The 142,639-nt window shown below is 53.3% G+C and overlaps 1 protein-coding gene across 1 annotated transcript; it reads right to left on the bottom strand.

The window, feature by feature from the left end:
- Positions 1-23,602: 23,602 nt before the first annotated feature.
- RUNX3 (RUNX family transcription factor 3) lies at positions 23,603-84,096 on the bottom strand (the record flags this gene model as incomplete). The annotated part of the gene is made up of 7 exons (XM_082668787.1): positions 23,603-24,147; positions 28,888-29,046; positions 40,162-40,266; positions 47,856-48,012; positions 49,895-50,163; positions 83,705-83,793; positions 84,020-84,096. 7 exons carry the CDS (start codon positions 84,094-84,096, stop codon positions 23,603-23,605), a joined length of 1,401 nt encoding a protein of 466 aa, XP_082524913.1.
- Between the last annotated feature and the right edge of the window lie 58,543 nt (positions 84,097-142,639).

The following is a 142,639-nucleotide window of genomic DNA, read 5'->3' as shown; positions in this document are numbered from 1 at the left end:
ACAGGGATTTGAACCCTCTTCCCTGGCTGTGAAGACCTGGGGCCAGTCCACATGGTCTTGGCACAGCATAGCTGGGCAGTGGGGCGGAAATGCATGGGATGCCTCCCTGGGAACGTTTTCAGTTCATCTCTGGTGCCTCATTCCCCGCCCTCTGTCCAAGCCCCTACGTCAGTCCCTTACAGACGAGGAGGCCGTTCCCATGGCCACTTCTCCATTCTGAAATGACCAAGAGACCAGGCTGGGACGGGAGGTCTAACCACAGATTGACAGATGTTTCCACATGTGGAAGTGAGTTTGAGCCTTGACGTGTGTTTTCACGGTTCCCTTTTCACTCTCTCCCTTGGGTGATGTGTTCCAGTCGTGGTCTTGATGCTCTGATGTGTTTCATGTCTATTGCACACACTCCTTAGACTGTTCTTAACAATCTTTCTCGTTAGCAGAACACTTTCTAGTTTGCATAGCACTTACATATGCAACAGCTCAGGGGATCTTCCCAGCAAACCTGGGACTTGGGCCCATTTGATAGATGGAGGCTCAGAGAAGCTAAGAAATGACAATGACATCAATTTGCTGCCCTTTGTTGAGCTCTTTTATGCCTCACTAAAAGCATGAGGCTCAATCATGCTGCACACAGCATCTCCTTTAATCTTCCCAGCAGCTGGAAGAGGTAGACAATATTATCATCCCTATTTTAGATGTATGGAAACTGAAGCTTGGAGAGGATAACTGACTTGCCCAAGGTCACAGAGCAGCAAATCCAGACTTAGACCTCATCTCTTGATTCCTGGCCCTGTGCTCTAAACAGTTCTTGAGAACAGCTATAAAACTGAAAAAAATACATTACTATATTTCAGTAAATCCACAACATCATTGAACATAGATACACCAGTATTTTATATACCCTAGGATATAAAAATGCTGTCAGTTAAACCAAGACACAATACATTATCACTTAGGATTTTTTTGTTTCCTACTTAGTAAAAGAGCTCTTTTAGACTTAGATGCATATCATATATATGTATATATATACATATCACTCTTGTGCATAATAAAAGGAAATTTATATGAAACTAAATTTATGTGAAAATAAACTTCTTCACATTCAAAATCTGACTCTGACTCAGAGTGGCCAAGGCTGGTGCTTTTTCACACGACATCATCCTCTGTGTCGGCCAGCGCTGGTGACGCAGACCTCACTCTCTCTTTCTATTTTTAAAAACATTTTACTGCACTAAAGCTTCCATATAATAACATGCACAAATCAGAAGTATATCTGATGAGTTTTTTTTTTTTTTACATCTTTATTGGAGTATAATTGCTTTACAAGGGTGTGTTAGTTTCTACTTTATAACAAAGCGAATCAGCTATACATATACATATGTTCCCATATCTCTTCCCTCTTGCGTCTCCCTCCCTCCCTCCCACCCTCTCTATCCCACCCCTCTAGGTGGTCACAAAGCACAGAGCTGATCTCCCTGTGCTATGCGGCTCCTTCCCACTAGCTATCTATTTTACGTTTGGTAGTGTATATATGTCCATGCCTCTCTCTCGCTTTGGTCACAGCTCACCCTCCCCCCTCCCTATATCCTCAAGTCCGTTCTCTAGTAGGTCTGTGTCTTTATTCCTGTCTTACCCCTAGGTTCTTCATGACTTTTTTTTTTCTTAAATTGCATATATATGTGTTAGCATATGGTATTTGTCTTTCTCTTTCTGACTTACTTCACTCTGTATGACAGACTCTAGGTCCATCCACCTCATTACAAATAGCTCAATTTCATTTCTTTTTATGGCTGAGTAATATTCCATTGTATATATGTGCCACATCTTCTTTATCCATTCATCTGATGATGGACACTTAGGTTGTTTCCATCTCCGAGCTATTGTAAATAGAGCTGCAATGAACATTGTGGGACATGACTCTTTTTGAATTATGGTTTTCTCAGGGTAAATGCCCAGTAGTGGGATTGCTGGGTCGTATGGTAGTTCTATTTGTAGTTTTTTAAGGAACCTCCATACTGTTCTCCATAGTGGCTGTACCAATTCACATTCCCACCAGCAGTGCAAGAGTGTTCCCTTTTCTCCACACCCTCTCCAGCATTTATTGTTTCTAGATTTTTTGATGATGGCCATTCTGACTGGTGTGAGATGATATCTCATTGTAGTTTTGATTTGCATTTCTTTAATGATTAATGATGTTGAGCATTCTTTCATGTGTTTGTTGGCAGTCTGTATATCTTCTTTGGAGAAACGTCTATTTAGGTCTTCTGCCCATTTTTGGATTGGGTTGTTTGTTGTTTTGTTATTGAGCTGCATGAGCTGCTTATAAATTTTGGAGATTAATCCTTTGTCAGTTGCTTCATTTGCAAATATTTTCTCCCATTCTGAGGGTTGTCTTCTCGTTTTGTTTATGGTATCCTTTGCTGTGCAAAAGCTTTTAAGTTTCATTAGGTCCCATTTGTTTATTTTTGTTTTAATTTCCATTTCTCTAGGAGGTGGGTCAAAAAGGATCTTGCTGTGATTTATGTCATAGAGTGTTCTGCCTATGTTTTCCTCTAAGAGTTTGATAGTTTCTGGCCTTACATTTAGGTCTTTAATCCATTTTGAGCTTATTTTTGTGTATGGCGTTAGGGAGTGATCTAATCTCATACTTTTACATGTACCTGTACAGTTTTCCCAGCACCATTTATTGAAGAGGCTGTCCTTTCTCCACTGTACATTCCTGCCTCCTTTATCAAAGATAAGGTGACCATATGTGTGTGAGTTTATGTCTGGGCTTTCTATCCTGTTCCTTTGATCTATCTTTCTGTTTTTGTGCCAGTACCATACTGTCTTGATTACTGTAGCTTTGTAGTATAGTCTGAAGTCAGGGAACCTGATTCCTCCAGCCCCGTTTTTCGTTCTCAAGATTGCTTTGGCTGTTTGGGGTCTTTTGTGTTTCCATACAAATTGTGAAATTTTTTGTTCTAGTTCTGTGAAAAATGCCAGTGGTAGTTTGATAGGGATTGCACTGAATCTGTAGATTGCTTTCGGGAGTAGAGTCATTTTCACAATGTTGATTCTTCCAATCCAAGAACATGGTATATCTCTCCATCTATTTGTATCATCTTTAATTTCTTTCATCAGTGTCTTATAATTTTCTGCATACAGGTCTTTTGTCTCCTTAGGTAGGTTTATTCCTAGATATTTTATTCTTTTTGTTGCAGTGGTAAATGGGAGTGTTTTCTTGATTTCAATTTCAGATTTTTCATCATTAGTATATAGGAATGCCAGAGATTTCTGTGCATTAATTTTGTATCCTGCTACTTTACCAAATTCATTGATTAGCTCTAGTAGTTTTCTGGTAGCATTTTTAGGATTCTCTATTTATAGTATCATGTCATCTGCAAACAGTGACAGCTTTACTTCTTCTTTTCCAATTTGGATTCCTTTTATTTCCTTTTCTTCTCTGATTGCTGTGGCTAAAACTTCCAAAGCTATGTTGAATAAGAGTGGTGAGAGTGGGCAACCTTGTCTTGTTCCTGATCTTAGTGGGAATGCTTTCAGTTTTTCACCATTGAGGATGATGTTGGCTGTGGGTTTGTCATATATGGCCTTTATTATGTTGAGGAAAGTTCCCTCTATGCCTACCTTCTGCAGAGTTTTTATCATAAATGGGTGTTGAATTTTGTCGAAAGCTTTCTCTGCATCTATTGAGATGATCATGAGAGATTAATACAGTCAACTCTATGCCAATAAAATGGACAACCTGGAAGAAATGGACAAATTCTTAGAAATGCACAAGCTGCCAAGACTGAATCAGGAAGAAATAGAAAATATGAACAGACCAATCACAAGCACTGAAATTGAAACTGTGATTAAAAATCTTCCAACAAACAAAAACCCAGGACCAGATGGCTTCACAGGCGAATTCTATCAAACATTTAGATAAGAGCTAACACCTATCCTTCTCAAACTCTTCCAAAATATAGCAGAGGGAACACTCCCAAACTCATTCTACGAGGCCACCATCACCTTGAAACCAAAACCAGACAAGGATGTCACAAAGAAAGAAAACTACAGGCCAATATCACTGATGAACATAGATGCAAAAATCCTCAACAAAATACTAGCAAAAGAATCCAACAGCACATTAAAAGGATCATACACCATGATCAAGTGGGGTTTATTCCAGGAATGCAAGGATTCTTCAATATACGCAAATCAATCAACGTGATACACCATATTAACAAATTGAAAAAGAAAAACCATATGATTATCTGATGAGTTTTTGTCCACGTATGTATACATCAGTGGTGGGCTCATGGTTAAATATCTAGGAATTTTGCCACTGGTTTTTAAACTCTTGGTCACTTAAAATGAGCCATGGTGAAAATATTTACACCATGGAAATTGGCAAGCGCTATAATTCAGGGTCTCCCTCCCCCCCTCAGAGATTGGTTTACGAGCACCTCATGGAGTGTGACCACTGTAGGGGTCAGGAGAGAGCTTTCCAGCAGCCTAGAAGGCCCCTTTGTGCTTTCCCTAGCCCACTTCCGCCAAGGAGTCTCTCTGAAGCAGCATTTCTTACAAGAATTCACAGATAAATTGAAAGCCAAGGGTCCTTACACTGGCCTTGCCTTTTGTGGCTCTTCCCACATTTGATCCCCGCGTGAGGAATGCGGCTGAACACGTCTGCTTTACTGACTCCTCCACCCTCTACCCACAACCGGTTGGTTCCTAGAGGTTAAAAGAATACTCTTTTATTGTCTCTAGGGTTTTCTTCCAAGCCGCAGAAACCCATACCAGAGTGCTGGGCAGGCAATAATGACTCCATCCAGAGGGCCCCCGGCCAGCAGATACTGGGAGACGCACCCTCATTTCAGAGCTATTAAAATGTGAAAAACCATGCCTCTTAGAATGGCTGAGTTACAGTGTATTGTTACACTTTTGAACATCTTGCCTTGCTGAAGCAGTTTCCTTTGAGAAGCAGCTCGTCTTGATGATTAAGCTCCGTAAAGCAGATGTGCCTCCGTTTCCTCACGGCCAGCAGTCTCACTGGTCATCCCATCCCTAAACAGGTGGCATCTGCCCATATCTTCAGGGTGTTACTACCTCTGGCCCTGACCTGGAAAGAGAGAGAAACCGTGGCTCTGACACCAGGCTGCTTCTGGACCATCTTTTCTGGGTGCAGACGAAGGTGGGGCTTGTGCTCTCTGGGGATGGTTCAAGGTGTTCTTTATGGGGTCTCACCTCAGACAGACCCCTCTAATGACTGTTTCGGGGTCAGTGTCGTCTTCCCAACCTGGCTGTGACCTTCTGCAACTTTGTGTTCCCTCAAAACCTAGCACCGGGCTTCCCTGGTGGCGCAGTGGTTGAGAGCCCGCCTGCCGATGCAGGGGACACGGGTTCGTGCCCTGGTCCAGGAGGATCCCACATGCTGCGGAGTGGCTGGGCCCGAGAGCCATGGTCACTGAGCCTGCGCATCCGGAGCCTGTGCTCCGCAACGGGAGAGGCCACAACAGTGAGAAGCCCGTGTACCGCAAAAAAACAAAAACAAAAACAAACAAACAAACAAAAAAACCCAGCACACCCCTGACACGGAGCAGGTGCCCCGGAAATATTTAAATGAATGAGCCAATGACAGACCCTGGTGGAGGGACGTCATCCTGCATCCTGTAGCCTGCCTGACTCCCTGCCCTTGAGAAAGTCCCTTTTTGTGAAATTGACAGGAGCGACTAGGATGGCATGCAACATGGCTTTGCAGGAACTCTGAGGGGTTCACTGAGAGCATCGTTATGTGACCCCTTTGGAGACCTCAGGACCACCCCTTCCTTCTGTGACTTGGTTCAGGCTGCCCTACCCCAACCCTGCCTGTTGGGACCGAGGACTGGGTCTCTGGTGGGTGGGGCAGGGAGGATAAGGCTGAGACCGGGTCTGGAGCTGGCGGAGGCGGTGGCCGGAAGCAGCATCCAGATTGAAGGGGATTGAGAGCAGAGGGTTTAGATAAAACCCCAGAATAGCAGGGAGATTGCAGTGAATTTGCTGAAGATGGAGCGAGTGGATTGGATCACTGGGAGTCTGGAACGGACCTAGCATGTGCTTCAGGAACTGTGGGGAATTCAGAGGGAAGTACACGGACCAGAATATCTGGGCTCGAGTCCCAGTCCTGCCACCTCCAGTCCTCATGACTCCAGGTGGTTACTGCTTTCTCTAAGCCTCAATTTCACCACCACGATAATAGCCCTGGTCCTGCAAACCTCCCAGTTATGGTTATGGGAATAATTAAAACGTGCTTACGTGATAGTGAGTCCTTGCTCAGAGGCCAGACCCGGAGCGCTTTACAGGAATTAATTCAGTGTTTCTCCAAGTGTGGTCCAGGGACAGCAGCAGCATCAGCATCACTTAAGAACTTGTTAGAAATCAAATCCTGGGGCTCCTTCGGAATCTGAAACCCTGGGAATGTGGCCAGCAGTTGGTATTTTAACAACCTCCCCAGGAGATTCTGCTAAAATGTAAAATTTGAGAATCACGGCATTAGCTTATCAGCCTGCCCATCCCTCCTGTGAGGTAGGTGCTGTTATCATGAAGAGTAGAAGCCTCAGTCATGTCAGATTGTCCCCAGTTTTTCCAGACTCAAAAGCATTTTTCTGAAAAAAGCTATGATTCATATATCATACAATTAACCCTTTTACAAAGTGTACAATTCAGTGGTTTTTAGTATAGTCATACAGTCATGCAGCCATTACCACTAATTCCAGAATATTTTCATTGCCCCCCATAGAAATGATGTACCTTCTAGCAGTCACTCCCCATCCCCCTTTCTTCTTAGCCCTTAGCAACCACTCATCTATTCTGTTTCTATGGATAGACATTTCTAAACATTGTGAACAATAGACAACGTTAATGTCAATGTCTCTTCTGGACATTTCAGATAAATAGAATCATATAGTATGTGCTGGTTTGTTTTACTTAGCGCATAATGTTTTCAAGCTTCTTCCATGTTGTACTTGATTCATTTTCATGGCCAAATAATACTCCATTGTATGGATACAGCACATTTTGTTTATCTTTTCAACCACTGATAGACAGTTGGATTGTTTCCATTTCTTGTTAATTTCATTGTATACTGAATGTACAATTCAGTGACATTTAGTTCATTTAAAAGGTTGTGCCACCGTCACCTCTATCTAGTTCCAAACATTTAATCACTCCCAAAGGAGACCCTGTACCCACTAAGCAGTCACTCCTCAGTCCTTCCCCCCCAAGCCCTGGCAACCACTCATGTGCTTTCTGTCTCTATGGATTTAATTATTCTGGATATTTCATATAAAAGGAATCATATAATATGCGATCTTCTTTGTCGGACTTATTTGAATTAACATAACGTTTTCAAGTTCATCCATGTTGTAGCATGTGCCAGTCCTTCACTCTTTTTTATGGCTGAATAATAGTTTATTGTATGGATAGACCACATTCTGTTTACCCATTCACCCACTGATGGACATTAGGGTTGTTTCTACCTTTTAGCTAATGTGAATAGTGCTACTATGAACATTCATGTACTTGTTTGAATACCTATTTTCAATTCTTTGAGGTATACATCTAGGAGCAGAAATGCTGGGGCATGTGGTAACTCTGTGTACAACTTTTAGAGGAAATGCCAGTCTGTTTTTTCAAAGTGGCTGCACCATTCTACATTCTCACCAGTAATGTATGAGGGTTCCAATTTCTTCACATCTTTGTCAACACTTGCCATTTTCTTTCTTTTTTAAACATTTTGGCCATTCTGGTGGATGTAAAGTAGTATCTCATTGTGGGTTGGATTTGCATTTCCCTAATGATTTTTTTTTTTTTTTGCGGTACGCGGGCCTCTCACTGTTGCGGCCTCTCCCATTGCGGAGCACAGGCTCCGGACGCGCAGGCTCAGCGGCCATGACTCACGGGCCCAGCCGCTCCGCGGCATGTGGGATCTTCCCGGACCGGGGCACGAACCCGTGTCCCCTGCATCGGCAGGAGGACTCTCAACCACTGCGCCACCAGGGAAGCCCTCCCTAATGATTTTTGATGTTGGGCATCTTTTCATGTGCTGGTTGGCCATCTGTATATCTTCTTTGAAGAATGTCTTTTAAGTCCTTTGCCCATTTTTGATTTGGTTTGTTTGTCTTTTTGTTGTTGAGTTTTAGGAGTTCTCTATATATTCTGGATATTAATCCCTTATGAGATATGTGATTTGCAAATATTTTCTCTCATTCTGTGGGTTGCTTTTTTATTCTCCTAGTAGTGTCTTTTGATGCACAACATTTTTTATTTTGAAGAAGTCCAGTTTATCTACTTTTTTCTTTTGTTGCTTGTGCTTTGGTGTCATATGTCTAAGAAGTCATTGCTAAATTCAAGGTCATGAAGATTTAACCTCTATAAGCTTTAGTGCTTACATGTAGGTCTTTGATCCATTTTGAGTTGGTTTTTGTATATGATGTGAGGTAGGGGTCCAACTTCATTCTTTTGCATACGGATATCCAGTTGTCCCAGCACCATGTGTTGAAGAGACTAGAAAGAGGCAATATTTTATTTTATTTTTTTGTGGTACACGGGCTCCTCACTGTTGTGGCCTCTCCCATTGCGGAGCACAGGCTCTGGACGTGCAGGCTCAGCGGCCATGGCTCACGGGCCCAGCCGATCCGTGGCATGTGGGATCTTCCCGAACTGGGGCACGAACCCGTGTCCCCTGCATCGGCAGGCGGACTCTCAACCACTGCGCCACCAGGGAAGCCCCAGGGCAATATTTTAAAGAAAAATGTTAAGTAAAACACCTGTGTAGCTGATATGGGCCAGATATGGGAAAAAGTGGAGAGACAATACTTGAGTGAGTGAAGTTTGGGAGATGCTGTTTCTAGTGGATTTTTGTTCCTTGAAGATTTCCTCTGGCCTGGGAAGATGCTCTGTTTAGTGAAAGATGCCAGGTCTGAGGTGATAGGGCTGTTGGTCTCCCACCCAGAGGGACAACTTGGCAAGGTCCCAGCCAGGTTTCACCTCCCCTGCTCTTCCTAGACCTGCATTCATGGACAAGGGGTCTCCAGGAGCAACGAAGAGCCATCCCTCTTGCTTGCTCACCAGGTGCCCGTCTGCTCCCTCCTCTTCCCCCAACTGGGCCTTGGTCCAGCTGCCAGGCCCAGCACCTCTCCCATCTGGCCAATGTAGTTCCAAAAACAACCTCAGGAGCATTTGGATGTGTTTCCAGCCCAGACTAATGGTGCTCCTGTCCACAGCTCAGACCCAGGTTCCTGTCGGGTGGGGTGGCAGTTCCTCACCTCCTGGAAGGTGATGGAAGCGTGTGGTTTTTCCTTTGCTCGTTTTGCTTTTGGAACGTAAGTCTCTTTCCAAGTCTCTCTGGCCAGATGATGACAGTGCAGGCCTGCTGGCCTCCTCATCAAAGCCCCGGGCTTCCATGTGCTGCTTCTGCTGCCCGTCACCCAGGCGCTTCCAGGTGCATTCATTTCCTAGGGCCGCCGTAACAAAGGACCACAAACTGGGTAGCTTAAAACGGCCGAACTGTGTTCTCTCACAGTTTCGAAGACTAAAAATTCGAAATCAGGTTGTTGGCAGAGTTCGTTCCTTCTGGAGGCTCTGAGGGAAAATCTGTTCCGTGCTTCTCTTCTAGCTGCTGGTGGCTGCTGGCGAGCCTTGGTGTCCTTTGACTTGCAGATGCATCATTCCAATTTCCACCTTCATCTTCACCTGCTCTTCTCCCTGTGTCCCTGTCTCTGTGTCTTTTCTCCTCTTATAAGGGCACCGGTCATAGTAGATGAAATGCTCACCCTACTCATCTGATGATGATCTTACCATCTCGTCTTAACTAATTACATCTGCAGTGATCCTGTTTCCAAATAAGGTCTGAGGTTCCAGGAAGGACATGAATTTTGGAAGGGACACCGTGAAACCCAATGCTTGAGGTGTCACTCTTGGGAAGCTGGCTAGAGCTGACACAGGGAAGGAGGCTGGAGCTGACATTCTGTTTCTGTGACCCTCCCGGGTGCCTTTGCTTCTAACAGCCTGCACCTGTGGCTCTCTTCAGGGGCCTCCCCTTGAGCTACTAGAGCTGTTTTGCTGACACACACGTACACACACACACACACACACACACATACACACACACACCCAGAAGTGCCTGGGCATTTTTGTCCCCAGGGCAGCCTTAGCATGATAATGACTGGCTGGTCCTCATGCAGGAGTATGAAAGCCCAGTTCACTGGCCTCCAGTTGGGAACAAACTCTGAGGTGCAGCTGATACTTCAGAGGCCTCCATAGGTCAGGATTGAGCTGACTAGTTCACTTTCCAGGTCCAGAGACCCCCACTCTGTTCATGGCTTGTCCTGGGAGCACTTCTTTAAGAAATTCACTTGCACATAGAACCTCTTCTAAAAGTCTACTCTGGGCAGCCCTACCTGAGACAAGTACCCATACCTTGAGCCTGCTGTGGCCAGGACTGATGCAGGAACCCAGCCCAGGGGAGCCACGAAGGGACCCACCTCACAGGGTCCCAAGATCCAGTGATTTGTGGCTGGTGACGCTTTGTAAATGGACTCACCCACTGGGGCCCCTGAGGAGTCTTCCACACATCCTGCTCAGGCCAGTCTTCCCAGCCGTGCCATCTGAGATCTTCTAATTTTGCAGTTTCAGGCTGCTGACCACCCAGCTTGGGAGTTAGTGCCAACGGGTAGTCCTTCTTCCTCCACATGAAGGGGACAACCACATGCATCGCTCATTGCTGTGTGCCAGCCCATGACCCAGACTTGAGTCCTTGACTCCTCTGACAGTTGACCATAGGGAACTATGACCATGAAGTCACAGGAGTGTGTGGAGGGACAGGTATAGATGCAACACAAGTGGGCAGCATGGGCCTGGCACACCTCTTCATGGAACCTGCTTGGATCTTCGGGACCTGATCAGTCCCAATTCCAGATATACCATTTCCATTCTATAATGGATTGATGTTGGGCCCTCCTAATATTATGACTTGGTGGATTTGATAATACCCAGTTCACAAGGGGAGCTCAGATGGCATAGTTGCTGGATGTCTCATGGTCAGGCATGCAGTCTCTATTAGGATCCAGGAGAATGCCAGAAATTATCACAAAAAAAGAGTAGTTCTCTGCTGCAGAAAACCCAAGGAGTGTGCACCAGCACTCTTCTACTGGGGATTGCCAAAGACTCTGCCCAATATCCTTATCTAGCACCGTGGAATCTTCTTAGTTACGTGACTTAAATAACAGGGCAGCTTGCATTGCAGACTGAACCTCCGCAGAGTTATCTCTCTTTTTGTCTCAAAAGTGATAGTTTTATTTTTTTTAATAACAAATGTTGGTGAGGATGTGAAGAAATTGGAACCTTTGTTCACTGTTGGTGAGAATGCAAAATGGTACAGCCACTGTGAAAAACAGTATGGCAGGCCAAAACAATCTTGAGAAAGGAGAACAGAGCTAGAGGTATCACATTCCCTGATTTCAGACTATACTACAAAGCTACAGTAATCAAAATAAATGGTACTGTCACAAAAATTGACATATAGATCAATGGAATAGACTAGACAGTCCAGAAATAAACCCACACAGTTATGGTCAACTAATCTACAACAAAGGAGGCAAGAATATACAATGGAGAAAGATAGTCTCTTCTGTAAGTGGTGCTGGGAAAACTGGACAGCTACATGTAAAAGAATGAAATTAGAACATTTTCTCACACCATATACAAAAATAAACTAAAAATGGATTAAAGGCCTAAATGTAAGACATAAAACTCCTGGAAGAAAACATAGGGATAACACTCTTTGACATAAATTGTAGCAATATTTTTTTTGATCTGTCTCCTAAGACAAAGAAAACAAAAGCAAAAGTAAACAAATGGGACCTAATTAAACTTAAAAGCTTTTGAACAGCAAAGGAAACCGTTGACAAAATGAAAAGACATCCTATTGAATGGAGGAACATATTTTCAAATGATATGACTGCTAAGGGGTTAATACCTAAAATATATAAACAACCCACACAATTCAATTAAAAAAAAAAACAAAAACACCCGATTGAAAAATGGGCAGAAGACCTGACTAGACATTTTCCCAAAGAAAACATACAGATGGCCAACAGGAATATGAAAAAATGCTCAACATGGTAACCATCAGGGAAATGCAAATCAAAACCACAATGAGATATCACCTGACAGATGTCAGAATGGCTATAATCAAAAAGACCACAGATAACAAATATTGACAAGGATGTGAAGAAAAGGGAACCCTTGGACACTGTTGGTGGGAATGTATATTGGTGCAGCCACTGTGTAAAACAGTATGGAGGCTCCTCAAAAAACTAACAATAGAGCTACCATATGATGCAGCAATTCTGCTCCTGGACATACATCTGAAGAAAATGAAAACACTAATTCGAAAAGATACATGCACCCCAATGTTCATGGCAGCATTATTTACAACAGCCAAGATATGGAAGCAACTTAAGTGCCCACCAACAGATGAATGGATAAAGGAGGCTTGATGTATATATACAATGGAATACTACTCAGGCATAAAAAAGAATGAAATTTTGCCATTTACAACCACGTGGATGGACCTGGAGAGTATTATGCTTAATGAAATAAGTTAGCTACAAGGATATATTGTACAACATAGGGAATATAGCCAATATTTTATAATAACTTTAAATGAAGTATAGTCTATAAAATTTTTGAAACACTATTTTGTACATCTAAAACTAATATAATATTGTAAATCAACTTAAAAAATACCCACCCCCTCCATCCCCACTATGGCAGCTTCTCAAAGAATTAATAATAGAATTACTATATGATCCAGCAATTCCACTTCTGGGAGTATACTCAAAAGAATAAAAAGCGGGGTTTTGAAGATATATTCTACACCCATGTTTATAGCAGCATTATTCACAATAGCTAAAACATGGGAGCAATCCAAGTATTCATCGATGGATGAATGGGTAAGCAAAACGTGGTATATCCACACAATGGAACAATATTCAACCTTAAAAAAGAAGGAAATCCTGTCATATGCTGCAACATGGGTGAACCTTGAGGACCTAATGCTAAGTAAAATCAGCCGTCATAAAAAGACAAATACTGTATGATTCCACGTATATGGGATACTTAGAGTAGTCAAAAATCATAGGGACAGAAAGTACAGTGGTGGTTGTCAGGGGCTTGGGGGTTATCATTTAATAGATATAGAGTTTCTATTGTGCAAGATGAAAAGAGTTATGGGGCTGGATGATGGTGATGGCTACACGACAATGTGAATACATTTAATACAACCGAACCGTATACTTAAAATGGTAAAGATGGTAAATTTATGTTATATGTATTTTAACATGCACACACACATACACACAAAGCTGGTAGCTTTCTGATCACCTAATAAATAGGTCAGAGTAGTATTGCCAAGTGTGGAATATGCTGCTTCAATATTTAGAGAGGCCGAAGATGGTGGCTTAAAACAGTAAGAATTTGCTCTCTCAAAGTTCTGGAGGTTAGAATCCTGAAATCAAAGTGTTGTCAGGGCCTTGCTCCCTCTGAAGGCTCCAGGGGACGAACCATTCCTTGCTTCCTCCAGCCTCTGGTGGTTCCAGACATGCCTTGGCCTGTGACTTCTCTACTCCAGTCTCTTCCTCTGTGGTCACATTGCTTCCTCCTCTGTGTGTCACTTACAAGGACATTTGTCATTGGATTTAGGATCTGCTCGGATAACCCAAGATTATATTCTCACCTCGAGATCCTTAACTTAATTACATCTGTAAAGACCCATTTTCCAAATAAGGTAATAATCGCAGGTTTCAGGGATAAGGACATGGACGCATCTTTTGGTGGGGGGACTTTTTTGCCTGCTGCGTGGTAGAAGGTGCAGAGTGCAGCGACTTCTCTTAGAGGTGAAGGCGTGGCATGCCTCAGCTCCCTTTCCCTTACTGTCTTCATTAACATGTCGGACCCCTGAATCCTCACGGGGTTTATCTTCCACCCTCTGGCACCCATGTTCTTGCCACTCCCTGCTCCTCAGGTTCACAGCGGCAGGGGAATGGGGCACTGGCCCAGGGAGGGGGGTATGGGTAATGTTCTGGAAGCATCGACACACTATGGTGTGTCTGATACTCTAAACATTCCAGACACCACCCTGGGCCACCAGGTTGGCTCTAGCAGCTTAGAGATGCCTCCTTCCCTGGAGAATTGCTCTCCTCCCCATAGTAGGGATCTTACCAGGGGGGTTACTCCCCTCTGGCGGGGGCAGGTCAGCCACACCGGCTGCCTGGGAGGCAACTCAGTGGTGCAATTCACACTTCAGAGGCCCCCGTGAGATCAGAAGGAGGCCAGTCTCCAGCCCAAAGACATCACGGATTAGTTTTCTTCCCCTGCTCTGTCCTACTTCCTTCATTCCACTTCTGAAAGCCCAGCCCACAGAAATCCCTACCGCTGGAGCTGCTCCTAGGGAACCTGAGCTAAGACAGCCCCTGGCAGTGTTATTATGATGGGGCTCAGGCAGGGCCGGGAAGGGGGTTCTGCGGTCCCTGCCGTGTAAAGGCAAACTGCTTTGTCTCCTCTCTGCCGTGGGATATCATGAAGAGAGTTTGCCAGATCAATAGCTGTCTGCCGGACTCCAGACACGCTGACCTGCCCCAGGGAAGATGCCACCTGTAGCGGAGATTCAGCCACACCTGGCCGAGCTCCTGGCAGGCTGCGTCCCCTCCTCAGAGGGCCCTTCCCTGACTACGTTGTCTTCTAACACTCCGTCTTCCTCCGTCATATTCTCCCATTTTATTTTTTGTAGCCCTTATTCCTTTCTGAAATCATGGCATGTGTTTGTTTACAGTCTTTCTCTCCTACTAAGGGCGGAAGCTCCATGGGGCTCAGGATTTTGGCTTATTCACAGCTGCCTCCCAAGCCCTCATCACGGTAGTAGGTGCTGAACCAATGTGTGTCGAATGAATAAAAGAGCGGGCCTGTGTTCTTTCACTTGAAGTCGACAGAAGTCAAACGACAGGGTTTTCTACGGAGGTTTTAAAGTGGAGGCCACTTCTGGGGGTCACCGGGGTGGGAGAAAGCAGGTCTAGGTGGGCTGTCTTCCAGGTGGTGAAAATCCCCTTGGCCTGGTGAGCCCCTCCCTGGCTGGGCTTCTTGTTGGGTCTGGGGCAGACCTCAAGGAAACATAACATTTTTAATAAAATCTCAGGGTCAATAAAGCCACATGGTCTCGGGTGCCCCTCCTGCTGGCCCCAGCTGTTGATGTTAGAAGTCAAGAGGTTGGGGAGTCGCCCAATTCCCGTGTAGTTCGGGGAGACGTAAGCTAGAAGGGCCTGGCCCATTTTGTACGAAAAAAACAAAACAAAACAAAACTCACTCGTCCTGGAAAGATTCCACCGCCAGCCAGAATCAAAGGTCCATTCAGAGTGACAGAACCGCTCACATTCGCCGCTAATGAAAACCAAATTTCTCGTCCCCCTGAGCGTTTCCAGGGGCTGCAACTGGAAGGGGCTGCTGTGGGCTCTTGGCCACCCCTCCTGCCACCCAGAGGGCCCCACCGTGTTAAAATAGTTTTATGATAATACCGGCCACGTATTTTTCTAATTTCGGGCGTCGGTGGTTTAGAACTGGGTTGTTTTCATGGAAAAAGAAATAGCACTTGTTTGAGGCAGGGAACACTGCCCCCTCGGCTGGTGGTCCCACTGGGTGTGCCTGTCCAGGGCGAGGGAGCCCTGCCACCAAGGGCCTGGGTCCCCCCAGGGAGGCCTCATTCACAGGGCGTCTGTCCCCTTGAGTATGCAGGACAGGCTGGGGGTCGCCAGAGGGTCCAGAGACGGTGATTTCTGTCTTTCGATTTCACACTTCTGTGAAATCTTAGGTTCACAACTCAGAAAGGCAGACACATCGCTCTCAGATGAGAAGAAAGGGCTGTAACGCCTGTGTCCTCCCTGCTTCTGTGTTTTTTGTTTTTTTTTTTAAAGACATTTTCTTATGGCTTTTTCCTTTCTTTTTCCCTTTGATGGGCAATCTTTATGGCCAAGATGAGTCATGGGGCACAAACTCAGGTGTAAAAGAAATTACACCTTTTTCCTAAAGTGAACTGAATTCTTACTTTGAGCCCCCAATACGTTTAGCTAATGGGAAACTTAAGCTCAACTTTTTCAGGTATTGCTCTGTCCTTGTTAGAAATGGAAGGGAATTCTTTCCTTGTTCTTCAGTTTTCTTATCTGTAAAATGGGGATAATGATAATATAGACCTCAAAGAGCTGATTTAACATGGCAAAATATTTATAATAGTGCCTGGCATGCAGTGTTAGCTATTATTATCATTCCAAAGATAAACTCACAGAGAAGGCACCAAACCCAGCATGAGGTTATCAGGGAAGACTACCTGGAAGAGGTGACACCTCAGCTAATGTCAAAGGAGTTGGTCCAAGCATGATTTTGAACTCCTCTGCTTGGATATTCATCAAGGTCTAGAAGTTTAATACACTATACCCCTAACAAATGTGCTCACTTTAGAAAACTTGAAAAAACACTGAAAAATATGAAGAAGAAAACAGAAAACAGCTATAACCCACAACCTTCCAGTGAGTTCACTCTAGATTCCTTTTATTTCTATTTTTTTAATTACATTAATTGATATACTGTATATACAGTGTGTACCTGGCTAGAAAAAATTTATTCCAGGAAAAATATTTATATATTTATAGAAAATAAAGATCTGGATGGGGGAAAATCCCTGAAAGTATTAACAATGGTTATCTTTGGAGAGGTGGGGTTATGGGTAATTTTTCTTGTCCTCTTTTTGGTAATCTGTATAATCTATTTTTTCTCTGTAATTACTACTAATTACACTAGGATTATTTGGTGTCATTTTAAAATGTGATTTTACATCTGTGAGTCTGTTTCTGTTTTGCACATGCATTCATTTGTATTATTTTTAAAGATTCCACATATAAGTGATATCATACAGTATTTATCATTCTCTGATTATTTCACTAAGCATAATATTCTCTAACAAACTAGTGGTTACCAAAGGCGAGAGGGAAGGGGGATGGACAAATTAGGGGTATGGAATTGACAGATATAAACTACTGTGTAAAAAATAAGTAAGCAACAAGGATATATTATATAGCACAGGGAAACATAGCCTTTATCTTGTAATAACTTTTAATGGAGTATCATCAGCAAAAGTACTGAATTACTATGCTGTACACCTGAAACTAATATAATATTGTAAATCAACTATACTTCAATTTAAAAAAATTGATTTTAAAATTTAATACATAGAATTTGGGAACCTCAAGCTCAGGATCTTACAACCATTACATCTTTGGGCTACGGAGGAGAGTGGGGTGGCAGGACCAGACTCTGAGCCCTGGACCCTTTAGTCTGAGAGGCTCCATGTGGCCTCAGGGGTGGTGAGGGGGTTGTCACGAGCCAGGACATAAGGCTTCACTAAAACATGTGTGGGGGGTAGGGATCAGGGAGAGGGCAGGGTTGCTGTTATTACACACTTGGCATAACAAAAACTATTATCAAGACCTTGTCCCCAGTGGCCCCATCAAACGCCATGAACCCAAGACATTGAGAGACGCTTGAACCTGAGGTCTGGGGCACTGGATCCATCCTGCGACTTTTGTGCTAAAGATGCCTTAGGGAACACTTAGCTCCTCCTCTGACCATGTTGCACAGGCTTCACCCTCCTTTGCCTGGACTATTGCAGTAGCCTGTGAGCAGGTCTCTTCGCTGCACCCCCATGCAGTTCATATTCCAGGCTGCCATGGTGACTCCCCCCAACAGACGCACAACCATTTGAACCTGCCCCCACTCCGCAGTGCCTGCAGGACCAAATCCAAGCTTGACCTTCAGCCCCTGTGACCCCCTGGCCTGCTCGCCTCCCATATCCCCATGCCATTCCTCTACCTTCCCCACTGTCCTCCCAGCTTAGACACACTCCTGTCCTCCAGGCCTCTGCACGTGTGGTTCCCTCCACCTAGAGGCCCTCCTGCTGCTTCTCTGAGTAGAAGTTCTGCTGGTGAACTTCTACTCATCTTTCCATCTTGTCTCATCCGCACCGTGTATCCCACGGGTTAGCCCTCCTGTCTTCCTGTCTGTCCTCTGAGCTCCCCGGGAGCACAGCTGTGTCTTATTGGTCTTTTTTCTTGCTGGCTGGCACATGAGGGTGGATCGAGGCCTAGGTCTGTTTGGTGAATGAGTGAATGAACTCTGGCCAAGGCCTCGCAGACACCAGGCCCAAAGAGCAGAGTGGGGTATGTGGCCCAAACAGCTGCCACCCATTAGGACGACAACGAGGTCACAACGGTTTCCAGCAGCTGGCATGGGCACAAAGGAAGGGAGGCTCCAGAAAGCCAGCTCGGGGGCTGCTCCTCTCCCCTTCGCTCAAGGGCTTCCTCCGGGCTGGCTCAGGGCAGGCTCCCTCTGCGGGTGAGTATAAATATATAAAACAAACAGCGTGCCGTTAACTGCAAGACTAAAAATAGGAAGCCTGGAATCCGGCTCCCCGGGCTCCTCTAGCTGCTGGACCACATCGGTGTGGATGTGGGTGTTGAGGGGATGCGGCCCCTCACCCCCTCCCAGCTCCCCAGCCCTCGTGGGGAGGAACGGGGGGCACCCTGAGTTTCCGCAAGGAACAGTTCATTCTTTCACTCCGGTGCCCCCCCGCCCCCATCCTTTGGACAGCTCATTTCATTTACGACCCCAGAATGAACCGACCCACTGAGGTGCATTCCCCGGTGGCCAAGCTGCGTGTCTGCTGCAGCTGAGAGCTGCCCCCTGGGCCATGCTGGGGGGGCCTGGCTGGCTGTGTTTGTGGGGTGCAGTCTGGGGAAAGGGGGGAGTAAGGCAGGCCTGAGGCCCTTCCCCAGAGCACCGGTGCTGGCCCCGCACCGGGCAGCTCCTCACCGCAGCCTCCTTCGGCCCTCACAGCTCTTCCCTTGGTCACACATCATCACCTGGGGCCCGTAGACCCCTGCCGGGACATCCACCTCTCACTACAAAAGCCAAAGCCATCCCCATGGCCAGAAGCCCAGCACTTTCAAGTCTGTCTGGGACCACTTCACCCCTCAGGAGGTGCCAAGATCAGTCCAGTGCCCAGGGAGACCACCCCTTGGAGTCCCAAGGCCTGGACCACCTCTCTCAGCCTCTGGCCAGGCCGGACACAGGCTGTGGCCTGGCACGGCTGGTGAACCCGTAGGCACTGCCCAAACTGGACCAGCTCCTCGAGCCTCAAAATGGAATTCTAGAGTCCAGGGGCTCCCAGACTCTGGAACCAAACGGCCCCTTTACCCTTGATGGGAGGTGCAGGAGGTGGGGGGCTCGGGCCTGGGCTCCAGCAGGCTGGGGATGCTGGGCCAGGGATGTCAACCTTTCCTTCAAGCCGAGTAAACCCCTGTCCCAAAGCAGGGCCTTTGGGGATCATGGGACTTGATACTACATACCTGGCATACAGTAGGTGCTCGTGTAATATCTGAATAAAAAGGGAGGCTCAGAGAGGGACAGGGACTTCCCACAGGCACATAGCTAAAGAAGGAAAGAAAACCCTTCCTCCACATCAAGATATTTTCCAGGCCCTTCTGGGATGAACCCCCTGAGGTTAGGAAGTTCTTTCCAACACCTAACCTGAATTCTGGCCATAACTTAGGCAAGTCCCTTTTCCCCCTTCTCTGGAGGGGCATGTTCACTCTCCCCACCTGCTGCCACCTGCAGGCTGATATGGTTACTGCAGCTCTTCCCCCAGCAGCCTGTGTGACCTCAGGCAAGTCCTGGACTTCTCTGGGCCTCAGTTTCCCTTTGGGAACCTGGGTGTGCTGGTCTGTGCTTGCTAGGGTTAAGGTGATGGAGCTTTGAGTCAGGGGCTCTGGAGGCCACACCTCCTCTTGTATCAGCTGTGGCACCAAAGTGTGGCCAGCGGGGAGGAGCTTGAACCGTGCTCCCTCATAACCTCCATCATTCTCTACAAAGGGCCCCCAAATAAACACACATTACGGAAGCAGAGTGTTGACTTATAGATGCTGCTTCAGGACCATCTTGCTCATCCGGGCGACAGCACTCAGAGCACACCCACAGAGCAGTTCTGCAGCTCTGGCCGGGATCCTGCCTAGAGAAGACTCTGCTGGCCCTGGGGCAGAAGCCGTGCTTCAGCGCAGAGGGGCGGGGATCAGGGTTTAGGCCAGGGAAAGGGGAACTTCCTGTTGGGTGTTGGGTTTCAGGCAGACCAACCTAACTGAACAGGGCAAAGTCTTGGGATTAGCTTTTGAAGTATTTTCACTCAAAACTAAGGTGTTTTATGAAATTTCCCGTCCCCAAGCCCCAGCTGGACAGGCACGGTGGGCCAAGCCTCCGTGCTGGCAGGCTTGGGGAGGCTGTCAAGCCAGGGGCCCACACCCTCACACCCGTCGCCCTCACCATCAGCCACAAACTCCTCCGCGGAGCTGTGGGGCCAGGTGACACCCCCTCTTTGCACCTTAGTCGCCTCATCTGCAAAATGGGGGAGCTGACGTGGCTGATTGCTTTGCAGTGCTGACTGCTGCTAATTTATCAGCATGGCAGCGAACAGTTCCCAGAGATGGGCTCTCACCAAGGCTGCTTCACGGTCCACCTGCCTATGTCCCAACTCAGAGCCTGGGGGATGAGCTGGAACAGGTGTTCCGCCTATTCTGTTGACTTGTGAAAAGTCATGGGCCGCCTGCGAAGGGAGAAGGGACGGTGGCACCTTGAAGACCTGATATTCCTCTGGGGTTCCAGCCACACATGGGAGAGCCCTCGCCAGCTGTACTTACCCAGGGTGGTCTCTGCGGCCCTTCCGGATGGAGCCGGATGCAGGGAGGCCAAGGCGCTGGGGAATCTTCAAAGCAGTGCGGTCAGTCCTGCTCCTGTCCCCAGGCCCGGCCCCATTCCTCCCCGGCCATGGCGGGAGGACTCCCATCCTCTCCCACCCCCATGCATACAGCTCTAGAAGTCTGGCACTGAGATCCTTCAACACATCTCAGAGTTATATTATTGTAACAAATCAGCCAAAATTCCATTTTACTGTTAAATAGTATAGAAGACAGTTTACTGTACATGGAAGTTGTGCATTAAAAACAAACACACCAAGCAAATTATAGTGCAAAGCAGTTTCCATCCCTCCCCACCTTCTTCCCAGCCCTGGGTCGGTTTTACGGAAGATATGAGTATAGCAGGTATTAACTCCTCAGCATGACAATATGTCACAACGTATCCGTACCCACCACCAAGAGGCTTACAGTAACATGGTGCCCAAACCCCTTCGTTTCCTTGTGCTTTCTAAGTCAGTGTGTTTGCCTAGTACAACTTCAAAGCAGCCTTGTAAATAAGGACCCATCTTTACCAGCCCAAGCTGTCTGTACCCACTGTGGGCCTTAAAAAACTCAGCACGGCTGCCATCACTTTGAGTCAGGGAGTTTCGGGGAGGGGGTCGATTTATTTCCTGTCCCTGCCCCCACCGGGGCTTGGATGTCAGGAAGGGGGAGTAATCTGGGGAGGGGCTACAAAGTGCTGGGCACTGGGAACCCAAGGGTACCTCCCACTGGGGCCTGGGGCCAGTCTACAACCAAAGAGAATAGGAGAGGAGGAGACACGAGGGCAATGGATTTGTAGCTGCTTCCTGAGAAGGGGTGGAGATAGCCCCCCGCCCCTCCCCCGGCTGAAGGGAGTCAGCAGGATACCCCCAGCAGCTATTTTGAAGAGATAAAAGCAGGGGACTGCTTTTTCCAGTGAGGGCAGGACAAGAGAAGCTGTAGCTCCTAACCTGTCTGAGCGTGCATCCCATGTGCCTATCTGGCGGTTGTCACAGGTGCGGTGGCAGACAGGTCACGTGCTATTACAGAGACAACCGCTAAGGAGCATTTTGTAGGGGAGATTTCCACATCCACAGAGGATGGGGCTGAAACGATGGCTAAAAGCCACATGCTGCCCAATGCTTATAAGAGTTTTGTCCTTTTCCACTTACGCCTTTCGAGAACTAAAAAATTCAGACATGGGTTTTTTATGCCTTTCTAGAACGAAAAATACTCGGACATGCTTAAACCCTTGGGCAAGGCCTGCTTTCCCATTTGTAAACTGTAATACTTCCCCTGTGAGCAGAGCAGGGGCTGAGCTGAGGCTGCCAAGCCCTTCCCAGCTCTTGTGTTCTGCCATCATGCAGCCACCGTACTCCCCCACATCCTCCCACCTCTACCGGGACACCCACACGTCCTCTCGGACAAATGCCAGAGAGCCACAGACTTGAGATCCCTTTGTTCTGCACCAGGTTGGCCTTTGGTGCAGGCTGGTGGGATGCTGCTGAAGGACTGTGGCCCCTTGAGGAGGTTTTGGGATCCTAACAATTCCACACTCTCAGAGGGGTACCGTTCACTATCATGGGAGCTTTTTCTGTAAGAGATCGTGTGTCTGAAAATGTTTGACAAGCTTCTTTCTCTAAAATCAGCTTTAAAAACTGGTGTTTTGTTCAAGACTGCTTTGGAAGCAGACTGGTTAAAGACGGGGAGCTGTGTGTCAGAGACTGGAAGGTTAGGCTGGGCCTTCCCACGAGGCTGCGGGTCCGGGGCACAGCTTGGCTGTGCACAGCTTGGCTGGACCTAGATGGGCCAGGGATGCTGACATCTGACCCCATGACCCCTTACCCCAAGGCTTTCTGGTAGGACCTGTCTGGTCCTGGTGCTCTCTCCAAAAATGGCAATTTTGAGACCAGCCTAGGGGGAAAGGGACCCTTCCCAGCCCCCACTGAGAGAACAGAGGGCGAATGCCTTGGACTGGTAAAGTGCATGGAAGACCTGTCCGCAGGTGTCTTTCCTGGTTTTAGGGGCCTGCTGCCGCAGGCCAGTCTGCTCTGGGGCCTGGGACCCATGGACGGCTGGGATGGGGTCGGGGCCCTTAGCTGCCAGGAGTTGTAGGGAAACAGAGCTGAGGGGCGGGCCTGGGGGTATCCTCATTCCATCTCTGCTAGCGATTCCCTGGGGCCTCTGGAGGGGTTCCTTCCCCATCCAAACCATAAGTGAGCCCCTCTCAGGGCTGGGGGACCTTCCAGTTGTGACTCAACTTGTGTAAATGCAGAGGGAGGGCTGGGCCCACAGGGTGCGGGGTCTCTGAGGAAGGCAAGGGTGGGGAGGTCTTTCTAGGGTCCCGAGGATAAGAGGCCAAACCGTGTGGGCAAATGCCACCTCGCTCTAGAACAGAGATGGTCTCTGTCCCAGGAGGCCTGGGCCCCGTGACAGCAGTGGGCATAGCTGGGGACAGCCAGGTCATTCCAGGGGAGGTGGCAGGAGGAGGCTACTTCTCCCAAGGGGACGTGGGATGAGATGAGTAGGATCTGGGCTGGGGGTGGGGTCCTGGGGGAGGTCCCGACCCCTCTGTACAAAGACGTGGCTGGACCAGATGCTCTCAGAGCCAGCTACCAGCTCTGGGCCCCAGGACCACGGACCCTGGGCCCACAGCTGCCGTGAAGCGTTAAGTCCCATGAGTGCCCTGAGCCTTGGAGCTGGGCCCGCCACTTGTCTGGAAGGTTCTTGGGGTCCCCGCCACCAGCGGGAGCAGTCCACTTGGACCCGGGCGGTCAGTAGGGCCGCCACACGGCCTCGTCCATGCGGCCGGGCGTGCTCAGCGCGGTAGGCGAGTTGCTGTGGCTGCCATCGGCCTCCACGCCGTCGCTCTGGCCACCCAGGCTGGGGTTCATGAGGTTGCCGGTGGCGACAGAGGCGGCGCTGCTGGGGCAGGAGGCCAACATGCGGGTGGGCGAGCGGTCGCCAGCGCTGCTGCTGCCGGCCACCATGGAGAACTGGTAGGAGCCGGAGGACGCGCCGTAGTAGAGGTGGTAGGGGGAAGGGCTGGCCTGGAAGGGCCCGCTCTGGTTCTGCGGGGCCCCCGGGTAGGGCGGTGGGAGGTAGGTGTGGTGGAAGCGGCTGGTGGCCGGCATGCTGGCCACGCTGAGGCTGCCGATGCTCGTGCCCGAGGGTGTGGCGCTGTAGGGGAAGGCGGCCGACATGGCCCCTGGGTAATGCATCCGGGGGTCGGGGAAGCGGCTCTCCGGGAGGGTCGGCAGCGCTGCGAAGGAGCGGTCAAACTGGCGGGGGTCGGAGAAAGGGTTCAGGTCGGAGGTGCCTGGGGGACAGCAAGGAGGATGGTCAGTCACTGCCCGACACCACTCTGGCGGCCTTTCTTCAAGAATGACCTCGGGCTCTGGTTTACAGGCCCATCTAGGGGGATCCCTGGTGCTACATGTGGCTCTGCTCCCACCGCCCTGAGCTGCTCGGGGGCTGGAGCCTGCTGATTCCCAATCCGGTCCCACCTGGGAAGCAGGTGCGAGCAGGGGTCTGGGCTGTGGGTGGCCCCGGGCTCTGCCGGGGCAGGCAGAGGAGGGGGAGGGCTTTTCTCTCCTCCCGGCATCCTCTTCCCAGCCTAGCCATGCAGAGGCCTGTCGAGGGGGCAGGTGGGCTCCCCGCTGGGCTGTGGGTGCATGGGGAGCCAAGGGCGGGGCCAGCACAGGCCGCCCAACAGCCTGGCCTGGCAGGTTCCCCTCCCTCTCTCGCTCTCGGTAAAGAGGGTCTCCAACGGTCCCATGAGATTGGGAGTCAGGCCCTGCTCTCGCAGACGAGGAACCAGGCAGAGAGAGAAAGGTGGCTTCTCCTGATGCTGCACAGAAAGGACTGGAACTCATCACGAGGCCTCTGCTTTCTGCTCCCGCTGGGGTGTACGTGCGTGTGCGCCTGCACCTCTCCTGCCCAGGTGGGGCTCAGTTAGGTTACAGGAGCTTCCGCCTGTGCTGTGGCAGCTGGGTCCACGGCAGCTCTGTCCATCCCCCACCCCCCCCCACCCCGGCCTCAGCCTGGGCCTGTGTCTCCAGGGCTGCCCTGCAGGCTGGAGCTGACTGGTGGCCAGACAAGGATCAGATGCCACCCTCACCCGCCTCCACAGCAAAGCGAGACAGATGGCAGCCAGAGGGGCTTGGTGGCCTGGACCCTGCCCTTGTCACAGAGAGACCCAGTGTCCAGCCCAGGCCTCACCCTGGCTCCCCCAGGAGTTTGCTCCAAGACAAAAGCATCCCAGCCTCTGCCCCGTACTTTTGTAATCACAGACCCCCCCAAACCTCAACACTCAAAGGGGTTCAGGATTGAGTCTAAACCCCTTGGTAGGAAGACTGAGACTCAGAGAGGGTGAGGCACTTGCCTAAGTGTCACACAGCACATTGGACCTACACAGAATCCTAGGGCTCTCAGTCCTGAGTTCTGACACGTGCCTGAAGGGTAACTGTCCCATCTTTGAGGCAGCACAACTGTGTGGTCTCTGAGGTTGGATACTTATCTTAGTTCTGACACTTACTAGCTGTGTGTCTTTGGGCAAGTCACTAAACCTCTCTGTGCATCAAGTTGTCCCACATGAAAAATGGAGACAATAACAGTTCCTAGGGATTAAATTAGTTAATACATGTAAAGTGCCTACACTGGGCACATAGCAGGGGCCTGATGAGGGTTTCTGCTGCCACTGCAGCTGTGACACCTCCTGTTCTGGGCACTCAGGAGAACCGGCTCATTCAGGGCCCTGCAAAGCTGAGCCCCTGACCCTGGGCCTTCCTTGTACCCTGGCCAAGGGGTGACTCTGGGCAGCAGTGGGGAGGTGGATGAGCCCCCAGCAGCAGTCTAAAGTCTGTCTGTTCCCAAGCCCTCTGTCCACCAAAGACTAGGGGCCAGAGAGGGCTGAGGAGGAGGCCAGCCTCTGCCCCTGGCCAGCTCCAGGTGTGCACCGCCTGCCGTGCCTGAGGCGTGGCTGAGCTGCAGGTGCCCTCAGGCCTCATTCCCCAGATCTGCTTGAGGTGCTGTGCGACCTCAGATAAGACTTGTAACTTCTCTGGACTTTGGGGTCTTCCCAGCTCAGCTGGGGGGGTGTTTCCTCAGCAGCAGGCTCTGGTCCCGGATGTGGATGATACGGGATGAGGCTCCGGGCTCCAGGTGGGGAGATGTGGGGGCTAGGGGCCGGGAGACGGGGGCCTTCTGGCCCATCTGGACCCTCCCTAACAGATCCCTTGGCTGGTCAGTGCTGCCCTGAGGCCTAGGGGGTCGGAGGAGCCTGGCTCCTGCCCTCATCTCTGAACCCCAGGGGAGGAGCCTTGTTGGCAGCGCCTGGCACCCCGAGCACAGCCAAGCATGAGGCTAACACTTGCCCTGAGCCCAGGGGAGCGAGCGCTGCCGCCTGACAGGAGGGAGCCCAAACAGGGAGCCCAGGATGCGATGGCAGGGCTGTAGCCTGGGCCTCCGTGCCAGGTGGGCCCTCGGGGGTCATGTGGGCTGCGGGCAGGCCTGCCCGGCCCTCTCACCGTCCTCTCCTGCCTCCCTCCCCAGGTGGGGGGAGTGTCTGCCCTCAGCACCCCCTCAGCTCCTGCCCCCAGCCCCGCCCCCTCCAGCCCAGTAGCCCCAAGAAACCCGAGCTGGCCAGGCCTCTGTCGAGCAGCCAATCCCAACACTGGAAGGAAATGTTTATTTTCTTCTCCAAATTGCCCCAGCTGCTGTGTGGTGGCTGAATGAGGCCTTTGAGCTGTGAGAAGCCCCCATTGTGGGCGGTCACAGCCAGGGGGCTGGGGGCTGGGGTACGGAGGGGTTGGGGCCTCGGCACTGCTTGCCAGTCACCAAAGCTGGGGGGTCAAAGCTATTAACAGGAACCAAGAGAAGTGGTGGTGGGGTATCCTGAGGGGGACCCCCAGGATGGAGTCTGAAAGTAGAGGCTTGTCCCACCAGGAGGGGAGGGCCAGTGAGAGGGACTCCCCAAGCCTGGCCCTGCCAACATCCCTGTGACAGATACCTCCTTCTTCCCACTTTACAGATGAGAAAACTGAGGCTCAGAGAGGTGAAGCGACTTGCCTAAGATCACACAGCCAGTGCCTGGCAGAGCCCGAATTCCTAGCCAGGTCCACCTGACTGCAAAGTTCACGTTCCTTCCTTGGTCTTGGTTGTCAAAAGCCCTTCCTCTCACTCCAAAGGGGACAGGCCTGAGGACGGGGAGGCCTGGCTGGTGTGAAGGGCCACAGAGGCTGCCTGAAGTCCAATGCTGTGGGTGGCTAGCGAGCACCCTGCCTCAGGATACAGCAGAAGGGGAAGGACTGGGTCAGCCACTATCCCACACAGGCCCGACCTCCTCTCCTCCCAGCCTCGGGGGAGGCAGGGGCTCTGCCTGCTGCTGGGCTAGGCCTGGCCCTCTGGGGCTGGACGGAGGGTGGGTAGGCCTGCCTCAGGCTCCAGCAGGTGCTGATTCCCAAGCTATGTCCACACAAATGGAAAGAGAGGTGGGTTCTCCTTCCACGGGAGCTGCTGGACAGGACGCCACTGTTAGCCCCCACCTGCTGGGTTCCAGGGCCCCCCGGCTGGGCCCCAGCTCTGCCCATGTCAGGGAAAGGCCTGGAGTGTTAGACCACTGTACCTGCGCAAAGGCTGGCCTGCCAGGAAGGGGAGCGTGGACAGCTTCTGGGCAGGGGTGGGCATGAGCCCAGAGGACATCTTACTGCCTCTTGAGCTCAGACCCCTCTACCCTGCAGCCCCCCTGGCTCAAGAGTTGCTGAGTGTTTCAAACTCGACAGCCCGTGGCTAAGAGCCTGGACCTGGGGCCTCTCCCCACCTCGGGGGCTCAGCAGGGCCAAGGCCCAGCTTCCCAGGCCAGAAGGGAGGTACTGTCTCTTCACACCACGGGGCTGCATCAAGTCCCCCTGCCATGGCATTGTGCCTGGCACACATGGCCAGGGCTGGGGGCAGGGCCTCCCTTAATGGAGAGACCCAGCAGGGACTCCCTCTCTTGTGCCCTCAGAAGTACAGGAAGTTCCTGGGGGCAGGTGCTGTGGACACTTTGAACCTGGTCATTGATGCGCTGTGTGACCCAAGAGTGGCCCTTAACCTCTTAAGCCTCAATTCACTCATCTGCCAAATGGGTTCTAACCAGGACCTGGAGGACCAAGAAAGAACAGACACCCACGGTGCATGACGGCCGCAGCCAGCCCTCCCGGCCGCGTCCAGCACTGCTGCCGAGCACTCTCCACCCCTGCCTGGCCTGAGGGTCAGCTGCGCACTCAGCCTCCTGCACCCCAACCCACCGGCCAGGAGAACCTGGACAGCAGCGTAGATGTTCACCATCTGACCACCTACCGAGCACCTGCTATGTGCCAGGCCCTGTACACCCGGACGGCCTGCCCGAGACAGGCTCACACGTGCCTGCCGTGTCCATCTGGCCAAGGGGTAAAGACTCCATCCTGGGCCTCCGCCCACAGGCCTCCCTCCTCCTTCCTGTTTGGGAAGAGTCTCTGGGCCAGGCGGGGACCTTTCTCAGGAGATGCTCTGTCTCTCTCCAGGGACAAATTCACTTCACAGTTTACAAAGTTTGAGTGCAGTAACGTCATCTGAATGTCGCCCGAGGCCCAGGCAGAGGCATCCACCACCACCCCGCTTTCAGATGAGAAAGCTGAGGCCTGGGGGGCTGTGACGTCCTTGACAGACACATGTCTGTCTCAGGCTCCTGGGGCGAGGCCTGCCCAACTGTAACGGGTGCACTGGGGGACTAATACCCATTTCCCGCCGGGCACAGGGAGCCCGTGGAGGGCAGGGACGGTGCCTGTCTATTCATCCCTGGGGCCAGGCACCACGACGGCACAGGGTGAGTGACAGTAAATGTTTGCTGAATGAATGAAGGAAGGGCTGAGCCCAGGACCGGGCAGAGCAGGCCCTCAGAGCAGGCCGCGTTCCTTTATACCAAACACCAGGGTGGTGCAGCCGGCGACCCTGGGATGAGCTTTGGGTCCGGAGCAGAGAGACCGCTTCCAGGCCGCCGTCCCCTTCTCCCACCGCAGCCCCCCTCCCTGCGCCGTACCTTGGATGGGGGTCTGGGCCTGGCTGCTGAAGGGGCCGGCGGTGCTGAGCGAGCCTCGGGGGCTGGGCGCGCTCGGCGTCACCCGCATGCGCAGGCGCTCCAGCTCCCCGAAGCGGTCGGGGAACGCCTTGGTCTGGTCCTCCAGCTTCTGTCGATGCCCTGCAGAGCATGAGAGCCCGTGAGAAGCTGGTCCCCGTGAGTCTCAGGAGGCAGAAATGCCTTGCTCTGCTGGGAAGTTCTCCCTGAGGTCTACCCTTAGGCCTCTGTAGGGAGAACCCAAAGGCCACTACCGATGTCTCTTCTGAACAGAGAATGGTCAGTACATGCTGCCCTGGGGCTGCCATCATCTCACTCGTACCTTCTTATGCCACAGGTGAGGCTCAAAGAGGTTCCAGGCCACAGAGCCAGTAAGTTGTGGAGTCAAGATTTGAACTCAGCGTTCAAATCAAAGCCTGCGACCTACACCTGTACGTTACGCTTTTTGGCAGAAGGGGAATCTGAGGCAACAGGCACGGGAAAGGGGCTTAAGCAGGCTCCCATGGGAGGCAGGGAGAGAACCCAGGCATGCTGCCACTGTCTGCCCCCCAGCATCCATCCTGCCTGCCATTCACATCTGCAAGAGGAATGGGAGATGGCCCCGGAATGGGAATGCTGGCTCCTCCAGCCCAGAGCTACCCTGGGACCCCCAGCACATGCCTTCTGCCCTCTGGGTCTCAGACAGGAGGGGAAATTCACCACGATGCTGGGAAGTGGAGTGGGGCGCTGTGTGAGGGGCTAGACTCCCATCTCTGTCCCGAAGCTGGGAACAGGGGACCAGGGCACCTGGCTCGGGCATCACACTTGGAGAAACCGCCAGCATTTCCCAGTATCCCTCTGCCACGGCCCACACAGGAAGGACCCCAGCCTCGTCAAGATGGCCATGCCCCTGCCTTTAAGCAGCCAGCCGAGGCCACCCTCAAGGCTTCTCGAATGACATCAGGCTTGCAGGGACCACCACCTCTCTCTCTCTCTCTCTCTCTCTCACACACACACACACACACACACACACACACACACAAACACACCACTTTTTCAATTACTCATTTTACATTTCACAAGCAAAGTATGAATAGCTACAAAAATAAAAGCATTACAGGTAAGGCTAATGGCCCCTCTGACCCACCCTAAATCCCTGCCCAGAAATCCCCACGTGATCAATTTGGAGGTCTTTCTTTCCAGCCGTTTTTTGGTTTCACGTGCATGCAAAACACAGAGCAAGTTTCTCACAGAACTTTCTTGAATGGTCTCAGTCTGGCTGTATCATTCTCTAACTTGCTCTTTCAGTAGCACACCTGGGGGGCCACCTCAGTTTCCTTATCTGATAGCTGGAGAGAGTAACCCAGCCCCAGAGAAACAACAGAGCTCCCGCAAAACCTCGGGAGCCCACCCCGGGGCACAGTAAGGGGCAACAGGTGGGGGCGGGACGGCCTCACTAAGCCTGTGGGTGTCCCTCGTTCCTGCTCGTCACATCCCCTGGAGGCCGCAGTCCCCTCAGCCGTTCCTCTCAGATGGACACTTAGCTCACTTCCAAATGATCCCCCTGCATGCAGGACTCCCAGGAATATCTCTGTTCACACACCTCCTTGTGTCGGGGGATTTCTCCAGGGCAGACCCTGTGTTATAACAGACTCCTCACTGAGAGGACCGGACATTCCTGGGCTCTCCTGATCAGCCTGTCAGCCGAGGTTGGCCCGTTGGGCTCCACCTGACCCTGAGGGAGGAGGCCAGGCAGACAGGTGGGCCTGGTCCTCTTTTTACAGACAAGGGAACTGCAGTTCAGAGAGGTGAAGAGGCTTGCCCGAGGTCACACAGCGAGGAAAGAGGGAGGATGTCTTAGACTTGGGATCCTTGGAAAAGAAGTGTGGGGAGGGGCTAAGGGAGAGGGGAAGGCTTGCCTGAGTCCTGGGGTCTTCAGTGACACGAGGAACCTTCTAGATTGACAGAGAAAGAAGAAGGAGAGAGAGGTAGCGGGAAGTAAAACAAAACTCCTCACCAGGCTTGCTGAGGCTTGGAAAATGGTGTCCTAGGGGCCTGGAAGGTGTGAGATGACTCTTCACTGCCACTGGGAGTGAGGGGACAGAGGTGGGGACTTCAGAATGGGCCTGACTTCTGATTTTCAAAAGGGGGATGCAATGCATTCTGGTACACACAGGCCCCTAGTCTTGCTACACACCACTGTCACAAGCTCAAACAGGCATGTGAGAGCCCTTAGAAATGGAACAGGTTGTCCCAGGAGCCTCAATGGGCTCAGCAAGTCACCAAGAACCAGGGACCCAATTTCCCCTCCGAGGAGGCCCCAGGCCTGAGCCCACGGGACATCCAGCTGCCAAAATGAGACCACCTGGCTCCCAGCCGGGCCCCCCACTGCGCCTCCCAGGACCCTTGGCAACAGGAAAAACGTGGGCTGGGGGTAGTTTGGCTGGAGCTGGGGCCACCAGGTTAGATGACTATGGGGGCTGGGCAAGTCGCATAAATGAGGCACATGGGATGCGTAGGGCCTGGGGCAGACTGGAGAGGGTGGGCCTCGTAGAAGGGGCCGTTGCCATCCAGTCCAGCTGACTGGTGCCCTGGTGGGGGTGGACCCAGTGTTGCCAGAGTTTCCAGTTTACCGGAAGCCATAAACCTGCTTTTATGTGAAGGCTCCCGTATTTTATGTGTTGGCAATTCAAATACTGAAAACAACAACAAAATAACTCGACCACTGTGTAGAACATGTCCTGTTCAAGGGCTGCCGGTTTGCATCCTCCAAGCTTGGGATTTCATTTGCTGGTTGGTTGTCTAACCTTAGCCATCGAGGACTGGCTCATGGATACCCCTCAGGACGTGGTCTCTAGGGAAGTGCCGGACGGCCTGGCCTCAGTCCTGATCGGCCTTGGAGGAAATGCTGTTGCCCTGGCTGCCGAGGCCACTGGAAATGGCAAGGCAATGTGGATGAGCTGGGGCATGAATGAAGTCGGAACAATCTCAACAGGCAGGAAGCCGGCTGGATAGATCTGGAGACCGCAGACTGACCTGACAGCAGCTCAGGTGCAGAGGATCTGGGTGTCTTAGTCAACCACAAGCTTGAAGTGAGCCAGTGGGGTTACACGAAAGCTGGTGCAAAACCTCAGGCCTCGTTATCGCCACTGGCTAATAAAGTCCCGTTTCTGAGTCACACTGTGCACTATGTGTCTAGAGATACTCCTCTGGGCCAGTGGAAGGAGGGAGGGGTTCGCAGCCAGCCTGGGTCCGAGGATGGGCTCTGCCGCCTGGTGGCCTCACTCCTTTCCCCCACCCACCCCGAGCCACGGTGTCTGCATCGTGGTGCCCTCGCAGGTCGTGGTGCTGGCCAAATAAGGTGACCGGACGCTCTCCACCCACCTGGGGCCCCACCATCTGCACGGTCACTTCTACCCCAGCCTGTGCCAAGGGACGCAGGATCATCATCCCCACATAGAGACCAGGACACGGAGGCCAGGAGGCTAAGTCCTGTCCGGGACACAAAGCCAGACAGCGGAGCTGGCGTTGGCACCCAGACCCCGACTCCAAGTCCAGTGCTCTTTCTCCTGACACTTCCCTTTTGGTCCCATTGTACAGATGGGGCCACTGAGGCTTCAAGATGAGCCCTACACTAAGCGGTTGGTCTGGGATATAAATCGGGTAATGTGGTCCCAGAGCCCACGCTCCCACCACATGCTGCTCTGCCTTCACGCAGGACAGACTTCCTGGAGGAGGAGTTTTAACAGCACTTGGGGAACTGCTTCCTTGTTGCTGTGGAATGCTGGAGCCACGGCCCAGGAGGGGCAAGGGGGAGCTGAGATGACTCCACGTGGCCAGGGCGCCACAGAGTCTCAGAGCCACGGGGCCTGGGCCTTCACACTGGGAGCAGAACGGAACTCCCTGTGCCTGAGGAAAGAAGATGTGCCTTCAGAATAGACCTCTTTCATTCGGCTGCCCACAGTGAGAGCTGGGTGGGGAGCCCTGGCCCAGCTCACTAGGTCACCAGGGGCCCAGCCCTTTCATGCTGGGACTCCGTTTCCCATCTGCACACACTGCTCACTGAGGCCCCTCTAGCTTTGAAAGTCCCTGACTTAAGACTGCAAGACTCAGTCACTGGCCAGGATGAGCCCCCCACGGGCACCCCCATCACCGCCTCCTGCTGCTGCTGCTCCCAGGGTTTCTCTAGTATTTATTCTCTGCCTCTTCCAGGAAGCCCCCTTCTCCCAGCACCTTGCAGGCTAAGAGCAGTAGCTAGCAGGAACGGAAAGAAAAACAGTGGCCGACACTTACTCAGTGCTTCCTCCACTCCACTGTCTAAGCGGTTGACACGCTCTGCCTTGTTTCACCTGCATTATCCCCATGAGGGGGTCTACCACTGTCCCTAGTTCACAGGTGAGAAAACTGAGGCTCAGTGAAGGCCAGGGACATGCTCGAGGTCACATAGAGGCACCTGGCCACCTTGTCTTCCCGGAGCCCATCTTGTAGGAAAGGAGCCTGGGTTTGGAAAGTCAGGGGCTCCAAACAATGGGTGTTAGGACCCAGCCCGGGCCCAGGGCCCAGAGCAGGTGCAGGATTACAGGCCTGGAAAGAAGAAGATGAGAGGGTCTCAGTGGACTCCACCAGGAGCCGTGCCCTGCTCGGAAGCTCAGCGCTGAGCGTCCAACCCTCTAATCACACCCTGCTCTAACCCACCAAGTCCCTCTGCTCCTCTGGGCCTCAGTTTCCACAGCTGTCAAGTGGTTATCATAGTGTCTAACCCCTGAGTTGAGGATGAGCTAGAGGACAGGCCCCAAGTGTTTCAAGGCAGAGCACTTTGTGCAGAGGAGGGGGACTGCCTGGGGACGGCCCCACCTTGGCCCTCTGGACCTCGCTTGGGCTGCCTGTCCGCCTGCGGCGCCTGGGCTCAACTCACTGACAGCCCGTGGGACGGCACCTGCTCCGATCCTCACTTATGACCCTCCAGGACCCAGCGGCCCAGGCCTGTCCCAGGCAGCTCTTACCCACTGGGCCACAGCTGTGTCACCTGTGAAGTGGAGCTCACACTCTAACTCCTGAGTCTGGGGACAGGCCGGGAGAATTAAACAGCCCACCTGGCCGTGGCACTCAAGGAAGGCACTCTGGGTTTACAACCCCTCCTCAATGGATCTGGACAGTGGGAGGGCCCAGCCTCGCAGGTGTGTGAGAAGGATAAAAGTTGGGGGAGGAACGCTGGGGCCCAGCCAGGTGGGTGACTCACCCGGCATCTCTCAGCACCGGGTCCCCACACCTGCCAGGTACCTGGTGCTTCAGGGGGAAATCCAGGGGCCATCAGGGCCACGCCCTTGCCTTCACACTGGCCTGACACAAGCCCCTGTGATGAGAGTGGCAATCGCTTGAGCAGACATCTACGACGTGCCAAGCACTGTGCCAGGCAGGCCACGCGTGTCGTCTACAAGGGCCACGATCCTCCGAGAGGCCGCTATCATCACAACCATTTTACAGATGGGAAAGTGGAGGCACATGGTCAAGGTCAAACCTGGACTGGTCAGCGTGTTGCATGGAGCTCAGCTGCTAAGGTCTTGACTTCCCAAGACCTCCAAGAGAGCAGAGCTGGGTTCCTTGGCAGTGAGGCCCGACTGGCAGGAGGCCAGCTCAGTGTCCTGCCGCGGTGGGGTGAGGGGGGCAGGAGGCCAACGGGAGCAGGGAGCAGGGAGAAACAGAGCTGGGCGGGGCCCCAGGAGCAGCGTGGTCTGCAGGCAACAATGTGGGCTCCAGCCATGGGGCCCTTCTCCCATCGGAAGCCACTTGGCCACCTCCTCGGCTGCCCGGCCTGGCCCTGGTGCGGCCACATCCCATACACAGCAGCCACTGTCTGTCCAGCCGTGGGGTGGGGCACCCGGGCCCAAGGCCCGCTCTGCGGCCTGTCAGGAGATTTACCCCTGGTTCCTAACAGCCGAGCAGAGTCGTAGGTGGGGGCTGAGCCCCAGGTGGTCTGCCGTGAATTGGCCCCCTGTGAGCAGATGAAAGCCAGTCGGTGGCTAGGCAAGGAACCAGGCGGGTGGGGGGCCAGCGGCTCTCCCAGGGGCACAACTGGGGCTTCCAGTGGCCTGGAGTTGATTAGGGGAACCGGGGAGGTCCAAGGTTAACCCCTTCCCTCCTGCTGGGTGCACTCCCCCTGGGGGTGTGGGGTCCTGGGAGCCAGGGGCCAGGAGCAGTTGCCTCTCCTCAAGCTGGGCATCCCTCCAATCCCACCTGGAGCTGAGGACAGAACTGTGGCAACTTCAGGACGGCCACAGTCCTAAAGTTGCAGGCTCAGGGTCACTTTTCCTGCCCACGTCGTCTCCCGCCCCCAGCAGCCCCAGTGGCTGTCTGCTCACCTCCTTCAGGCCTCTGCTCAAATGTCACCTCTTCAGGAGGCCTCCCCTGTCCCCCTCCCACTGTGGGTCCCCGCCCTGCACTCTCCACCGCTCCCCCCCAACCCCCAGCTTAGATTTTCTTTGCAGGGCTTCTCACTACCTGAAATTAAACTAGCTAATCATCTGTTTACCTCGTTTATTTATTCAACAAATATTTACTGAGCACCTACTAAGTGCTCACGTCCGTGTTCCAGGGTCTACATCAATGTCTGGCAAAGCAAAGAACCTCCACCCCATGGAGCATATATAGTAGTCAGGGGAGATGAAAAATATGTGAAATAAATGAGTGAACTATATAGCATCTTAGGAGGTGATAAGTAAAATGAAAGCCGGGAAGTGTAAGGGCGAGAGGGGGATGCCTGTGTGTTTGATTAAAACAGCGTGGTCAGGGGAGGGCTCACTAAGAAGTGTGAGTAAAGACTTCAAGGTGGGAAGCAGCGAGCCACACGTCTGGGGTTGTTGGGGGAGGCGTGTCCCAGGTAGAGGGAACAGCAGTGCAAAGGCCCTGAGGCAGAAGTGTGAAGCTGCCCAGTTTGAAGACTGGTCAGGCGGCCAGAGTTGGGTAAGTGAGGAGAAGGGTGTCAGAGAGGAAGGCAAGGGGTAAAGGGCACAGATCAGGTTGGGCCTCGTGGGCCATGGTGACAACAGCATGGTTTACCATTTCTCCCCACCCCTAGTGTGTGAGACCCAAGAGGGCCAGAGCCCATCTGTTGGTTCACTGCAGTGTCCCTAGCTTCTAGAATAGTGCCTGATACATGGTCGGTACCCAGAAAAATATTTGTTGAAATCATCCCATGTACACTTTGGGGAAGAAAGGGCCCTCAGGCAAGATGTCAGAACAGCCCCCCGCCCATGGCCTCAGGCAGCATGGAGAACCTGTGTCCTGCCCCTCTCAGCTACGGCACCTGCTAAGCCTGGGAGACAGGGTGAGCAGTTCCCACACTGCAGTCTACCCCAGGCTCGCCAGGCGCTACACCGCCTGCTGCCCCGTATATTGGATCCTGCTCCACTGCTTCTTTACCAGCCCCCGGTGACTCTGAGGGACACCAGCACCGAGAACCTCAGAAACCAAGGCCACACAGGCAGGAAGCCACCAAGCCAGCCTTCAAACCCAGCCGGCCACCTGGCTGCAGACTGGGCACGCTCTGCAGGGCAGCGGAGGGGAACGACCTGGCCACAGAACCCACAGCCGGGCCTCGGGGATCTGCAGGCGCCTCTCCCCGGCTCCCGGGACCAGCCTCTACTCCCACCCCTCCCCAAGGAAGGCTCAGCCCTCACACGGAGTCGGGGGTCACAAAGCAGAAGAAAAGCCCCGAAGGGAAGCCCTGTGACAATCCATCAGGGTTGTTGGGTACCTCCTGCAGGCCAGGCAGCTGTAATTCACGTAAAGCTCACAAGTCCCCGGAGCAGAAGCTAATATCATCCCCATCTTACAGACGAGCACACTGAGCTAGGAAGGCCCTTCTGAGCGGCCCTTGTTTCCCTGAGCCCCAGGCTGGAGCCCCTGCGGTGCACCGAAGCTCACCCTTGGGCAAGTGGCTCGGTCTCCTGGCATGTCTCCTCCTGGGGTTGTCGAGGATCAATTAGGAGACTCTGGGGGACTTCCCTGGTGGTCCAGTGGTTAAGACTCTGCGCTTCCAATGCAGGGGACGCAGGTTCTATCCCTGGCTGGGGAACTCAGATCCCACATGCCGTGCAGCACGGCCAAAAAAAAAAAGAGACCCTGCACAGGGCCTGGCACACAGGGAGTGCTCGTTGACCAGCAGCAGCTGAGCTGCCCTCTGACCACTTATAGGTGGGGAAACGGAAGCTGGGAAAGGAGGAAGGTTTGTCCAAGGTCGCAGAGTGAAGGGCAGGTTGGGGCTGGAACCCAGGGTGCAGGTGAGACCTGCCCTGAGGGCCGGGCAGGGGGAAGAGCAAGCAGGTGCTCAGATGGGAGACTGGGAGATGTGCCGCCTCCCACATCTACTCTTTTCTGTAAATGAGCCTCTGCTAAGACTTTGTTTCCAGTCACTGATCTGGCCCGTACCGCCTTGCTTCTGACTCCAGCTTCTCTCCGCTCCTGATTTCTTTCCCTTCCTCTTGCTGCCTCGACCCATGCCACCCCTTCCCCTACCAGCTCACCCCGAGAAGGGGCTGTCTCATGACTGGGGGACCTCAGGAGAGACGAGCAGGCAAGGACTTGACTGGGGGCTTCCAAGGGTAGGGCTGAGCCTCCACCCTTAGCCAGTGGCCTCGGCTGGGGAGGGTGGGCAGCTGCTCTGGGCTGGGCAGGGCTGAACGTGGAGGGTTCTGAGGGATTCCAGGCATTGGCCGGTCCCTGGGTGCCTTCCCCCCAAGCTCCCAGCGCCCTCTGCTCACATGCCTCTACACAGTGGGTGCTCACTCTTTCGTGGAGTGGCTCCTAACAGCTCATCATCACGTTGAGCCCAACCGCGGCTCCCATTCATCCTGATTCTGCCCCTGGAGACTTCGAGTACGATACCACCTCCCTCAACGGAGACCTGATACCTCTATTACTATGGCCTGCATTTCTCAGCAGCCACCCTGCTGCCGACCAAGAAAGTTCACCATCGGCTAACGGTGCTAGTGGTGGGAGTACAGAGGGGATGCCAGGTACCAGGGATAAGAGAATACCACAGATACAGAGACTCACAAGGACCCTCTGCTACAGCCAGATGCTATCCACAAGCCATCACTGATCTCCAGGCCTGCAGGCTGGGTGGTATCATCCCACTTCCTGGAGGAGGCAGCTGAGGCCCACAGAGATCAGACCTTGCCCAAGGTCTCCGAGCCAGGCAAGCTGGCTCAGAATCTGCTCTCTGCACCAAGGGCTTATGGCTCACAAGGGCTTCCCAGCCATCACCACCTTGAGACTCTTGGGGTCACTGACCCGGTTCACAGACGACACAACTGAGGCCAAAAGGGAGCCATGATTGTTCAGAGCCACAAAGTCCAAGACCAGGGGCATGGACCCATCCACATCCACTCCCAGCAGGAAGGACTCAGCAGGAATCTGGCCAGGGCAGGTGCCAGCTGGGAGGTGAGTAACTTGGGCCTGATCACCAGGTTCAGGAACCCGAGGCAGGGTGGAGGAGGTGTGGCCCTGAGAGGCCTACAGGGAAACTCTTCCAGGGCCACCGGGCCCAGCTCTGAGCCTTTCCCAAGTGGCCAGGTACTGGAGTGGGCCCAGGAACTGGACAGATGGGGAGCCAGGCCTGGGTGGCCCTCACTGGCGCTGCCCTGGTACAGCCACACCCCATTCTCAGCCTCCTGCCTCAGGCCCACTTAGCCCTGGAACTGGAATTGAAGGCTGCCTCTGGGAAGACTGGGGCCTCCCTGCACCTGAGACAGTGTGACGCCCTGGTCAGGTTCTCAACATCCCCAGGGCTGGATTCTCTCCTCCCTGGAACTAGTGACCCTTTGGTTCAGGATCCCATGAGACAATAAATGTGAGAGGGTTTTCTAAACTGTAAAGGGCCACAGTTACAAAGAGAAGGACACGGCAGCTCTCAATACACCAGGCATGAGCATGCCGTGAGTGGGCCAGTCCACACAAGAGCTCTGCTCAGAGCTCAGGAAGCAGCCAGTCCAGCGATGACCAGCTGCTTCTTTGTTTCACTCATTCATTCAGGGAACACAGGCCTCAGGCCCACTGTGGCAGCTGCCCCTCCAGTTTCCCCAGTCTGAATCTGCAAACTCTAGGTCATTCAGCAGCAGAAGCAATGAAACACAAACTTTCTTTGATGCTAAAGTGCACGGATCAGGGCTCCCTGCACAGAATATGTGCTCAATAAATATTTGCAGAATCAAATTTGCATTCCTGATCTCAAGATGTGGGTCCTGGGGTCAGAGTGTCTGGGCTCTATGTGACTTAAGTCACATGCTAAGACTCAAAGAACGTTTCCAAGGAGGGGATCTGGCCTTGCAGCCCGAGCAGCCCCTACTTCTGATGGCTCCCTCCCTCCGCCACTGGCAGAGGAAGCTGGGGTGGAGTAGAGCAAACCTGGCCCAACCTCCACCCGCAAACACACACACACCACACACACACCACACCACACACACCACACACACCACACACACACACACACACACCACACACACCACACACACACACACCACACCACACACACCACACATACCACACACACACACACATCACACACACACAAACACACCACACACACCACACACACACACATCACACACCACACCACACCATACACACCACACACATCACACACACCACACATACCACACACACACACCACACACACACATCACACACACCACACACACATACACACCACACCACACACACCACACATACCACACCACACACACACACACCCCACACACACCACACCACACACACACCACACACACCACACATGCCACACACACACACCACACACACACACCACACACACCACACCACACACACCACACCACACCACACACACCACACACACACACACCACACCACACACACCACACACACCACACAGACACACACACACACACCACACAGACACACACACACACAACACACACCCATCCTTTTCCTTTCCTTAAAGGTTGCAAATCCATACTCCCCCAGCCGGCCCCCAGTGGGCAGTCATCCCTTGGGGTACAGGGAGCCAAGGGCAGGTCAGGTTGGTTCAGTCATCTCCTCTTCCCAGAATGGCTTCCTACAGCCCGGGCTAAGCACAGGCACACAGTCGGGCGGGGGTGTGGAGCGGAGGACTGCCGTCCGCCACAGCTCCCAGGATCCAGTGCCATCTGTCTGACCTTGGCGACCGCCCTTCCCCCGCTGGGCCCTCCTCCCCGACCCAGGGGGCTGAGTGGCTCCGGCACTTACGTCTGGGCTCCCGGGGTCCATCCACGGTCACCTTGATGGCTCGGTGGTAGGTGGCCACTTGTGTGGGGTTGGTGAACACGGTGATGGTCAGTGTGAAACTCTTCCCTGGGGGAGTGAGGAATAAAGAAGAGGTTGGCACCTGGAGCTATTCACAACACCCTGAAGCCCTCATCTTCCAGAAGGAGCAGGTCTCTCTACTTTGAACCTGGGCAGAAGATAGGGTTCTGGGTAAAATTCAAGCTGCTGGGGTTGGCATTCAAGGCCCCAGGAGGTCTGGCACCAACTTTACCACATTCCCCTGCCCCACGCTCTGGCCACCCTGGCTTGCTTCCTCCCTGCTTCTTGGCCTTTGTTTGTGCTGTTCCTTCTACCTAGAGACCCTTGCGATTTGGGGGTGGGGAGCTCAGATGAGTACATATTTTTTTTTCATGAAAATAATTAGTGATCTTTATAGAAGACTTTGAGAACACAGAACATATAAAAAAGAAGAAAAAAGAATCACCCACAGTTCCACTAGCCAGAGATAAACACTATTAACATTTATTTGGGTGTTCTTTCCTGCAACCCTTTTTGGGCGAGTGTGTGTTTTTACATAGTTGCAATGACACTAAAATAAGTATTTCCGTACCCTCTTTTTTGTTCACTTAACATCACATCATAAGCACTTATGTCATTAAAAATTCTTCGTAAACTTCATTTTTAATGGCTGCAAAACATTTCAACTCATGGAAGCCTCACCTTTGACTTATCCACCTCCTTACTCTTGGGTGTTACCTTGCTGCTAATTTCTTATTGGCGTGTGCAGCTGGGGCTGAAAAAGGACTGATTTGGGAACTGCAGACATTTCATTTGTAGACACAACTGTTATTTCCAGAGCTCTGTTCTATTTTTAGATAGACATTTGGCTCCCAAGTCTCCATTCAAAATTCCTGAGACGGGAGAAAACTTTTAAAATCACCATTTTTGTTTTACCATTTAAAATAAAACGAAAATGGCCTTCTGTTTATAAAAATCTTTGCCTACATCTCTGCTTACTTCCTTAGAATAGATTCCAAGAAGCGGTGAGTGATTTCATCGCGTCAGAGGGTTGGGAGGGATTCAGGGGCATTAATCTCTCCGGTGAGATGACTCTCTGGAGAGGATCGTCGTGATTGGTGTGGGCCCGAGTCTACGGTGATGCTGTCAGCATCTTCGTGACCTCATCTATCAAGGTGGAAAGATCTCTTAAACACTCTTGACTTTGTCGCCTTTGTTCTATCACTAGTGAGACTGAAATTTTTTATATGTTTATCATCTATCCTAATCCAACACAAATCATTGCTTCATGGGCTTTCATACTTTTCTATTAAGGTTTCAATGCCTTAAGGAAAAATCACTCTATCAAGCTTGTTAACACTCTCCTGTCCTGTCTGTGGCAGTCGGTTTCCCACTCCACTGGCCTTTACGTTTCGCTTTCTGACACAAGCTGATTTGCATTTTCAGTTCTACCTCTTGCTGGTGATTTCTCCTGTCATTTTGTGTTTAGAAAGGTTACCTTCAATAAACACCATCCTCTCTACCTTCCACGTTGAATTCTTTGATTCTTCTGGGGGTTTACTGGTTGGGTTTTTCTTCAAAGTGCACCCCAATTTTCCCAGCACCTTTACTGAAGTGAGAGTCCTCTCTCCTGCCCTGTTCTCTACCAGCATCAAAGTCTCCATGCGTGTGAGGCTGGGGAGGGGTGTGGGGGGAGCTTCGCTGATCCTCAAGTCAGATTGGCCTCCTCCTGCCCTGCCCCCGAGCACCCCTGTCTCTGGTCCCCAGTTACAGGCCCGGGGACTCCCCGAGGGCAGGGGCTGATGGCCCTGTGCACCTGTGTCCCCCCAGGGCTGTCCCCGTCCTCCCAACACATCTCCAGGGCAGGCAGGCCTGATTCCATAGTCCCACTTCACAAGTAGGAGACGAAAGCTCGGGGGGGCGGCGGGGTGTGAGAAACGGTAGCTTAGCATGGCTGGAACTTGTTGATCGGTGATGGAGGGAAAACTCCAGCCTCAGAAAGAGGACAACCCAGAACAAAAGAAAACCAGCCAGGCTCCCGGGGCCACACCCAGGAACCCAAGGGCTTCTGAGACTGGGGGGATGTAAGGGGGTAGGGGGACAGAAGGGGTTTAAATTGAGGTGTGACTCAAACTGGGGAAGAGTGGGGCCTCTCTGGAGGGATTTGCCAGAGCTGCCAGCTGGAGGCAGGGGTGGAAATGCAACCCACTCCCGACCTGGAGCTCTGGGCCAGACACCCACCTGGCCCTCACTCAGACCACAGGGGCGCTTTCCATGCTTTCTGGAAACAGGAAGTGCAAAGGCCTCCCGCTCCAGGCCCCACCCCTCCTGGGACCCTCCTTCCCCCCTACTGCTTCCCCTCACTCTGAGGTCTTCTCCCTCCTGGATCCTTCCCCCAACCAGTCAGGCCCTCTCCAGGGGTCCCTGGGCCTCTGACCCTTCCGTCACCTCCTTGGTACCGCAGGGTGCCAAGCCGCTGGGTAGTTGAGGTTGACAGCCCAGGGCTGGATGGGCCCCTGTGCCCTGCACTTGCCAGCTCCCTGGAGTGCTCTATTTCTCACCTTCCTTCCTTCAGGTCATCACTGAAAAGTCCCCTTTCCAGTGAGGCCCTCCCTGGTCACTTTATCTAAAGGAGGCTTTTTTTTTTTTTTTTTTTTTTAAGGAGGCATTTTTAACTTGGCATCCCTCTTAGAATTGAGCGGGCTCAGAAACTGGGACAGGAAAAGAAAAAAATGACAACTGTATTGTCCCTAGCCTCTAGCTGAAATTTAGCATCTCTCTTAAGTATGAACGTAGGCAACAAACCACAGAGGCATTACAGCGGTCCCTGTGACCTTGTCACCAACAGACGTCACACATATTTACATATCACATTACAGACGTTGCAGATTTCTTTAAATATCTTTCATGCTCGTCACAACTTCAAAGTCACGGTCGTCATCAAACCCGTTGCTAGATCTTGTTATTTAACAAGCTAACAAGGCAGCACATTTATCACAATTTTTAAAAACGTTTTGCTATGTTTTAATATAATTGGTTTTCATTGCCATCCTTTGTATTTTATTTCATTCTTTAAAAGCACAATTCTGAGACTGTCAAAGGGGTCCATGGGGTAATGAAAGGTTAAGAAGCTCACTCTGAAGCGTCACAGACCTTCCCACTCCCACTCAATCTGCTTGAGTTTCCCCCTAATGCTTATTACTTCTAATAATCTACCTACTTATTTATTTTATTTTGTCTCCCTTTACTAGATTATAAGCTCCCTGGGGGCCAGAACTTTTGTCTTGTTCACTGCTATGTCCCCTAGGACAGCATCTGGCATATAGTAGGTGCTCAATAAATGTTTGTTAAATGAATTAAGGGCACAGGTTACTGCTCCCATTTTACAGATTAGAAAACTGAGACTCACAGAGGGGCAATGAGTTGACCAGGTCACACAGTATCCAGGCAGAGTGCCCAGGAAGGTTAGAATGTACTGGAGCCTGCCCCTTCGCACCGACCCTAAGCACCTACTCCTGGGGAGTGAGGAGCCCCCACCAGGCAGCAAACCACAGGCTTGCCCTGAGGTCACCAGCCCACCTTAACAGCTTCCTCCCAGTTTCCAGGCCTGACACCACCCCTCCCAGGTACCCACAGAGACCAGGGAGGGAGGAAGGGAGGGGCTGGCACTTGGGAGCAGGAGTGGGAGGGAGGGGCACATGTCAGGTGCCACAAGAGGCAGGGGCCCCACGAACCACAGGTGGGGAAAGCTGTCTCCCTGAGCGCCCATCACCTCTCTCTCCACCTGGCGGCAAACCCATCCGCCCACCTCTCCACTCTCTTAGAGCAGGAAGCTGAGAGGACAAAGGAGGTGGACAACTGTGCAGGAACCCCGGGCAAACTCTCAATCAGCTGGGAGCCCAGGAATTGCAAATCAAGGTGCTCCCACCGGCCCTGGTAGGAGGCGGAGAAGTCCCGTCTGGAAATAGTTGCTCCTTGGGGCTGAGAGTGGCCGTAGGCGTCCCCGCAGGACCTGGGTCCCTGGATGGAGCAGCAGACACAGCGGGGTCTAGCAGTGTGCCCTTGGGCAAGTCCCTGTCTCTCTTTGCCTGGGTTCCTGTGGGACAAGCTCCACTCACTGGGGTCTCATGGACAGCGGGAGGGGACATCTCTGGGGGCCTCTGGATTTGTTCAGTGTCGACCAGGAAGCCATCCACTCCTCCCCCACCAGTGGTCCCCCTAAGCCTGCACCTACACGTTGGCTCCCAAATCTGTCTCCACACACTACGGTTTCTTTTTCACCAGGTCATGACAGTTCAGGAAGTCATGTTGTTTTCATCTTTACCTAGGCCAGTGGCCCCCTCCTAGACAGCATTTTGGGGATGTGTGCTGCGTGGTCCTCAAGAGGTGGGATGTGGAAGGCAGGGGGGGATGCAAATGTCTAGCACTGCACAGGGCAATCAACTATTCACTCTTCCCGTGTGGGAAAAACTTGCTTATGTAGATTCTCTGAGCCATGAGCCTAACTCAGTTTTAGATAAAACAAGGAAAAAGTTTTTACACTCTTTTGATATGTACTGAATTTTCTGGGAGGGAAGACAATTCTTTTTTTTTTTAAATTTTGCTCAGAATTTTGCCAAGAATTGCTCACAGCTTCAGCGAATCATGTCATTGACGGCAGTGCCACGTTCAGACTGAGTCATGTACACCTGGCCTGTCGGGTCGGCCGCAGGGGTCACGGGGCTTCAGCTAGAGGTGCAAACACCCATCCACCTCACAGTGTCTGTCATCTCGCCCCAACATTTACATATTCAAATAGATACATCATTATAAGTTACTTTTCCTTTTTCTCTCCATTATAGCTATGGAATTATATAGATTTTGAATATGCACACAGGTGGACAGATTAAGTTATCTTGCACGTTTCAATTGTAGGATGGTAGAGGGCGTGCTGCAAAAATTTGGTGTAAGAAGGGGCACTGCGGCCGGCAGGGCGGGGACCTTGGCCCTAATCACTGCAGGAGAGTGACTTGGTTTCCTTCCCTTCCTTCTCTTGGTTTACACCTTCAGGCTTATCGTGAGAGCTCTGGGGTGGTATCGTGCGTACGCCTTTACGGAAAGCTACCTTCTTGGAATTAAGACAGATTCAAGGAGTAAAATGCAAGGAAACAAGCAGGAGTTTCCATCTGGTTTCTTAGCTCTGGCAGAAGTCAGAGAGCCAGGGAAAGGCTCTGAGTCCAAAACCCCAGCCTGTCCTGCCTCCTAAAGTGGCCCAGACTGTCTGTGTCAACCACCGACCTGTTCCTCAGAGGGAATTTCCCAGTGGGCAGGAGGGGCACGGCAGATGCGGAGCTGCATGCCACAGGACCCCTGTGTCCTCCTGTCTCACTGCCAGCCGCCTCCACTTCTCCCACTCGACACTTCACACTTTCTGGGTTTCCCCCACCCCCGCCCAAACCACACCATAATCAGAAAATCAGTGACTGTCACCATTCAAAGGGACTGCAAAGATCTCCTCCAGTCCCAGGCATTTGAAGTAACAAAATCTCTGACCTGTATCCAGCTCTCAGCATGTGCCAACTGATATGCTAGTACCCGTCTCCTTGATGCTCACAAAAATCCCACGAGGTAGGTAACATTATCACCCCCATGTTACAGACGATGAAACAGAGACACAGAGAGGTTAAGCCATTTGCCCAATATCATCCAGCAAGTCACTGGCAGAGCTGGAACTGAAATCCAGGTCGGCTGGTTGTAGAGCCCAGGCTGTTGAAGACCATGAGCCTCCAAGGTCTGAAAGTCCCGTCAAGTTCCAAGGGCATCGGAGCGCCCACTCAGGCCTCTTCTGCCTCCCAGGACCACTGAGACTGGCAAGAGAATGGCTGTGAGGATGCCTCATAGACCCAGCCTCCTGCATCTCCCAGAGCCATGACCCCAGCCTCAGCCTTGCCTGCTCCAGGAACACGCTGCTACACAATGCTTTGGAAACCTATCTCCCTCCCGGTGGGCCTTGCAGGGTGGGTGCGGGTCTGTGGGTATAAATACCACAAAGAAATCGTTTTCAGCAGCAGAAGGGCCAGGCAGGGTCTCAGTCACACAGAATCACCGTCTCTTCGCTTTCCGGAGTTCACCTCCCAGAAGAGGGTGTAGGTGCTTCACTGGGCTCCCAAGACCGACCTCCCCTTCTGCTGCAGCTGTAGGGGGCCTCCCTCGCCACCGCCATCTGGGCCTGCGGACCTGGCCACCACCCCGCCGTCCAACTGCATCCAAGCAAGCTACCACCAGCCAGCGGCGAGCGACTCTCCACTCAGGGCTGGGGCTGGGATTAAGTTGCAAAAGGCTTGAGAGATTGGGGATGACAAAAGGGGCTTGAAGACTAATTAGGAGCAGCAATGAAAGCTTAATTCATAAAAGCAAACATTTTCCATCCATCAACCTGCAACCAGTTAAGGGCAACGTCTGAAAGAAATCTGGGCGTGGGGAAGGGAGCCAACAGGAACAGGAAATGTTTGAAAGAATGTAAACTATTTCAGTTTCATAAAAAGTAACAAGTAAACAGTTATTACATGCAAATAATGCCCTGGTTTTAATTAATGCTGAAAAGTCAAAATATGTTTGACATTTGTATGTATACACCGAGCGGCTGGAGAGGAAAAAATGGTGCCCAGATGCCCTTTTCCGAGCAGGACTGGCGGCTCAGAGGGAACTAAAACCTTAAGCAGGTCTTGTTTATTGGTGATGAAAAGTACCATTCTGCCTCTGCCTCTGTCGCAACTGGAAGCAGAGGGAACCTAGCTCACTTTCTTAAGCGGGAGGGGCCGGCTGGTGCTTGGGAAGGACACTCCCCCCTTTTCAGCAGGCTGGTCTTAAAGGGCCAGCGAGCCCTCAAGTCTCCATTTCACCCCGGCAGGGGTTCTAGAACTTCTCCACCCAGAAGTGATGACGGGTTTCAGGTCCCAGCAGCCTCCCACTCAACAGCCCCTGGCAGCAGCCACAGCGGCGTCTGGTCCCGCCTTCCTTCGTATTGCCTGAGGAAGATCAGACAGGCAGGGTGGCACACCAGCCATGATTCTAGGGTGGGAGACGGCAGCCTTCAAGCTATGCTTTCCAACATTCAGCATCCTGCACTGCATTCGTTTCTTTTCTAAACCACCTTAAGGCTCGAAGAACTGGTGAAACTGTGGCTTCAGGAGACCGCAGCTGGGGAGAGGCAGCCTCAAAGTGTGGGGGAGATTCCACCCCAGTGGGGAGACTGGCTGGGGCGCTGGGGACCTAAAGACCAAGGATTTGTCTAAATCAGCCTCGAAGCATCCTGCCAAAAAAGACTGACGAGGCCCCATTCTGAAGACAGTGATAGTCTACTATCTTCTCCCAGCACCTTTGTGAGACAAGGGTGCTTAACCGGGAAAGAGGGGAGGTGTGGAAGACTTCACAAGTTAGTAAACCCCAGAAATGGGAAGAAAGTTGTGTCTTTTCCGGCAAAAGACCCTAACGTTCTTCACATCCTCAAAAGGGTCTGTAACACCCTAAGGGGTTCCAAACCGCTGTTTTCGACAGAGCTGGCCCTGAAGACCTGTTTCTGGGGCTGCCCCAGGGACCCCAAGACCTCGCTCTCAGCTTCCTTCTCCCCGCCTTTGCCATTGCCAAAGTTGGGCTGGCGCGGTCTCCCTCCCGCTCACCTCGCCCACTGCGGCCCACGAAGCGAAGGTCGTTGAACCTGGCCACCTGGTTCTTCATGACGGCTGAGGCGTTGCGCAGCTCAGCGGAGTAGTTCTCATCGTTGCCGGCCATCACGGTCACCACCGTTCCATCTGGCACGTCCCCCAGAGCCACCACCTGAGGGCATGGGGGCAGGGGGACAGCTTAGGAAGGTAGAGGAGGCCAAGGAAAGAAGGGGAGGAGCTGGGCGGGCAGCTCCCCTAGGTCCCAGGCGCACTGCAGATTTTTCAAATGCGGGTTGGAGAAGAGGTTAAAAACAAGAGCGACCTGCCCCCCAATACAACAAAAATCAAAGGACAAAATCTCTACCTTCCACACCCAAATCCTAGATCAACTGGCTAAGTCACGTCCTGAACAATTTATCCTTTCAATGAAATTTAATCTAAGCGAAAGCAGTGAATGAGCGCAGGCAGTATGTTGTGGGGTGCAGTTCCTCTCTTCCCTTCGGCTTGAGCAAAAGAGGAATCAACACGCTCCTAGCAACCAAGTCTCTAAATGAAAATAATATCATCAATAATAACGGGACTGCTCCCCACATTCAATTAATGCCAGAGCCCTTTGGGGTACAAAATGTGGCCCTGAAATGCAGCCCAGGCCCAGTTTATCTGCCTCTGCAGAGCCTGAATTCGTTATGCAGGGAAAATGCAAAATGCAAAACAAACTGGTGTTTTCAGAGGGGTTTGTCCAGAAACCCCCTTTAAAGTGAGAGAGGGGCTTTTGATAGCAGGAGGATGCACCTGCTGGGAATTGCAGGATGGGGGTGGAGATGCCCCCCTAATACAGTCTCCCCCACGCCCCCATCCCAAGGAGCATGGGGAGGCAGATGCCTTTTGAAAAGGAAGCAGACTGCAAAGGCAGTCACAGCCATTTAAACGTGGCCACCGCGTGCAGGGACTAGGGATCCAGATGGTAAAAATTTCAAGGAGAAAATGTTTGGGGTCTGATTAAAAAGGCCAGATTTCCTGTCAACATCCTGTCTTCTTTTAATTTCAAAGATTCCTTTTAAGCTCCAAGTGACAGTAAAACCTCCGATCTGAGGATTAAAGTCACACGGGCTTCCCCCTCCCCCTTCTCCCCGGGAGATTTTCCCCACTGGTATTTTAAGATGTCACCCGGGAGACCTCAAAGAGCCACTCATCCCTTTTTCCAATTTGGAGTCGTCTTAATGGGACCAAGGGCGGCCTCAGCTGCCAGGAGCCGCTGTTTCCAGCCACCTCAGGCACCCGCCACCCCCAGCCGCTGGCCCTTCCTGCCTTGCCCTTTCTCACGGCAGCTGTGAGAGGTTTAGGGGAAAACCAAGGCGTTTTCGTTTCATCTCGCTGCCCCCTTAAAAAAATGAAAATGAAACAGTCGCCTACTCCCCAGCAAAGAGAAAAAGCTCCTCTGAATGACTGGGGGTTGCCAGGGGTGGGAGCGCCCCCAGTCTCTGCCTGACATTCGGGATCCCGGCCGCAACCGTTTAGGGTTCGTTTAGGCCCCCGATCCCGGCCTAGAGCCTCCCGGTGTAAAATTTCAGAAGCCGGGAGTTGACGGTGTGAGCAGGAAGTGTTTCTGAAGCAGTGCAGAAGGAGGGGTGCTGCTCCTCTGAGAGGAGGGTAGGCCCTCTCCACCCTCCGCACCCCGCCTCCGGTGTCCTCGCCCTGGTCCCGGGGCTCCTCTGCCCCGCTGCCTGCAGGGCTGTGTCCGAGGGATCCGGGCTGGGGAAGAGCGAAGCCCCATCCGCCCGTTTCCGAATCAACATCTCTCCGCAGGGCTCCCCAAGGGTGGAGGGGCCAAATCCTCTAAAAGTCGTCCGTGTCGGGTGCATCCAAGAAGGAACGCCGAAGTCCCCGGCCGGAGCGCGCAAAGAGACCGCAAGCGCCCGTGGCTCGGCTGCTGGGCTCTAGCCGCGGGGTCGCGGGCACGTCCCCGCCCCTCCCTTTCTGGGGCCCTGGCTCCAGCAGCTGAGACGCCCGAAGGCGCAGGGCCGGTGTCCTCCCGCCCAGGGCCCCGCACTCACCTTGAAGGCGACGGGCAGCGTCTTGTTACAGCGCCAGTGCGAGGGCAGCACGGAGCAGAGGAAGTTGGGGCTGTCGGTGCGCACGAGTTCGCCCGCGTGGTCCGCCAGCACGTCCACCATCGAGCGCACCTCGGGTCGGGCGCGCCCGCCGGGCCCCACGGCCGCCTGCGCGCCCAGCGCGCCGCTGTTCTCGCCCATCTTGCCGCCGCCGCCGCCGCCGCAGGGGAAGGCCGTGGAGGGAGGTGTGAAGCGGCGGCTGGTGCTCGGGTCTACAGGAATACGCATAACAGCGGCCGTCAGGGCACCGGGCGGGCGGCGGCGGCGCGGCTCCCCCGGGGGTGGCTGGCGCGGGCGCCTCCTCGGCAGCAGCTGCCGCGAGAATCGGGAAAGCAGAAGCAGCCGGGCCGAGGCCTCAGGGCGCAGGGGGCGGCGCCCGGGGACGCCTCCCCTGGGCCAGCCAGCCGCGAGGCCTCGCTGCCCCGACGGCCGCGCAGCCTGTCCGCTAGTCCCGCATTCTGGGCGAGCGGCCCGCGTGTGGCCGCCCTCGCGGCGATCCCGGTTGCCTTGAGCGCGGCGGGGCCCGCGCGGGCTGTGCAGCCACCGCCGCCGCCGCCTCCCGCCCCCGCAGCCCGCTAGCGGCCTCCCCACCGACTCCGCAGCCGCAGCCCCAGAGCAAATCCTCGAGAATCAAGTGGCGGTGCCGAAACCGCCCGCGAGGGGTTAGTACCCCGGGGCCCGAGGGGGCGGGGCCGGCCCGAGCGACGCGTCGTGCAGCCAATCGGAGCCCCCATCGCGGGCACCTCGGCAGCGCTCGCGGGGGAGGAACGGGGACCGCAGAAGGCCGCCCAACGGGGAGGGGCGGAAGGCTCCGCCCCGCCGAGGACGCCTGGGGTTGGGGGGCCCCCAGCGCGACGACCCGGGGCTCCTTGAGAGTTCTGAGGAGCCGGAGCCGAGGCTAAGAATTTGTTTAAAACGTCTAGTCCCTACAGAGGCTCATTTGCCGCCGCCTCCTGACCCGGGGGCTGCAGCTGCTCTTCTGTCGCCCTTCCCGGCCGCCCGCAGCCAGGCCTCCCCACTCCAGCTGCTTTCGGCCTGTGAAGCTTGCACTCTCAGCTGGGGGCCGTGGGGGCCTCAAGGCCGGTGACATCCAGCGGGGAGCTGCCCCAAAGTGGCTTCTCACTGCCCCTACCTGTCCCGCAAATTATTTTGACCCAAGAACCTCCACCGCATACGAGATTACGCGCGAGCCAGAGGCCTCTGCAGCTCCCAGCTCTGCGCGACTTTTCTCCCGGCCCCGGTGGCCCCGGTGCCAACCTGGGGACAGAGGGAAGGGTGTCCCTTATGCGCCCTCATCGGCTTGGGGGCGAGTAACCCCATTTCTCTCCGCTCTCCCCTCAAAATAACTTTCAGCATCGCGCAGGCCTGTGTCGTTCTTCGTTGTGGCGGCCTGAGGGTCTTCGAAAAACGCGGTGGGGCCTGAAAAACGCGAGTGTTTACTCCCGCCCCCCGCCGACCCCGCGCGCATGTAAACACTGTCCTGCATCGTGGAAGAGGACGCGAGTCCCTGGTGAGAGGAAAACTGTGCAGATAACGCAGGAATGGCTGCAAAGCTAAGGGCCCCTTCTTCCAAAGGAGGGAATTTTCATCCACCATGTGGATGCAAACTGGCTCCCGCGGGTCCACGCCCACCTCTGCCCGGGCGGTGCGCTTGGGCCACGCGGGCAGGGACCAAAAACAGCTCTGCCGAGGTACTGCTCTCCGGCCCTGGGTCCTCGCTCCCACTCCTGGCCGCGTGGCCCAACCATTCCCCGGCGGCAAGCAGGCAAACAATCCCTTTCCCGCCTCCTAGGCCGGGCGAGCGGGCGTAGGGACAGGCTACATCGAGGAGGGGAACTGGAAAGATCAAGCCGCCATGCACACTGGATTATCGCCACAGATGCGCTCCCTGGAGTCTGGGGAACGAACGCGTGCAGAGCCTCCCCGCCGTTTTGCAGATCGGGTTGGATATTCGTTGTTTCCGGCACTCGACAGGTGCAAAACGACCGATTCCAAGCCTCGGGAGCAAAGAAGCATAGGATCTGAAGGTGGCTGCAAGATCTCGCCCTGGATCTGACCCCGGCCCATCGCGTGCCATTTCGTCGTTACCAAACGAAATCAAGCCCTGCGTCCGCTCCAGGGTGGACCGGCTCTGGCCCAACCTCGACCACCTGGAGAGCTGATCCCCACCCCTGTCGGAGCCTCACATCAGTCCCTCGGGCCATTTAGAGAACAGGGACGACGAAGGTCCATCACTGGACCTTTTTATAGAGCCTACACGTCGGAGTTGCAGATCGCCGGGGCTCAGGCCCGCTCGCTCACGTGAGCACAGACACTAGCCGCAGAACTAGAAGAAAGTGAGGAATCGGGACCTTGGCGCATCCAATCTCTGGGAGCTTCCTGCCAGGTAGGGCCCGGGGTCAGGGAGGACGGGCGACGCCGCACTGCCCTGGGGCGGCCAGGACCCGCTGCCTCTGAGGTTCGTAAATCCGGTTTGTCGAATGGTTTTGGTTTGCAGCCATGCCCTTCCTTGTCTCTCCGCCTGATTTCTCCCTCTCATCCTACGGCTGGTTTACAAATGGGTTTCCTGAGAATAGGACTCCTGTGGATCTTGGCACCTGGCATAGGACCCGTCATGGCTCCAGCCCTAAGGAAGGCGCTCGCTGCCAGTGGGCGCCAGAACCAGGGAACCTGGGTTGTAGACGTCGGAGGTCGCCGGGGCCGCCGGGGGAGGAGCAGTTCCGAGATCCACCGCTAGTTGACGCCTGCACTCTGCCAGCCGCGGAGATGCCCCGACAGGCTCTGCGCACAGATGTGCGCCAGCTGCGGTCCCGCGTTCAGGCGCTGCCGGCCGCCTCCTGCAAGCTGCCCCTTCTGGACAGACCTCCCGCCCTATTCCTCACTATCTGTGCGCTACGTATCGGACAAACCAGTGGCCTTGTGGTAGACCAGAGGCTGCCCTCTCCGCCCCCAATGGACAAGGACGCTCTCTGCCTTCGCATCTCGGACACCGGAGGGCTCCTGCGCCCTCCGACCCGCTGCAGAACGTTCCCTCTGGCAGAAACGCACTGTACTTTCCTGTCCTGTTCCGGAGCGCCGGGGTTGAGGAGCGCTCACAGAGGAACAGACCAGCTCTTGCCCAATTTCAACCTCAGGCAAACCTGCTTTGTCCCCACCCCAGACTGACAGACCTAGGGTCGCACCTCTCTCTCTCCTTCTCTTCCCACCCCCTCTCTCCCCGTTTTTCGAAGGACAGTTACAGTTGGAAAGCTCCCAGTCCCCAAGCTGGGACACCCAGTTACCCTGTCCCTTCCCCATCTTATGTGGACAGTCATCTCCTCTCCTTCTTCTCTGGGACCGATGGACAAACAGCCCACCTAAGGGAACGCCAAGTTGTCCACAGCAGGGGGAGGAAGCCAGGAGGTCTGGACCTACCTTGGCCCAGAGCTGGGTAAACACGGACACAACCTGGAGCCTGCAGAGTCTGGGTTCTGGGAGCCACTCCTCCCGCCAAGTGTCCTCCACCCCTGGAAGGGGATCCATGGGGTCAGAATGACCCTGTGTCGGGCACCCTCCTCCTGCTGCAGGAGAAGGTCTAGGAGTGCGCTCCTAGCGCACTCCCGGTAGTGAGGTGCCTGCACGTCTCTCCCCTCCCACCAGAGAGAGCGCTTCTGAGGGCAGGTCTGATTCCTAGGGAGTCCCAGTGCTTGGGGAGGGGTGAGGACCCCCCAGCCGTGCCAGATAGTGGATGTATATGCTCTGGAAAACCTAAGAGGTCCATTGGCTGTGGAAGGAGCTTTGGTCTGAGGTTCCACTGCCTGAGTTCTTCCACCACCTACTGTGATCTAGGGAAAATTGCTTAAAACCTCTCTGAGCTTCATCTGTTTCATCTGTATAGTGGGGGTAATAACAGTGGCCTCCTCATAGAATTGTGTGTAAAGTGCTTAGCACAGGCCTGGCACATAGGTGGTGCTCCATCCATTCTAGCTGGCACTGTTGTTTATACTAAAAAAATAAGTCCTGATCACCCCTTGTCCAGGACCTTTGGCAAGTCCCTTCCCCTCTCTGGGCCTCACGTTTCCCATTTGTGAAATACCCAGTTCCCAAATTCAAAGCTTCCCCAGACTCGGAACCTAGTCCTTGGCAATCCTGTCCCCCTTGGTTCTCCTGGGGGCGGCCTGGGGGAGCTAAGGAATGTCCAGCCAGAGACAGCTTGCAGGAGGGTTTTCCAGCAACCATCACAGGGCTGCCGGTGCCTGGACCTTGAGGACTCACCTTCCCCTGGGCTCTCAGACCCTCACTCTGGAAACCCACTCGCCTCATCCCCTACCTCCCCACAGACACTTTCCCAAGTAGAAACTGACCTCAGCCAGCACTGTCAGCCCTCACGCCCTCCCCAGGAGGCGGCTGTTCCCTTTATCCTGAGTCTCATGGGAGCCCCAGTCCAGAGAATAGACAGAGGACAGTCATGCAGAAGCTGATGGTTTCTCCCAGCCCGACCTGCACACCCACTCCAGAGAGACCCATGGTGAAAGCTGTTTCTTTCCTAGTGCCCTGGAACCCAAGGTGGAACATTCCTGTCCCTCACTGAGCCTCAGTTTCCTCTTCTGTGAATGGAGGTCATTCTAATCGCTCCATTTCACAATCTGGCGGGGAGGGGCATTGTGTTTCACCATATGAAAAATACCATCGATTGTTCCATGTGAAAGAAAAAGAAAGAGAATGCTGCTGTTTAAACTAGGACTTGTCTGCATCCTTATTTCAGATATATATTTATACATATGTAAGTTTTATTATATATGCTACCTATATATCATATATTAAAACATACATATATAATTAGTGAGAAAGGGTCATGAAAAACAGTAATACGGTTGAGGGGTTGCTGCCTCCGGAGTTGGGCGCCTTCACCCCCGAGAATCCATCTCTGAGGCTGTCCCTCCTGGGCAGCCTCTCAGGAAGGCTCCTGCTGATGGGGCTGGAGGAGGAGGACAAGTGGCTTCTCAAATTGCAGGGTTTTTTTTTTTTTTTTCTCTTTTGGAAAGGGCCAGACTCAGGGGCGGGAGAGGGAGCTGGGGAGAGCATGGTGAGTAGGACACAGCTACAGCCTCTGCCGTGAACTGGCTGTAACTTTTGCCCAGGGTCTGCACCTCTCTGAGCCTTGGTCCCCTGGACGATAGAGTAGGAAGAGAAGTAACAGCCATGTTGGCTGAGGTGTTATCACGTCCAGGCACTGTGTTTGGGCTTTAAGTGCGTCTTTCGATCCTCATGTGTACATGGTAGGTGTTACGCCCATTTAAATGAAAAGAAACATGGCTCAAGGTTTTCTGGGCTAAGGAGGACAAGCACCAGATTAAAAGCTCAATCTGACTCAAAATTCGGGGAGGAGGCACCTCAAATGGTTATATACGTTCCTCCTCCCTCCTCCCACCAGTGGTTAAATGAAGAAATGGGAAGAGCCCAGTGTACAGATATTGAAAGAGCTCAGTACGGTTAGCTGTGATGATGGTAGGGGAGCTAGAGGCAATACGATTTGTTAAACAACGGTGGACTTGGAAATCAGCAGACCCTTCAGACTCCGGGAAGCGGGTGCAGGGGTTGTCCGCTCCCACAGCCTGCTCTCTTTTCACCTCGGAACCGACTCTCCTGGGAGGAGGCTGACTCAGCTGTAGTCCCCAGTATACAGATAGGATCACTGAGGTCCAGAACGGTGAGAGACTTGACCTGAGTCACCAAAGAAGAAGGGAGACTTGGACGGAGCTCCTGCAAGGCCAGGGGGCAGCACCACAGCAGGGCGGCCTGACTTCCGCCCACCCTGCTGGAGCCCGCAGACGGAGCCGCGAGCCAGGACTGCAGGGCATCCCTCCAGCGCCCCCTCCCGGCCAGGTGCGACCCATCGCTCCAGGGGAAGTGCCCCGTCTGGCTGCAGGCCTCACTTTCACCAACCTTCTAGGCTTTGGGCCGGCTCCCGGCAGTACCCCAGATGATTTTCACTGTGACCCCGGGTTGGAGCCTCAGGAGGTGCCGGCTCCCCTCTTGTCCCTGCAGCCGCGGAGCCCCCCACTCCCACTCCCACCCTGCTGTAGCTCCACTGGGAGAGGGTGCCCAGTTTTGGGAATGCGAGAGGGAGGACGAAGGATAGAGGGGTGGTCTCAGCACAAGTGTGGCCAGGGGAGGGGAGGCGGCCCCAGCAGTAGCCAGGGAAGTGGATTCTGGTTTGGCTCCCACCACTGGGTCTGGCCTTCCTACCACCCTCACCGTTCCTCACTTTGGTCATCTATAAAACGGAAATAATTCTGGCGGAGCGCTGTGGTCTATGACTAACAATTGCCCTAATTGCTTGGACTCCTGCTGTGTGCTGGGAGTGCTACCCCAATTACCACTAACCCTCATGAGGCTTCCGCAGGGTAGAGATTTTGTTTTCTCCACTTTACAGGTGGGAAAATTGAGGCTCAGAGAGTAAAGAGCTTCTTCCCTTTGGGCCTCAGAACCTGAGAGGTTCAAACAAGAAAGTCTCGAGGGCTCTTCTTCTTCTTTTTTTTTTTTTTGCGGGATCGTAGTTCCCCCACCAGGGATTGAACCTGGGGCCACAGCTGAGTCCTAGCCACTGGACCACCAGGGAAGTCCCTTGAGGGCCCTTCTTTTAACATGACTCCTTGACACAGAGCAGGGCTCTGTCTCTGCTCTGCTGGCTGGTCACAGTGCATCCATCCACAACTGGGTGGGTGCCAAGCTCCTTGCTGGCAGAGCCGTCAAAACAGAGGACTCCTCTGCTGGGGGGCAGGGAAGAGCAGGAGAATGGGGAGAGGGGCCTGGGTATCCTGGAGCCCAAGGGGGCTTCAGGGAAGGGCGTGGCCTTTCCCCAGGCCCTGGACGGAGCTCTCCGCTCTGGCAGTTAAGGAAAGGGCTCTTCTGAGTGGCTGTTGCCTCTTGCATCCCCTATAGTAGAGGAAAGACAGGAGGGCTTTCAGGTTCAAAATGCCTCCAAACCTTAATCAGGTGGCAAGAATAGGAGTCCAAGAGATTGGTAGTCCAAAAACCAATGTTCGAATAGGGTTGGAACCACAGGGTTAGAACGCTAAGCTTTATTAATCATTACTGACAACAGTTAAAGTTCATCTAACCTCACAGTATTTTTATGGGAGAGGTACAGTTATCACCCCCATTTTACAGGTGAGAAAACCGAAGACAGAGAGGTTAAGTAATTTGCCCAAGGACACACAGCTGGGAAACTGTGGCGCTAGGATTCCAACCAGGCAGCGTGGCCCCGGAGCCCACGTTCCTGACCACCACACTCTTGTTCTCATGGACCAGAATCAGTTGCTTGAAGTTACAGTCATGGACTAGAACTAGAATCCTGGCATGAGAACTGTGGGCAGGATTCAGAATTTTATAATGTCAGACTCCACAGGGCTCTGAGGTATCATATCCAAATCTCCTATTTATCGAATGGTGGAACCAAGGCCGAGGGAGGGGAAGGGTCTCACTCAAGGTCGCAGCTTTGGCCAGGGGCAGAGTCTGGAACCCCCTCTCACCGCCTCCCACTGACTGTGCTCCAGGGTGCCTTTCTCTCCATGCCACCTCCCCCCATGCCTGCCCACCCAGTGCCTCCAGGGCCCAGCCAGTCCCATTAGGGATTTTCCATCGCCCCAAATAGGTCCTAATGACTATCAGTCCTTGTGAAGCCTTAATTAATCTCAGAGGCCGATGGCTCTGAGGAGACTGGGGGCTTTGGCCTTACGCAGATGAAGATTACGGCTCCATTTCATGTGGTAGTAGGGGAACGCCTCAGACATTCCTGACAGCAATAAAAGCCACATGGCTTTCCAGCGTCGCCCTTGGAAAAGAAAAAAAGCGCAGCCCTTTGCGGAAAGAAATCAACTATGTGCTGTATGCATGGCATGAGATAAAAACGGGGCAGAATGAGGTGGAGAACAGTTGGTCTTTTATGTGGCCTCCAATGGCCACCGAGAGTGGCAGGGCCCAGCGGTCGTGATCCCAGCTGCAACCCCGGGGGAGAGGGGTAGCCCTCCGCGCGGTGGTAGAAGCCACAGTGGCAGGGCCTCAGTCCCTCAACCTGAACTGAGTTTGAGCCGCCCCAGATGTCCCACAGGCAGGGCCAGCTTCCTGGGCCCGTGACCCATGCAGTCGCACAAAAGGGCCTTGCAATTGGATTCATGCTCTGCCGTCACTGCCTTGACATGCTTAATACTTTTTGAAGAAGGGGCATGCATTTTCATTTTACACCAGGCCCCTCAAATGATATGACTGGTCCTGCCCACAGGTCACCCCATCAGCCCATTGCCTCATGTCCCCTGGCCCCTTCCATGGGCCCAGGCCTGGGGAGAGTGTTTTGTGAGCAGCTATATTGTCTGAGGTGAACTTTAAAGCAACCTCGTGAATTGGGCAGATGTGGAAACTGAGGCTCAAAGAGGCTTCCATGCGGCAAGGAAGCCTAGATTTGGAGTCAGTTCCCTCTCCCACTCCCCATTCTGAACCACTCCCCATTCTGCAGTCTTTCATGTTCGTCATGCCCAGTGGGGATGGTGATGCCCACGGTCAGGCTTTTTTATTTCCAAATAACAGAAGGGATAATTGAGGCCTGACAAGTGAAGGTACTCATGGTCATACCCAGTCAGTGGGGAATGGGTCCCTCGGTCCTGGACTGGGCAACAGTGGACCTGGGCCCGGACCCACAGGGCTGAGGGGGAGGGGTGTCCCAGTTTTATAGTTGTTTGTTGCACTTGTACATTTTTAACTCTTCTGTGTGGGTCATTGCCTTGAGTCTGGCCTTGGATGTAGAGGGAGTCCTGGCCCCCCTCCCCCACTCTCCGTCCTAAACATCTAGAAGTCCTTCTTTGTGACTTCACTCTTTCATGCTCCAGTTTTCCTCTGCTACCCTCATTGGCTGGGGAAGCAGCTGTGCCTTATACCTTGATAAACTCAAAGGGCTTCCAATCCTCTATGAATCATAGAAAGTTGGGGCTGAATGGAGCCTAAAGGTGGTCATGACTTATGACCTGGCTGCTGGCCCCTGGGGAGCCGTCCCCTTATTCCTTGCTGGGTAACCTCACGCAAGCCCCTTCCCTCTCTGGGCCTCAGACACCCCATCAGGGAGAGAAATGTATTAGCCCACACTTGATCCCCAGGAGGACTGTCCATCTTCAATGTTCTAGCATTCCATGTTAATCTATGACTGGGGAAACTGAGGCCCAGGCAAGGTCATAGACTTGCTCAAGGTCACACAGGATGCTCACTGGCAGCCGGACCCAACTCTGAGGCTCCTGCCTGATAACCTAGCTTTTCTCTGCACAAACCTTTGGAGGGACCAACTCTGGTCTTGTCCTCCACAGGTCACCATGGCCTGTCAGGCATCTTAAGTGCCCAGGTCTGGAAGCCTCAGCTAAGGGTCCTCTTTAGGAAAAAATGTGCCTGGTGATGGTAATGTCCTTTTTTTCCCACTCACGTTTAGGTTGTGTCATTGTTTCCATAATAAAGGCCTCTATTCCAGGTGTTATAATTTGGCTAGAAAATGGGGAGGAAGGGTCAAACTCTAGGACCCAAGGGGCAGGTGAGGGATAGAGCGCTGGAAAGCCAGGAGAAGAAAGATCTTACTGGACCCAAGGCACACAGGGTACGTGTGCACACACACACACACACACACACACACACACCCCTCTTCTCATGGGCACACTCACACGCAACACACAGGCTCATGCGCACACTCTCACACACACTCACTCGCAGCTCACACTCACACATCTATGTGGACAAGTCCTCATGGAGGCCAACACTGCTACGTCACAGCCACACATGTAAACAGTTAAGTGTATGTGTGTGCAAAGACGCTCACAAGGAGACACATCTGTCTGTGTCAACACTCACAGACTCATTAATGTAGGCGCAGATAGGCCTCCATAGGCACACGTCAAGTGCGTGTAGACACAGACCATCCTGTGGACAGAGCTACATGCAAGCTTTGAGGCAGGTGTGGAGTGAGGCTTAGAGCTTGAGTTTGTTCTCTAGCTCAGCTCTGGGAGGAGTTGAACCCTGGCTGTGGGAGTTTCTGCTTCTTCTTAGTTCAGGGGCATTGACTCTCTAGGTGGTTTGTGAGCCCAGGGCTTTCAGACGCTTGCCCAGTATCTGACTGTTAACCTCCTTCCCTCCCAAATGCTCCATGGACGTGAGGGGAGCCTGCCCTCTTGGTCCAGAAAAAGGTGGCTGTTATATGAGGGTTGCAGGGAGGGTCCCTGAGGCAGACTGGGCTGGAGGGCAGAGCATGAGCCTGGGGCCCCAAAGCCCTGGGAGGCCCCGGACATGACACATCACCTTCCTGAGCTTCAGCCACCTCACCTGTAAAACGGGGCAATTACTGCTTCTCAAAGGGTGTCGTGAAGGGGCTTCCGGCTCACATGGGAGCTCAGAGACAGCAGCTGCCACAGCCTGGCCACTCCTGCAGGGTGCGTCACCCTGAGCCCCCTCTTTTAGGGCCTAGGTGACACCCCCAGGGACCTCAGCCCGGGGAAGAGTATTGAAGCCATGTCATTTGATGAACTGTTAAAGCAACTGGGAACTTTGTCCTGGGGAAGAGCAAGCCTGGGGCTGAGAGCTCTGCTTTCAGATCTCTGAAGAGCCCATGTGTGGCAGGGGACCATACGAGTGCTGGGGATGGAACTATGGCCAGTGGCTTTTGGGCTCCATATGAGGAAAAGAAGCAGAGACAGAATGAGACATTCCTCTAGAGGTAGAGAGCTCCCCGTCATGGGAGGTATTCAAGTTGAGGCCAGGATATTGTAGAGGGAATTTAAATGTTGGATGGGGCTGGAGGCTGGACCAGGTACCAGTGTCTAGCCTAGGTTTGGCTCATAGTAAACATTTATTGAACAAATGATAGAGTGAAACCAAAGTTCCATTTGTGACCTGACAGTCTGTGATGCAGCGTCTACCAGCTCTGAGTTCTCACCCTGGCATCTTTACCTGCTAGTGTGTGACCTTGGGCCTCCTCAAGCCTCAGTCTCCTCATCTGTAAAATGGGGAGAATTGACCACCTTCCATGATCTTCCCTCCAAATAAATTTTAGTAGTTCAATAGCTCACATCTTTTATTGCTGCCTTTCAGTTCATTCCAAAATGACTGCTCTTATAAATAGAAAATGACACTGAAGGCAGAAAGCATACAGACAAGCAAGATGATGGTCAACACAGGAGAGTGGATCCCCTGCCCCGCCGTGGCAGGGACAGGGAGAAGGAGGGATGTGACTGGGAAGGGGACACTGGTGGGAGCCCTAAGGTCCACTTAGTGGGTTTTTTTTTTTAACATCTTTACTGGAGTATAATTGCTTCACAGTGTTGTGTTAGTTTCTGCAGTACAACAAAGCGAATCAGCCATATGCATACATATATCCCCATATCCCCTCCCTCTTGCGTCTCCCTCCCACCCTCCCTGTCCCACCCCTCTAGGTGGTCGCAAAGCACCGAGCTGATCTCCCTGTGGCACGCAGCTGCTTCCCACTAGCTGTCTGTTTTACATTTGGCAGTGTATATATGTCAATACTGTCCTCTCACTTCGTCCCAGCTTACCCTTACCCCTCCCTGTGCCCTCAGGTCCATTCTCTACATCTGTGTCTTTGTTCCTGTCCTGCCCCTAGGTTCATCAGAACCATTTATTTTTAGATTCCATATATATGTGTTAGCATACGGTATTTGTTTTTCTCTATCTGACTTACTTCACTCTGTATGACAGACTCTAGGTCCATCCACCTTACTTAGTGGGGTTTTTTAAAAGCTAGGTGGTGGGTTTATGGATGTCTGTTTTATTATTATCATTTAAACAATATTTATATACACTCCCTATTACTATATTTTACAATAAAATATTTTAGGAGAAAAGCAAAAGGTAAAAAAGCCCTCCCTCCCCGAAAAAGCCCTCCCTCCCCGAAACCTCTGAAAAAATGATTGACAAAAATGCTGAAATTTGCATAGAGTTGCAAAACTGCCCATGGGGCATCAAAGTTGGAGAGTGTGTATTCTTGGCCAAATCACTGTTTCAACCAGATTGTCCTGTCCACCAGCTCACTCAGCTGAACCATCTGGTGGCCTTGAAGCCATCCTCACCATGGCAGCCCCCCATGTGGAGCATTTTGGGGTACCCAGCCCCTGCTGAGCATGCTCCCTACTGAGCTCCTTAAATCTTACCAACAGCTTTCTAGGTACATGTCATGGGGCCTGCTTTACAGACGAGGGACTGAAGTTCATTGAGTGAGTCTCCTGGACCCAGCTAGGAAGGGGCAGAGCTGGGATTTGAATCAAGATCTTTTGATGCTGAAATTGTGCCCTGCTGTATGCAGCAGCCCCACCCCAGGGGCCAGGCCCTTCAATATAATAACTAATGATATCCACACTTCACATGTATTATTTCATTTATCCTCACAGCCACCTTATGTGTTAAGTACCCTTATTATTAGTTCCATTATAGCACTAGGAAAACTGAGGCACAGAAAGGTTAATAAGTTGCCCCGGTTCACACCTCAGATAAATGTCAGAGGTGAGCTTTGAACCTAGGCAGCCTGTGCTGCCCTGCCAGGCCCATGGGGAGCACAGACGCCATGGACACAAGACAGAGCTGTGGCCTGGGGTCCACAGATGACCCCCAGGAACCAAAGGCCAGCAGGAATGGATGGCTGGGGTTGGGACATGCAGCAGGTGACACCAGCCCTATGCAATGAGCTGTGTCCGTCCCTCTTCGCCTAGCGGGCCTGTGGCCCTTGGGGAGGTGCTGAGGATGTGGGCAGAACCAAACAGAGGCTAGAGCAAGCTGGGTCACAGGCTCAGACACTGGGCACTCTTTGTCATTTGCTGTTGGCATAAGTTTGTCCCTGGCAAGAAGGTGATGTTCATCACCTGTGCATCTCTGGGTGCCCCTGAGTGACTTCTGGAATGGGATCATAAAGTGTGCTCAGACCCTGGGTGGGGGCTGCACCCTCTTACTGCCCCATCTCTGAACCTCAGTCAGATCAGGGGTGGGCTTGATGCTCTGAAAGTCCTTAGCTCACAGAGGCCTGGTCCCATCCTAGGAGCGCAGGGGGAAATGTTCCCAGTCCTATCCTCGGGGAGCACTGCACTTGATGGGGGAAGAGCTGGGATGGAAAGGAAAAGGGGAAATAAGCAAAGGAAGGAGGAGGCTCTAGCTAGATTCATTCAGTCAACAAACATTTTTTGAGCACGTACTATGTGCCAGGGGTTATTTTAGGTGCTGAGGACACAGCAATGGACACGATAGCTTAGACTCCAGCAGGGAAGGCACAAGATAAACAAGGAGGCAAATACATAAACACGAAGATAGACAGTGGGTGGTCACTAATTCCTTAGACAGGCGGGTCAGTGAAGGTCTCTCGGACAAGGTGGCATCTGCGCCGAGACCTGAAGGTTGAGGAGACTCAGGTGGAGGAAAGGAGAGGGGAGCTGGTGGGAGGGCCCACAGCACGGCAGGAAGCAGCTTCTCCCACCTGCCTTCTCCCACCTCCTCTGCACCAGGCACGTCCATGATTCTAAAACTTGTTTCCCCTTTTCTCCCTTTTTGCTTCTCCCACAATAGCCCTGAGAACCAGATGGGGCGAATTGAAGTAGCCTGACCTAGAGCTGAGGAAACTGAGGCTGGAGATGAGAGGGGCTTGTACTGCATTCCTTTGTGCCCCAGTGCCAGGACCCCACCAGGCCCCATACCCGGCCTGGTGCTCCTCAGGCCGGCCCCACTGTCCAGCGTGTTCTTCAACCTCCAAGTCCAGGCAGGCGACAGCCAGAGTGGAGTCAGGCCATGGGCACCGCTCCTCAGGGGTCACGGGGCTAGAAACGAGGGCTGCTGGGCAGGGCCTGGGAGGGACGGCGCTGGGGGCTATGCGCCCGGCCCTGATTGGAACAAGGTGGCGGCCCTGGGAGCCCAGCCGGGCTTCACTGATCTTGCCTGGTGTTCTAGCCACTGGGCGGGACCGGCACCGGGCAGGCTGCCGATTTTCCCAGGTGTGGGAACACCCTGGGGGAATGGCCTTTCATGTGGCTGTGGGGTAGGCATGCCACCCAGCACGTGGGGGAGGCCAGGGCATTGGGGGCACGCTGACAGTGTAGGGGCCTTCCGGAGACTTGGAACCCCACAGCCGGCCAATGTCAGGCTCCCAGGGACAGGGTCACGGACTCCAGACTCTGAGACACGGCAAGAATGGCGGAATCTTTGTCATCAGAACTCGCATTTATTGAGTGTTCGCTGTGTGCCAGGCACAGTGCTGAGCACTTTATACGGTTTAACTCCGTGCATCCTGGGTTCTATGATCCCCCCCACTTACAGGTGGGGAGACTGAGTCTCATCAGAGTTAAGTAACCTACCTAAGGTCACACAGTTCTGAGGCTTTTGTCCTAGAATATAAGATCCCTAGAATCAGAGGGTCTTGGAGTGCGGAAATCACAGCTGGTTGATATTGGGAAGGCCTTGAAGATCCTTGAGCCCAACTCCCTTGAATCCCTTTTCCTTCTCATCTTGCGATACTTCTGAGGGGAGTTTGGCCTTTGATGTGAGTGGGTGTCAGCTTAGCAGAACAGGGTGGTACTGGGGGCAGGGGTTGAGGGCAGTTGAGGGCCAGGAGCGGGAAGGGCCATCACTGATTTCCCCCTTCCAATCAGCCCTATGGGGTTCTGCACGACTGCCCCCCACTCTTCCATCTGTCTGTCCTCATCTCTTTCCACTCTTTCCTTCCCTCATCCCACTCCAGCCACGCTGGCCTCCTCGCTGGTCCTCAAACACACAATTATACCCCCACCACAGTGCCCTTGCACATGCTGTTCCCTCTGCCTGGAAAGCCTTTACATTCAGTCGGCATGGCTCAACTCCCCACCTCAGTCAGGTCCCTGACACCCCAGTGAGAGGCCTTCTTGGAGCCCCAGCAATAGGCAGAGTAATGGCTCCAAAAATGCCCACATCCCAACCACTGAAACTGAATATGTCACCTCACATGGCAAGAGGGACTTTGCAGATATGATGAAGGTTAAGGACTTTGAGATGGGGAGATTACTCTGGATTACCTGGGTGGGCCTAATACATCGCAAGGGTCCTTACAAGTGGAAGAGGGAGGCAGAAGAGGACAGTCAGAGGGAGAGTTGAGACAGAAAACTGACTGGGGAACCAGAGAGATGGCAGCATGAGAAGGACTTGGCCCAGTGTTGCTGGTTGTGAAGACAGAGGAAGGGGCCCCTAACCAAGGAAAGCAGATGGCCTTTAGAAGCCGGACAAGACGAGGAAATGGATGCTCCAGTAGCCTCCAGAAAGAAACACAGCCCTGCCAGCACCTTGCTCTTAGTGAGACTCACGTAGGCCTTCTGACCCCCCGGATCTGTAAGATGATAAATGTATGTTGCTTTAAGCTACTGCATTTGTGATGATTCGTTACAGCAGCAATAGGAAACTAATACATCCTTCTTCCCCGATTTATACTTATTTAGCACAGTTATCATTGCCTGATAAATTACACTTTCACTTACGAATTGTCTTTTCCCTCCCCCAGCACCAGAATGCCAACTCCAGGAGGGCAGGGTATTTTTTTTTTCATTTGGTTTCGCAGTCCCAGTTAGAGTTGCCATATTTAGCAAATAAAAATACAGAACACCAAGTTAAATTGAATTTCAGATAAACAACAAATACTGTTTTAGTGTAAAGTTGTCCCAACGATTGCAGTCATTCATTGTTTATCTGAAATTCAACTAATTTGGGTGTCCTGTATTTTGTCTGGCAACTCTACTCCCAGTGCCTAAAAAAGTGCTTGAGATCATACTAGGATCTCAATAAATATCTGTTGAATGAGTGAAATAAATAAATGAATGAATAAACATTAAATTCTAGCTTAAAAATCCTTTTGGCTTCCAGAATTCCTACAGGATAAATAACAGCAAATAATGAAAGCAAACAGTTTCATGGCCCTTCCTATATACCAGGTACCGTTCTGAGTGCATTACAATTACTAACTTACTCAGTTCTTACAGTAACCGAATGGGGTCATTAGCCCACTTTACAGATGAGGAAACTGAGGCCCACGAGTGGCAGAGCCAGGCAGTGCAGGGCCCTCGAAGACCCTGGCTCACAGAACATTCTAGCTTTATCTCCTAATTCACTTCCCTGCACATAGTGGATTCTTTCTCTCTAATAGACCATGGTGCCTCTCTGAGGGGTGGCTTCCCCCTTTGCTCTGACTGCAGAACTCCTGCTCATACACCAAAGCCATGTCCTAATTCCCCTTCATTGTGAGACTGTCTCTGATGCTCCCAGGAGGACTTGGTCCCTTGTCTGAATGCACTGTATGTAAGGACTTGCTGTTTTGTCCTTTACTCCCCCAGACTAGGACCTCCCTGAGGACAGAACTGAGTCATTTTCAGCTCTCTGGCCGAGGAACTTAGAACTGAGCATGGCTCTAAGGGGCTTTCCAGAAGCATTTAAGGACCAGTGAATGAATGAATGAATGAGTGGTGAATGAATGAACGAGGGAATGAACGAACATCTTTCCCACTCTGGGCCTCAGTTTTAGAGTCTATGAAAGGGGAAGAACAGTCTCTAATCCCTACCCCCTCATCTCTTGAAACAAAACACAGTTTTTGCTGATAATAAGAATAATACACATTCATTAAAGAAAAATTGGAAAATAATAAAATTATGCAGAAGAAAATTAAAACCACCCATAATCCTGCCACCCAGAACAATTGTTAATATTTTGGTTTTCGGCCTTCTGGTATTCTTACTATATGTATAGATTTTTTTTCTTCTCTCCCTCCCCGCTCCCTCTGTCTTTCCTTCTTTTCTTTTCTAACAGTGGGAACCTGTAGTCCATGTTTTGAACCTGCTTTTGAAACTCACCAACATACAGTGTGCATTTCCCCTTGATCTTAATCCTCTCCCTGACGGCAGGCAACAAAACTACACTGATCGGGCATGGTGGGGGTAAGTGTGTGGAGAGACCCCCCAGTCCCAGCTGGACCACCGTGGTATTCCCTCGTGGTGAGTCCTTTGAGGTGTTTCTAGATCTCAGTTATGCAGACACTGCTAGAACACCCCAGTGTGGACGTCTTAGCCTCGTCCCTGGTTCCTCCCTTGGAACGTGTTCCAGGGTGGGGACCCCCGTGTGGACACTCTTGGGCTCTCGACCCCACCTGCCTGCTTCTCCCCAGTCCCGCTCCTACCATTCGCCTTGGCTTTCTGGGCTTGGCAGGAAACTGTGGGAGTTATTTGACCTCCTCGGAAGAAAAACCCCCTCTACATCCAAGGCCTCACTGGTTCCATCCAGGCTGAAGATACCCATTTATTTAGCCATTTGTCCGCTTTATAGTCTAAGGCTCATGATTTCCATCTCAGACACTCGGTTCTAACTGAAACAGCCTCAGACATCTCTGAGGGTGCTCACGACCTCAGGCCTGCATAGACATCATGTGTTAATAATTCAATGACTGAACTTACCTCATACCAGGCCCTGTGCATCTCTGTGCGTCCCCACAATCACCCTTGGAAGTAGGGATGACTATCTCCCATCTTACAGATGAGAACACTGAGGGTCTGAGAACGAAGTGGCTTGGCCGAGCTCACAGAGCAGGGAAACAGGGCATCTGGGATTCACCCTAAGTTGGCCTGACTCAGTGTAAAGCTGACTCTTCTGTCCTCCAGGGGCTGCACCTGTGTAGACCCCTGATTCTACGCTGAAGAGCTGTGAGCCTTGTAATCTGGGGGTGCAAAGACCTAGCCCGCCTGCCCCTGCTGCCTGCTACCTGACGGGGCAGGGTCCCAGCATCACTGGGAAGTAAGGAGAGAGCTTTGGCCTACAAGCTGGGTGGGCCAGATTCTGTCCGCTGTCCTGATGCTGTGTGTGCCCTCACCCTCTCCATCTGTAAGATGGGAGAGCAGGGACTCAGATGACAGCCTCCTGGGCATGCGGCTTCTCTGAGCACAGCCGTGGTGATACTCACCGCTGAGTCAAAGGAAGAGAGAACTCTTGTCAGACGGGCCACGTCATCAGAGGCAGCCAAGCCTGGTTCTTGCGGGGTTGGAGTGGGCAAGTCTCAGTCCTAGACCTGACAGCCCCAGATGGAGCCTACTCACCACACACCCCCCCAGCCCCGGCAGATGGGAGGCTATTTTTTAACCAACCCCACAGGAAGAAGAGGCCAGAAATGAGTTCAGGGGGTTAACCCAGGTCCCTGGGGACCCCTCCTATTTGCATCCTCTTTCCCCCACCAGCCAGGGAGCTGAGTGGACTTCACCTGGAGCTCCCTGGAGCCTTCCAGAGCTCCCAGCAGATCAGACTGTTGGAGCTGGAAGGTCCCCGTGTGATAGGCAGGGAAACCGAAGCCCAGAGATGTTGGACTAGGCCTGCTTTCCTCACCGCCCCCTCTGCTGTGTGCTTCCACCTCCCCTGCCTCCACCTTCCTGGGGTGACCCAGGGCAAGCAAGACCCTCCTGTCTCGGCCTCAGTTTTCCCACTTGTCAGATCATGAGTCCCCTCTGGGCAACTCTGAAGCGTCTCCCAGCTGGAGAACCTCCTTCTGCGCTGGGGCCTCCACTCCGTCCCATCAGTCCTGGGTTTCCCGGGAGGCTCGAGAAGCGTCAGCCCTGTGGACAGGGGCCAGGGGCAGGTGTCTGGGGGCCCCCCAGGAGAGGAGGAAATTCCTGGCCGGAGAAGCGGGGACCAGCCTGGGTAGGGGCAAAGCCGCTTCCCTTGCGGCCTCCCTCAGACCACACCACCAGGTGTACCTGGTCCCCACAGACAGGGGTTCCTGAAAAGTCGGGTGTCTGTCACAGTGGGTGCGGCCGCTGATGTGTGTTTGCCTCTGTGAGTGTTCACACGTACGTACGTGGTGGGGGTGGGAGGAACATGGGGGACAGTGGGCACACGGGCCTGGGGGGACCAGACTTTGGTTGCTGAACAGGGGCAGCTTGTGTCAGGCCCTACCACAACCACAGGTCCCCCCCAGAACCCCTTGGCTGGGGCTGGTCTAACCTGAAGGTGGAATGCACGTGGGGGAGGGGAGCATGCAGGGCAGGCGTATGGGGGGGAGGGGCACATGTGACGAGGGGGTATATGTGGGGGAGGTTTGCATGTGGGGGAGGGGATCATGTGGGGGAGCGGGGCACGCTGGGCCCAGTGCCCCGGTGCTGTCGGGGCCTCCAGGAGCTGGGACCCCAGTGAAGGTCTGAGGGAAGCTGACTCTGACTTGCCTCCTTTTTACTGTCTGTTTAAAACAACACTGTTACTAAATAACATTAATTGAGGGTCTCACATAACACACCCCTGGCCCCGTGATACAAGTAGAATGAGCACAATGAAAAAACTTGTACAAATACAGAAAAACACCTAAAAAATGTTGACGCCTGAAATCTTAGAGCCAGAGTGAATACCATGCGTCTTTGAGGAGGAAGGTGTCTCTAGAGCCTCTTGATATAAATCATCTTAATTCTCAAACCCTGAGCATTTCACTGGGGCCAGGGGCGGAGCTAAGCACTTGAAATACTGTCTTAGTTAATTGTCTGAACTGTTGCTCTCTCCCTTGTACAGATGAGGAAACTGAGGGAAAGGGAGCTTAAATATGACCCTCGGGGAGTAAGTGGTGGAGCTAAGATTCGAACCCAGGTCTGGCTAATTTGCAAGTGCAGATCCTCCCGGGGTCCAGGACTCAGCTCCCCTGGGAAAACTGTGTTCACTCATTCATTCCTCCAGCGGTATTTTCTGAGCACTCTGAGGAGTCAGATCTAGCTCAGCACTGGGGACTTGGCCTTGAACAAGACAGACAGGCCCTAATCGGAGCCCCCAAATGGTCACAGACTGAGCCCCAACCCTGACCACAGCTTGACCCCCTACGAGCTGTAGTCCCGCCTCCCCCAGTCAGCAGGGGCCTTTACGAGCTTTTCATGGGCCACAATGTGTTCAAAAGCCAAGACCGGGTGCCTGCCTCACCAGGCCACTGTCTGCTCGGGCAGGGAGGCCCCCAGGAGCCCACTTACCGCCCCAGGCCCACCACTCTGGGCCAAGCCTCCTTGGGGCAGGGGGCTGCGTGCTGGCCTGGGGCCTGCCCAGGCAGGGGGCAGAGAAGCCCAGCTCCCCTCTTGCCTTGGCCGAAAGGCAAGCCTCCACTCAGAGCATGGGGCCACCCCGGAGTCTGAGCTGGTGTGCACCCCCCTGCAGCCCCTTTTTAGCCAAAGATAAAGGTATTAAGAATGTCGAGAGGCAACCGCAGAGCATTAAACGCGAGTGTGGGGACCTTCTGAGCTTGGAGCCCTGCAGCACCCCATGGGTTACAGCTCACGAAGCTGGCCTGCCTGAGGGAGGGACCCAGCTCAGATGGGAGGGTCAGTCACCCAACTTCCACCCCAGCAACAAAGCCCCTGACATGCAGGGGTGCAGGGGGAGTGTGGGTGTGTGTGCCTAGCACGTATACTTAGGAGCTGCCTTTTGTGCACTAGGCTGTGCCCATGGGGGACACCGTGGCAGTGGTGAGCAGAGCCTGGGATTGAACCCCAGCTCCACCACCTACAAACTTTGGGAACTTAGGCAAGTGACTTCACTTCTCCGGGCCTCACTTTCCTCCTCTGCAAAATGGGGACAAAAGTACCAACTGGTTGGGTTTGTCTGAGTTAGTAGTGATTATATCAAGTGCTGAGCCCAGTACTGGCACGAGTCAATTTCAGAGGTGACCCAGGGCAGAGGAATATACCTCCCGGTAAGCAGGGGGGTCCATGAATAGGGCCAGAGGCATGTCTGTGTGTGCCCCTCTCTCCACATGGAGGATCCAGGAGGGGAATTCCAGAGGACTGCTGCAGGATGCCCAGGCAGTAGGCTTGGGGCGTGGGGCTGGATCACACAGAACCTACACTAGGTGGGAGGGACCCCTGGGAAAACTGGGCGTCCCAGGGAGAGGAGCCCAGAGGGAAAGGCCACCACCAAAGTGCTCAAAGTGCTGTTATGAGAGGGATAGCAGGGGACCCTCCCTGCCAAATGAGAAAGGATCCCTTTGCTTGTGCCATGCGTGGCCTGGGCCAGCTGTGGGATTTGGGCTTGGCTCCTTGGAGTGCTTTATGAGCTCAACTTTGGCTCAACTTACGCCCCCCACCCCACCCCTCCCCGCTCCCACTGCTCCATGCCTCAGTTTCCCCAACTGTGCACTGAGGAAGGAGAGGACCACCCTACATCAAGTGCTTTCTAAGTAGACTGTGCACTGTGTTTTACAAACTTCCCTCTCTTGGCCTTCAAATGGTTACTGGCCCATTTCTCAGAGGAGGAAACTGAAGCCCAGAAACGGCAATGACTCACCCAGCAAGAAAGCAGCAGAGCTGATCCTGACCGGCCAGGCTTGTGGAAGTGCCGCCAGCCCTTCCCAGGAAGGAGGCCAGTGGAAGCCAAGGGATGTTCCTTTATCTGGGAAAACCTCAGTTAACTCAGAGCTAATGTGCTGCGGTGAGGTGCACAGGCTCCGGATGCAGGTTTGAACCTCAGGTGGGTGACCCTGGGCAGGTGGTTTAACCTCCCTGGGCTTCAGTTTTCTCAGGGATAAAACAGGCTAATAATAGCACTCATTTTGTAGGGTTGTGAGGATCGAGTGAGCAAAGATGTGTAAGGAACTTAGTTTCTGGCATACAGTAAGAGCCATGTAAGTGTTGACTGCCAATGTGACTATTTAAGAGGTGAATTGTCATAATTTATATTTTCTACATAATTATGCACTTATTAATTCCAATTTTGTACTTTTCCTTTTGCATTTAGGATCCAGCAAATTTCCCTTTCAAGTTTCATACAATTTCTGCTCCCACAGGCCTGCAGCTCTGGTGGATTTAATAGCTTTCCCTAGAGCAGCTTTTCCCAAAGTGGGCTCTCAACACACCAGCTCCTTCAAGAAGCCAGTGTTCGTTAGCATATCAAAGGCTCTGAAAAGTCCTGCAGTAAAACCCTCTGTGGAACACTGCTTGATACCGTCATTCCTGATCTTATCTGGCCACGGAGCCCCCTTTATTTCTCTTTTTTAAATTAATTTTTATTGGAGTATAGCTACTTTACAATGTTGTGTTAGTTTCTGCTGTGCAGCAAAGTGAATCAGTTATACATATACATATATCCACTCTTTTTTAGATTCCCTTCCCATTTAGGTCACACCACAGAGCACTGAGTAGAGTTCTCTGTGCTATACAGTAGGTTCTCATTAGTTATCCATTTTTTTGTTTGTTTGTTTGTTTTGGGGGGGGGTACACGGGCCTCTCACTGTTGTGGCCTCTCCCGTTGCGGAGCACAGGCTCCGGACGTGCAGGCTCAGCGGCCATGGCTCACGGGCCCAGCCGCTCTGCGGCATGTGGGATCTTCCCGGACCGGGGCACGAACCCATGTCCCCTGCATCGGCAGGCGAACTCTCAACCACTGCGCCACCAGGGAAGCCCTAGTTATCCATTTTATATATAGTAGTGTGTATATGTCAATCCCAATCTCCCAATTCATTCCACCCTCCCTTCCCCCCTTGGTAACCTTAAGCTTGTTTTCTACATCTGTGACTCTATTTCTGCTTTGTAAATAAGTTCATCTGTTCCATTTTTCTAGATTCCACATATAAGCAATATTATATGATATTTGTCTCTCCCTTTCTGACTACTTCACTCTGTATGACAATCTCTAGGTCTATCTGTGTCGCTGCAAATGGCATTATTTCATTCCTTTTTATGAGCCCCCTTTATTTCTTCTCAACACCTGATAACATCTGCTGAACACACGTTGGGAGATGCCCCACTCATTTCCTGGTTTCTAGGAAATGGCAGAGCTGTGAGCGGCGCCCCTCACAGAGACGAGTGGTTCCACCTCTACAGAAATCATCTCCAGTAACTTGCTTCCATTGCTCAGCTGGTTCCCTGCGTTCTCATCATCACTGTCTGATTCAGTCCCCACAGCATCCTGGCGAGGTCAGTAGCGTCAATATCCCCATCTCACAGGTGAGGAAACTGAGGTCACGAGGTTAAGTGGCCACACAGCCAGTAAGTGGCAGATATGGGAGGCAAACCCACAACTTCTGATTCTAAACCCCACATTCTTTCTTCTGTACGTTGATAAGAAAAATAAAAACAGATCTCATTCTGCCAGGATCAATCTTCCCTGGTGATATGCTTTAAAAAATCTAAAGCCTTTTTTCCCCTATAGCATGGAATATATTACAAACTTAAATCTTCAGCAGTTTTTTTCTGCTTACGAAAGCAATCCGTGATGGTTGGGTATAAAACTTTTCGAACATTTTGAGTTGGAAAATGAAAAGCTCCGTAACCTCACCTCAAGAGATAACCTGGGTTAAACAGTTGGGCATACACTCTTCTAGATCTGCATGGTCCAACATGTGCTATTTAAATTAAAATAATTAAAATAAAATAATATTAAAAATTCAGTCTCTCAGTCACACTCATTGTGGACCTGGGTGGGCACATTTCAAGTACTCAGTATTCACACGCAGTGAATGGCTACAGTATCGGGCAGTAGAGACAGAACATTTTCATCATCACAGAAAGTTCTATTGGACAGCATTGCTCTAGACTCTCCCAAGACATATCCCGACATATATGCATAATGATCGTTAGTATTTTTGGTGAAGTTCCTGAATATGTCATAAGTCTCCGTATGGCCTCACCCATAAAGGGAAGAGACCCTCTAGAGGTAAAAACCAGACACAAGGAAAAACAGTCTAGGCAGAAATACACTGAGTGTTAGTGGTTTTCTCTGGGTGTTGAGATTACAGAGTTTATTTTTAAATTTTCTAGGTCCTTCAGGTGACCTACAACCTAAAATGCTGGTGGGGTGGGGATGTCGGGTGGAGTTATGTTTTCTCTAATGTTCTTGCTGGTTCTAAAAGCTTCAAGGTATGCTCTTGCCCAAGGCTTCATTTATTATCATTGTTTTTAAAATTGTGGACTCATGAAGAATGGAGGCCTGCACAAGGCAAAGGAATGGAGCACCCAAGAAGGAGAGGCAGAGGTTCATTTTCAGGCCAGGGGCCCCTCCAGCCTAGGGCTGCTTTAGGCAGGGCTGGCTTCACGGGCCTGCAGGCCAAGCAGTAACACAGCCTCCCTTGCTTAGAAGAGTCCCACGCTTGGTTTCACGCTCTGCAGTTGCCATCTTGAAATTCCTAATGATTTTTGACCAAGCGGCTCTGCATTTTCCTTCTGCACTGTGCCCTGCAAATTGTGTCGCCGGCACTAGTCCCGGGTTCTCCCGGGGATGGGTCTCATTTTGGCTGCTCTGACTTGTCCTAGTCAGACCACAGACGATCCCATCCATGGCGCACTCTATGTGTCTGAGAAAAAGTTTGCTTTCGTTGCTGAGGTGTGTGTCTAGAGAGTGATAAAAATAGGGCTCGCAAGCAGGTGCGGGCAGGCCCCTGTGGTCTGTGTTCACACACTTACGTGCACTCAAGGCGCACGTCTACACTGGCCTGTTTCAGAGAGCGGCCTGGTACATCACAGGATGCTCTGCCCCACATCACTGCCCAGCTTGGATCCTGCCTGGACCCCCACTGCCTTGAAGGCCATGCTGAACCTCTAGGCCTGGCTCAACTTCCTTCCAGTCTCTTCTCCCTCAACGTCGCCACAGGACCCACAGGCCCTCCCATTTCTAAGCAATCCTCTCTACGTGGTCCTTCTTCCATACCTTTGTCCATGCTATTAATTCTGCTTGGACTCCCCAGTGTTCCTTCCTTCCCAGCTCTACCTGTCTCAGATTCTACCCTTTCTGGGAAGCCTTCTGGAATTATTTGAGAAGGGCCTGAAGGTACTCTAATTGCATAGAAGAAAATATGAATCACCTTGCCTGGAGGAATCAGGGAGGGCTCCAAGGAGGTGGTGAGCCTGGGCCTTTAAGAAGAGATGTCTGCCAGGTAGAAAAAGGAGAGTTTTGTCAGGCTGGCTTTGATATCAGACAGATTCTGCCATGAATTTGGGCTTCACCGGTTACTAGCTACATGACATTGGGTGAGTTACTTCCCTTTGCTGAGCCTCAGTTTCCTCATCTGTAAAATGGGGATAATATTGATAACACCTACTACATGGATTAGAGATTAACTGATTAATGAAATTAGAACCACCACAGTGCCTGGCACACAGCAAGTCATCAACAAACATGATTCCCCTCTCCCTTCCTCAGTGTCTTCCTTCTGTGAAATGTTAGTGTCCATCGCCCATCGCTCTGGGTCTGTCTGTTTATTCATCTCTGCAATGGAGGTAGTGGTGCCCAGTACACGGAGCTGTGATGAGGGTTCTATGGGGTGATGGGAAGTTACAGAAGTCCCAGGAGCCTGAGATTCTACATCGATAGGAAGGGTAGAAGCCGAAGGGGTGCTGGCCTTTCTCACTGGGGCATTTTCCTGAGGCAAACTTTCCGCACCTCATGAGGCTGTCAGCTCCAGGAGGTCAGGCACCTGTGTCTGTTTTGTCTGCTCCTGAATCCTCAGTGCCCAGGACATGGCATGCAGGGGATGCTCAATAAATGTCCACTGAGTGATCAGCAGCACCAGTGGGCCCACATCACACCCCAAGTCCTGGGCACTGGGAATGGGAGAATCCAGGAAAACCAGCCCTTTCCAGGGAAAACTGTCTTCAGATTGGGACCACAACACAGGCCACAAGCATTTCCCAAGCACCTGCTGTAGGCATGGCTCTGCCCAGCCCAGGGCAGACCCTTGCTCCACAGACAGATAGGGAGAGCTAGGGAGCGCCGGGGAGGAAGATGACTGACACAGCGATTTGGGAAGAGGAAGAGAGACGAGGGGCGGCCGGTGGGGCCCTGGCTGGGCAGGAGCAGGCCGACCCCTTGCTGCAGCCCCGGCTGATGGGAGGCCCAGCTCACCTGCTCCTGGGAGTGTGGGGCTGCCTCTTCCTCTTCCTTGTTTTGAAAAAAAAGTTTCCCCTAAATTTACAAGTAATACATGTTCAGCGTTTAGTAGTTTGGAAAACCTACAAAAATCACCAAGAGAATTAGAAATAAATGTTCCCCGCCATCACTGCATCACGTAGCACTAACTACAACATTTTCGTGTTGTCCTTCCAGTCTTTTTCCTAAGGTGGCCTTGTTCCCAGAGGCGGCTTCCTCTGCCTGCCCCGAAAGGGATATGCCTGCGGTACAGGGGAGAGCCAGGCTCAATGCCGTGAGCCCCTCCCACCCCTAACATGGGGCTCCAACCATGCTGGCCCTGATGCCTCTTCCTAAGATATGAGGGAGCCCAGAGCTGTGGGTGAGACCTCAGCAGGGCTTCCTCCATGGGGGTAACGGGGGGGCAGAACTAGGGTTCGGTGAGGGAGGACGGAATGGAAGTCCTCAAGGTGGGGGCACTTTCGGGGCCATGCCGTGTTGGCCTTTAGCCACTGGGCACCCGGGCGAGTTGAGCCTGGGGCAGGGGCATGACCAGAATGGACCTCCCTTCTCCTCCCCATGCCCTTTCTTTTCAGCCCCTTTCATTTGAGTACCCCAAGTTTTCCTTCCCTTAACACCTTCTACTTGCTGTATACCCAGCCGCTGTTCTCTTAACAAAGGTGAGCAGATCAGTGAACTCACGGGCACTGGACCCTGCGTTCTAAAAAAAGCCCAGCCAGCAATGCTTCACCCCAGAGGGGCCGAGTGCCGCGGTGGAATTTAAGTCCACCAGTGTCCGCTTTCAGTGTCACACAATGAAGGATGTTCTGGGGGGCTGACTTCGGTCACCCCTGCGAATCATAAGTTATGGCATCCGCCCTTTCCGCCCACACGTAAGTCTGAACCTTTTGCCAAAAACACTTTTCCCAGACGCGAAAGAAAACCCCAAAGAGGAACCTAACCCTTCACACGGCTGCACCAATTGGATGTGAGAGCTCAGGCACCCACCAGCAAGCGTTTCAAAGAACGAGCCAGACGGCAAAGGGGAAGTGAGGGGAGAAGCTGGAACCCTCCCTGGAGGTCAGTGTTGGTCCATCTATTCATTGATCCTTTCACCCTCTGTCTCCTCCCTCCTCTTAGCAAGAAGCGCTGAGCCTGACCTGCTCCCAGGAGCACCCCACCCAACAGGAGGGGGTGGGGGGAGTGAGGGCGGGGGCAGGGCTCTCCCGAGGCCTGGAGGGGAGAAGGGGGGAACCCGGGAAGGCTCCCCAGAGGGGGCGGCCTTTAGGCTGGGTCTTTTTTTTTTTAAAAACATCTTTATTGGAGTATAATGGCTTTACAATGGTGTGTTAGTTTCTGCTTTATAACAAAGTGAATCAGTTGTACATATACATATGTTCCCATATCTCTTCCCTCTTGCGTCTCCCTCCCTCCCACCCTCCCTATCCCACCCCTCTAGGTGGTCACAAAGCACCGAGCTGATCTCCCTGTGCTATGCGGCTGCTTCCCACTAGCTATTTTGCATTTGGTAGTGTATGTATGTCCATGCCACTCTCTCACTTTGTCCCAGCTTACCCTTCCCCCTCCCCGTATCCTCAAGTCCGTTCTCTAGTAGGTCTGCGTCTTTATTCCTGTCTTGCCCCTAGGTTCTTCATGACCATTTTTTGGTTTGTTTTTTAGATTCCATATATATGTGTTAGCATACGGTATTTGTTTTTCTCTTTCTGACTTACTTCACTCTGTATGACAGACTCTAGGTCCATCCACCTCACTACAAATAACTCAATTTCGTTTCTTTTTATGGCTGAGTAATATTCCATTGTATATATGTTAGGCTGGGTCTTGAGAGGAGAGAGGCAGGTTTCTCACCTTCCCCATCCTGTTCAGAGTCAGACTCTTTTGCCCAGGAGGAGCGGGACCATGAAATAGTCATAATTTCCGTAATTATGGAGGTCTTGCCTCTGCACCAAGCCCTATATTAAGCACGTAATATACATGATCTCATTAACCCACCCAACACATCTTGAGATGGCTACCGTTTGTTCTCCCGATGGTACAGATGAGAAAACTGAGTTCAGAGAGGCGAGGCACTTTGTCCGAGGCCACAGAGTGAGGAAATGACGGGGCCTGGCTGCAGCCTGGGCTTGTAACTAACTGCATTTCATGTGGCCTCTTCCCCAGAGGACACCCTCTTCTCCATCCCCATCTCTGGGAGCCATTGACAAGGGGCCTGACAGTCCCGCTACAGTCTCCCCCATGCTTACCTCTCTCCAGCACTGAGAACACCAGGCGGTTTGTGCTGGAGATGGAGCCATGGGGTGATACGTGGGAACATCTGCCAGGTGGCAAGTGAATGAACGTGGGGAGGCGGCGGGGCCGAGGGGCTCAAAGAGGTGGCCGTGCCGAGTGAGCACTTGCTATAGACCAGTGCCGTGCGCAGGGCTTCAGGGCAGGGTCACATTCTCCCTTGCAACCACCCTAGTCCCATCTTATAGAGGAGGAAAGAGACTCAAAGAGGTGAATTAACATGTTGGGTCACCCAGCTATCTCACAGCTTAAACCTGGCTTGACTCTTAAACTGTATGCAAGCCTGGTCCCCGAGCAGCTGAGAAAAGTTGGTGTTCCTGCTACGGAATTCGACTTCACACAAGACCACACATCTCTTTGGACCTCAGCTTCCCCATCTATAAACCGAGGCGGAGGCCCTCTGCCTGCCAGCTCCAGCGTTCTCCTGGATTCACGCACTGTTCCTGCTTCTTGTGAAGTCTCCAGGCGTGACAAGTCTCGCTCCCAGCCCAGCTGTGTCCCTCCAGGAAGCGCTGTTTCAAGGCGGGTGATGGAGGGCTCATGTTCCAAATCCACTGAGGGATAAAGCCCTCCCTTCCTACCTCCCTCCGTCCCCTTCCAGCACGTAAGGGAGGCTACTGGGCACCAAGGCGGGAGTAACTGGCTGATCCCCCAGGCTGGCCTGGGCCCGGAAGCTCCCAGGAGGCCAGGGCTCCCTGGTGGCCACAGGTAGTCCCAGGGAAGACCCCTGGCAGAGGGGTGTTTGAGCTCAGTCTTGAAGATTGGGTGAGACTCCTCAGCTGCCAGCTGGGTACCCCCCGGCTTGGTGGATTTGAGGAAGGGTCTGCAGATGAGGCGTCCCCAGGAGACGGAAGTAGGAGCTGGTGTTGCGGCCGCCCCACCGAAGCCTGAGCCCAGAGCACAGGTTCCCCGCCTTTGGAGGAGTCTGGACTGGTTCAGAGGCGAGGCTGGGGTCAGGGGGTGCTTCTGCCTCCCTTCCCCAGGAGGCTTCTCGAAGGTCAGGTTTGCAGGCCCTGTTGCTCAGGGGCATCTAACTCCTGGCCGCCCTCCGGTAGCCGAGCGGGCCTCAGCTTTGATGCAACCCCCTCAAGACTGAGGCGTCAATGGGCTCTCTATGTGACCAGTGGGGCCGCTGGGGGCCGCCGGCCGCCGTCGTGGGCGTGGGTGAGGCCTGGACACACAGTCCCACTGTGTGGGGCCGGCTCATGCCCGCCCAGACCCTGTGGCCAGTGGGGGACTCCCAGGAATGCCCTTCCTGCCTGGGGGGGCACTGTGGACTGGCAGGGTGGTCTGGGGAGATGGGCGTGTGCAGGGCGGCCTCAGGAGCCGCCGTCAAAGGGCACCGGCAGAGGTGGTGCCAGGCAAACGCCAGAGTGGCCGTGGGTGGCTGGCGGTCAGCACCTTCATCTCCCAGGGTCACGGGGTGGGGGGGAGGCGGCCAAGGGCGCTCTACCCAGGGTGACCAACCATCCTGGGGTGCCCGGGACTCGGGAGGGTCCCCTGTTGTTTAGCCACTGCCCAGAGCTGAGCACAGGACACGGTGAGTGACCTCTCTGGTCGCGGCAGCTCTCCCGCCATCCAGTGACCTCTGAGTCAGACCTTCCTGGCTAGACCTGCCCAGGGCCGTTCTGTGAGGCCTGCCTCAGACCTGAGAGGCCACTTCCCACTCCTTCCAGGTGTCTTCAGCTGTGCAGCTGCCCACCGCTGCTCAGAGAACTCTGGCCAGACAGGCCCGTCCCGGTCCCCTTCCAGCACCTCACCGCGCATGGTACCCGCAGCCATCCCAGGAGGTGCCCACAGTCATCTCATCCTTTCCTGCCTCTGCATCTTTGCCCACCCAGGCCATTGCCTCTGCCTGGGACATCCTTTCCCCGCCTGTCACCCCCTCACACTGCAAGGCCCCGCTCCAGGAGGACTGTCCTCCCCCAGGCTGACCAGTGCCCCCTCTCTGATCCCCCAGCCCCCTGTTCTTTGTGCCTTATAAATTTATCACACCCCAGTGCAATTTTCAGTTTACCCGTCTCTTTCCACACCAGATTGTGACTTCAAGGGTGGAGAGCCTGACCTAGTCACCCTTGTACCTGAGCTCCCAGCACAAGGCCAGGCTCCTCATAATTTAAAAAAAGGAAGGCATTTATTGAGCACTTACTCTATGCCAGGCACCCTGCTCATTTAATTCGCTCCAGAGCCCATGAACTTGGTGTAATCATCATTCCCATTTTACAGACGGGGAAACAGACGCACAGAGTGGTGAAGTGGCTCGCCCCGGGCTACAAAGTTAGCGAAGGGCAGAGCCAGGACTTGAGCCTGGAGAGTCTGATTCCAGAGTCCAGCTTGAATCTCAGTATCTACTCCTTGATAAGCTTTTGTGGAATTACTGAATAAAGGAAAACCTTTGTCTCCCTGAGTCTCCCAATTCCTGCATGTGGCAGCTTAGATCCATTTCCTCCAGTTCCCTCCCTGGAGGGGTGCCCACCCTCAGTGTCCTGGGGAGAGTACTTTTGTCCATGGGGGTGCAGTTTGAGGGTGCTGTGAGAGGGACCTGCTGCAAGGGGGACGCCCCCAAGGGGTTCAGAGAAGGGCCTCGTGGAGCTGGCCCTCCATGGGTTGTGGACGGGCCCTTGGGCAGCATCAAGGCCATTGCCCACATTTGTCAGGTGGGGAAACTGAGGTCCAGAGACCGGAAGGGACTCGCCCATAGTCACACAGTGTACCATTAGGCCTCAGCTTCCGCATTTGTCAAAGAGAATATTCATACCCCTTCTCCTACCTGGGAGAGTCCCGGAGAAGAGATGGGAGAAGGTGGTGAATTGCTCAGGGCACAGGGCACCCCAGGAGCCCCCTTTGGCCTCTCAGTGCCTGGCATTCTGCCATCAGCCTGCAGCTCTGTGGGGTAGGCACCGCCCTCTTCATGTCTCCTCCTCACCCTCTACTTCGTGTGGAAATCAAATGCCTCTTCACGCTCTCCCCAGACCTCTCTGTCACAGGGAACTGAGAGCAGTTCTGGAATCGGGAACCCAGCCTGAAAAGCTCTCGAGGGGCAGTGATGTTGTGAGACCTGCTGGCTCCACTGCCTCCGGCTGAGGAGCTGGGACCGCAGGCCTGCATTCAGGGGGGTCCGTGAACTCAGGCGGGAAACACGTGACAGCTCTCCTTTCACTGACCTCTAACTAAAATGTAGCATCTTTTGCCACAGTGATTTTGTCACCCATGGAAATCACAGATATCCTCCAGTCTCATCAGGGCTGTCACGATTCTCTTGAAATACCATGTATGCCCGTTCCTGCTGTATTATGACCATTACTACCTCCACTGAGAGGCCCATGGTCACGGAGTCACAGATTTGCTTTTTTATAGTTGGATAACTGTATTTCCATAGATTTGGGGTTTTTTCATAGCTCTTTGTATTTTGTTTTATGCGTTTAAAAATTCGATTCTGAGGAGTCTGTAGGCTTCCTGAGACTCCAGAAAGGTCTGTGGTTCAGGGTAGGTTAAGGGCCCTGCATGGGACAGCATGTAGCCGAGCACTGCGGACCCAGAGGCTGGATCGCTTTGGGGACAGAATTGGCATCTGCAGCCCTTTGAGCCTCCGGAGACAGAATCCCCCGAAGTGAGCAGAATGTGGGGGACAGAACTGGGCAGGAGAGAGGGGACCAGACAATGGGACAGAACACGGAGCTGCAGGGAAAGCCTCAGACCCCAGACCCTGAGGCCTCCCCCGGACCCTGTCTTACAAGACACATCTGCATCCCTGCCCACCAGGCATCAGCCCGCTCTGTGCACACAGCCGGCCCAGAGCCACCAGCTCTCCTTTTCCTCTCCCTCTGTGCCACCGTTTACCATCTCTCGGGCCCCATGGCATCAGGAGCCCATCCTAGGTGGGTGGCCCTTTAGTCCTGTCTCCCAAGTTTCCTTTGTTTTAAACTCGACATTTCTCCATCTTGCTCACGGAGGGAGAAATACAGATTACAAAGACCCAGCAAATGGTTTTTATAAACTCTTATTTTCTTGCCACAGAACTGCCTTTAATTAGCTCCGAGGACTACAAAGGGAACAGCGTTATAATAGGAGCCGCTTGAAGGAAGGAGCCCATGGCGCTCGGCTCCCAGACCTCGGGCTGCTGCCGGTCACCAGCCACAGGCAGGTCTGACGGGAGCGCCCCCGCCTCTCCCCACTCAGCCCCCACATGCGGCCACACAGCCTGCCTCAGCTTCTCTCCAGGGAGGAGGAATATGTCCTGCTCTCAGACAAGCCCTCGCAGAAACCTCTGGACAATAGGCACCCACATGTGCCTCAGTCCCTGCCCAGAGCTGGCTGCCCAAGGACTGGCGCAGAGTCACGTGTTAGCCCACAGCAGGACAGGCAGATGGGCAGAAGGGCAGATGGACAGTCAGACCGACTTCTGTGTCTCAGCCGATCACCTCAGCTGAGCAAAGGCAACGCCAGACCCCCAGACCCTGGAGTTCCGGATGCCACTCAGTCCTTCTATCCTGGAGGAGGACTCATCCCCGTGTATAACCCAGAGACACTGCCCTCATACACAGTCCGTTCCCAGCCTCAGGCAATTAGAATGTCACAGCCAGAGGGGCCTCCATTTGGGGCACAGAGAGGTTAAGTAACTTGTCTAAGGCCGCTCAGCAAGGTTGCCACTGAGCTGGGACTCAGACTCAGGGCCTCTTGACCTCCAGTCTCAGGGGCCACAGCCCCCCTCTGGGCTCCTGCTAGCGGGGAGGAAGGCAGCAGGGGGGCCAGACAGAGGCAGGAACAGTCTCCCCCCGAGTTCTAGCCTCAATCAGAGGTTTCAAGCGGGGGATCCCGGGACCCTATCCTTTCTGAGGCACGTAACTTCGACCTCCGGGTTCCTCTAGGCCACGAATAGAGGCAGAAGCCACCCAGAAACACTTATGTCTACCCGGGACCAAGTCCACAAGACTTCCCGAGGCCTGCTCCCTCAACTCCGATCCAGTTTCAAGGCCACACAGAGCTGCACGAGTTCCAGCAAAAGCCTGTAGCCCCTTCTCCCTCTGCTTCCCTTACCCCAGGGATCACTCGGAAGATGCAATGCAGGAGAAGTCCTCGGGAAGGTCTCTAGATCCCAAGGTGTAGACTTGCCCCCTGCCTGCTCCACGGCTCTGCTCAGAAGCTGGCTGGGCTCTGGGGGATCGGAGTATCTGAGTGTCTGCCTGAGCACAGGTAGAGGGTCTGAGCTCTCTGGATGGCCCAGGGGCTGGGGCAGCTGGGCTCAGGAGCCCTGATGGTGAGGCGGGAAGCCTCGGGTCACAGGGACACCCCCGTGTCCGCTCCACCCCACGACCCTCCGAGGTCTGGCCTCTGAGGTCTTGAGGTCTTGTGGTATCCATGGCGCCCACCACGAACAGTCCCCACCAGCTGAGGATGAAAGTCCACAAGGGTGCTCCGCTGCAGGAGACCACGGAGGCCACCAAGCCCTCTTCCCACCTCAGGCTTTCAGAAGCCAGCGGATTTAGGTAGTCAGCCCGGGCACTTGAAAGCAGCCTGGGCTGGCGGTGGAGGGTCGCGGTCCGGGGACTGGCCACAGCTCCCCACCCGAAAGGGGGATCATTACTCACCGCGGATGAAGGTCGGCGAGTAGGTCGGGAAGGAATCGAAGATGCTGTTGGATGCCATGCCCCGCTCTGAGGAAGGCGAGCTTTCAGCCCTTCAGGGGGTTGGGTTGGGATTGACTTGGTTGGCTGTCGTTTTATTTTTTCCTAGCTACTTTTGAAAATAAAGGGGGGGGGTGCTCCTGCTTTTTGTTTGTTTTTTTCGTTTTGTCCCTTTATTCCCCCTACTGCTATGAAAAAGAAAAAAGCAAAGAACGCGAGAGTGTGTGTGTGAGCGAGAGAGAAAAAAAATCCCCAAGGAAAGTAAGTTTCTGTTTGTACCCAAGAATTTGGATTCCAGGTCCCACAGGAATGTCTCGCCACAAATTTTCAACAGAAGCGTATGCAGAGTGTATCATTAGATGACGGGAAGGGGCCTTTGGCAGCCAGGGCAGGAGTCGCAGGGCAGTGAGAGCAGAGCCAGCCCAGCATCAAGCGCCACGGGAATGAATGAATGAGGCTCGCCCCCGGCACAGCTCAGCTCAGTGGGTGCGAGGGCGGCCCGGGGGTGGGAGAACGGGGAGCCAACCAGCTCCGGCGCAGGGCCTTGAAGGCGGCTGAGGGCCTGGCCTTGTGGTTCTGTGGTTGAGGGACCAGGCCTTCACGGTGTCAACCCGACCTCAGCTCACAGGATGCAAGAAGTCAGCTCGCGGCCTTGGCCCATTGGCTGGGCGGCGGTCACCTGGGCCGTGATGTCACAGCCTCTTAGAAGATCTTGTGGCTGCCTCTCTCTCTTTTTAGAAAAAAAAAAAAGAAGAAGAAGAAGAAGAAAGAAAGGGAAAGAGAGAACAAAAAGGGATGGCTTTTATTTGTGGAACTAGCCTCAGCACGCGGCCCAGAAGCAGAACTGGAAGCGGCTGGAGAGGGAGTGGCGTTGCGGGGGAGGCGGTTTGGATCCTGTGGGAGATCCCTTTTTAATTAAGGCCAGTGTTGGCCCGGGCAGCCGGGAGCCCTGCAGGCCCTGCATTGGGTACCGGGAGCCCGGATCCCCTCCAGGCCCCCCCACCCTGGGCTGCGTGTGGCTCTCACGCTGTCATCGTCCACCACTGCAGCTGGGGAGAGGCGTCCACATGTGTGGCTGGGTAGCACTTGAGGGCGATTTTAGGGGAGTTGGGATTAAGTACAAAGGGAAACACATGAAGGGATGCCAGCGGCGCTCACGCCGAGGCCTGTCTGCCTTCAGAAAGGCCCTCCTAGGGAAAGCTGGTGGCATGGCCTTGCCGAGGGGCCCTGTGCAGAGCTCGGGTTCTGAGGCCTGCGCCAGTCGTTCAAGGCTCTTTGCTCATCTTGCCTACATGTGCATCTCCGTAGCGTTCTCTGTTCCAGCCTAACGTGCCTGGGCTTTCCTGCTTCTGGGTCTTTCCTCTTGCTCTCCCACTCCCCGCTCCCCCCACGCCCGGCTCCCAGTGCCCTTTGTCAGCCCCTGTTTGAAGGCTTCCATTCCCAGGGAGACTCCAAAGTAGGAGAGACATGGAGGATGATTCAACGCCACACTTCCGTGTTCCCAGAAACCAGGTCAGGCGTTGTGGGGGAGGGTGGCGGTTTTACCATTTCCCTCGTAAGTTCTACTCTCCCATTTCATGGGCCAGACCACTGAGGCCCAGAATACTGACGTCAGCTTGTGCAAGGCCACACAGTATTCGGAGTGGAATTAGAATGTCAGCCGCTGGCTCAGCAGCCTGGGCCTCAGCATTGACACCACAGTGCTCTGCAGCATCCTCTAAGCTAAATCCCAAGGTTTCCAAGAGTCCTCTGCAGACGGGGCACCACCACCTGGCCCCTCCCAGGAAGCCCAAGCTTGGGGCCAGACCCCGGCACCAGCCTCGGACTCACGCTCTTCTCTGTAAGCTAACGCGGAGCAGAAGGGGCATCCGGGGGAGGAGGGGCTCGTCCAAGGTCCCAGGGAGACTTGCTTCTGCCCCCAGCCTCACTGGGTCACCCGGGAGCGGGATGCCCTAGGAAATCTGTTGTCTGTGCCTCATCTAGATCCTCATGAAGGCTCAGTCTCCTCTTCCTGACTGGCAAGTTGGTGGAGGCAGGGGATGGGGGTGGAGGTTCTCATTTGTCCAGAGAGGAAGCAGGTTTACAATGAAAGCCACAGGGCTCTGGAGTCAGATTCAAGTTCCAGTCCAGCTCTGCTGGATCCCAGCTGCAAGACTATGGGCCAAGTCACTTGCCATCTCTGGGCCTCAGTTTCCTTTCCTGTAGAATGGGGACGACACATTTCTCAAAGAGACAGGCAACTGGGTGAGGGCACCATGAAGGTTGGTTTCCTTGTCTGAGGCTCGGTGATGTAATCTGGGCTCTGTTATGAGTAAGTGCAGGAAAAGAACCATCACAGTCACATAGGAGGATAGACTGCCCCTGCTGGAAACTCATCAGCTGGCCTGGCCCGAGTAGGGCCAGGGCGGGGGGTGGGGGGGGGAAGGAGGGGCGGTCAGCGGCACAAGTAGAGCCTGCCAAGGGGCCTTGGCCTCCTGACTAAATTTGGAGCGTTTTGGAGTCTGCCACGTTGTGAAATAGATCAGAGATGAACACAACTGGAAAGACCCCCTTTAACAGAAGTGGAAACTGAGGCCCCCCAGAGGGGCAGAGACTTACCCTACCTCACCCGTGAGTCAGTGGAACCCGGGCCCCTGCTTCCCAGCCCAGGAGTTGTTTCCACTCTGCCGATACCACCTCTAGTTTCTAACGTACCACCCTACGCACTTGTCTGTTTTTTCCACACATAAGAGTGGGCCCCCCCATAACACCTATACTTTGGTCACTCTGAGGGACTCCCCCTCCCTGGGAAGCTGAGTTCAGGCCCAGGAAGGGGGCCCAGGGGCACTTCTGTGCAGCAGGTGGTTTACTGCTTTCCTGGGACCACGTGGCAAATGCTTACTGGGTGACAAGTTTGGTTTTTCCCTCAAGAGGCTTATAATCTCCATGTGCCTCTTCAGAGGCATGTACCAGACTTTGCTCGAACTCCTGGAGGCTGCCTGGGGAAGCAGAAAGAACCTTCCCGAAGCCTGACTTTGTTCCTATGAGCTGTGAGATTGTGGGCAAAAGGCTTTTTTCTTCTGAGCCTGCTTCCTCGCCTGTGAGATGGGGCCAACAGCAGGACCCACTTCTCAAAACTGCAAAGAGGATTAAATGAAAACAAATATTGTGGGTGTGCCTGGCACACTGTAGGTGCCCAGTTCCTGAGATTCCCTTTCCTGCCGCTTCTGACCGTGCACCCTCTCGGCATGCTCTGGGCAGTCAGGTGTCCTCTTGTTCTCCACTGGAAAAAAAAAAATCCGATACCTTAGAAGCCTCTGAATCGTTAGATCAGGTTAATCCAAAACTTTGGTTGAAGAAGGAAATCATTAAAAAAAATAGTAATGTTCCTTTACTTTACCTTTAAATTTATAAATGGCCTCCCTCTTGTTCTTCTGTCTCGAACCAGCCCAGAAGGCGTCTCCTACAATTTCCAGATTTGTCCTCTTTAAAGTGGAATGCAAATGTAAAGATGCTTACAAAGCAATTAGCACCCCGCAGCATCTAGACCTGACTCCTTCGCCCAATCTTTTACGTTTCACCCATACCCAATTCAGTTTATTTTTTAGCAACTTGCCTTCACCGAGTCTTTCCAAGGTGTTCAACCTTGGAAAGTTTTCACAGAGATAGACACTCCCGTTTTGCCTCATACCATGAACAACATCACATCACCACTAGTGAGGGTCCAATTAGGAAAACAGAAGCCACTTTGAGTGATGGACACCGAGGGAAGGAAGTTAGTTCAGGGATTATTGGCAACCCAGGTGATGGAAGAGCTGAGAAGCCAAACAGAGGTGGGGAGGAGCCCCAAGAGTAGCCACGGCAGGAAGCCACTGCCACCATTCTGCAAGAGGGACACAAGGAGGAGTGTTGCCGCTAGGGTCCCCAGTGGAAGCAGGAGCATGATGGCCAGTCTTGCATTTGCTGGAGCCGCAGAGGAGACTCAGCTGCCATGGAGGGCCCCTGAGACAAAGAATAAAGCAACCTCTCTTCCTGCCGTCCTTCAACCTCCTTCTAGTGCCTTCCACCAGTCGAATGGAGCTGGAGCCGGCTGACGTAGTGGCATCAGACCTCTGCATTATAGAGCCAAAGAGGGGAGGGAGTAGATGGGTCTGAGGGCAAAGTGGCCCAACACTGGCATGGTATTCAGTGGAGTTCTGTAACCATGGAAACCCAGCTGGAACGAACGGGTTTGGGAACAAACCCAACAGATGTTTGGCAAGTTGACAGCTCAGTGGGTTGGTGGGACCAGAAGGTGTGGATACCAGCGAGGGATCTGCTGGCCAAGGGCATCCACTGGCATAATACACCAGAAGAACCAGTGAACCTCATGGGCCATTTACATTGGGGTCAGTTAAGAAAACACCTACTGTGAATGGTGATGAAATCCTTTTTCTTAACCTGTGTGCAGAGCTGATACTTTCACTACAACCTTGGGTGACTGTGATTGGGGAATTATGAGCATTGGCTGCCAGGCCTATCGATGAACCTTACAGTTTACAAAGGTGGCACACTTCTGAACCCACTGGACCCTCCCAACAACCTGCGGGATAGGTGTGGCTCTCTTCACTTTTCTGATGAGGAAAAGACTAATCACAGGAATTAATCCCGAGTTTTAGCTTCTAGGAGTCAGCACAGCCAGCTTGGACAAAACAGGCAGCAGATTTGAGGTAAGGTCTTAGAGTTCAAATCCTGGCTTTCAACCAGCCAATCACAGCACTGGGTCCAAGGAAGGTACTGGAATGATATTTGATATCTACTGCAAGCTGCCCGGGGGTGGGGGTGTGTGTGGGGGGGTGGGGGATAGGGCAGAGAAGCGGGGGTGGGGGGCTCTACCTTCAGAGCTCAGCACAGAGACATCAAGATAAGATGTCTCTTCCCCCATCTCCCCTTATCCCCCCAGCCAGATCCACCCCCTGCTTTATCGGGAGCTCAGGTCAGAGGATGAGGCCTGCAAGCACACAGCCCACCCAGGGGCCAGGATACACAGGCCAAGCCAGGGATCATTAGCTAAGAAGGTACCAGGTGGGATGCACATGCCAGGAGCTGTATGCACAGGGTCTCCAATGGTGGGCTCTCAGGACAGCCAACCATGCATACTGGTCTTCCTGCCATTTCCAGGGGCAGTCAGAGAGGTGAGGAGACCTGCCCAAGGGCATCCTGTTTGTGGATGGAGGAAGCAGGATCAAACTCAGCCTGCCCTCCGCCTGCTTTCTGGGCTTCTCCCCTCCCCGCCCCCCGCCTCTCTCTTTCCTGCTGTTTGTTTCAAAAAACTGCTCACGGTGCCCCCTTCAGAACCAAACCCCTCCCTCTCCTCCCCCTTCCTGCCTCAGCCCCCTTCTCCAGGCCCTCCCTTTGCTGGAACCCACGCTGCCATCTCTGTGTAGCTGCCATAGGCTTGGTGGCATTAAGGACAATCTTGCAACAATCTTCACTCTCAGCATCTGCTTTACCAGGGACCCTGATAGCTCCACTCACGGCCTTTCTTCCTGCCTGAAATTCCACCATCAGTACACGTTTGGAGTTGGATACATTTCGGCCATAAGCCCTCTGTCAAAAAGGCAGGTAGAAGCAGGTGGAGGAGTAAACAGAGCCCCCTGCAGGGGAAGAACACAGGCCGGGTTCTACCCAGCTGCCCCCCAAATGGACTTGTTGCCTCTCTCTCTGGCCAGAGTTTCCCTGCTGCTTAAAATAATGATCCACGTGCTCCCCCATCCCACGGCCACCTGCACACGAACATCCCAGGCAGACAGAGCAGAGATGCTTCTCTCCATCTTTACAGCTGGGGAAACTGAGGCTTGCAGAGGCAAAGGGCCTCACGTGCAGTCGCAGGTGTGGTAAGAGGGAGTCAACTGCAGGTCTGCTGCCGCCACACCCAGCCATCCCCAGGGCGCCCCTTGACTTCCCTTTTCTCCCTCAAGTCCCCTCTAGGGAGGTTGACATGCTGGGGCCTTGGAGTCCGGAGAGTGCCCTCAGGCTCTTCCTGGCCGCGCAATGTCAGCCGGTCCTGTCCCCACCTCGCTGCCCTCACCTGTAAGATGGGGAAGATCAAAAGCCCCTGTCTTCTCCCAGGGTGGGTGGGTGAGGAGGGAACCCCTGGGAAGAACACAGGTAGGCAGCTGGCTGGGGTAAGCTCTTCTTCTGTTGCTGTTTTGTGGCGGATGGTCTGAGAGCCTGGGCGGCAGCATGTAAGGGGTGAGGATGTCCTGTATGGAGGGCAGGGCTGGTGGTAGGAGGGGGCGTGTGGCTGACTCACAACTCTCCCAGGCTCCTTTGTGCTCCCAGCAGCTTCCTGCCCTCCCATCCAGTCCCACCGAGGCCCTGCTTCCAGCAACGCTGACTCTCCTGGGTTCGGAAGGCCGATCCCAGTCGAGGGCCACCCGAACCCGAGTCCCAGGCTGCAGGACTGGTCTCTCCGGCCAGAGTGCATCCCTCCCGAGCCGCCGGTCCAGCTCAGAGGCCTCTCCTGTGCTCCTCTGAGACCTGGAAAGACTGGCCCCTGACGCTTCCTCCCTCAGAGTCCCAGGCCCCTCAGAGAAAGCAAGAAAACTCCAAGCTGTAGCCCCTTTGGGCTCCTAAAACGAGCTCTCTCTGGGTTTTTTGGTGGAATAATCTATTTTTAGCATCAAAGAGTGCTGCCAGGGGCTTAGACCTTCTGAGGGACAGGCTTGGTCTGGCCACAAACCCTGCTGGAGGTGGGCACTCCTCAGCGGGGCGGGGTGGGGAAGGAGGGCAGCAAGGAAGGGTGTCCCCAGCCCACCCTGCCCCGACCCCCAGGGCCACACGTGGCAGACGCAGGCTCAGGGCTCCTTCCTTTCCTGCTCAGGGAGCCCCCCCGCCCCCCATTTTCTCTCAGTGCTTTCTCCCCGCAAACGCAATACTAATAACCATAACAATGATCATAAACTAGCACTCCCCGCATGCCAAGGACTCTTCCAAGAGCTTTAGGTAAATTACCTCAATTCTCACAAGAATCCAATCACTTAGACAAGGAGACTGAGTCTCAGAGAGGTTAACTGACCTACCCAAGTTTGGCTCAGGACAGATGGAGCCAGGATTTGAACCCAGACAGTCTATTTTATCATTAGTTAGTCTCATGTTTCAGCTGAGGAAACAGAGCCTTAGAGAAAGGAATATATGTGCTCAAAATCACCTGGACAGCAAACGATGAGGCCAGGATTCACGACAGGGCTTCCAGGGCATGGCACCTATGGCCTCGGTTCATTCTCCCAACAAATGGTGTTTGTGTGTGTGTGTGTGTGTGTGTGTGTGCGTGTGTGTGTGTGTGTGTGTGTGTGTGTGGTGGGTACTATTATTCTCCCCCCCTCCCATTTTCCTGAGGAAACTGAGGCTCCGACAAGAAAAGGGACCCACCTGAGTTTGCAGAGCTAGGAAGTGGTGGAGTCGGGATTTGAACCTCATCTGTTGGAATTCCTGAAGCCTTTGCTAGAAGCTGCCAGTCTCAATCCCCACCCCCACCCATCCCCCAATCCCTGCTGCTTTCTCTGAGGAGGCTGGGCCCCAGGAGGAGCCTGGATAGGGTTGTAATTTTTAAAAAATGATTTGGTCTTAATGTCCCCCCCACCCATCTCCATCCCTTTCTCTCTCCTTCAATCATAATGACCCCGTTTGCAAGGGTGTGCTGGCCAGCAAATTTGCTGACCCAGGCAAAAGGAAGGGGGTGTGTGTCATTATGTGGTTGGGAAATGGTGAGGCATTTCATATGCCACCGATCTAGTATCCCAGGAATTTCTGCAGCCCTCAAGGAAATTAAAGAATTAGCTACCATCCAGGGCTGTGGCTTCCTCCTCACTGTGTGTGTGCATTTTCTTGACTTTAAATAGGATGCTCTGAGCATCTGCACGTAAGTGGCAGCATTGTAGGAAGAGGGGCTGCCTGGGGTAAGGAGAAAGCCCTGGCCAGTGAGGCTACAGGCCGAGGCTCAGAGAGGGGCAGGAACTTGCCCTAGGCCACACAGCTAATGCCCAAATCTGCACCACCCGACTTGTGGCCTGATGCTCTTTCCATGCTGCCAGGCTCTGCAAATAATTTGCTGTGTGAAATCAGACAAGTTCTTTTTCCCTCTCTGGGTCGTTTTTCCTTATATGTAAAAGGACAGGGTGAGATCATTGTCTTAGTTTGGGCTCCTCCAAAGACAAACCTTGAACCTAAGGACTAAGTGTAAGCAGTTTATTTGGGAAATGATCCCAGGAAGCAGGGGTGAAGGGGGGGGGAAGTGGCACAGGGGAGGGAAGGTAGCCCATACAGGGCTCAGCTTGCCGCTCTGGCACCTGGAGCGTTACCCCCCCGGGACCCCTCTGAGGAAGTGGGTGGAACCCGCACAGAACTGCTTCCCCAAGGGCCAGGGAGCTGGGAAGTGTATCCACCAACTCCCATCTCTCATTAGTTGAGGGTTATTCTAAGAGTAATGACTCTCCAACAATTCTTGCTGCTCCCCTTGGGCAAAGCTCACTCAAGACCAGAAAATGTCCTCAGGCCGACCTGTTCTTTAGGGCAACTGTCTATTTGGGGAGGGTGTATGATTTCTAAGGCATCCCTTGGCTCTGATAGATAAGGATTTCTTATTTCATAGGCATCTTCCTCAGTATCCTTCCTATCAACCTTCTGAGCTGTCATGACATTAGGGAAGTAATGTGTTAGCACAGTAGATGAGGTACAAAGTCATACCCTCACTGCCTGTCCCAGAGCCTGAGCTTCCCCTATCCATGCTGCAGCGTATTTAAACACTTTTTAAATAGTGTTTGTTGAAACCCCTCGGGGTCAGTGTCTCAGCGGACCCTCAAGGAGGAAGGTACCAGGGAGTAGGCTGAATGGGGGGAGAGGGACTCTGTCCTCCATCACTTTGGCCAAAGAAGTCTGCTTTGTCTTTTAATTTTTAATTAAAAATTTTTATTATTATTCCCTTAAAGTTATGCTCATGATTTAAACAAATACTTCTATAAGGCGCTCCTTCCCACTCCTCAGAGAAAACCATGTTCAACACCTCTAACTGTTTCTTTTAGTATTTCCTCCACTTCTCTAAATAATATGTTTACCAAATTCATTGTGATTTTTCAGTTTTAGATATTATCTACTGACTTTCCATATGAAAGAGGATTTAGCTCCTTTTACCTGGCCTTCTCCTTAACCATGTACCTTTCTATCCTCCTAGGATAGTAGTTATTTTGGTTAGATGAGCTGTTAGCATTTCCTTTTTTCAACTGGGTAAATGCCTTCCCGGCTGGGTCATATAGTATGCTCTGATCACATTTCCTTGCTTGCATAGCCTTTTGTTTTCCCTGGAGTTATAGTTTGTTTAGCTTTTCATTTGCATAATTTTCTGTGTGCTTACCACAAATGTATTCCCAAACTCTCCACTAGTTGTCCAAATCTCCTATTATGAAATTCAATGGCATCGATTCCTTTATGGAGTCCTCTCTCCTGGAATATCCTAACCTGCTCCAGTCTAGACTGGTTGCTCTCCAGGTCTGCTACTCAGCTATTAACCTGTGATCTTTCTACACTGATATCCTGGGGTTCTCTTTGCCCCCTCTTACACCAGAAGCTCTGTTTTCTGGATCCTTTCTCTTTCTTGGTTTATTTCCTTGTTTTGATGGAGCACATCTTCCAGTAAGCTTCCCAAGAAAGGATGCATGCGAGGTAGATTTATTGATGAGCATTTGATGACGTCTTTAGTCATACTTCACAGGTAGTTTGGCTGGGCATAAAAATCATAGTTAAAATAATTTTCCCTCTTCAAAGGTATTTCTCCATTGTTTTCTTGCTTGTTGTGCTGCTACTGATAAGTCTGAAGACATTCTGATTCTTAATCTCTGAAAATAGCTTATTTTTTTTTCTCTCTGAAAACTTTGAAGATATGCTTTGTCCCAAGTGTCCTAAAATTCCACCATTATATGCCTTTGTGTGGTTCTATTTTCACCCGTTGTTCTGGACATTCCATTAATCCTATGACTTGAACTTTTATGGTGATCGATCCTGGCTAGTTTTCAAGAATTATTTCTTTGATTATTTTTTCCCCTTCCCTTTTCACTGTTCTATCTTTCTGTTGAGGCTTCTAAAGTTCTAAATAATTTAAGAGTCTCATAATTTCTAAAATTCTTATCCTCTCCTCTGTTTCTTTGTGTTGTGTTTTTGTAGTCTTTTGGGGGGAGATATCTTCATATTTTTCTTTCCATGTCTCTATTAAGTTTCTAATTTTTGTTATAATAATTTGAATTCATACTTTTTGATTTTCTAATTATTACATTTCATCTCTTTTCTTATTGCATAGATGCAGTACCTTCTCCTTATCCCTCTGAAGATATGAATGATAGACTTTCGAAAAAAGATTTCATCTCCCTGTCTAGTGTGTTTCTTTTCAGTTACTTTATTTTTTCCATTTTATTTTGTCTTGTCTTTCCTGGTAGAGTCTTTCTTCATATGGCTGATGTTCCTTGGCTGTCTGCCCTGTTTAATAGAGGGGCACTAAACTCTGATTGGAAGCTCCATGTAATTGAGTCCAGCCTGACTCTGGACTTCATAGAGGGGTCTGAGTAGGTCAATTCCTTGGTCAGTATCTTTAGATCTTTCCCCTTGGTCTGCTCAGATTCCTTGGGGTAGACTCTCTTGATGTCTTTAGAGGGTATTGGACTGGCTGCCAATATTCTGGGCCAAGAGGGTTATAAATGCACATATGTAACATTCTCCTGATCCTTCATGATCCTTCATGCCATACATAACCTCTATCTTTTATGTGGCTGGTCCCCTCCTGTCCAGAGACCCTCTGATTTTTGTTCTCTCCAAAAAATAAACCTCAAATATCCTACTGAGGTGGGAGAGAGAATCTGGGGATCTAACTGCTTCCTACAGACTTTCGAATGTTCCTCCTGTTCTCAGTCCCTTCCCCACCTGCATTTCTGGATGTATCTCTTGTGCCCAATCCCTGAGTCTTTGGCAGTTTTGCCATGTAAGAAGCTGGGTGCTTTCTGCTTTCCCACGGCATGTCTGTGGGGATTCAGGTCGCTCAGATCTGCCAAGTCAGTGGCTTCTCCCACAGATGCTTTACAGGTTCCTACACTTTGCTGCTGTTATCTTTTCTCTGTTCTCTCTGACCTGGTAGTCAAATAACCTAAAATAACCCCCCAAACCAAAAAACACACCGCCAACCACCTAGCCGACAACAACACTCTACAGATAGGAAGCAGAGGTAAACTCATGTCTTCAATCCACTCCTTTCTGTTTTCTAGAGTGTGGGGAAGATTTTGATTGAAATAAGAATTCCAGATATATCTTGTTTGTGTTTGGGAAGACTCAACTTTAAAAGATGTGAGCTCTCCTCCAAATTCACTTATAAATTATATTAGCAATTCCAGTAAAAACTCCAACAGGATTTTTCAGTAAAACTTGACAAACTATTTCTAAAGCTCATGTGGAAGAAGAATGGCCAAGAAAAGCCAAGACAATTCTGTAAGAGGGGAGCTAGAAGGGTCACCCTGCCCGATATCAGGATCTAGGATACGTTACAGTCATGAAGTCAGAGAGGTACTGGCACGAGATGACACGATTAAGCCAGTGAAATAGAATAAAGAACCCAGAAACCGATGCCCCTATAAGGGTGCATCTGTCAGGATCCTGGAGGAAACAGATGTTACCCTCAAAGCCTTGACTAAGGAGCATTGAGGAAGCAGCTCTTTATGGAGGTATGGGCAGGATCAAGGGAGCCAGCAAGGGATGCTGATGGTCCCAGATTCTAGCAGCAGTGGGAAACCATCACCCCAGCCTGTAGGGACGAGGGAGGGGAGATGGATCGGGAAGTCAACAGCTCTGGGACAGGAGGTGACTCACAGAAGGAACGCAGACACTGCCCAAACCATGGCCGGCCAGGCAGGGAAGGAGCACCTCCTGCAGTGCCAGAGGGCATGGAGACCAGGTGAGGCAGGCCATAGATGGTAGCCTCCGGGTACACAGAACAGTGCAGAGAAAGGTGACAAGCAGATCTGAGCGTGGGGAATGGAGAAAAACCAATACAAATGGAAATAGCCAACCATCTCCCGGGTAGTCCACTCAAAGGTCCCACAGACAAGGCAAATGCCACAGCTCCCAAAGGGACTTCATCAGAACCCCCTTCTCCTTCTTCCGTGAATGGCACGGTCATCCGCCCTGTCCCCAAGCTGGATCCTGGATCACTCTCCTCTCTGCATTTACTGTTGAATTTACCTGCAAAATAATCCCCATGCTGCTTCTTGCCTGGTGGGATGACAGCTCATCCTCCACCTATCAGCCAGGTAGGCGGAGAATCAGTCAGTACCCTGCCTACGCTTTCAACAACATCCCATTTTCTACAAGAAAACCCTGGTCTTTCCCTCCCCCGTTCCTCCCAGCTCCAGCCTCCCAGGCCAGGTGTGGTGTCTTCACAAGTCTGTGGCTCTGCCCCTGCTGTAATCTCTCCCGAGAGGCCTGCCTGCTCCCTGCCCCTGCTAACTGTCCACAGACAACTCACTCCTCTGTGAAACAGGCTTCTCAGCTTCTCCAAATTTCTAGCTGCTGTCATTCCTATGTCTGGTCCCCTCCACCTTCTGTGAGTTTTCAAAAATAGGAAGTGTGTCTCCAGATACTGGAAGAAGCACTCATGAATGTTTGTTGAATGAATCCATGATCGAATGACAAAATAAGGAATTGAATGAATGCCCCTCCTTTTCTGAAATACTGAAAAAGAGGGGGCTTGGGCAGCTGGGCTCGAATTTCATTTCATTTGCTCAACAGCTGTGCACTGTGCACTTACTACGTGTCACATCCTACGCTTAGTGCTGAGGACACAGCGGTTAAAACGACAGGCGTGACCTCTCCTCTTGTGGGACTTAGAGTCTGATGGGGGAAATCGACATTTGACAAGTAAGTTCACAAATAATTACTGAATTTTAGTCATGGATGAAGTGACATTTTACAGAGTCAGGAGCCGTTGTGACCCATGGGTGAGGGTGAGACCTGTGAGGAGTGGGCCTGGTGGAGGCCACAGCATGGGCAGTGACCGGAGGAGGACAGGAGGTCGGCCTGGTTTGGGAGCTGCAGAAGAAGGCCATGGGCCCGGGGAGAGGGGAGGCTGAACGGGTACACAGGGGCCAGCTCTGGAAGGATGTAAAGGTGACCAGAGGTGAGGATAGTGTTGGTGAGTCTTGAGGGTGTAACATGATCAGGTTTGCATGTTCTAAGTTTTCTCTAGAGAACAAGTTGAAGGGGGACTGAGGGCTGTGGTCAGGGGCGTCCTATACACACACACAGGCTACAATCCCTGTCACCAAGGGCAGAAGGGCAGGGTGACCCTCACCCTCCTTCCCTCCCCATGCAGTCTGCGGTGGCTTCCTGTTAAGGTTAGCCCTGGGGCCCCTGTCCCAACCTCCCTGAGATAAGCCTGCCTGCTCTGAACCTGCCCCCTCCAATACCCTTCATGAGGGTCTCCCTGGCAACCCCACATTTTTGGAGAAAGGGACAGCCTCTCCCAACATCCCACCCTTGGCCTGCCTGGCTCTCAGGAGTTGAGCGGTGAATCCCCAGAAGATTATGTCCACATCCTGGAACCTGTGAATGTTACTTTACACAGCAAAAGAGTGAATATTACCTTATATTGTAACAGGTGTGCTTAAATTAAGGATTTTGAGATGAGACTATCTGGGTTATCCAGGTTGGCCCCAAGTGCCGTCTCATGTGTCTTAGAGGCAAAGGGAGGCCACGCGGAAAAGAGGAGGCAGGGACCAAAGTGATGCAGCCACAAGTCAAGGAACGTTGGCCCCACTGGAAGCGGGAAGAGGCCAAGAAGGGACTGTCCTCTAGAGCCTTCGGAGGGAGCTCGGCCCTGCCCACAACCTGATCTGGGCCTCCTGGACCTCAGATCTGTGGGAGAATATGCTTCTGTTGTTTCAAGCTGCCCAGTGTGTGGTTGTGTGTTTCCGCAGACCTAGAAAACGAACATGCAGCTGAGACGCCCTCGCTGTCTGGAAGCCTGGACTGGCGGCTTGGGGCACTGTCCAAGGGTCCTATAGCGCAGGCCTCACGCGTGAGGCGTGACTGGGCCAGTGTGCCCAGAAGGCCCAGCTTGGGCTTGCCACACGTTGTATTGTGCCCCAAACAGTCCTCAACTGAACCGAAGTGAATTTTGCACGTGGAAAGGCATGGGCTTGCCAACCGGGCCAAGCTGGGTTCAAACCCCCTTCTGCCAGCTGCTTCACGGCATGAGACACAACTCTCGTGTCTGTAAACGGGGGCAATGGCAGCACCCATCCAGGCAGAGTGGAAAGGACCCGGGTTAAACCTGCAGCTCTACCACAGGTTGCTGTGCACCCAGGGCCAGCGCCTCAACCTCTCGGAACTTTTACTACCAGTTGAGGGTCAAGAAGGCATCAGGGAACTGGATTGGGGCAACCAATTGGCAGGCAGTTTCCGCGGGTCCCCTTGGCGCCAGGGTCAGCCCCACAGGCTCAGATTTGCCCATCAGCCCACCCCAGGAGGCCCCTCCTTGGCCTGTGGCCCCTCACAGGGCCAAGGACCCTCAGAAATGGTCCTGTCCCTGGGGAGGGGGGAACGGGCCCTCCAGGTTTCTTGAGGGGCCGAGAGGAAGTTGCCCGCCCCCGTCCCCAGCTCCCACCCCACGCCTGCCCCTCATGCGTAGATGTTTGAGTTCCCTCTTTCAAGGAAACAGATCAAAGAGCCTGAAGTTGCCTCAGGATGGGGGGCGGGCAGGAGGGGAGAGCTGACTGGGGGTTCATCTCTGCTGTGCCCTGCACTTCACCTGTTACACGCTACCCCTCGTCTTCACCCTCACCTGCTGACCAAGGTGACCCTCTGTCCTCATCTGAAGCGTGGGGAACTGAGGCTCAGGCCAGGCAAGTCCCTGACAGCTCTGAGTGGAGCCAGCCTCTGCCCCCCGGGGGGCCCCTCCAGGCCTGCCTGCCCGCCCCAATGGGGGCTGGACCCCTCCTCCTCCTGCCTTTCTCTCCTGCCTGTAGTTACGTTCATCTCCCTCTCTAATTACAAAAGCAACACACATTCAATGCTGAACACTTGAAAAGACCAAAGAAAAAACTTTAATAATTACCCCACACCTCTTACTTAGAATTAAACTCGGTCAATATTTTGGTGTGTGGACTAATATACACTATCAAACGTAAAATAGACAGCTAGTGGGAAGCAGCTACATAGCACAGGGAGATCAGCTCTGTGCTTTGTGACCGCCCAGAGGGGTGGGATAGGGAGGGTGGGAGGGAGACGCAAGAGGGACGGGATATATGTACATGTATAGCTGATTCACTTTGTTATACAGCAGAAACTAACACACCATTGTAAAGCAATTATACTCCAATACAGATGTTAAAAAATTTTTTTTTGGTGTGTATCTTTCTCTTGAGTCAGTGTCTGTCTTTTTCTTTCTCCTCCCAAGATGTCATCGCCATACCTGAATTTTCATGAATCTTTCCCCACCTGGATAGATAATGTTCCACAGTGGGCATTCTTCCCCTGAGTACAACAAGCTCCGGAGAGTCTGGGGGCCCCTCTTTGTGTGGAAGAAACCACACACAAAGTCACATACAATATGTCGTTTCTGGTGAGAGGGTCCCTAGCTTTCATAAAATTCCCAAAGGAAGCCAGGGCCCAAATAAAGGTTAAGACCCCCTCTTCTGCCCACTGGCCCAGGTCACAGGCGGGAGCTGTGACTGGGAAAGGCTAGCCATTTGGGTGCCCTGGGGGATGACCGTCCCCTCTCCGTGGGCTCTGCAGTGCCAGAGCTGTCTCTGCGGGAAGGAGCTCGATTACACGGGTGTTTGTGGGGAGAGGTCTATGGCCTACGTGCATCTGGGGTTTGTCAAAGTACAGATTCCCAGGCCTGCAGCCGCTTCCACCCAGTCCCGCGCGACAACCCTCCAAAGAGCCCTCCACTTCCACCTGCCTGTGCTGCAGAATGTTTGAAAAGTGCCCTCTGGTTTCTGAGGCGCCATTGGCTTTGGGGAGCTCGGGAGGCGTGTCCAGAAGAAGGGTGTGAGATGGATTCAAGAGGCATTTAGGAAGCCGGCTAGAATGAGCTGAGAATGACTCTGGGTTTGTGGCCTGGAGGCTGGGTGGTTGGTGGTGAGGAACACCAGGCCGGAGCCTGTTTGGTGGGGGCCATGGGGTGGAGCCTTTAGGAACACGGGGCGGAGCTTGTGAGGTCCAGAGTTGGGAAGGCTCCGGGTGGGTCCTGCCACATCTGAGGAGGTCTCCTGGAGGAGGTGTCCAGCAGGCAGGTAGAGGTACAGCTCTGGAGCCCAAAAGGAATTTGGGCATCACCTGCTCACACATGGCCATGGAAGGGTGGGTATGAAGGGATCCAGACAGAGGGCCGGAAGCTGGGACACACCAGTCTGAGGGATCAGGAGGGCGAGGTGAGCTCAGAAAGGTGATTGGGGAGGTAGAGCGGGTTCAGGCGAGGGTTTGGAAGGAAGGTGTTATTGACGGGAGCGAATGCTGCGGAGAGAACCTGAGACGTGACTGCGGATTCAGTGAGCAGGATGTTCCTGGTGACTAACCAGGTGCAACTTCAGGTGAGCGCGGGCGGGGGTTGCGGGGGCAGCAGAAGTCAGGCCATATTCATTGATTCACTCATCCATTCATCAATTCATTCACTGTTTCAGGCTTGGGGCAAAGAGGAAAATGGTCTTCCAGGGGCCTAGGGCTGGAAGGGCTGAAGGGCTGTGGCCAGGGGACGGGGGAGGCGGGGGACAAAAAGGGTCCAGAGGACCAGAGGGTTCCGTGGGAGATGATGGGGGGACTCTCTGGGGTGGCACCTGGAAGCAGTGGGGAGGTGCACCCCCTTGACAGCGGGGAGAAGGTGGAGGGGCAGCCTCTCAGGGAGGGCTGCAGGGAGGCGGCATACTTTGGAAAGAGCCAGGTTCCGGGCAGGTGGGAGGTGAAAAGAAACTCCCTAAAGTGAACCATGGCCTGGGGGACCCCGGGGCTCCGTGGCGGGGTTTGGTGTGGTGGGGAGAGGATAGAGAGGCACAGAAAGCACAAGTGACCAGCATAGGAGCTCTGGGCCAAAGAAGGCAGAGATGGGCTTCAGAAGTCCCAGGGCCCCCACCTGTCCCTTATCCTGCCTGATCCTTCCTGCCCCCGCCAACCTCTAGAATCCCTGTGCTTCCCATCCTCCCCGCATCAGAATCCACTCCCAGAGAACAACCAAAATGCCTTCCCTCTGAGGCTGGACCACTGAGCCACCTTCCTAGCTCCCCCTCCCCTGCATTCTGTTAAGTGGATAGAGCAGGCATTAGGCCGGCGGGGAGGCAGCTGAGATGGTGGGACTTCAGGCAGTGGGATGCAGAAGAGAGAGAAAGCTCTTCCCAGCATCACCGGGCCAGTGACTACACTGGCACTAGGGGCCTGGCCTCAATGTAATCCTGGGCCCTGCCACTCCTGGTGGCCCAGTAAGGACAGCCCAGGACACAACCCTCAGCTCCTACTGAAGCTACAATAGTATTTCCAAGGCAGAGCAACCAGAAGCAAGAGAGAAATCAAGACACTTCCCTTGCCTGCTCTGTCAGCTCTGCATTAAGGCACATCAGATAAGCCTCTTGTCTTGTATGTGGTCGAGGTGTCAGACGGGCCCGGCTGCTGTCTGCTTCCCTCGGTGGTTCTAACTGTTCAGATGGGCCTCCGGGAAGCTTAGGGAGGGCGTGGGCAGAGGCCGCTCACTCCTGGAGCCTGGGCTGGGGTAGATTCCTCAGCCCCGTGGCAGCCCCAGAGGATGCAAAATGCCTGGTCCTGTCCCTGTCTACAGCCTCCCATGGTTCCCTGGGATCCGCAGCGGCACCTCCACACTCCTCAGCCTGGAGTTTGAGGCCTTCCAGGTAAACTTCTTTATGCTTCTAATCATGCATCTTGCACTAGCCAGGATAGGGTATACTTTGCACTTAAAAAAAAAAAAAATCCAGGTCACTGTCCACAGGGATTCTTCCTCCTGGAAGTCCCTCCCTTCCTTCTGCCACTGTCTAAATCCTGCTCCCCCTTCATGACCCGGCTTTCGTGCCCCTCCTCCAGGAAGTTCCCAGCTGCCAACCTCATGCTTCTATTCTTCTGTGTTTTTTGTAGCCAAGAGGTCAGCTTCTGCTTCTGCTTGCCCCCTTAGTGCCTGGCACCGTGTGGTGTGTGGCATGGGCATCAGTGATTGCATCCACTGGATTTTCTACCCTGTTCAGGTTTAGCTCACATATTTTAAGCACCTACTACACGCAGGCCTTAAATTTCACAAACTCAGCCTCCTTAAATTTACTTAATGGTGTGGTGATGTTGGTACTACCGCCTCCATTTCCATGTTAGGAAACCGAGGCTCAGAGAGGCTAAGGAACACCCCATAGTCACACAGCCAGGAAGTATCAGAGTTGGGGTTGCACTGGGGCCTTCCTGAGTTCACAATCTGGGTGTTTCTACTCCATACTTTATCTTTCCATCTGGAACATTTTCCATCAGATGGGGTTTTGGAGGAAGCAGAGAGGAGTGATCTGCTGTTTTCACCTTGACATTTATTTCAACCTTCTCTTTCTTCTTTATTACGTTTTTCCTTATAACAAAAGGTATTTGTGTTCAGGTCTGACTCTTAAATCCAGTGCTCTTTCTAAGACACTCTATTGCCTCTGTTCCAGGTGGAGTCCCTGAGCCAGAAAAAGACAGAAAGTTCACCTGGACCATTTTCCCCTGCCTCCGGTCAGGACTCTTTTGACCATAACAAGTGACAGAAACCCAACTGTGATGGGTTAATATTATGTGTCAACTTGGCTAAGTGCTAGTATCCAGATATTTGGTCAAACACCAGTCTAGATGTTGCCAGGAAGGTATTTTTATTTATTTATTTATTTTTGATGGAAAAGAGAAGAGTTTTTATTTGCTTTAATAAATAACCTACACATCTTAGTGATTCACAACAGCAAACAGTTATTGTTATACCTGTAAACTGAGGGCTGGTTGCCTCTGCTCTGTGTATCTTTGGATTCCGGGATGCAAACTTCAGAAGCAGCACATAGTGGAACACAAGCCACCATGAGACTGCACAGGCACAGTCATTAAGGCAGGATGTTCACTAACGAGGAGGAACTGAAGCACAGTGTGCATATATATTTACAATCCACAGTGCAAGCCGTGTGCCTAGTAGGTTGTAAGTACCTCATTTCAGAATGAGGATTCAGTCATTTTCAACATTATTTTGTCATCACTATGGGCATTGCTGAACTTTATCTAAGCTCTGTCGTCCCAGAAAGCAGAAACAATTAAAAATCTTCCTACCCTGTGTTCTGGACTAAGGCTGATGGCAGAGAACACTCTGCCCTTGCATGTTCCCACATAAGACAGCTTCCATCCTTTCCATCCTTCCTCATGGCTTCCATCAGACTTGTGGATGACTCTCTTGTTTACCTGCCTCTGTAAGACCCAGGCCCACTTCCTTTTCTTTGACAAGTTCTTCATTAATGAACGTTTTCGGGAAGGTATTTTTGGATGAGATTAACACTTAACTCCATAATCTTTGAGTAAAGCACATTGTCCTCCCTAATGTGGGTGGGCCTCGTCCAATCGGTTGAGGGCCTTCAGAGAAAAAAGACTGACCTTCCCCAAGGAAGAAGGACTTCTGCCAGCAGATAGGCCTTCAGACTGGAGCTGCCACACCAGTTCTTCCACAGATCTCCAGCTGCTGGCCTCTCTGCAGACTGTGCACCTGCCAGTCTCCTCAGCAGAGTGAGCCCATTCCTTAAAATCTGTCTCTCTCTCTCTCTCTCTCTGTTCTGCTTTCCTCTGTGTTGGCTTCATTCCTGAGCAGGCTCTCCTCACAAGGTACAAAGAAACCTGCTCAAAGTTCTAACTTATTGTCTAAGCTTAGCAAAGCAAAGAAAGGGAGGGCTGCTTTTTTTTTTTTTTTTTTTTTTGCGGTACGCGGGCCTCTCACCGTTGTGGCCTCTCCCGCTGCGGAGCACAGGCTCCGGACGCGCAGGCTCAGCGGCCATGGCTCACAGGCCCAGCCGCTCTGCGGCATGTGGGATCCTCCCAGACCGGGGCACGAACCCGCGTCCCCTGCATCGGCAGGCTGACTCCCAACCACCGCGCCACCAGGGAAGCCCTCCAGGACTGATCCTTATTGGCCTGGCTTGGATCACGTGCTCTCCCTCACACCGAGGGCTAGCTGCAGGATCCAGTGATCTGACTCGCTAGGCCTGGGCAACATACTAATCTCTGGTGCTGGGGAATAGTATCATTTCCACCCAAACCACATGGACTGAAATTATGTGTGTGTTTGGGGGCGGGGAGGTGGTGAGGGGAGTTCCTTGGAGGAGAATAAAGATGCTGCTTAAAGAAGAAGTAAGACGGGAGGGCAGCAGGCACAGACACAGATGTCCACTCATGAACCAAATCTTCCGTATTGCTGGGGACTTGTGAGGGATGTGTGAACCTTACAGGGGAGAAGGTGACTCATCTCCTTCCTCTGGGTGCCCTGCCTTCATTAATGCAGCCGAGAATCCCAGCATCAGTTTCAGCAGCCAGGTCACCCGGTCAATGCATCTCCAAGTGCGAAGCCCCCAGCCCCACACTGTGGCTCAGGCCAGCTTCTTCCTGCCGTATTTTGGATCCAAGTCCAGCACTTTTACATGTATCCCTCTGACTGTCTTGCGACACTTGAATGAAAGCTCCACAGAGGCTGGGGCCTTTGCCTGTCTTCTCTGTTGTGTTCCCAGCACCTGGGACAGGGCCTGGCCCATGTAGACACTCGATGAATGTTTGTTGAAACGAATGAATGAGATCAGCCTGTGGCTCCGGCCAGCTAGACACCTTAGCCAGCCCCCAATCCCGCCGCTTCGGTATCTGTAAGCCTGGTCCCTCCCTGTTGGATCACACGTCACAGTTGAATATCAGCAACTACCGTGTGCTGAGAACAGGCCACATACTCCACACCCATCATTTTGCTCAATCTTCCATCTCCTCAAGAGCCCCACGAGGCAGTACTAAGTTTTTATTTGTCAGATGCAGAGCACAGGGGCTCAGAGGGGTCATGCAACTTACCCAAGGTCACACAGCCAGAGCACGCAGAGCTACGATTTGAACCCACACAGAGGGACAAGGCTGGAGCTCTATCCCAAATGGCTTCCAGTAACAATCATGGCAAACTCATACTGAGCATTTATCAGGTGCCAAGCATCACGCTAAGGGTCTGACATGTGTCATCTTATTTCAGTCTTTACAGCAGCTCTGCAGGGTGGGTGCTATTACATCCCATTTAACTGATGAGGAAACTGAGGCTCAGGGAAGTTGAGTGATATGCCCAAGGTCACATGCTAGCGAGTGGCTCAGCTGGGATTTGAAGCCATGATTGATTCCGGGCTCTTTGCAGCCACCCAGTGCTGACTCTCCCAGCAGTAACCCCTCTCCCCTCTGGCTAACCCTGATCTGATGATCTACATCAGCCATTGTTCTAGGCACTGGGGACACAGCCAAACAGAAGGGACAAAGATCCCTGCCCTTACAGACAACACTCTAGTGGGGGAGTCAGAGAGAGATAATAAACCACAAAGCACAATCAAAAATGGAATATATCAGATGGCGAAGAGCAGTAAGAAGGAAACCGTATCAGGTTAAGAGGACTGAAAGCTACGTGGGTGTCAGGAAAGGCCTCTCTGATGAGGGGATATTTGAGCAGAGGCCTGAATGAAATGAGTGAGCGAGCTGCACCCTTATGTGGAGGAAGAGTATTCCAGGCAGAGCAACAGCAAGTGCAAAGGCCCTGAGGTGGCCGCAGGCTTGAAAGTGAAGAGACCAGTGTGACTGGAGCAGGTGAGTGAGGGGGAGGGTGTGAGAGGAGGAGTCAGAAAGTAACACAGGCCAGAGCTGTAGGGCCTGAAGCCCATTGGGAGGATTTTGCCTTGTCTTTCCATGGCGGTGGGAGCCACGGGAGGATCTTGAGCAGAGGAGAGGCCTGATCTGACTGTGATCAGGTGATGCAGACCCACAAGGAAGGAGCATGGAGGACGGGGGGTTCCTCACAGGGAAACACAGATATTGTTTTCAAAGGAAGAGAGGACAGATGCTGGGGGGCCCCAAAACAAGGTGTCCATTGCAGCTGCCCAGCTCTGCAGAGGAGGGCTGGCATGTGGGACAGGGGCTGTCTGGAAGGCAGCGCTGGTGGAAGGGACCATGGTCTCTGGGGACACTTCCCCACCCTCCTCCTCTCTTTATGCTGCCAGTCCTTGGAAACAGTCCTGCCAGATGATGCAAAAAGGTCCTGTCTCAGGCACTCAAGGGACTGATTTCTCTTTCCAGCTCTCCTGCCCCCCTCTCCAGCCACTCAGGCTTCTCACGGCTTCTGAGCATGTCCACCCAGTCCAGCCTCTGGGCCTCTGCTCGTGCCATTTCCTCTTCCTGGAATGTCCTCCTTACCATCTCCACATATTGCAATCCTGCCAGCCTGCAAAGGGGACCATAACTCACTGAAATGGGCTGCATGTGGGCCTGCCTACCTGACTTGCCTGCAAGCCCCAGGAGGGCGGGAGGAAGGTGTCACTTTCCAGCGTCCTCGTCACCTCAGCTGGGCAGGTAGGCAGGAAATGCTGGCTGAATAATGAATGATGAACAAATAAATTATAATTGAATGATGAAAGGGAGGGGTGAGGGATGGAGGGAGGAAGGAAGGAGAGAAGGAAGAAAGGTAGGAAGGAAGGAAGGAAGGAGGGGAGGGAGGGAGGGAGGACAACGCTGTTCAAATGTGACCTTCCTTGGGAGCCTCCCCTGATTTCCATGTTTCAAAGCCACACATCATTTATCTCTTAGCATCAGTCATTTCGGGATATGCCACCTCATCTCTCCTTGTGAGTCCAGGAAATACGTCTTAATCTCTTTCTTTTCCTCTTGCCTCCCCATCCCCTTCCCACGCCTTCCCTGGCATGTGGGGCATACAAAGGGCTTAATAACTACTGAATTAAAATGACTAAAGGCCTGAGAAACATACCAGGGTCCTCCCCTACCAGGAAGATGAGTATTTTTCTACTGAAAGAGGGTAAGGCTTAAATCCATCTTTCTCTAGCAGGGGAACCTCAGACATAAAGGGGAAGTGAAGAAGGTGAAGGAAAACAGGGTTCCAAGTTCTTCAAGGGAAGAAGCGGGTATATGCTGGGTGTCTGTATGCAGGTGCTTCACACAGACTCTGAGTTTATTTCCCCAGCAGCCCTGGGAGCTGGGTATTAGTCTTCTAATTGCATAGGAAGAGAAACAGGATTAGAGAGTGACAAGACCACAGTTACACAGCTGTTAAGAGACATGGCTAGAATTGGACTCCAGGCACTGGTGTTCCGGTGTAAACTGGTTCTCAAAAAAAACAAAAACCAAAAACCAAAAAGCCCTGATTTGTAGTGCTGGCCAATTTCTATGGTGTAAATACTCCCACCAAGGCCAATTTCAAGTTACCAACAACTGGCCTGCAAAATTCCCAAATGTTTCACCATTGCCTCCTGCAAGCTCACGGCAGCCAGCACCAGCTGGCTCCAGCACACCACTGAAGGTCTGTCTGACCCCCAGGCGAGGCCCCCTCCCACTGCCCTGGATGGGCGGACAGGCTGCTGGAGCTGACATGAGGGTGAGGGTGGCCCTGGAGGTGGGGGTAGGGATCCTCCCCAGGCTCAAATTTCCCCTGTGCTTCTGTGGGCCTCACTGGCTCCCTTGGCCCACTCTCCCTCCCTCTCCTCTCCCTCCATCACCTGCAGGCGCCTCCTGGTGCTTTTCCACACTGGGGTCCCTCCCAGATGCCCTCTCTGCTCCATCTCTCTTCCTTTCTGATTCTAGGTCCTTCTGACACATTTTCCCTCCCATTTCTACCTGCAGGTTTCTCTCTCTCTCCTTCTCTTGACTCTCCCTCCCTCTCAGGAAACTTTTCAAAGTCGGCTTAAAAAACAACACAGCGACTCACTTTACAGGTTTTTTTCCCCTGTTCTTGAGAACAGGACGTGAGAAGGCCAGGTTGAATTTCCTGTGTGAAATGATGTGTGGGGTTTCTGAGCAAAACAAGGGTCAGGCTGTGGTCCTGGAGGAGCTGATGCCAAGGTTGCCTGGAATCAAGCCTCAGACAGAGCAGCCCAGGGGGTAGCCAGGCCACTTCCACCCTCTCTGGATACAGATTTTCCGGACATGCGCTGGGACAGGCACAGAACATTCCACTACACACCGCCGTTGCGCCCCATTCATCCAGGCCCTCACCACAGGGCAAGAAGGGGCCCCGGCCAGTCCAGACCCTGCTTCAGCTCTTCCTGATGTGGGTGTGACCCCGGGCACGTCACTCTGCCTCTCTGAGCCTCAGTGTCCTCATCTGTAAAATGGGGATGATGAGGCCAGCTTTGGGGTCTTGGCAGTGAGAGACTAAATGTAGGTAATACACCCAGAAGAATGTCTGGCAAGTAGGTGGTGCTGAGGTAACATTAGTTATCTGTCCAGTGGGGAGGAAGCGGAAGGGAGGTGTTCTATATAGATGCTAACTGAAATCTCTACCCTGCATATGGTAAAACCATGGTTAATTGAAATTCTCTAGAAACTTCCAATAATTGGCTGTGGGACCCTAGGCAGGTTACCTAACCTACTCATGCCTCAGTTTCCTAATCTGTAAAGTGGAGTTTACAGATAAGACCTACCACATAGGAGTATTACATGGGTTAGATGAGTTAACACATGGGAAGTGCCTAAAGCAAGGCCTGGCATATAGTAAGTGCTTAATTAGAGTCAGCTGTTATTATTGTTGTTCATTTACACATTCCTAACAGCCATTTGACAGGAGAACACTGTGACATTTCTCAGTTAAATTTAAGGAGGCTTCTGATCGGGACAGTCTCCGTAATTTTCCTCCTAGGCAGCATCATTCAGAGGCTCTTAAAGTGTCTGTGCTGCCCCAGCGTCCTCACACGCTACATGAGGTGATAACCGTCCCCACCTCATAGGCCGGGTGTGCACGCCGGGTGGGCAGTGTTGGGAAATGATGGCGGTGAGTATGACTCTTTCTCTTCCTGATGGCTCGGATCCCTCGTGCTCTGGACGTGAGGGCATTGCCTCTCTGTGCGGCATCATCACCCTGTGGTCCAGTTCCTGGTGTGCTGGTGGCCACACCCCCATCTCCAGGACCGGTAAGGGACTCACCTGGCCACTCAGGGTTTCCCTGATTGGTTTGTGGCTGGGCATGTGACCCAAGATGGGCCAATGAGGGCCCAACCCTCAGTCCGGGCAGAGGAATCCCAGCCATCCCGATGGCCTTTGTCGTGTGCCCAGCACTGTCCCAAGCAAGTTTGTGCGTGCTTTCGTTGACCCTTCTCAGCATTTCTCAACTCCTTTTACAGATGGAAACAGGAGTCAAAAAGCCTGACGTCTGGTCCTAGTTCTGCCACTGACGCGCTGTGTGATCTTGGGGGAGGTCCTCTCATTTACTTACTCAACGGTTAAGTGTCAAGTGCTGGGAAATAAAACTGCTAACATTTACTGAACCCTTGTTATGCTCCCAGTGCTAGTCTAAATGCTTTACAGATGAGAGAAATGCTATTATTCCCATTTTAGAGGTAGGAAAACTGAGGCATCAACAGCTCACATAGGCGATTCGTGGGAGAGCTGCGATTTGAGTCCAGGAGTCTGATTCACAGTCCATGCCCTTAAACTACTAACTGTACCACTTGTGCTGAGCCAGGGGGAGTTGTCAGTTCTTCATGGAACAAGGGTAATGGCTCTTGGACCCTCTCTCCAGTTTCCTGTTTGGTTCTGGTTTCAAGGAGGCAGAATGGGCTATGTCCCTGATCCGGGACTCCCAGCTCTGACCTCACTCACCTGTGACAATGGGGACCTGGCTCCTCTCGGAGCCTCACTTTTCCTCTGTCAATGAGCTGTGTTCTCAAAGAAGATGCTCCACACTCTTTCCACCTTCTGGGAATGGCTGGGCTCTTAGCACCTCTCTGCCTCCCACCTCTGCCCCATGCGGTCCATTCATTCCTCCCACCCCCAAACCCTGTTCGTCCTCTGGGAACTCACTCTTAGAAACAGTGTGTTGTAAATATATATCTCCTGGCCTCCCTCCCCTAACAGGGGGAGACAGACAGCTGGGGCAGGTGGAATTCAATGGTCCCGGGTTGGTATAGATCCACTGCCCACCAGCCACGCAAGCCTGTCCGGCCTGGCAAGTGCAGGGCTGTTTCTGCTGATCCGTGTTGTCAGCGCGGGGAAAGCAGCTGTTTTCCTCCAAATCTGAAATCGATGGGGACAGAGGGTTTGGAGCCAGGAAATAGTTCTCCTTTAGTTTCGGAAACACTTTGCTTGGAGGATCAGCTGGCATGGGCAGGACTGCAGAGCATGCTGGGAAGCCCCAGCCTGTGGGGATGAAAAGGCCTAGCCCATGGGGTACCTCCTTCCAGGCTCTGGGTTAACCTCGATACTTTCTGGTGCTTCAATTCACTGCTGTTTCCCTCTAGCCCTAGACTTTGAACCTGAAGAATAACCTGGTGGTGCGTGTTTGACAGCTCTGGGCTGGAGTCATCAATCTGGTTCTAGTCCCTGCTCTGACATTGACCTGCTGTGTAGCCTTGGGCAAGTTTCTGTCCCTCTCTGGGCCTCAGGTTCCCAGGGATCAAAGGAGGAGGTCAGACCAATGATCAGTAAGGACAGTCCAGCTCTGATCTCGCTGATGGTGGTGACGATATTCCCTGCTGTCTGGAAATGTTGCATTACCCAGGGAGGGCTCATGGAGTGGGCATGGTCCTTGTAAATGCATAACTGGCTCCCTTCACACCCTGGCCCCTGCCGTACTGGACGGAATGTCAATTACCGTTCCCTTTCCACCCACTCCTACCCTATCCTGGCAAGTTCCCTTCAAAAGCCCTCATGATACTCACCCCACCTCCTGCCCCACCCCTGTCACTGTCTCCCAAGGAGGCCGTAGCTTCCCCTGCGGTCAGGGAGTGGGCCCTGTGTTTTTGTTTCTCTATGGGGGTAGGACTGGCCCCCAGGAAGGGGACCTCAGGAGCTGGGCCTGCAGACAGGGTCTTTATGATGGCTTCCAGAGCTGTGCTTCAGTATTTGCTGGTCAAGGAACACTGGGCTGATGGTCTAAGCCTTGGATACCCCCTGTTTTCTGGCCCTCGGTGCCCACACCTGCAAAAGGGGTGCACTGAGCTGGGGCAGCTCTGAGGCCCCTCCAGTCTGATCTCACACGCTGCTGTCTCTCTCTGTTCTCTCCACATTTTCTTGACTCTCCTCCCTTCCCCCCTTTCTCCCCTCCCTGCTGCCACTCCGCTTCTCCTGCACCCCACCTGTAGCATCCTCATGGCCTCCTCTCTCCCCTGTTCCACTCTATCCTTTAAGGTGAACCTTCAAAAGCACGTGTCTGATCAGACCCTGCTCAGCAACCTCCCTGGATCCTTGTTGCCCAAGACATAGAAGTCCACTCAGGGCGCTCTGTGCTCTCCTCCCAGCCCTCCCTTCTGTTCTCATCCCCCTCTCCCCACTGTGCCCCCAGCTCTCCAGCCATAACACACTGCTCCTGCTTGTCAAGTAAGACCAGAGCTTCCCCACCTCTGAGCCTTTGCTCACGCCCTTCCCTGCCTTTTCCTTCTGTCAAAGCCCACCCGTTCTTCAGGACCCGTACATAGGTCATGTCAGCCGTGGTTCCTGGTGTTTAGAGCTCCCATGCCCTGGCTACAACCTCTACCACGCTGCAGGCCTGGCTCAGCTTTGAGGTGGCTCCCACAACAGGGGATCCCTCCATGCCATGGAGGCTACCTCCCAAATGCTGGGAGACTGTGAGGACCCTGCAGACAGGACCTACGTCTTCTCATCCCCGTCCTCAGGGGCTTGTTTAACTCTGAAGAAAAGTACCTTCTGAATACCAACGTGTTGCACGGAACTGGGCTGGGGTGGCCTTTGGAGGGAGACCATGGGTAGTCTGTCTGGACCTGGACTGCTTAAACAGAATGAGCTCGATTGGGAGGATTTATCCTAAACCAGGTGGATTTCAAATGAGTTAGATGGGCTACCCAGGCTGGGTGAAGCTGAGTTATTTTGGCTCAGTTGGATTAAACTGAGTTCATTGGATTGGGCCAGTTAGTAGAGTGGGGCTGGTTTTGTTAGACTGGACAGGTTTGGGAACATGACTGTTTAGTTGAATTGTGTCGGATTACTTGGACTGGGAGAGCTGGGGTGGCTTGATGTGGGTAAATTGAATTGGTTTAAGTTAGTTGAGCTGGGCTATTGTGTTGGCTTTGTTTGGGTTAGTTCATTTGGGTTGGGTGAGTTGTGTTGATTTAGTTGGATTTGGCTGGTTAGTTGGATTCAACTAGGTTAGCTGTGTTGGGCTGCTGAGTTGAATCTTAGTCAGTTGGGGCTGCTATAACAGAATGCCACAGACCGGGTGGCTTAAACAACAAATATTTATTTCTCACAGGTCTGAGGCTGGAAGCCCAAGACCACGGTGCCAGCATGGTTAGATTCTTGGTGAAGGCCCTCTTCCTGGTTTACAGATGGCCATTTTCTCTTTATAGCCTCACAATGTAGAGAGCGAGCTCTGCTCCCCTCATCCCTTTATAAGGGCACTAATCCCATCATGAGGGCTCCACCTTCATGACCTAATTATCCCTGGAAGGCCTCACCTCCAAATACCACCACATTGGGGATTTAGGCATCAAAATATGAATTCAGGGGGGACACAAACATTCAGTCCATAGCAAGTTGGGTTGGTTGACTTGGGATGGGTCAGCTGAGTTGGGCTAACCTGTTGAGTAAGATGGATTATGTGGGTGGAGCAGGGCTACTTGAGTTGGTCTGGTTGACTGAATTAGGCTTGTTGACATGGGTTGAGCTCATTACTTGGGTTGGGTTAGTTGGTTGGGTGATTGCTTTGGGTTGGTGCAGGCAAGGTTAGCTGGGTAGAGCTAGTGGGATGGGATAGGTTACTTGGATTTCTAGAACTGGGCTGCCTTAGACAGATTGGGTTGGTTGGCTTGTCTGGCTTGGGATAGGTTGGTGTGGTGGGCTGGGTTGTAGGCTGGCCTGGTCTTGCCTGGGTTCCAGCTGGCTGGGGTATAGCCACAGTGCTGTGAGTTCTGCTTCGTCTCCAGTTCTGAGCCAGCGCGGGATGGGGGCGGGTGGGCGCCTTGGCCACAAATAGCTGTGGGGAACACAAACAGTTTGGTCTTCAAAGACCTCAGTGGTGTCGGCTGTAACTTTCCACACGACCCAACGAGCACACCTCTAGGCTTCGTGTTCAGGCCCAGCTGCTGCTTCCTCTGTGAGCAAACCGCAGTGTGGGGGGCGGGAGAGGTGGGGAGCATGGGGGCTCCGAGCCCCTCCTTGCCAGGCATCCCCCAGCTCACGTGCCAGCTGCTCTCTGCCAGGGAGATGGAGATTGGCCCCATGGTGGGCAGCATCCCCTCCCTACAGGGGGCCTGCACAGTGTGTGTCAGGCCTGGCAGGGGAGGGTGAGACCAAGAAGGACTGCAGGGAGGTAGGAGCCAAGATGGCGTGATGGTTAAACTACAGGCCTGGGAGATCTCAGGGGTGCCTGGGACTGGGTCCTGCACAGCCGTAGTGGGAGTTGGGCTGGAATTCATTCATTCATTCATTCAAAAAACTACTTCCTGAGCACTAGGTACAAAGACCTGGCAGGCAGGAGTCAAAGGAAGGAGTGTGGGTGATGGCTACGAAGACAGGCTTAGGCTTCCTGAATGACGGGGTCACCCCGCTGACCCCTGTTCTCTTACCCCCTCTGCTCAGCCCCCTCTGTTCTCCTTTGCAGACACCCACCCTGAGCACCACAGAGCCCTCCTGTGCCCCGATGAGATGCGCCTGTGGGCAGACAGACACACGATGGTGGCCAAGCCCAGACAGCAGGGCTTGGCACTCACTGCCCGGTAACCACTCCTGCCCCCCAGCTTCCCTGCCCGTGCTCTTGCACCGCACCTCACCTCCCCACCCATGTCAGCTGAGCCGAAGGTAGAGCATCTAAACCCAAGGGGCCGCAGAGGCTGTCAAACCTAGAGATGAGGAAATTGGGGCCCAGAGTCAGGGAGAGCCTTGCCTGGGACACACAGCACATCAGAGGCAGAACGAAGGCCCCTGTCCAGATGTCCTGATTCCCCACGCCAGGAGCAGCCACATGGCTCAGTGCAAAGTCCACACGTTTGCGATTCCAACAGCCCTAGGCTTGCTGTTTACCACTGTGTGGCCTTGGATAAGTGTCTTTGTCTCTCAGCCTCTCTTTCCTCTAGGGTGATGGTTCTTAGCACTGGGGGATTTTGCCCCTCAGGGGAACATTTGGAAATGTCTAGAGACATTTTTGGTCATCACAACTGGAGGGTCACCACTAGCAGGTAGAGGCCAGGGACACTTACAGACATTCTCCGGAGCACAGGACAGCCCCTCACCAAGAGAAGCAGCTGGTCCCAAATGTCATTAGTGCTGACGTCGAGCAGCTCCGTTCTATGGTGACCAACTGTCCCAGTTTGCTTACCAGGCTCCTTCCTCCTGCGGGACTTTGCTCCGGCATTAACGCACTCTGTACCTGGCCCGTCCTCCCAAGGTGCCCAGGCTCAGCTCCTCCAGGAAGCCTCTCGGACGGGTCCCTCCATAGACAACGCTCCCTCCTCAGGCTTCCCGCCAACTCACTGTCTGTCCCTTGCAGCAGAGCACTGTGCATCAGGTTAGCTGTCAGGTGTTCTGAGGGTCAAGGGTTTTCTTCTTTCCAGGTAGCTCAACTCATTGCCCTGGAATTAATGGATTCCCTGCTCACACCCCAACTAGAGAGAGCTCCCGCCCGTGCAGGGCTGTGTCGGGCATGTGTCTGCACCCCACGTCCAGCTCAGGACCTGGCACAGAGGGGACAAATGTCCACTGGAGATATTCCACCAGGTACCAGGCTCCACCGTCTGTAAGTCCTGGAGACTCTTCTCTCCCTGTCACCCCTTTCCCCGTCACGCCAAGCACAGGACTGGGACACAGCTGAGGCCCAGCCCAGACCTGGGTTCTCTCAGCCTTGAGAAATGTCAGGATTGAGGTCATCATGTGGTAAGAGGTTCTCAGTACACCGAGTGAAAAGGCTGATCACAGAGCAGTATGTGGGTGTGAACTCATCTTGGTAAATTACATTCATACGAAGGACATGTTTTCTTGATGTAAAAATGCACTTTGGGGCTTCCCTGGTGGCGCAGTGGTTGAGAGTCCGCCTGCCGATGCAGGCGACACGGGTTCGTGCCCCGGTCCGAGAAGATCCCACGTGCCGCGGAGCGGCTGGGCCCGTGAGCCATGGCGGCTGAGCCGGCACGTCCGGAGCCTGTGCTCCGCAACGGAAGAGGCCGCAACGGAAGAGGCTGCAACAGTGAGAGGCCTACGTACTAAAAAAAAAAAAAAAAAAAAAAAATGTACTTTGGCTCTTGAGGGCAGAGGTGACATTGGCAGGGCCTGGCCACTTCTCTGCTGTGTAAACTTGGGGAAGTTTTTAAAGTTCTCTGGGCCTCTTTACAGATATGTTTCCATATCTGTAAAATGGGCTATGAGAGTGTCTCCCTCCCTGGGGAGTCGAGAGGCTCCAATGAGCTAACGCTGCAAAGGGCCCACACGCAGTCAGTGCCCAATGGGTGTCACCACTCTGTTCTTACAATTCTGAGGATAGGGTGCCAACCTTTCCTTTTCCATCTGCCCATCACCCCAAGCTCTCCGTAACAACAGAGGGAGGCTCCCGCATCCCAGCAGAGGCCCGGCTCTAAGCCCTCGTGGTCCCTGGATCAGGATGGGGCTATAGGCTTGTCCTCCGGCACCTCGAAGAGGCCACCGAGGACATCCATGACATCTGCCCTGGTTCTCCCTCCCTACACCCCACGATGGCCACTGACTGTTGGGCCCACCAGGAGACAAGGCCAGCCTCTCTGCACAGGCTTGGACGGGGCAGTGTGGGTTTATTTACTCTTTGCCGATGCTGGTTTCTCTGTCCCCGAGGTGAAGTCCTGCTGGTTGACCATGTTTCCTGCCTGGGTTTTCCCTGTCTGGCATGTCTGCTAGCCGCCCCACCCCGGATCCCCTCCACCCTTGCCGTGAGCTCTCCTTCCAGGTCCTCTCCCTGGCCACTGGAAATCAGACTCAGGAGCCTCCAGAGCCCCTCAGGTTCTTCCTTAGCAGGAAGTTGGCACCCACGGGCAGCTGGCTCAGCCCAGGTCACCCTTTGGTCCCGGTTAGGACGGCCACAGACTACACATCAGTCAGCTTTACGGAACATAGCAGAGCCACTGTCCTGCCAGGTCCAGCCAGGCAACTCAATCCACAAAGATATGCTCTCTGCTTCTCTGCTTCTGCCATTGTTAGAGAAGAGCATCTTAACTTGGCTTGGTGGCAGGGACCCAACTTAAACTCCCTGACTTTTGGCTTGATGACTCAGGAAGAAACAGAGCCACACCCCGCTCTGTGGTGAACTGTCCTCCCAAACATGCTTTTTTTTCCAAACTTCAGTCATTCCGGTAACAACTTCAAGACATTTCTTGCTCTAAATTCATATTGCACATAATATTCCTTACTTCGTATGTTTTAAAAAATGTATTCACTGTTTTTACTTAATTACATTTAGCCTCATCCTGAGAAATCTTATCTGTGGAATCACAGGTTTGATTGACTAGAGACTTTCCACCCTAAAATATATGAAATAACCATGAAAATAGCCAATACTGGTTGGTGCACCATCTATAACACGGTCCTCGGAGAGCAATGAGGACGGTTATCCCTATGGAGGATCCCCGAGCCCAGCTCTTATCAGACCCTTGAGATGGCGCAGCCCGGCCCCTTCTGGGCCACCCCCAGCACCAGGAACACTGAAAGCTACTTAACGTCATGAGAATTGATTGGGAGCCAAACTCCATTCTGCGCAGCCGCTGTGAGTACCCGGAACAGTTACAAAGCCCAGCTTGGCTTTGTTCAGGAAGCAGGACGAATAATAATAACCCGCTGTATTAGCACAGCACTTTACAGTTGGCAGAGCCCATTCTCAAGTCCTAGGCTCACTGTGGGCAGCCTAAGGCCACGTGACCAAAAAGGACGGGGCTGAGATGGATGGTCAAAGTCATAGAACGTTATTGCTGGAAAGGCCCAAGGGCTGTCTGGTCTCTGAGGTGTCTTCGGTGGCTGTTGATGGGCACGGACTCCAGAGTGAGCCTGGACTGCCCTTTTCTATTCATGTCGATACCTCTGATTCCCATCAGTTAGGTGCCGGAGGGTCTTTAACAGTCTTGTTCTTGCCAGACTCCCATCTAGGCAGAGAGTCTCAGAGTCAGAGGCTTCAGCAGACTGTAGTATCCCGCTGGAGTTTCAGAACGGTTGTGGTAGGCAGCTTTCTCAGATGGCCCCCAAGAGTCCTGTACATGCCCCGTGTAATCCAGTCTTCTTGAGTGAGAGCAGAACCTGTGAATGTGACTTAATCAAAGGAAGTTTATGTTGGGTGGGCCTGACCTAATCAGAGGAAACTTTCAAAGAAGTTGAAGTACCAAGAAGTGACTTCTGCTGGCCTGGGAGACAGCACATGGGAGGCCCACAGTGAGGAACTGCGGGCAGCCTCTAGGAGCCGAGGGCTGTCTGCTAGCAAGAAAGCAGACAGCCCCACAGCTACGATGAACTGAATTCCGCCACAACCAGTGTGTTTGGAAGAGGAGCCTGGGCCCCAGTGTGATTTTAGTTCTGCCAACACCCTGAGCAGAGGATCCAGCTAACCTGTGCCTGGACTCCTGACCTACGGGAACCGTGAGATCGTAAATTGCAGCTGAGTTAAGCCGATATATTTATTAAACAGCAACAGGAAAGTAATACAATATTTTGCTTTCCTTATATTTATTTTTGCAGTTACTTGATGTTGGTTTTTATTTAGTGTGGAGATATAAGCTATAATTTAAAATTAAATTAATTCAATTTAAAAAATCAGCGTGACAGATCAAAAAGTAGCCGAAATTCTTTGACACTCATATCATCAAGCAGTGGGCTTTATGTCCCTTCCCCGTGAATCTGGGTAGGGCTGTGTCTGCTTCCATCAATAGAATATGATGAAAGTGATGTGATGTGACTGCAGTGTTAGGTGGTAAAAGGCCTTCCAGCTTCTGCCTGGTTCTCTTGGGACCCTGTTGCTTGAGAAGCCAACTTCCGTGGAAGGCATCTGACTACCCTGCGGCTACCGTGTTGGAGAGGCCCCACGTAGATGGTCCAGTGGCCGCGGCACAGCTGAGCTCCGGGTCGACAGCTGTGAGAGGCAGCCCGCTTGGACGTCCAGCTCAGTCAAGCCCTCAGATGAATGCCGCCCCAGCTGGCACCAGACTGCAGCGGCATCAGAGACCCCAAGTGAGAGATGCCCGGCCCGGCCCAGCCCTTCCTGACCACAGCATCACGAGCAAAATAAAATTGCTGCTTTAAGCTCTTGCATTTTAGGCAATTTGTTATGCAGCAGTAGCAACTGGAACAATTAGTGACACATTCTTGCGGCTCCAAACTCAAAAAGTACAAGACTGTCTGGGATCAGCTGTGGACGAGGCCTGCGCAGAGGCGGGGGCTTTGATGAGAGGCAGCATAGCTTCTCCACCGCCCTCTTCACCCACAGCCTCACCAGGGATAGACGTTTGCTGAGAACCTGCTGCAGGCTGTCAGCAGGGCATTAATGGACCTTATCATTATTTAATAGCTAACGACTTAAGCACTTAATATATACCAGACACCATTCTAAGTATTGGAGAGTGTTGAAATCGCCTCAAAGCCACCAGATGCTATTACTATTACCTCTCTTTTCAGAATGGGAATTGAGGCTCAGAGAGGTGAGGTAACTTGCAGGAAGGTGGCAGAAGAAGCGCTGGAACCTAGGCTTTTCGGAGCCCAGAGACCAAATCCACCACCCTGTCCTGCCTGCCCAAGGGACAGCAAGGCTGAGGCAGCACAGAGGACACTCCAGATGGGGAAACTGCAGGAGCAAGGCTCGGAGGCTGGACGTTGCTTCCTGGAGCCTGGGGAAGGCGAAGAGGAGAAGTGGGAGGTGGAACAGGGCTTGAATGCCCAGTCAGGACGCCTGCGTGTGGCTGTCATGTGTGCGGAGATGCCCGAATCATCAGAGTCTGCTTCTCCTCTCCCCGTACCCCTCCCCTCCCTCCCGTTCCTCTCTTTCTCTCTACCTCTCCTGGAGGCTCCCTTTCTTTGTAGAAATGTATTTTCTCAATGTAAATAAGTATATTATATATATATATATATTTTACATGTAAAACTTCTTTTTTAAACCAATGTTAGTGTCTTTAGTCAAAGTTGCCCCCCACCCGCTCCCACCCCCCAGCAAAGGAGGTATTTCAGTTTGCCAAAGGTTAGAGAAGCGGGAGCCGTCTTTGGTTTCCAGTTCATCATCACTTTGGCCCAGGAAGGCCTTTGCGACAGTCGGCCTTATGAATGACAGCCTCCCTGGCAGCCTGAGACACGCGGCCCCAGAGGAGAGGGCTCAAGCACTGGGGCCAGGAGGCCAGGCGCTCAGGACAGGGCATAGTGGGGTCCCTTCTCCACCCCCGCAGTCCCAGTCCCCCCACCCCACCCCCCACTCTGCTGGGAGGCACCAATAAGCCTCACCTGTTAGAGCTGGAGGGGGTCCTCTGATTTCCTGCGCAGGTGAGGCCCAAGGAGGGGGAGGGACTTGTCCAAGGTCGCACTGTCAGAGGATGTGACTTAGACCCTCCAACCCAGGGCTCTTTCTCTGCACTGGGGCTTCCTTCATGCCTAGGGATAAAGGGTCATCGGAGGAGAGAGACATGTGCTGAGCCCAGGAGCCGGGGAGATAACGGTAGGGTTTCAGGCTGCGCCACCCGGCTTTCCTCATTTGGGGGTTCACACCACGAGGCATTGGTCCCGATCAGGCCAGCCTTGAATGCGGTCTTCCTGATACCTCTGAGGAGGTTGGGTGGGCGGGAGGGAGGGAGGGAGAGAGAAAATGGAGGCTTATCTGGCCTGCGGAAGCCACTAGAGAGCTGATGTTGGAGAGCCAGACTCCCAGAAAGACGTCTGAGGCTCCAGAGGAGCACTGGACAGGGAGTCAGGGGCCCAGGGTCCAGTGCGAGGAGGCCACTGTTTCCACTGTGAACTTGGACATTCATTTCACTTACTTGCTGAGTGTCTGCTGAGGATCTGTGTGCCTGGCCCCATGCTAGGAAAGGGCCAGCCTTCTGTGGCCAGCCTGTGGCCAGCCTTCTCAGTGACAGGAGCTCACAGCTCAGTAGGGAAGAGAACATATGGGAATATCAGTAAAAGATAAAGTCTGACCAGGACCAGGAGGGAAAATGGAGCGGGGGGGTGCTGTAGGGCTTGGGGTGGGAGAGGAAGCTGAGCAGGCGAGACATGCGAGCATCCCAGGTACAGGCGCCACAGGGACAAAGGCTTGGCGGTGGGGCTATGAGGTCGTGCGTGGCCTTGCTCAGCTGGAACACGCTGCTAGGGAGGGAAACGACATTTGGAAAGTGTCCTTGGGGTGGGTCTTGAATGACCAGCTGAAGATTTTGGACTTTATTCTTTAAGCAGCAGGAGCCAGTGAAGGGTTTTGAGCGAGGACACGGCGATAAGCCTGTGAAGCAGGAAGAAATGCCCCTTTTCTTCTTTAGAGCTCAGCTTCTTTATCAGTAGATTGAGGGAACTGGACTAGTTTAGAGATGGTAAATACCTGGCACACACAACGTCACTTCCCTGTCTGCATCTGGAGCAGGCATCAATAGTCAATCCCTGCACTTTCTCCCTTTGAGCTCAGTTTCAGCTCTGTAGCGCCCCAGCCAGTCTCTGGGATCACATGGAACTGGCCTAAAGGATGCACTGGTTGACTCTCTCTCAACAAGGTGATGACGGTGATGCTAATTGCAATGAAGACCGCAGCCCTTTTCACCTTGCAGAAGAGCTTTAGTCCCATCTTGCTTTCTGATTGCTCTTACTGGCTGCAGAGAGACAGGGAGGCTTTGCACAAGGCCACCCAGCTTTCTGCAAAAGCCTCTCCCAGGCTTCCGTCCCAGCACCAAGGGCTTGACCCCCCCTTCTCAGCTACATCCTACTGTCTCCCAGCCCAGATGAAGGGGGCTGATTTAGGGGCACCTCCAGTCTTGCCGCTGTCCCCAGAGCTGCTGGGAGCTCTCTCCCAGCCCCGGCCACAGCCCTGGTGGTCCTAGAGGCAAAGTATGAGGAGCTTCTGGAATTGCTGGCACAGGACAGTTGCCCAGTTAGTTAGAAAAACATGTGGCTTACTCTTCCCTCTCCAGCCCCTCCAGCAGCCACCACCTTCTAATTCAATTTCCCTTGAAAAACAATGGTTTCAGTGAAGGGGGAAACAAGATTTTCCGAAGTAAAGTTTTGCAAAATAATTACCCCCTAAACTGGCAGACTCCCTCCCCCTCCCTCCTTGCATAAAGGCCTCTAGGACAGTTTCACAGGCCTCAGATCCCAGCTGGATCTGCCCCTCACCTCCCCCAGAAGTTGCCCACCTCAGATCAGATGCTGGGCATCAGCTGGGCATGGGGTCCACAGGGGTCATTGCCCTCCCTCCTGGTTGCCTACCTCCTGTTTCAGTGAGGACTGGCCTGGGAGGAGAGGAAGGAGAAGGGACTCTTGTTGTGCCCCAGGCCTGGCCACGGAAGAGGCAAAGCCTGGGTGGCAGCTCCCTGAGCTGGCTCCACCATCATGGTGCCCTGGCTATTCCCACAGAAGGGAACTGAGCACCAGACAGGGGAAGGAGTGTGCCGGAGGTCTCGGCACGGTGCTGCGGAGGACAGAGACCAGACTGGACCCTGGACCCTGGACTCTTCGTCCCAACGGCCTCGCCTGGAAGCTTTGGGTGGGCCTCTACTGATGGGCTTGATGCCTGGCAGGACTCCTGAGAATGCAGCCTCTAACCAGGAGGTCTCCTTCCACCCTGGGTCCTTGCCAGCCCATTGGGCAAGGTACGGATTCTCCTTCCTGCTCCACGACCTCAAGGGAGCCTTCCAAGGGCCTGGGGTGGCCCAGCTGCAGTGTCTGCCTCTGCTGGTCACTAGTGGGCTGTGGCCCACCCCTCAGTCAGACACACTGGCAGGCAGCCAGCCAATCACATCCTAACGGCCAGCCAGGGTCCACCCATCTGGGCCAGAAGCTTCTCTTTGCTGTGCCATTTCCCCCTGCATGCCTTCTGCCCTCTCCTGATGCCCTCACCTGGGCATTTGTTGATCCCCAGATGACCCTGAGCAGTGGGCACCAGCTCCCATCCCAAGTTCTTCCCTCCCTGACCCCCTCAGGGGCCCCACCCATGTGCTGCATGAGGTGTCCACCTTCTAAGGCTTCCCCCAAGATGGTCCCTTCTGGCCCTCCTCAGAAAGTCTGCTCCCTGCCAGAGAATCCCTCCAAGTGCCCCTGGCTTACCTTCCCTACAACCTTGACTCTGCTTCCCACCAGCTCCCATCCCAAATCTCCTTCTTTTTCTCCTTCTACTCATTCATACCAAGGTGTGTCTGACTGACCAGCCTAGCTCTCCCAGAGAGGCTCCCAGAGAGGTCCTGGGCTGAGATTCTGGGATGGGAAGAGCAGCTTTTGCTCTCAAGACACAACTAGGTGCTACAATGACAGATTTTGATGCAGAGCCACCTGCCCCATGACCTTTGCTGTGTAGCAGCTTTAAGGAGCTGAATAGGAAGGGTCCTGGGCAGTCGGACAGCTGAAGGCAACTTCTGCTTGCTACCTGCACCAGCCGCATCCTCTGGCTGAAAGGACCCTAAGGGTGTCCAGCTGTGGATCCAGTTTCCAAGATGGCCACAATGATCCTCACCTTCTGGTATTTACCCCCTTGTGAAGTCCCCACCCATCAGGCAGGGCTGACTTGTGTAGCCAGTAGCCTGTTGGAGAAATGTTGGAGTATGATTTCTGAACCTAGGTCATAAAAGACATTGCTACTTCTGCCTTACCCTCTGGGATCACTGAGGGAAGTTGGCCACCATATTGTGAGGGTACTCAAGCGACCATGGAGAGGCCTAACATGACAAGCCCTGCCAACAGCCTGCACCAATTGTCCAGTCGTGAGTCACCTTGGGAGGGGATCCTGCAGGCCCAGTCAATCCTTCAGGTCAGTGCAGCCCAAGGTGACATATGATTGCAACCTCATGAGAGACCCTGAGCCAGAAATGCCAGCTAAGCTGCTCTCCCATTCCTGGCCCATAGAAATTGCAACATAATAAAAGCCAATTGTTTTAAGCCACTAAGTTTTGGGTAATATTTTATACCACAAAAAATAATATACCAGCCAACCCCTTGCCACCAGAGCTCTCCTGCAGCCTTTCACTGGAGCCATTTGCACAGCTTTGTAAGAAAAATTACCCAAAACTTGAAAATAGACAAAGAGAGGGCAACATGTTTTTTCAACTTCATATTGGAGCACTGTTTAACTGGCCCACCAAGGGTATTTAATTATCTGGAGGATTTTACATTTGACTTGGTATGTGCTATCAAAAGACCCGACTTTAGAAGTTTTATGTTAGCTGATAGATTTCTCTCTAGTAGAAAACCCCAAAAGGTTATGGATTTTTGGCCCTTTAGGACATTAATCAGTTTTGTATTTAACTGAGCCATTTTATTCCAATGTTCTTTCTCTAATATCTTGTAACTCTGTTCCTCTTGTTCTCCTTGGAATCAGCATTACCGTCTTACTGGTTCTCTCATTCATGATTTAAACAAATTTTTGACGTATGTTCAATCTATATTTGAATGAGTCATACTTCTTTTTTAAGATTAAACTCTGACAGCTTACATACCACCAGGAATGGGGAACTCACTACCCATCAAGGAACCCAGGAATCTTAGAATATTTCCTAGAACAGGCTTAGGAACTCTTCCTTATCCTTATAGCTACATCCTATAGACCTGGTTTTCCATTTGATGAGAACCTCAGGAAGTAAGCTGAGCCCCTAATTCCCATGGAAGCCCTTTATATTTGCTAATTTCCCATTGTTCTGTGCTATAGAGTGCATATTTTGTAATCAGGAAAAGAAGTTATTAAATAAAAAAAAGACTGAGATCTAAATTTTGCTACTGTGAGTTGATGGAGAAGGATATGGGGGAAGAGCCATTTACTGATGCTGCTCTGTGCCCACACCTATGCAGCTAGAGGAACTGGAGATTGGCAGGGGTCCACTCTGACCCTCTACCTAATCTCTTCTCCCCAGGCTTTGGAGGGATCTTACTAGGTAAGACCTTCCCCACTCTCCCCTGGTTTTCTTTCATGGCCTTGTGGCTTTCAGGGGTGAAGGCCAAATCCCCACCATGACCCCCCGCATGGCCCAGCCCTGCCCCCACTTCCCTCTTATTCGTACCAAGATTCATACCAAGCTCCGCTTTGCCCCCTTCATTCCAGGCACACTTTCACTCCTTTAGGCTCACTATGATCCTTTGCACTACCTGATCTTTGCTTATGCTGTCCTCTCTCCCTGCAATACATCCTTTATCTTCTCCTTGCCTTGACCCTTCCCTGCCCCCACAGAGGCTCTCAGAGATCCTGTGCCCCACCTCTCCCCCAGCATGCATCAGGTGGCCATTGGACATTCGCTTGTGGGATGATCTGATAGTGCCGGCCTCTGCTGCTTGACTGCCGGTTACAGAAGGAGGGGGACCACCTCCGCCTTGTCCTATATTTTGTCCCCCAGGACTGATGCCAGGACTGGTGAGCAGTGGACCCTCAGAGCCCATGGGGCCCTGCACCTGGCACTGAGGAGGCACTAGGGAGAATTTGCTGAGCAAATAAGCAAAGGTTTCATCATACGTGGTGGCGGAATGCCAGGCTAACCCTAAGTCACTGGGCTCACGGTCCAGTGGTCCTTCTGCAGCCGCGAGTGTGCAGTGGGGGTGAAACTGTTTCTTGTTAAACTCGATGGGAATGCCTTGGCCTCCTGCACACCCACAAGCCGTGACTCAGGTTCTATGAAGTACAATCAGATGCTCCCTCTTTTTTTATCTAAAGAGAGCAACATACTAGCCACAAGAGACCTCTTGACGCCTACTCACACCTCAGCTGAGCCCGAGGTTTTTCTTTATTTAAAAAAGGTGTGTATATCAAAATAGAGGCTAAATGCTCATTGAAAAAAAAGTAAAATGCTACTGAAGTGTGGTGAGTACGAAGTGGAAACGCTGCCATCCCACTCCTAGAAGTAACCCCTGCTAACAGCTAAGCGCACACCATCTCCACGGGCAAAATAATCGTAATGATCGCAGCTTACGTGGGGCTGACTCTGCACCAGGCCGATTTATAAATTAAGTGTCACAGTAGCCCCATAAGGCGGGTACTTGGTTTCCATCCACATTTCATTGATGGGAAACTGAAACACACAGAGAGGTTGAGTAAGTTGCCCAAGGTCACACAGCCAGTAAGTGGCAGAGCTGGGATTTGATTCCAGGCGGCAGGCTGGAGAGTCTGGGTGCTTGATCCAGAGACCTCTTGAATTTATACAGGTGTCTACACTGAGGTCTTAAGGCATAGCTGTTCACGTATGGAGTCTGGACCTGAGCCTCAACTCTGCTCCTTTCTAACTCGGTGACCGTGGGCACCTTACTCAACCTCTCTGCGCCTCAGCTGCTTCTTTGTGAAATGGGGCCCATGGTGGTTCTTCTTTCTGGATGGCTGTGAGTTAGTGGGTGGAAAGTGCTTGGAGCAGGGCTTGGCACACAGTATGTGCTCAGGCCATGTCGATATCATCACTGTCACCCACACCAGACCTGAGATGTTCTCTGGCCACAAGGATGCACACTTCCAGCTCTCCTGCCACAAGCCTTGGTCCAGCACAGGCAGTGAAGCCCCACCTCCTTCACTTTCCTGACAGCCAGGCCTGAGCCCAGGGGTACCACGCAACAATACGACAGCTGTCAGCGTGTGGCACCCACCGCCTGCTAGGGCCTCTCTGCACATTTCAGTCGACTGGTTCAGAGCTGGGGAGCCTGCTGGTCCTGAGCTCAGATCCAGGCTTGGCGCTTCTCGTTGCTGAGCTTGGAGCAAGTGGCTTTACCATTCTGAGCCTTGCCTCGGGGCGGAGGCATGCAGGAATGGGGCAAGTATAGAGCAGGCCTTCAGTGAACGAAACAGGTCTCGTTTCTCTTCTGTGAACGGGGACGGTGCGCACAGTGATGGAGCTCAGGGTGAGCTGAGCTGATGCTCCCCCATGCAGGGCCCAACGCCCGCCTTGTGATCTCCGAGATGTCCGCCGCGAGCGTGGCCTCATTTTCTCCTCGCCACAGCTTCACAGGTTAGGACTTATCAGCTACAGTTTGCAGGTGAGGAAACTGAGGCTTATCGAAGGCAGTGATTTGTCCAGAGCCCTATTTCTGGCATTCAGCGAGCTCAAGCAGGAGCCCAGGGCTGCTGGCTCTGAGGGGGCCCCAGCGCCAGCCCCGACCCCGGAGAGGCAGCCTCCTCCGCACCCCCCGGACAGGTCCCGCCTCCAGCCCCCATCCTCTCCTCACACCAGGCACCTCCTGCCACGGCTAGAACACCCGGCCCACAGGGACACTGCGGGCAGTGGGGAGGGCGTGGGGAGCCAGAGGCTGCAGCTGCAAGAGGGAGAGGCCCAGATGGGCCAAACGGGTTCTAGACTCCCCAGATCCTGGAACAGGAGAAGCAGACATTCTTGAGATGATCAGACGCCCAGCTCTGTCCAACCCTCTTTGAATAGGCCCGAACCAGCTTGCTCCCCGTCAACCATGGGTCCTCCAGCCCCTGCTTACACCCCTACCGATAGGGAGCTCGCCACCTCCTGAGGCCCCCGCTGCACCTTGGGGAGCCACTGGCTCAGGGGATCACACAAGAACATGGCCGCAGGGGCTTAGGCAGACTGGTAGAGAAGCATCCGTTCCGGGAAAGCCCACTGCATCCTGCCCTGCAACCCAGGGACATGTGCCAGCTGAGGCCCTCTGCTCAGAACTGTTGTCCTACTCGTTCCACACCAGCTTACCCAGTCCTTCCTCTGCACATGGCAGAACTTACACAACCAGGTTATTTAATCTTCCAATAACTTCATGCAGGGAAGGCTAGGACGAGCCCTCAATGGAGAAACTGAGGCATAGAGCAGAGAAGAGACCCAGGTGCACACAGTGGTGCGTGGCAGGGCTGGACACCAAACCCTATGCTCTGGTGGAATGTCAGAGCCAGAGGGCCCCTCACACACGACCTGGCGAGGGCCCTCAACCCTGGCTGTTCGGTTGAATCACCTGGGGTGGGCTTAAATGGGGACCACCCCAGAACCTTAACGAAATGCATGTTCTAAAAGATCCCCAGTGCAGCCGGAGTCGAGCTAATGAACTCAAGCCCCTCGCTTTATAGGTGGGGGCGACAAAGCCTCAGAGAGGCCAAGTCACTTGTCTAAGGTCACACAGCAAATCAGTGGCACTAGAAATGGGCCTTGGTATCCCTCAACCCAGCAAGACTCTGACACTGTTCAAGGTTAACGCTAAATGAACTAATTGCATTTGGTTGGTCAATGTACTGCCCACCCCCATCTACCCACACCCACCCCTGGCCACAGCTGCCTCGCCCGGAGCCTAATTTCTTCTCCAGGTTGGCTGGTTCCTCTGAATTCAGCGGCAGAGAAAAAATCCACCAGGGGAAATGATGGCGGGTGTGGGGTCACTTCGCCTGCGTCTGTGGGTTTGTCTTCCTCTTACCTCTCATGAGACAGGCTGGAGGGTAAAGAGAACAGTGTTCCTTGTGGAACGCAGAGGGCCCGGACTTCCGCAAAGATGCAGGGGCGAGGAGGGCTGGGCATGAGGCTGCCACACCCTGGGCATCCCCTGGCCTGGGCTGCCGGGAGTGAGGCTGGCGGCACAGAGGGGACACATGGCTTGGTGCCTGGCAGCCAGGCTCAAATCTCACCTCTTTTACTTGCTGGTTGAGTGAACGTAGCCTTAAACTATCCCCCACCAGTGTACACCCCCCAACAAGATGGGGCTGGTGGTCGTACGGCCCTGACAGGATTAGATGAGACTGGACGTGCAGGGGACGAGGAGTGGGGCTGCCCGCAGGCAAGCATAGCCCCGTTGTTATCATGAGGCACCTATCGGGCCAGGCATGTGCTGGCACCTCACTGTACAACCCCGGCCAAGTCCCTTCCTAACCTGAAGCCTCAATTCTCTGCTCTGTAAAATGGGGAGAGGGTGATATGCAGGGTCCCTTCCTACCCAGTTCTTGGGGATTGTTTTCTCACTGTCTTCAGAGATGTGGTAGTCATGAGTAGATATGGTCGAGAGCAACACCTGGAATCTGACCCTGATCCTTTTGGCAAAGCCCAGGTCAGCGGTGCCGACTGCCCCCATGCAGGAAAGGCTGGAGGGGGCCCCTTCCCTTGGGACACAGGTTGGAGGCTCAGGCCGGCTTCTCCTTCCCCTGCTATGCAGTATCTCCCTGACCCAGAGCCTGGAGCTGAGAGTCTAAGACTCCTGTTTGTTGACCACCTACTACATGTCAGGCCCCATGATGTGAGGTGACTTGCTCAAAGTCTCGATGGCAGGATGGAGCCTGACACTCAGTCCCATGGGGCCCTGAGTTTCTGTCCTTTGCCCCACACTGCCCTGCTTTGCTAAAACAGTGTGCACGTGACCTTTTATAAATGCCTCACTAGGCTCTTGGAAGTTTATGGCATTTGATTGGAAGCATGAGCTAAGGAGCCAAACTGCCAGGGTTCAAATCCTGGCTTTGTCCTTTGCTGTGTGACCTGGGGCAAGTTACTTAACCTCTCTGGGCCCCAGTGTTTGCACCTGTAGAATGGGTTAATGACTTACTTCCAAGGAGAACAGTATGGAAAGGGAGAGGTTTGAGAGTGGGGAGAGTAACCTTACAGTAGAGAAACCTGACAAATGCTACCTCAGCCAGTGGTCAAGGTCAACAACAACAGTGATAGGTCATATGGATAGCATGTACCCTTTGTATGATGTGATGGATACGCCACTCTACCTGCACGGCCTTTCTCCCCAAACCCTGTAACTCCAGTCTAATCATGACAAAAACATCAGAGAGATTCCAACAGAGGGACATTCTACAAAACACCTGACCAGTACCAGCACTTCTTGAAACTGTCAAGATCATTTAAAAAAAAAAGAAAAAGAAAAGGCAAGCCTGAGAATCTGTCAGAACCAAGAGGAGCCTAAGGAGACACGACAGCTAAATGTAACGTGGTTTCCCGGGTGGGATCCTGCAACAGAACAAGGGCATCAGGTAAAAATGATGGAAATCTGAATAAAGTATGAACATTAGTTAATAATATCAATTCGTTCACTGTAACAAAGGCACCAGACTAATGTCAGATGTGAATAACAGGGAAACGGGATATATGTGTAGGATATACGGGAACACTGCATTAGCTTCTCAATTTTTCTGTAAATCTGAAACTGTTCTAAAAAACTAAAGCTTATTTTTAAAAATAGGATTAATAATAGTTCCTACTTCATGGGGTAGTTGGAAGGATAACATGAGTGACTGCATGGAAATTACTTTGAACGGTACCTGGTACGTACAAAGCCCTCAGGAAGTGCTGGCCCTTATTATTATCATTGCATTGGTGGGGCGACACCGGGCACAGAAACCCAAGGGAGGTAGATAAGTAGATCATATCAGCCGAGGTTTGCTCCCCACCGCCAGGGAAAACCATTTCTCCTGAAATTCTGAGAAGGCAGGTCTGGCGTCTCCATGGCTGGGTGTGCTCGCCTCGCCCTGTCCCGTTCAGCCCGGGAGTGCTTTCCTTGGGCCCAGGATGGGCAGAGGAGCTGGAGGAGGTCGTGTGACGAGTGGGTACGGCCCAGTCTCAGAGCTGGTGGGCCTGGCAAACCCTGCCCCATCCCTGTCAGCTGGTGACCTTGAGCAAGTGAAGGCACCTGTCTGAGCCTCCACTTACCCACCCATAAAATGGGGGTATTTGTCTCAACCTCATATGGCTTGGATGGGTGGTAAGTGCCCAGTAACAGGAATAGTTCAGGGGCAGGGGTGGGTTTAGGGATCAGAAGCGTCTTGAATTGGAACGATGCCCTCCACAGTCCCTTGCTCAGCATCCCCACACCCAGCCCTGCAGAACGGCCCTTCTGGCCTCCAGATGGTTCTTCTCCTGTCACGGGGGGCAAGATTGGGCTCTGAGCACAGGTGACCACAGAACTGAGGAGCAGTGGCTCTTCTGGTCCGATAGGAGGCAAATCAGGAGAGGGAAGAGGCCTGACTGCCAGCTGCTTCTCTCCAGAGGGAAGGGTGGCATTGTCCGGGGGAGGGTGGGGGTGGGGTAGCCAGGTGTGCCCGCCATCTGCACACACCTGGGGCCAGGCAGTGGTGGGTGTGAAGGGGAAGTGCATGGGGTGGAGAGCCCCCATCTCCTGCCCCCAGACACTCCAGAGCCCAGCGTCCCACCTCTGTCCCAGCCCATCACAGCCCCTGCAAATCCACCATTAGCAGCCCTGGTCTTTGGGGCTTGAAGTCCTTTGGTCTTCCACAGTCAGTTCATTGCCTCGGACTCCTCAGCCTTGACCCCAGCCACAGACCAAGCTCTGACTCCTGACACACAGCGCTGGCCACACAACATGCCCTGACCTTGGCCTCAGATGAACCCGTAGCCACAGCCACAGGGTCCTGACCCCAAACAGCCGTGTCAGAGACGTCGATGTGGGCTCTGGACCAGCCCAGGCTGCTCACCGCCTGAGGCTGGCCTGCTGAGCCAGGGTTGCCATCCCCGAAGGTGAAGGCCATCCACGCGGCTCCAGGACATGCACCACGAAGCCCCCAGCTGGTCCTCGGGAGACGTGGTTGTAACTGGGCCTGGCACCACCCTCCCGTGTGACCCTGGACACGTCCCACCCTCCTTGGCCTCAGTTTCCCCTCTTCCCTACGAGGCAGGAATGGATAATCTTTGAGGGCTTTCCCAGCTCTGACGGTTGGCGATTCAGGAGACACAAAATGCTCTTGTGGGCGTGTTTCCAGACTTTTCCCAACTCTCACTTCCCTAGGCTGACTCCCCTCCACTCTGCCTTCCTGGCCTCAGTCTCACAGCCCAGTGGTTAGAAACAGCCCTCAGGGACACCCAGACCTGGCCTCAAGACCCACTCACCACATCCTAACTGGGGAACCTCTGCAAGTTTCTTAACCTCTTGAAGCCTCAGTCTGTTCGTCTGTGAAATGGGGATTTCGGGTGTTGGGAAGACTCACGCAGGCGATGTGTGGAAAGCTTTCGGTGCAGAGCCTGGCATGAGAAAAGGGCCAGTAGGTCAGAGCCAAGCAGATCACCCTTGCCTGGGCCTCCTGGGCTTTACTCAGCTCCAGTGGTGATAAGATACTGTAACACCCTTTTCTTCCCTTTCTCAGTGGGGTAATGGAGGCCTAGAGAGGGCAAGCTCCTTGCCAACAGAGTGGGAGCAGCAGAGGCTCGTGGTCCCCCTACCCCACCTTTCTTCTGCCCTCCGTGGAAGCCACCAGAATCCATCATCAACCTCCCTGAGCCTCAGTTTCCTCCTCTGTAAGAGGAGGGAGGGGGACCAGTGGGACCCCCCTACCTTCCACTCCCACAGCTTTGCCCGCCCAACTACTGAAGGGGACAGGAGCCTGCTGGGGTGGGAGGTTATGGCTGGACGGCAGGCCTTGAGAAACCTCTGGAACGCCGGTTTGAAAGTTCGGGGCTCATTTTTGCTACAAGGGCCCCCCTTCTTTCTTTTCATGACTTGTCACCAACTGTTTCTTCCTTTAATCCAAACCATTGTCTTTCCAGGGTGAAATTTAAATCAAAGCCACATGGCTCCCCCGATACACACCCCCTTGACAAATGGAAGCGTGTTCTGGGGAAACAATAACGACCCTGTTGAAGGGGATTCTGATCTCTCCGTGGGGACCACCAGGCAATGGGAAGACTTGGGGTGCTTCAAGTCGGCCTGACTGGGGTGGGCTCAGAAGTTTCTAGGCCCAAACGTGGCTCAGACCAAGAGCTAGGGATGGGCCACAGTTCCACCATTGAGAGGACAAGAGCTATTTCCTGAGTCCGGGGTCTCCATCTCCTAGGCTGTGGGCATATGAGATGGTGCCCAGGCCCCTGAGGCCCCTTTTGGAGGTGGGGGGAGGTCTGCAAGGTCAGCCCCGCAAGGCTTGGCCATTCAGGTGAATTGAAATGTGACAGCAGTGTGGCCTAGTGGGTAAGACATCTGGATGTGGACTCTGGTTCGTGTCTGACTCTCAGTCACTTGCTGTGTGACCCTGGACAAGTTCCTTAACTTCTCTGAGCTTCCATTTCCTCATTGGTAAAATGGGGCGCTTGCCAGACCTCTCTCTTGGTAAAGTGCCAAGTACCTGCTGCACGGTGCAGCTCGCAAAAGCAGTTCAGGGAGGTGCAGAAGTGAAAGGGAGGAAGGAGAGGAGATGCCACCTTCCTCGCAGAGGAAGGAAGGAGATGCCAGGCATAGTGTCAACAGAGGCAGAGAGCAGGACGGGTAGGGCCAGGGGGGCAGGGAAATCTAAGCACCCGGCTCCTGACGGGGTGAAGGCCCTGGAGCGGAGGGTCACAGGACTCTGGAAGGGGCAGGCTGCTCTGCTGCGGGTAGTGAGGGTGGTGGGGATGGAGAGAGTGTGGGGGGAGGGGGAGCCTAAGCAGGAGAGGAGGGCCAGCCAGTCCCCAGGGGCCGCTCTCCAGGGGCTTCCCCAAGCCTGGCCTCTGTTTTGCATAGTCTGGCCCTCGCAGGTGGGCCCGTAACTTGGAGTCTCTGGGGAAGGGCGAGGTCAGGAGAGCAAGGGGCACCCTCCCACCCCACGCCCCACAAAGAATTAACATATAGGCCTGAACACAAAGAATTAACCACATAAGGCCTGAACACCTGTGGGCTGAGCACACTCATACACATAGGTCCATGTGTCCAGGCATACAGCCTAAGACATACATGCAAATACACACACGCTAGACCCACATGCAAATTCAGACCCAGACAGGCCCATGCACAGACACACTTCCATGCTGGCTCACACCTGCATACCGAGTGTGCACGCATGCATACACATGTGCTGTGAGAGGGGGGCTCTCTCTCTAAGCCTTTATTCCCTCCAGAAACACAGGCAGGGCATCTACCATGCAGCAGGGACTGTGTCAGGCCCTGGACACAGAGACATAGTCCCCACTCCTGGAACTCACACTTAGTCAGAAAAAAAAATCAGTAGTGCTTGTTGAAGTAATGATTGCTCTTCACACCGGTGATTTTGTTCATTTAATCCTCACAACGACCTTCTAGAGTTGGGGTATCTGCCCGACTGGAGGGGGCGTGGCCTGCCTAAGGTCCCGGAGTTTGTGAGCAGCAGCCTCCCTTGGGGAGGTTGGGACAGGGCCCTCTGCTTCCTCACGGTGACCTACACACAGACCAGAGAGGCTCTGGGGACACACCCCATCTGGGGGGCATCTGGGCTTGCAGAGGGGCCTGGCTCCTGCTGTTAGCTCAGCTGGGGGGCTGGACCAGCCACTCTTCCCACGCTGTCTGCACCTGCTGGAAGAAGTGATTCTGCCCATTGAACAAAGAGGACACAGTCTCTGAGAGGACAGGTGACCTTAGGAGGTGGCAGAGCTGGGCACTGCGTGCAGGACCAGGGCCCTTGAGGCCATAGGCTCGGAGAGGGGAGCAACTCCTGCTCACCCGAGGGCTCCAGCTGCCCCAGACCCCCAGCCAGTCAAGGAGCCCTCCCTCACCCTGGCTGGACATAGTGCCGGGCACAGGGGTGGGACAAGGGGCAGACCTCAGCCCACCCCAGGGGTCCGGCCAGCCCCTAACCACTAGGCGGCCCAGCCTGTGAGCTTCTCGTTGCTTCCCAAATTACCGAGAGAGAGGCCACCAAGTGCTACCAGGCCTGAGAAAACCAAGCTCCTTGAGCGCCAGATCAAGAGTTAGAAGACATTTGAGGCTGAGGCGCTGGCCCCCACCTTTCCCCGCAGCAGGGAGGTGTGGGGGGCATCATTCATCCAGCTCCTCCCTCAGCAATGCATCATTTCTGGGGCCCCTTTGGGCTGGGCTTTGTGTGCAGGCTGAGGTTGGTGTGGGAGGGGAAGGCCGCAGGGTGAGCCTCCCATTAGAAGCTCTTGCAAATCACCCTCCTGGAGGAGTGGCACCTGCCCTGGAGCCACTCACAGTCTGTCCCAGAGCCTCTCAGTCATCTGCTCAGTCTGAGGAATCTTATAACATGCAGATTCCTGGGCCTGTTTCCAATCTGCTGAATCATAGTCTCAGAGCTGGCATCCTAGAATCTGTATTTTTGCAAAGCGTAGAGCTCTGTCCGAGAAGCCAGCACTGAGAACCCCTGGCCTAGGGCCCTGGTGACTGCTAGTTGTTATGTTTCGGACTCTAGCAGGATGTCATCTTATTTCATCCTGGGACCCTCCGAAGGACACGCAATAAACGTGTGACGGTGATACCGGTGGGCTGCCCAGGGTTGTGGGCCCATGGAGGGGTGCACCTGGGGCTCCACGGGTCTGCTGTGTGACCTTGAGCAGGTCACTGCCCTCTCTGGGCCTTGGCTCTGATGGTCTCTAAGGGCTGACACTTAGTGAGCCACCACTGGCCCCCAAGGGCTGCTCAAACACCCCCTGAGAGGAGCTGTTACTCCCAGCCTGGGAGGGAACCAGACTGACTGCCCAGGCATCTTTGGATTTTCCCCATTGACCCTCTGAAAAATGGGCACAAGCCATGGGGGCACCCTGAGCTAAACTGATCGCAGCGTTCTTGCACACCTGAGGGGAGAAAACTTTGCCAGCCCCGGAGCCCCTGCGCCTGAGGGCTCAGCTGGAGAGAAGTGAGGACCCCCGGCCCCTCCCCCCACCACGGGGAAGCCGAGATGGTGGGCGAGGAGCAGGTGCAGAAGCTTCCACTTCTTAGAATCCCTGCGAGGCCTGGGTGGGGGAGCTCATTTACGGGAAAGGGGGATGGGGGGCTCGCTCTTCTCACCCGGCCCTGCCGGGGGGCGGCAAGTGCGTCAGCAGCCCCGGCTCCTGGCCTGCCTCCGGAAACGCCGCCCAGGGCTCAGTCACGAACCGGGCGGGCAGGCGGGGCAGCCAGAGCGCGAGGGGGAGTCAGGTGACCTGCGAGGCAGCTTGGCTGTGGGCCTGGAGGCTGCACCGGGGTGCAGGGCGAGGTCAACTTCCCCCTTCCCGGGCCTGCACCCCACGCCTGCTGCCTGGTGGGATGTCTCTCCAGCTGTCTGTCTGTCCGCTATCTCTCGGCCCACCGCGGGTTCTGGACCTCTGCTGGGTTCCCATGGTGCCCGTGAGGCCTGCGTTCCCAGCAATGACCAGCCTCAAGGGGGCTTCAGCTCAGGGTCCTGTGCGGGCGGGGTGTGGAGACCCCAGCCAGGGCCTCGGAGGGGAGAACCCTGCCTCCCAACCCACCCTCCCCCACTTCTCTGCAGCTATTTAAAGCAAGTGGTGGCCGTGGGAAACTTCTTTAGATGTGTGGTTTCGTCTTCTCCAGCACAGAGACCGGGCGTCTGCTCTCTCGGTCTGGTGAGTCATCCAGAGTGAGAAAAGCCTTTTTGTTTGGTGCTCGCTCGAGGCTCTACGGTCTGAGAACCTGGCTCGCTGGGGCCTTCCCTTGCTGGGACTCCTGGAAGGCCTTGGAAGTGCCTGGAGGGGCCCCTTTGTCCTGTCACCAGACCCAGGAAGCCCAAGGGCTGAAACGTTCTGCTGCGGTCGGGGGGGCTGCCGGGCTGAGAGGGTGCCGTCCTCAAAACTCATCACAGCCACCACCTCCTCCAAGAAGCCACCCCTGAGTCCTCCAGAACCTCGACCAATCTCCACCTTAGTGACTCGGTCCTCTGCCCTCAGTCTTCTCATCTCTGAAAAGGGTCAGTGAGTCCAAGCTTGCAGCTCTGTGGGAAAATTACCTGCAGAATGTGTAACACAGTGCCTGACACACAGCAGGGGCTCCGTGGGTGGGGTTTATAGTTCATGAGAGTTGCTAATGTGTGCTGGGTGCTTTATTTTGCATGCATGATCGCATTCAGTTTTCCTAACAACTCCAGGAAGTGCTTACTAGTATTATTCCCATTTTACAGACACGGAAGCTGAGGCACAGGGAGTCAAGTTACTTCCACATGATCTCACAGCCAGTAAGCGCAAAGTGAGATTCAATGACGTGGCACCAGAGCCCGAGCCGTTAACTGCCGCGCCAGCCTGTCCCAGGAGCTTGGCGGACGGTGGCTGATGGAGATCTGGACCACAGGAGCTATGAGGAGCACGCCCCTTCTGCTCAGAGCCCTTGCACACGCTGTTTCCTCTGCCTGAGCACTGACTGTTCCCCCATTTGCCTGACCATATCCTCCTCAAGCTTGAGACCTCAGCTGGAAGGTCACTTCCTCCTGGAACCTTCCAGGATTGGCTCTGTTACGTGCCCTCACGGCACACAGCCCCTCTCTGCATACTAATCATAACTGCTTAAATCATGATTTGTGCAGTTTTCTGCCCGGGTCCCTGCCCAGACTGTGACTGCCCCCGGGATAGGGACGGGTCTGGCCCCTCATGGCTGCATCCCCAGGCGAGCACAGTACCTGGCACACAGTAGGTTTCCAAGGCTGTGGACTGAAGGAGGGCCACCAAGGCAGCCAGAGGCTGAGAGAAGCACAGAAGGTTTTCCAGGAACCTCCCTTCTTCCCTTTGGTGACCTCTGGGAAAGGCAGGCCCTGGGGCCTGCTGCTCACTGAGGGTTTAGAGTTGATAGGAGGGTCCCAGAGGGGCCGTGCAGAGGACAACTTTCCCAGGACAGCAGGTGGCTACCCCTCCGTGGACGTGGGAATCTCTGGCTATCTGCTTACGGCACTGGAGCTTTGGGGGAGTAAGAGAGAGGGAGCGTGTGCTGTGCCCCCCACTCCCTGCCATTCTGGCAGTGGCTGAGGTCCCGAGAGAGGGGCATTCAGCTCTGTCGTTGGGGGCCCACAGGTCTCCAGGGCCAGGACGGACGGTGCTCATCACAGGGTGGCGTTGGGGACAGAGAGAGGTTCCAGGGCAGAGGGGAGCACACAATCTTGGGTCCCCAGGGCATGGGGGAGCTGAGGCGCCCTGGGGGATGGATCTGAAGGCAAGGCTGTCCTGCCCTGGTTGAAGGGGCCGCAGTTCCCGTCTGCAGATGTCTGGCAGGTGCCTTGAGTACTGCCGTGAATGCAGAAGGCCGTGGCTCACACCCAGATCCAGCGGCCATGCCGGTGGGGTGGGGGCAGCTTACCCGACCACAGGAGTAGCTGTCCGGCAAAGGGACCCTCTTCCTGCTCTTGGAAGGAGCCACCGCCATAGCAGGCACACCGACAGGGGCAACGCAGTGATCAGGGGGTGTGGCCATGCCAGCAGGGAGCAGGGGAAGAAAGGACAGATGACCATGGAAGAGGTCACGCCGCCACCCACCAGGCAGGAATGGTTCAGAGGACCAGAGGGGCCACGCCAGCAAGAGCAGTGCAGCTGACCACGGACGCAAATATTCCCTCTGACACCAGATGCTCTGAATACCTCTGCAGATGCTTGGGGCTTGGGTGCCCACTGCCTGCCATCTCTGCCGCCTCCTTCCCTGGCTTTCCTGGCTGCCTTGGGGGCCTTGTGAGGGGCAGCACGAGCCTGTGGAGGCACCAGGAGCTGAAAAGAGGGACACCACAGCCAGGAAGCTGGAGGATGGCAGGAGAGGGACCTGGGCCACTGGTCAGGCCCCAGAGAGAGTGAGGCCATTTTGGACATTGGTGTCAGCCCTCTCCCCCCATCACCCTCACTCTGCCCAGAGCACAGATGAGAACATGGGGGCTCAGGGACATCTGGGAACTTGAAAGCTGGGGCGCGGGGACCCAAAGCCCCAGCCGCCGCAGGCCTCTCCACTTGGGTGAGATTTACCCCATTACTCGGATGCTCTTGGAAGGGGAGGGAGAAAGGGTGTATGGGGAGCAAAATAGGGCATGAGGAATGGGTATGGCCGGCCTCTCCCCCTTGGGGCCTCAGTTTCCTACATCTGTGAAACTAGGCACTCGGCCTCCACCATCCCCCAGGGCGCTCCTAGCTGGTTGGCCTCACAGGAGGGGTGGCATGTGGCCAGAACAGGCTGCTCCTCGCTGAGGACTTTGCAGCTCCATTACCCAAATGGAGGCCAGAGATGTGGAGTGACTGAGGCAAGGTCACACAGCAACTCAGGAAGGTGAGAGAGGGGAGCTTCACTTGATTGGGGTGGGGGGGTGTGTGCTGGGGGCCCAGGCACCATGAAAATGGACGGAAGACTGTGCAATTGAGCCGCCCCGCCCCCAGCCTGCCTTATTGCTGAAATGCTCAGACACAGGAAGAGCCGTCTTCCCTGAGGCCACAGCAGCCCACCTCATGCAGAAAGACACAAATTCATTGAAAACTCAGTCCCTCTCTCTGTCCGTTCCCAACTCCCTGCCCTGTCTTCAGGATCATAGGTATCTCCCCATTGTACAGAGAAGAAGGCTGAGGCCCAGCAAGGGCAAAGGACTCATCCCAGGTGCCCGCCGCCTGAGGAGGTCAGGCCAGAGCAGCGTCCAGAATCCAGGTGTCCTAACTCGTGGTCCCCTGCCCTGGTGTCCCACCCCACCACCAGAAACAAAAGGATTTATCGAGGGCCCTGGAAGTCAGCTCTGGTCTGTCTGGAGCTGCTCAGATCTGTCTCCAGCCAGACCTGATTCCGGCTTCAATTCCACCCCTGCCTTAGGTTTAGCCCTGCCAGCCCCAGGCACTGCCCGCTACCACCCAAGCAGCCCCTAGGAGAGCCCTGGAGAGACCAGGCCAGAGCTGAGCGCCAGCGCCCTGTTAGGCCTTGGCAGGGCCAAGAGCTGCCCTCTGGATCAACCTAAGGATGGGCCACCTGCAGTTCTTTCCCAGCCCTTTGCCGTCTGCAGAGCCAGCATTGCTCCTTCGAGAGCTCACTGCCTCATGCCAGCCCAGAGAGTGAACAGATGAGAAGCCAGAGGCACCTGCTTGGCTGAAAAGCCAGTTACCCCCAGCTCTTCTCTTGGTGCTGGGTTCAGCAGGCTGGGTCTTGTAAGAAAGGCAGAAATGCTTGAAAGAAAGCTCCCTGTGAATCGCTGAAGAGGAGTTTAGGAAAGATTTTGAGACAGCGAGGAGCTGGAGGTCGGTGGGGACAAGTCACCCGTCCTGGGTCGCACAGAAAGTTTGGGCTGAGCCAGCAGGGGAGGTCTGTCTGCTGTCCCCGACCCAGCACTGGCTCTGATCTGAGGCTGGAGCTGAGCTGACCAAGGCCCGGCTTGTGCATGACCCCAGGATGGTCTGTGCAGGTGAGGTCAGGAGCCTCTGTCCGCAGCTCGGAAGCTCTCCTGATTCAGAGCCACCCGCACCAGGCGAGGGAAATCCCGAGGCCAGACAGTTGTGGGAGTGTAACGCGCCCTCCTACCCTGCTTACATACCCCCCGCCCTTTGCATATGACTGGAAACGTCTGACCTGGGGCTCTGGCCGGATTCTAGTCCAGCGCAGACAAAAATTTCCCCTGTGGTTTGGAATGGATCGTAGCCATCATTTCCTGTGCCCCAAGGGAGGTGAGGGCGGGGTCGGGCACGGTTCCGGAAAGGGGGTGACCCCACCGTCAGGCTGTACAGAGACATGTGTGGGGCACTGGCATGAGAGTCTGCCAACCGAGGGTCCAGTTCTGGCCAGACCGCAGACTCGCTGTGACTTCCAGCAAATTCCACTCCTCTCTGGTCCTCTAAAAGGAATGTCATTTTAGGGCACCTGTGGTTTTGAGTACTTTACTCTCCTGAAGGAACAGAAGGGGCACAAGAGAGACTGAGGCAGGGGGCACTGGGGGGAGTGGGGCTTTGAGTCACAGAGATCTAAGATCAAATTCTGACTCTGCCACTTACTAGGTGGGTGGTCTTGGGCAAGTGACGTGGTCTCTCTGAGCCTCCGTCCTCTCTCTGCATCCACAGTACTAATTATCACATGATTTGAGCTTTTCCTCTCTGCTGCGGTGCCCAGTGATCGCTCACAGACACGCCCCATCACCCAGAAGGTAGGGGCTCTTTGTAAATCTTGTGGGCGATGAGGGAACGAGGCTTGGTGGGCCAGGATCTGAACTCCAACTATTGACTCCAGATTCCATGGTCTTTAATGCCTGCCACACAAGAGGGCTCATTGTGAAGATTAGACAAGATAATCTGAGCAAATTTCCTCACTTGTGGTCCTTAACCTGTGACAGTTCTCATCATCATATTGTTATTACTGTTCATCTTGCTCCATGTTCCCTGGGTAATGCCAATGCCATTCCTAAGTCCAAATGACCTCCCACTGCTTCTCTGAGGAGTGCCCACCTGCCTTGATCTGGGACACTCCCTCTGCGCTCTCTGTCCCCCACTCCTCATGGCCATGCCCATCACTGGGTGGGGGGCTGGGAGGGCCTCCTGAAGGCGTTTGACTCAGCCACGTGCCCAGGACCACACAGCGGCTCTCAGCACGTGGAGATACCAGCCCCATTCCTACTGCACCTTCCATGTCAGCCGCCTCCAGATGCTGGGTAGCTGGGGCGCTGGGGACTGCTGAGCAGACCCGTTGCTTTGACGCTCCCCTGAGGTGGGCTTTATCTGTAGGTGGAGCAGTTGGTTGCCTACAAGAGATCCTCTACCTTCCCTTGATGCCAAAAAGTCCCTCACTAGCCAGCCATCCTTTGGGGTCAAAGCATATGTATCCGGGGTGCACTAGTAAATTCTCCCAGGAAAGGGGGTAGCTGGGATACTTAAGAGGGAATGAGGGGACTTCCCTGACTTCGCCTTCCAATGCAGGGGGTGCGGGTTTGATCCCTGGTCGGGGAGCTAGGATTCCACATGCCTCCCCACCGAAAAAACCAAACATAAAACAGAAGCAATATTGTAACAGATTCAATAAAGACTTTAAAAATGGTCCACATCAAAAAAATCTTTAAAAAAAGGAGGGAATGGGGGGTGTCCTGTGAGGAATGAGGCAGTCTGAGCCCAGGGAGGAGTCACTGAGGGTGCTCTGAGGTCTGCACCTCACCAGCCTGCCGGGTCCTTCACACACCCCTAGGCTCTGGGGTGAGCACTGTGGTTTGAAATTTGGGCAGAAAAGATAAAGATTTCTTTTCCCGTGATTGTTCCCAGTACCCACCCCCTCATCTGGCTGGTTCGCTCATTTACTGAGCACCTGCCGGCTGACAAGTGCTGCTGGCACCTGTGAGCCCACCTGAATCCCAGCGTGTCTCCCATGGGAGCGTGCCCCACCTGAGCCCGGGGGTGTGGGGGGAGCTGGAGTGAAACTCAGAGGGGTCGTGGTTGTCACCAAAAGGGAGACTGGCTGGTGGTCTTCAGCTGTGAAGTCAGCTTTTGTTTTTCGGTTGAGAATCACACCCACATTCACAACCCGCGGGAAGGAAGATGACTGGGGCCAGATTCTATGTTCTCTGGAAACACCACAGGGCGGTGAAAGGTTTTCCAGGCCCTGACCTCAAGCTGAACAGGCAAGATTTTAATCACTGAACTGTCATTAAGTGTCTCCCACCACCTGGATCCAGCTTTGTAACCCGAGAACATCAGGAAGAGAAATACCCCAGCTCAGAGGCCCCGCCACCTACAGAGAACGTGACAGAACCTTCGTCAAGCACTGACTTTGTGCCAAACATGCGTTGGCCTGTTTAGTTCTCAAACCTGTGCCGTGACAGGTGCTGTGATTCTCACTTTATAGGCGGGGAAGCCAAGCCTCAGAGATGTCAAGTGACGTAGCCATGGCCACACAGCCAGTGACCCAGATCTGCCCCCTCGAGAGCTCAAGCTCAGAGCTGCTAAGCCACAGAGCACCAGGCTCCCAGAGCCCACCTTCTCCTGCACCTGCAATGCCTCAGGAGCATTGCCCGGCCCAGCGGGACCTGGTAGCAAGACCAGAAGAGGAGCCCGTGGACCAGGAAGACCACACATCCCCTGCCCTCAGTGAGGGTTTAGGAAATGTCTGTTGACCAACGATCCTGTTTTTATAAAAACAAAACTGTGGGTACATGTGCATAAAATAGATACTGGAATAAAATGTACCCGAATGTTAGTATTGGAGGGGATAAAGAATGAATTTCCTTTTTCTTTTCTGCATAAATCTGTATTCTCCAAATTTGCTGCAAGACGTTGGAAGAAAAACGATAAAAAGGAAATCGGATGCCTACCCCAGAGCTGTCCAGCCGACTTGGGGCTCGGGGACTTCGGGGAGGGGTGGGCTGTGACGGCTGCAGATGGCCAGACAGGTTCTCCAGTGAGGTGGCCATTTGGCTTCACACCCAAGAGGGGACAAGGACCAGCGGCCGGCCTCCCAAGCGTGAGCATCTTGGGGTGTGGGAAGGTGGGGGAACACGTGATAGTTTTGGGGGCTGGTGGGCAAGGAGGAGGACGTTGGGGCAGGCAGACCCCGGGTGCAGGGCCTTGGCTCAGGGCTTTAGCTGGGGCAGGTCATTGCCTCTGTTAGCCTCAGTTTCTTCATCTGCAGAGTGAAGCCCTGGAGGGCTGGCATAAGGGCTAAATGAGATCTGTAAACAGACGGTCTGCCAGTCCCTGGCACACAGTAGGCGCTCAAGCACTGGCAGCGCTTGGCCATGGATCTTCTCTTCCAGGTCTGAGCAGCTTTTGGGAAAAGCTCTGGCACCCAGCTGGGAGTTGGCTGCAGGGGAGTAGGGTCTAACCCTCTTGCTGAAGGTGAAGAATCTGAGGTTCAGGGAGGCGAGGAGGTAAAGACAGGATGGACTCCTCCCCCACCACACCCAGCTGCCTCTTCCAAGCCTCAGTTCCCCGTGCAGCTAGTGTGGGGCTCTGCTGCTCCAGGAGACCCAAGATCCATTCTGTGCGTCCTAACATCTTCCCTGCGCCGGGCCCCTCCCCTCCT

Source organism: Grampus griseus (assembly GCF_964374135.1).
Source record: "Grampus griseus genome assembly, chromosome: 1".
Lineage (NCBI taxonomy): Eukaryota > Metazoa > Chordata > Mammalia > Artiodactyla > Delphinidae > Grampus > Grampus griseus.
This window is presented reverse-complemented; position numbering and strand designations above follow the sequence as displayed.